At 41.1% G+C, this 144,179-nt stretch overlaps 1 protein-coding gene across 1 annotated transcript; it reads left to right on the top strand.

The window, feature by feature from the left end:
- The first annotated feature begins 33,025 nt into the window (after window positions 1-33,025).
- FREM3 (FRAS1 related extracellular matrix 3) lies at window positions 33,026-127,338 on the top strand. The gene is made up of 24 exons (XM_073604411.1): window positions 33,026-38,060; window positions 38,730-38,819; window positions 74,904-75,050; window positions 76,781-77,011; window positions 78,695-78,820; window positions 84,640-84,891; window positions 95,907-96,056; window positions 96,145-96,354; window positions 97,308-97,505; window positions 98,002-98,166; window positions 99,482-99,664; window positions 99,899-100,029; window positions 101,336-101,494; window positions 106,448-106,751; window positions 109,386-109,517; window positions 109,658-109,989; window positions 111,149-111,341; window positions 114,250-114,354; window positions 116,322-116,449; window positions 116,773-116,907; window positions 116,992-117,118; window positions 118,645-118,832; window positions 121,590-121,736; window positions 123,865-127,338. Exons 1-24 carry the CDS (start codon window positions 33,026-33,028, stop codon window positions 124,384-124,386), a joined length of 9,390 nt encoding a protein of 3,129 aa, XP_073460512.1. The 3' UTR covers window positions 124,387-127,338.
- Window positions 127,339-144,179: the final 16,841 nt, after the last annotated feature.

The raw sequence follows: 144,179 nt of genomic DNA, 5'->3' as shown, positions 1-144,179 counted from the left end.
TCAGCAATTGATGGGCACAATGGAAGCAATTGATGGGTACAGTAGCTGCGTTTGATGGCACAGTGGCGGCAATTTATGGGTACAGTGGCTGCGTTTGATGGGCACAGTGGCTGCAATTGATGTTTTTTTTTTCAGTTTGTTTGCGCCCCCCCAAAAAATTTTGAGCACTGGCCGCCACTGCTCCAATGGGGCTGGTGTACAAGTACGTTAACCCACATTTGGCACTGCCTCCCGTCCACCATATATTGGGGCTGTGGGCATATGGGAAGTGGTTAATATACACTTGGGATTGATTTTTTTTTTATACCAAAGACATGTATATATAAGTATAAATACGCACTTTTTTGCTGACAAGCCAGGGTTCATGTAGTTTTAATTGTATATGTTATATATATATTTATTTTTACACACACAAAATATATATATATATATATATATATATAGTGTAAAAATAAATATATATATATTACTAATATATCTATATCTCTATCTATCTATCTATCTATCTATCTATCTATCTATCTATCTATCTATCTATCTATCTATCTATCTATCTATCTATTGATAAGCCAGGGTAGGATTCACATGTATTGGTTGGCTTTTTTTTGGTGCATTTGCCCATTGCCAGGTGCCCTGCTCAGTGCTGTCTCACTCACCTAGATCTAGCAGGCTGCAGCCACTCATTTGCCGCTCTCCAGGCTCCGCTAGTCAGCTGCTTCCAAGGGAGAGAGAGGCTGGAGGGGGGGCGGAGTGCAGATGTAGATCACTCCACCGGCACCTGCGGGACCTTCAGCCGGAACTATAGAAGCTGCATATGCGGCTCGGTTACTCCGTGGCTGTGGTCCTAGTTCCCTGCTCAATCACCTCCCACTCGCAGCACAGCTGTTTGTGCCGGCCCAACCCCAGTGGTGATGACTGAGGCACACCGGCACACCCTGTGGGCACGCCTATGAAAGCAGGGTTAAGCTATAAAAAAAATATTCCAAGCTTTGAACATCTCACAGAGTACTGTTCAGTACATCATCCAAAAATGGAAAGAGTATGGCACAACTGCAAACCTACCATGACATGGATGTCCACCTAAACTGAGAGGCCGGGCAAGGAGAGCATTAGTCAGAGAAGCAGCCAAGAGGCCCATGGTAACTCTGGAGGAGCTGCAGAGATCCACAGCTCAGGTGGGAGAATCTGTCCACAGGACAACTATTAGCCGTGCTCTCCACAAATCTGTCCTTTATGGAAGCGTGGCAAAAAAGAAAGCCATTGTTAAAAGAATGCCATAAGAAGTCCTGTTTGCAGTTTGCAAGAAGCCATGTGGGGGACACAGAAAACATGTGGAAGAAGGACTGCACATCACCCTGAATACACCATCCCTACCATAAAACATGGTGGTAGCAGCATAATGTTGTGGGGATGCTTTTCTTCAGCAGGGACAGGGAAGCTGGTCAGAGTTAATGGGAAGATGAATGGAGCCAAATACAGGGCAATCTTAGAAAGAAAGCCTGTTAGAGTCTACAAAAGACTTGAGACTGGGGCGGAGGTTCACCTTCCAGCAGGACAACGACCCTAAACATACAGCCAGAGCTACAATGGAATGGTTTAGATCAAAGCATATTCATGTGTTAGAATGGCCCTGCCAAAGTCTAGCCCTAAATCCAATTGAGAATCTGTGGCAAGACTTGAAATTTGCTGTTCACAGACGCTCTCCATCCAATCTGACAGAACTTGAGCTATTTTGTAAAGAAGAATGGGCAAAAATGTCACTCTCTAGATGTGCAAAGCTGGAAGAGACATCCCCAAAAAGACTTGCAGCTGTAATTGCAGTGAAAGGCGGTTCTACAAAGTATTGACTCAGGAGGGCTGATTTCAAATGCACACTTTTCAGATATTATTTTAAATACATTTTTGAAAGCCATTGATCATTTTCCTTCCACTTCACAATTATGTACCACAATTATTGAGACAGGAAACTGCAGTGTTTTAGACATGTAGACATAAACAAGTAACTCATCTGGACCCAATCAAATCAGAGATATAAGATATCAATAGCCGGAGCAATAAATTGTATATCTATATCTATATCTATAGATATAGATAGATATATCTATATCTATATATATATATTATCTCTTTTGCAATGATTTGCATTGATGCAAAGGGACTTCAGCCAGTTATTTTCTCTAGATAACAACTAAAATAGGCTCAGCTGGGACCCCTAGTGCCCAATGGTGTAATTGCTTTTAAGTACCAGCATTACCTTTACTAAAGTATCAACAAAACTAGACTTTCAAGTAAAGCAAAGCACAAGTGTCTTATATATTAAAGTTTTATAGAATGTCATTAAGTGTTTCGTGCACAGTTTAAGATGGTCATAAGGAGTTATTCCTCCATCCACACGAGCGGGGTGGATGTTGGAATCCCCCACTACCAGGACATTGTATTCTGACAGTGGGACCTGATGGTGTCAGAATACACTGATCAGTGGCTGCAGATAGTATGTTTTCCAGCAGTCCCTTCAAAAGAATTCAATCCAATGGGGACAGCCACACATGAATTCAAAGTAGAGACTGCTTAATTTCGTTCCGTGTACGGCCAGTTTTAGTGAGGTGATGAAAAAAAATATCTATCTGCACTCGTTTACTTCCAAACAATCAATTCTTTGCAGATCATTTTAAACAATAATACCCCGTACACATGGTCGGATTTTCCGATGGACAATGTCCGATCGGAGCGTGTTGTCGGAAATTCCGACCGTGTGTGGGCGCCATCGGACATTTTCCATCGGATTTTCCAACACACAAAGTTGGACAGCAGGAGATAAAATTTTCCGACAACAAAATCCGATTGCGTCAATTCCGACCGTGTGTGGCCTGTTCCGACGCACAAAGTGCCACGCATGCTCAGAAGAAATTCCGACACGGGACAGCTCGTTCTGGTAAACTTAGCGTTCGTAATGGATACAGCACTTTCGTCACGCTGCAATGTTAAAAATGGTTTAATACAGCGCACTCTCTTCTTCTTTATAATGTGACAAGAATTAAGTCGTTTTGCTGCTCATATTCACACACACTTCTCACAAAGTTTTATTTGTGTTTTTTTAGTGGGATTCCCTCAATATATTGTTATTAGTTGTCAAATCTGACAGTTTTATATTTTTTTTTTTTTGGATTTTCAGCCTTTTTTTTTCTTTAATGTTTGGATTTTTTCCAAGGCTGATCTTTGTTCAATGTTATTTTTATTTTTACTCCAGAATATTTTTGTGTGTGTTTTGTGTGTCAAGTTACCCCAACACCATTGATATCTTTTATTATTTAATCTCCAGGAGATTGTTTGGTGTTGGTGTCCCTTGTTCATTTCACATTGTATATTTGAAATGTACCTGAATCCTCACAAACCAACTGTCATTTTTGAAGTAAAACACATAGGAGAGTATAATTCAAAACAAAAATCCTTTATTAAGGGATCAGAACCAAACAAAGAGGAAGGCAACACTGGATCAACATGAGAAATTAGTGAAGCCTGGGACCCCCAGGGCAGACATCAATTCTTCAACATCAAAATTGGTGGCCTGAGGAGTCCATATGTAAGGGAGGGCAATCTGGTCCAGAATTCGCAGAGATCCGGATAGTAGCAGATGACATCTGTGTCCCCAGGCTGTGGTACCACAAGAGGCTGCATCTTTTGGCCAACCAGACTGGCTCCAGGGCAATCACTGTCTGGTCTTCCTTCCACGCTTACTTCTGGGCTGTGCAGTTGGAGATGTGGCAGGAGGAGGAGTAGGACCTGGAGGAGGAGGAGGAGGAGGACTGGGAGGACCTGGAGGAGGACTGGGAGGACCTGGAGGAGAGGGAGGAGGACTGGGAGGACCTGGAGGAGAGGGAGGAGGAGGAGGAGGACCTGCAGGAGAAGGAGGAGGACCATCCCAAAGCTGTGTGTGAGGTGTAATTTGGCCCCTCATACCTTTCTCCAGAGCCTCTGATATGAGGGCCTCACACATGGCTTTTTGGCCCTCCTCCATCCTCTGCATTTTATATGCTATGAATGCAGCAATGTTCTCCTGCATGGTGTGGGGTGCTCCCAGGACCTCTGTAGCCCTCCAAAAGAATGCTATAGCCACCTCCTCTAGGGTACTCGTCCTACTGCCACTTTTTCTTTTCAGGGGGGGTGGAGGGACCTTGATATCAGCCAGCCGGCTCGGCCCGGCCACCTCCTGGCTGAGACTTCCCTGTGTATGAAAAAGGGACATGGTTGTAATGTTTTGCATCATCAATCACAATCCTAAATTAGTACTCCCAACTAACATCTAGTTAACATCATTGATTGGACAAGCAGAAATATTTAGAGGAATGCTATACCTGGCTCAATCTGGGCTCCTCCACATATGGCCTGGAAGGCCCAGGTTGGGCGTCAGAAGCCTCAGCCAGGGGGGAAGGAAGCGTGGAAGGAAGACTGGAGAGGGATGGCCTGGGTTCAGTCTGGCCTGCCAGAAAGTGCAGCCTGTCGTAGTACAAAATCCTGGGGACATAGATGTCATCTGCTGCTCCGGATCTCTGTGAATCCATGACTTTCTTGCGCTCCCTCAGATATGTGCTCCTCAGGCCACCAATGAAAATCTTTAAATAAGTGATGTCTGCCGTGGGGATCACCTGCTTCACAATTTCACACAATTGCTCCAGTGCTGCCTTCCTCTTTGCTTGGTTCTTGAAATGGGGGTGGGTAATCTCCCACAGACAGGGCAACTCACTTAGCATATCAATGAATAGTGACATGAAGTCAGTATCTCTCATTAAGATATCCATGTTCACTGCAAAACACAACACAAGACAAAGCCTAATGTCAGACAAAACTCTCCTAATCTTGTTACAATATAGGCCTCAATCTAGAAGCAGTATAGGCACAAGTTTGTCTCTTACCTTCGTTCTTACGATCGGCGCGTCCAATGCTCCTTCCTCCGCTCACAGATCGTACGTAATACGCACGCGTGTTACGCTTTATACACACTGCGCATGCGTGTAACTCCGCCCGCCCCTGACGTTCTTTCTAGTCTATTCCCCGCCCCTTTTCATTCGGCGCAGTGGGTGAAGAGCACATGGCGGAGTTACAGCAGGTGCGTGCTAATTCTAGCAACGAGGAGGAGGAGGAGGAAAGCCCGGATCCAGGCACGTCCCGATCCAGAAGGAGACGTTTTAAGGCCACAAATATGTCGTTTGGGGAGATGTTGGAGATGGTCGACATCATGAAGAAGTCCGACTATGATGGAAAATATGGGCCTTACCCCAACCCCAACATCCGAAAGGCCAAGATCATGGCAAAAGTGGTCAGGAGTCTTGAGAGGAATTTCGGGGTACGACGATCGAAAGATCAGCTCAGGAAGCGGTGGTCGGACCTGAAGTTGAAAGAGCCAGAGCAGTACCGAAAGATCCGGAGAGTGCTGCAAAAAAGTAAGTAGTTGTGCTGTGTTCCTATTCTTTCTGTCTTTATTCCGTTCGTTCTGCTCCATATGCTTTTAGTAATTGTAACGTTTAAAAAGGTCAACTTTAATGTTCATGGGCCCATTATTCGTTCGTATCAAACATTTTTCTTTCGGCCTCTAGAACACCATTGCATTTTCACACATTTTTGGGGGCCTACTTGGATGCCAAATATTTGTTTGTGTAGATGGGTTTGTTACTAGAATGAAATGCCAACTAGATTGTGTGTAAGGAGAGGACACTGAGCAGCTGTTTTCACATCTGGACACTGGAGCACTAGTGTGGGACCCCAGAACACCCTTTTTATTAGGGGGGCCACACAGGTGCTCCAGTGTATACTATAGGGGGGGCTACATCTGTGAAGCTTGTACCAAACAGGTAAAGTATTGCAGCTTGACAAAGGGCAATAAAAAATATACATCTTGGAACTCGGCTAAAATAGACAATTGTACCCCACTTCCAAGCAATGTTTCCTAGTTCTAGTTCTGCCATCAAATATCTGTGTGCTAATTATACCATTTTTGTTTTACATAGGGGAGAAAAGACTCGGAGGATACCCCTCATCCCAGGAGAACACAGACCCCCCCCCCTCTGGAAGAAGGGGAAATACTGCAAACCCAAGAAGCTGAGCAGGAGGAAGAAGAAGATGTGGTGGAGATTGGCACCACAACAGGTGAGTGTCTGCGACCACAGACTCAGGTAAAAGAGATGGATGGTGGCAGATTTTTGAGACCTTTTTTTTTGTTCTTTATCTCTTTTTAGGTGATCGTGATCCAGAACGCTTTACATCTGAAAGTGCCCAGATACTCATCGGGGAGATCATGGGGTGTAATCTCCAATTGCAAAACATCCAGCAACAAATCACTGATGTTATTAAAAAAAATAATAACATCATTGATGTTTTGGGGCGAATTTAAACCCCACAAAATCACCTGTTTTATCTTACTAAAATTTTTACAATGTTTAGAAAAGCCAAATTTGGAGGATGCACACAGTGTGCCAACATGTGCTATCTGCCATCACGGTAGATCAATGGACGCGTTTTGGGGGTGCAACCCCTTCCTCAATTATAAAGTCGCATTGAGGAAGGGCTTGCTCCCCCAAAACACGTCCCTTGATCCCCCCTGATTGCAGATAGCACATGTTGACATTCGTAAATTGGTGTGCATCTTCCAAATTTGGCTTTTCCAGGGGTGATTTCCCCCCATCTGAACGCTATATCAAACACAGTTCCTAAATACTCATGTCTGATATAGCCTTCAGGTTTTACCATATGTGAACTTTGTAAGTTCAAGTTTTTTGGCTTTCTTGTTGGCTTTACATAGGCCTGTTTTATCTGAAATGGATATTTCGATTTTTGATAATGCTACTGCAAACATTGTTATACAACAAACATGTTGGTTTGTTTTAAAAACCTTTCGTAAATGCACATGTGATTGTGCAGCTATAAAAAAGTGCCTTACTCAAGAATGTGTGGATTATTGTCTCAACACTACAACACTTTTGGGGTGATGTAATTGCTGTTTTATGCACAAATGGGGGTTATTTCCTAAGGGCAATTACACTTTGCACTACAAGTGCAGGTTCAGTGCAGTTGCAAGTGCACTTGTAGTGAAATGTGTTTTGGCATTTAGGAAGTACCAGCCAACACTATTTTTTATAAGGTTACCCAATCACGACATTTTCTGCACTCAACACATTTCTGTCAGGGTCAGCTAAAACAAACACAAGCAGTAAATGTCCACCAAGAATTTCTTTTGTTTGTTTTTTATTTGAAAAAGGTGTCACAGATTGTCTGGCATATTGATAGCCCCCCTACCCGCAAAGAACTCCAGGTAGCGTAACCGTACATCACGGGCATTCAGGGAGGGCAAGCCAGGACGGCCACTTTCAAGCGCCGTCAGTGTTGATGGATTTGGGATTCCGGCCCCAGGCCCAACTGAGCCAGCATAGTTGGCTGAATGTTTTCTTAAAAAATTATGGAGAACACAGCAGGCAAGTATTATATGGTACAGTTTATACTCCGCCATATGGATGGGTGTCAGAAATAATCGGAACCGGCTGGCCAGGATTCCAAATGTGTTCTCCACCACTCTTCGGGCTCTGGCCAGCCGGTAATTAAAAACCCTCTGTTCCGGGGTGAGGGTCCTCATCGGGAATGGCCGCATCAGGTGGTCCCCCAGCGCAAATGCTTCATCAGCAACTAACACAAATGGGAGACCTTAAACATTGTCCTCTGGAGGTGGCAAGTCCAAGCTGCCATTCTGGAGACGCATGTAGAACTCCGTCTGGGCGATCACTCCACCATCGGACATCCGGCCATTCTTCCCCACGTCCACATACAAGAACTCGTAATTAGCCGACACCACCGCCAACATCACTATACTATTAAACCCCTTGTAATTATAATAGTACGACCCCGAGTTGGGTGGTGGGACGATGTGGACGTGTTTCTCATCAATTGCCCCTCCGCAGTTAGGAAAGTCCCACCGCTGGGCAAAGTGGGAGGCCACAGTCTGCCATTCCTGTGGTATGGAAGGAAACTGTTCAGGAAAAAACAATAAACATTACTATTTTTTCACAGAAACATGGCAAGCAGATTATACACAAACATTATGGGGCAACCTCCAGATAGCATTTACTAAGGGGAATTTAACAAGGCCAAAGTATAAGGTACACCTATCATATTCCCCCTCCCCCCCTCTCATGGGCCATTTCTAACATTATAGGGGGGGGAACTCTTGGACAGGTAACCCTCTTCACTTCATTGAGAGATGAATGCCTAAATACAGGGTATTACTTGGAACAGCCCCTCCTTAGTTACACTATTAGCAGACCACTGGACAGGTAAGAAGTGTCTGAATACAAAGATATAAATACACATTGTACACATTTGAGGACATTTTGACATTCTGCTATTACCTATCAAGATAATAATAGGATACAAAAACTTTAAACAGTTCCATTGGAAAGTATACAGGCAGGCCCTTGCACTACATGCTTTGGGGAATTCATCCATAAATCTGACCAGTAAAGAGATGGGTATAGTGTGTATGGGTTTGGCAAAGTTAGCAGATAGATGATTGAGGATAGAGAATTGGGATCAGCTGACTTAGCAGTTGGGGGGAGGGAGGGTTACCAAAAATTTGTGGACACCACAATAAAAAGCCTCTGGCACTCTGCCTGAATTTAAAGCTAAAATAACATTAACAAACATTTTAGGGGGTGTTTGGGGTAAAGCACTACTATAGAGCTGATAAAATACATTGTTAAGTGACTACATGAGGTGAATATAGGGCAGGAGACACCATGCTGGAGAGGTTATTGAAGGGCAAATATGTATGAAGGACATAAAATAATAATTACATAAAAATCCAGCATGCATGAGAACAAAGGGGACATTCACAGCATATTACAATCATGGTCATTAGGGAATGAGGAAACAAATACAATATATTAGCAAACATTCAATACAATAAAATGTGATATAAAAGGAAAAAAATCTTACCTTCATATACTCCTTCTGCAGGACCTGTATGATGGCAGAACAGGTCTCTGGGATGATGATACCCAGAGCCTGGGGGGAGATGCCTGTCGAGAACTTCAAGTCCTGCAGACTTCTCCCTGTGGCCAAATACCGCAAAGTAGCGACCAACCTCTGCTCCGGAGTGATGGCTTGCCTCATGCAGGTATCCTAGAGAGGGTAAAGAAGGGAAGCGCCACCTGAGTGCAGTATTAGTGAATACTTTTAATGACACAAAGTTTAAAAACACTTACAAAAGACATAATTAAAAAGGGCTCATCTGTAGATGAATGATCCTGGTGGGTTCCTGGTGGAGATGATCCTGGTGAGTTCCTCGAGCTCCAGTCTGGGTGTTGTATCAGCGATGTAAGGCTGTTAGAGAAGCTTTTCAGCAGATGGTTCGTCCTGTGGCCATCAGGGGGAGGCTGGGGCCGGCGTGGAGCGCACAGAAGGTGTGCGTGACGTCACGGGCTGTTCAGCGGCTTCCGGCTTCCGGGTACATTCCAAGGGGAGGGCTCGCATGAAGAGAGGATACTGGCTGTGAGGGAGTCTGTGGATAGGCTACGCGCTCGGAGCAGCTGCTCCTTCAATAGGCCTGAGGGGGCAGTGTGTAGATGCTGTGCTATTTATATGCCGGCGCTGTGGGACAACAAGGCTCAGCGCCGGCTGATAGCACAGCGCTTTGATGGAAAAATACAGTGCGGTGGGCTAAAGGGGGGGGAGGAGAGGGAGGGGATGTGAAATGTGGTTTGTGAAAGACCGTACTGAGGTGGGGGAGGGGAAGGAACACGAATAGAATATGGGAGGAGGACGCATGAGAGAATGTTGATGCATATCACATATAAATAAATTAAGTCAGCAATCAATTATGAAAAAGTCAATAAAAAATTCAATAAAAAATTCAATAAAAAATTCAATAAAAAATTAATGAAAATCAAATAAAAAGTCAATATAAAAAAAAAAAAAAAAAAAAAATCAATATAAGAAAATCAATATAAAATTCAGACAAAAGGAAGGGGGTGGGGGGGGGGGGGAGGGAGAAGGGAATCATGTGTATGGAGGGAATTGTCATTATGTGGAGCTGATATGTGTTACAAGCATGCATGCACATACGTATGCATACATGTACACGTACACACATCTTTGTTATATAAGATACAAAAATGAGTTACCCTATACTTAAAAGATCTCATATATACATATCTCATATATACATTAGTGTAAATACATTAGTGTAAAAACACTTATCTTTATCTCATGCAGGTATCCTGCCTGCTAATATAGGGGGTCAGCGAAGCCAACAAACGGTGAAATACGGGGTCCGTCATCCTGAGAAAGTTCCTGAAATCATCAGGATTATTCTCACGGATCTCACGGAGCAAAAGGCATATGACAGAACTGGTCACGCTGAAGCAACCAATTCTTGGTCCATGAACTCCTCCCCACCCTGTTCATGGACTGGACTTGTGTCAAGGTCAGGACCCCAACACCAAGCCCCCGCACAGCACGAACTCTACGAGGAGTACGCATACGAAACATGGCTAGAAAACGGTCGGCTGCTCAGAACGAAGTAACAGAACGCACTGAAGAACAGCAAGGCCTGTGAAGAGCGACCTGAAAACCAGTAACGAACGAACAAGAATACAATGACTCCTTAAAGTCACGCGGAACTTGCTGCACGCACTGAAGAGCAGATACAAACCCACAAGCGCAAACTGAACGGCAGAAAACGATCTGAAAGCCACGAGTCTGAAAAAGCGCGAATCGTCTCTCACCAAACTTTTACTAACACGAGATTAGCAAAAGGAGTCCAAAGGGTGCCGCGCTTGGTTCTGAACCGGCCTTTTCTAGTCTCGTCGTACGTGGTGTACGTGACCGCGTGGTTGTCGATTGGAAATTCCGACAACTTTGCGCGACCGTGTGTAGGCAAAACAAGTTTGAGCCAACATCCGTCGGAAAAAATCCTAGGATTTTGTTGTCGGAATGTCCGATCAATGTCCGACCGTGTGTACGGGGCATAAGAATTGCTTCTGCATACAATCGGATGAATGAACTAACCTACTTTGGCATTAGAGCGATTATTTTCATTTTTTGCACACATGTAAAAATCTGCCTTTTTGGTCATAAAATTATTTTAAGCCCTCATGCACACAGGCTGTTAAAAAAACGTTATGAAAACGCCAGTATCTTTGCAGTGTTTTTTTTTAACTTTTTTCAGCTTTTTTCAGCGTTTTTGCAATAGCGTTTTTTAGCGTTTTTGAGCGTTTTTGAGCGTTTTTCCGCGTTAGCGTTTTTGAGCGTTTTTTTTTTTTTTCAAATTTTTTTTTTTTTTTTTTTTTCAATGGATCAAAAACGCTAAAAAACGTTGGTAAATGACGTTTTTGAGCGTTTTTGAGCGTTTTTTTTTTTTCAAATTTTTTTTTTTAATGGATCAAAAACGCTAAAAAACGTTGGTAAATGACGTTTTTGAGCGTTTTTGAGCGTTTTTGAGCGTTTTTCAGCGTTAGAGCGTTTTTACAGCTGAAAAACGTCTCTCAGAACCCACTGGTCCTGGGTTTTTTTTACAGCTTAAAAACGCCTATGCCACTTGCAGCTCAAAAACGCCTAGGTGGGCATGAAGCCATAGACTAACATAGACAGGCCTTTTTAAGCTGCAAAAAAAGCTCAAAAAAGCAGCTGTAAAAACGTCCGTGTGCATGAGGACTAAACCTCAAGAACATTAGATACTTTCTGAAAGCAGAGACCTTGTAGAATAGTTGCAATTTTTTAATGTCGCGTGATATTTGCGCAACTGTTTATCAGACATATACAGTATTTCCAGGAAAATATATAATCAAATGAATTTTAGTGCACACAAACACAATATAATGCCCAGTTGTTGGTATAATATAAAAGATGGGGTTGCGTTGAGTAAATAGATACCATGCCTGCAATATCGCAAAAAACGTTGGTATCCAAAAAGCATTTACCGATCATCGTTTAATGCCCCGTACACACGGTCGGACATTGATCGGACATTCCAACAACAAAATCCATGGATTTTTTCCGACGGATGTTGGCTCAAACTTGTCTTGCATACACACGGTCACACAAAGTTGTTGGAAAATCCGATCGCTCTGAACGCGGTGACGTAAAACACGTACGTTGGGACTATAAACGGGGCAGTAGCCAATAGCTTTCGTCTCTTAATTTATTCTGAGCATGCGTGGCACTTTGTGCGTCAGATTTGTGTACACACGATTGGAATTTAAACAATCGGATTTTGTTGTCAGAAAATTTTATATCCTGCTCTGAAACTTTGTGTGTCGGAAATTCCGACGGAAAAAGTCCAATGGAGCCTACACACGGTCGGAATTTCCAACAATACAATCCGATCGCACTTTTTCCGTCCGAAAATCTGACCGTGTGTACGGGGCATTAGAGTTAAACCGTGAGCTCTGATGCTAGAATTATTGCTTTCACTCTATCATTCAAGGCCATACTTCACATGTATGGATGTGATCCTCATATACATACATGTGCGCACTCTGGGAACATATTTTATTTGTGGGTGTATACGGGGAATGTGGGTTATGTTTAATTATTTAAAAACAATTTATGTAAAATTTGGTCTGGCTACAAATATATAATATGACAATCTTCAAAATTTTCAGTCTTTCTTTCTGTCACTCTGCTTTCTCAACCTACAGTATTAGTACTCCACTTGCACTGCAGTATACCTGAGTGGCTCTGTGTGCTGCTTTTCCCTTTCTTAGCCTGAGCTCTTTTGTATAAGGACTGCAAGAGGTTGGTACCAAGTCAAATTTGGCTGCCTACAGGGTGCGTTTAAAAGGGAATTTCTAAAGTTAGTCCAGTTTGGAGCAAACAAAATATTTGCATGCCAGAATGGACTGACAGCTGCTTAGGCTTGTGCTAGCAGTGCTGTGTTCCGCCAGCAGTACCAGCAGCTTCCCTTCTACTCCCTAGTACTCTCCACCATATAGTCGAAGCCTTTTACTTTTATCAGTCAATACAAAAGCTTCCTGTGATTGGCTGAGATGGGGAGGAAGGTGGATAACATCACACTGTAGCGGTAAAGTGCCGCTAATTTTAGCAGTGCTTTTCGGCCGCTAGCGGGGCACTTTTAACCCCCACTAGCCACTGAAGAAAAGGTTAAAAGCGCCCATATTTTGGCGGCACTGCCCATTCATTTCAATGGGCAGGGCATTTTGGGAGCGGTGTATATGCCACTCCCAAACTGCCCCAAAGATTCTGCTTGGAGGACTTTTCAGAACGTCCCGAAAGTGCACCTCCCCAGTGAGAAAAGTCACACAGTTTTCAGGCGTTAGTTAGAGGCTATTTTCAGAGGTAAAATGCCTAAAAACCACCTCAGTGTGAAAGCAGCCTTACTGAAGGTAGCACAACAGTCTAAGTAGTGGCCAGTCCGTTCTAGCCTGCATATGATTTGTTTGGTACAAGCTGGCCCAAACAAATTATTTAAAATGTCAGGAAAACTAGAATTCTTTTTTAGTACATGTGGAAAAGTACTAATCAATACAGAGATGCAATAATGTGTATCTTTTATTGCTGTCTGGAGTTCAGCTTTAAATTACAGTGATTGATTCACCAGCAGAGAACGTTTGGTGAATGTCGCATTCGCAGCTTCAAAAATATCCTGCATACATATTATCAGCTATAAAGGGCTAATATTGTTGTCACATGTAAGAGTTACACAAAAAGGTTCATTATTTTACAAAAAATCGAGAGGTGAACTAACACCTAAGGCTGGCCATACATTGTACAATTTTCTTATTCAATATCCTTTAGATTTACCTTCAACTCTGTAGTGCAAGGGCCTGCCTGATTGTATACAAATTGAAAGTGCTTAGGTTTGACCTCATATTGTATGGCTTTGGTAAATCTAAAGGAAAATTGTACAAGAAAAGTATATAATGTATGGCCAGCCTAACACCCTCCCCACCCCAACTCTGGTCCCTGCTGCACTTACCTCCGTGTATAATTAGCTGTCACTACCCTCGGAGCCAGTGCAGTGGTCCAGGGATTTGAAATCTTCTTTGCCTACTTTCTTTAGGCCTTCCAGGATGGATCAGAGCAATTGCAATTGGTCAAACTGGTCACATGCCAGCACATGACTCAGCCATGATCACATGGTTCTGATCCATCCCAGAAGCCCTAAGAAACGAAGGGGAAGAGAAGCTGGGTTTTTAGAACTCGGGACTAGTGCACCAACTGTGAGGGCAGTGACAGCTCACCCCCCACGGTGGTAAGTACAGTGGAGACCGGGGGTGTGATGGGGAGGATGTTAGTCATTTTTTGTGAAAAGGTGGACTTACATTTTAAATATTGATAATCTTATACTTGCTGACCTCAAATGTATGTCATTCTTATACCACCCAGATACTTCTACAGCCTGCATTGTATTGTATTGTTTATAGACCAACTCCATGTTTACATTTTTAAGTCTTTACATTTTCCTTTTGTTTATAAAACCTTCATACTGGTACACTTAAAACAGCAGTACATGGATGCCATGGTGATATAAAACATACCTCAATATGAATTTACTAAATAAGGATTTCTGTATATATGCTTCATCAAGCATAACATTTTCAAAAAATTAAATTGTTCATTTTGCCATGAATGTAAAACAATGCACCCGTCCCTTTAAATAAAATACCAGAGCCTCCACTGCCTATTGAAACTCTGGAATTTAACAGCTCAATGGCACGGCGTGGCTTAGCACCAGGAAGGGAATTGCCTTATTTTAACGTCTAGTTTTAGTCTCTAAGGGGCTTTATTAGGACACTGGGGTTGATGTAAAAATTTTTAGAATAGAAATGTTTTAGATGAGATGAATCTGCCATAACCATAAGTGACCTAAACAGGATGCAACATTACAATGAGACTGCGATTATCTTTACACTACCCCACGGGTGGATTAACGGTAAATTGCGTCTATGGCAAACTCTGAAATTGCTTCCCTGTCCAAACATCTTACATCCATATTTCAGATAACTTTTAGATAGTATGAACCCAAAAATGCTAGTCAAACTTGAAAGTCTTTTATTTGACAATATATCCATACCAGAGAGTGGTTGATCCATTATCTCAGTGTGCTGTAAAAGCATTCTGATCCACCTCTGCAACAACTATGTGACAGCGCAGTCACTGCAGACTCCAGGTGGTTACCTGAGTAAGGTTCAGCTGCATTGCTCAGTGTCGTTCTCCCCTGTCTCTGAAATCTCCACAAGTAGGCAAACTTTTACATCAGTCTACCCTTTCACATCTGAATTCCCTTCTCATCAAATTCCCACCTTTCACATCAGATCCCCCTCTCCTTTCACAAATGGGACACCCTTCACATCAGATTCCCCCCTTTCATATAGGAAGCCCATCCACAGGGCCGTCTTTAAGGCAGGGCAAAAGGGGCATCTGCCCTGGGCCCCATCATTGTTGTGGGGCCCAAAGCAGCTGCCTCATACTTGCCAACTATCCCAGTTCAAATTCTCTTGTCCCTTGAAGTTTTAGTCCTGTGCTGTGTCCCGATATCTCAGTGTGAAGTGTTACTAATGCTGCGCAGCTCTGCCCTATTGCCGTACACAGATGACTCACCTGCATACCCTGTGTTTACATGTAAATAACCTGCATTGATATGTAGATAGCAGGGGCATTAATATGTACATAGACGCTAATTGGCTGCATTGATGTAAATAGAGGCAGAATTTATATGTATATCATGCTCTCCTGGGGTCATATCCACCATCACTTCTGCTGAATGCTGCCCACCGGGGAGGTAAAGGGACATGCTTGAAAGTCCTGCCTGCAATGAACTGTGGTCATTAAGCCTAACATCAGCCTGTTCTGCAAAGGTAAGCAACTTGGAGGTGGGACCCTTTTTCAAAATAAGATGGTGCCACAGCACCGTGAATTGTGGTGCATGTGAATTCACACATCTCAGCAGATGTGTGAGGGTGTCATTACCAATTAATGGCACTGATGTGTATCTGCTAAAGAGCAGCACGTTTCTAGTAGATGTCCAGTAACCTCTAGCAACCAATCGGTGAGCAGTATTGATGTACAGTAAGCTCTAGCAACCAATCAACAAGCAGAAGTCATGTGCTGTAACCTCTAGCAAAAAAAATAAGTGAGCAATTGTCAGGAAAGGCTTGCTGGGAGCAGCAATTCTAGGCAAGTGGGTGCTCGCTTGCGGGTGCCTGTGCGTACGTGCATGCGCGAATGCGCACCTGTGCGCGGGCATGCATGTACACGCACGGGAGTGCGAGAGTGTGCGAGCATGCGATTACCAGCATCAGGCACGCTATTTAAACTCTGCCATGACAAGGAAATCTTGCTGTCTGATCTACAGCATTCCCTGAGAGATATCCGTGTTCCTGATCCGTTCCTGTATTACCTGGCTTGCCTTGTGACTATCCTTTGCCATCCGCCTGCACCTGACCTTGGCCTGTCCACGACCTCGCTTCTGTCTGATCCTCTGGCTCATCCGTATCCCATCTGTTACCGACCTGGCCTGTTCTGTGACTCTCCTTCAGCCTCCTGCACCTGCTCCTGTACTGCTCATCTGTGTATGACCCGGCCTGTCTGACCTTCCTGTGTCCTTATCCCTGGGACCATCCACCTGCATCCTGTGAGTGTCTGCCTGCCTGCTTCAGCTTCCAACTGCTTCATCCTACCTGCTGTTCCAGTCGTCTCAGCAACTGCTTCAGACCTGCCCACCAGCCATTGATCCTGCCAGGCACTCATGCTGTCCTGTACTCCTGTGCTTCCTGTCTGCTCTACCAGGGGCCGCGAGTCAGGGACATAAGGGAGGCCTCCCTCTGCATATTGGGCTCAACAACCAGGTACGTGACAGCCATAATGTGTGCTGTAACCTCTAGCAGCCAGTCAGTGAGTGGTAATGATACACTGTAACCTCTGGCAACCAATCTCAATAGCTACCTGATCTGATTCAGTAAACTGATTTTGAGTCTAGCTGCTATTTATTGTAGACTCAGAGCAGGTGGAGAGTGAAATTCCGCAAGAAAATGTTTGCCCAATAATAATAAATAATATAAAGACAGACCTGCCCATCTACATCAGATTCCCCCTTTCACATAAGGAGCCGCCTACACATCAGATTTCCCCTTTCACATGAGAAGACCATCTACATCAGCTTGCCTCTTATCATTTCACATCAGGAACCCCCTTCACATCAGATCCGCCTCCCCTTTCACTTAAGGAACCCCCTTCACATCAGATTCCCCCGTTCATATCAGAGCCCCATCCACATCAGTTTCTCCCTTTTACATCAGGAGCCCCCTTCACATCAGATTCCCCCCCCTTTTACATCAGGGGGCTCCTTCACATTAGATTTTCCTTTTTACATCAGAAGCCCTATTCCCATCAGATCGCTTTCCTCTTTCACATCAGGAACCCCTTGAATATCAGATTCCCGTCCCCTTTCACATAAGGAACCCGCTTCACATCAGATTCCCCCCTTTCATATCAGAAGCCTATCCACATAAGATTCCCTCTTTCACAACAAGAGCCCCCTTCACATCAGATCCCCCCTTTCACATGAGAAGACCATCTACATCAGATTCCGCCTTACCCTTTGACATGAGGGACCCCCTTCACATCATATCCCCCTTACCCTTTCATTTAAGGAACCCCCTTCACATCAGATCCCCCTTTCATTTTAGAATCTAACACACATCAAATCCCCCTGTTCACATCAGATCTCCCCCCTTTCACATCAGGAGGCCCCTCCACATTAGATTCCCCCTTTCACATCAGAAGCCCCTTCACATTAGATTCCCCCTTTCACATCAGAAGCCCCATTCACATCAGATCACTTTCCCCTTTCACATCAGGAACCCCCTTCACATCAGATCCCCTCCCCTTTCACATCAGGAACCCCCTACATATCTGATTCCTCTCTTTCACATAAGGAGCCCCCTTGACATTAGATTCCTCCCTTTCACATCAGAAACCCCCCTCATCTAACTGTCCTCAGAGCTCTCCTCACACCACTGCCCTCCGCATACTCAGAGCCCCCTGACATCAGTGTTCTACTTTATAATTAGTACAGTGGCAGCATGACACAAATTGTGAAGCAAAACAGGTCTGGATGGAGGTGGACTTCTTTCCTCTTCTGAATGCGTGGGATGGCGCTGAATGCTTCCCGCACTGGATTGGCACCATGCATTTCCATGGTGCAGGCAGGCCAGCCAGGCAACATTATGGAAACACATGACGCTGTTTGGCACCATTACATAGAGGACTCTGGAAAATCTTGGATTTTACAATAAAATACAGATGCTTTGAACTGCTAATCCGATGGGGGTGCTTTGTGGGTGCTAGCAGAATTTTGAAGGGGGGTTAGTATCGCAGCATCCACCTGGTGCCACCCTTGCACACACTACCCTTCTATGTGGTGTCTAGGGTACATGGCATATCCTGGATACACCACTGCACTACCTGTCTAACAGCAGTATTGTTTCAGATTCCAGGCCATTGTAAGATGATAGGTTTTCCTGTCAAGTGTCAAAGGCTTGTCTTCCACTTTCTGCATCTGGGCCTATTACTGTAATGGGTGGTAACTTATTAGTGGGGACATGCAAAAGACAAGAGGGGCGTACCAGCCTTCTACGCTATCAGAAAATGCCAAATCTTGCATCTTAAACTGACCTGAGGTTTAGGATACCATGGGCTCTAGAGGTGATATAGAAAAGTATCACAATGTACTGCTGGAGTCTGTTCATTACCCTTAAGATACTATTGAGTTTGTTTTAACTGAGGTATAAAAAGTAAAAACACAAATGAAGCATATCTTGCACTTTAATGTACGTTCAGAGAAACTTACAGCCAGCTACCTTAAAAGTGTTTTTTTCCTCCATTCTCAGGCTGGCCCAAGAGGGAGGCAAGATGGCAGCCCCTATACCAATTACTTTTTTTGTTATCTACTATACTGTATATAAGCATACAAAGACAACAGCATAATACTATACAATTCATACTATTCTTATGTGTTTCCCTTTGGTTTGTTAAAGGTGAAGTCCAGCCTGAGCTCGTTTGGCTGGACTTCTCCTATGGGTTACAGGAGAGCAATTAGTTTTGCACTCCTGTGACCCGTTTTCAGCAGAGTGCGGACTGAAGTCGACTCTCTGCTGACATCACTGGAATCAGTCCAGGCACCGCGTTATCACGAAAATAAAGTCTGGATCCGCCAGGTGCCTGGACTGACGCCTGCCGCTGAGATGGCAGCCCCCCGCCCCTCCACAGCTCAGCGCTCCAATGAGTGTGGAGGAGCGGAGAGCTGCTGATTGACAGTCAGCAGCTCTCCTCTTGGGGATCTGTGAGAACTGAGCCATCAGCGGTGTTCGATCGCTCGGTTCTTAGTGCAGAGACGCCGGGGGACATTTGCAGCATCGGTGCGATGCTGCATCCACCTAGGTAAGTATAAATGGAGAGGGGGACCCCATACTTCTCTTTATTCAATGTCTTCTTTAAAGCATTTTATTATATCTTTCCAACAAGTGTAAACAAATAGCAGCCAGAAATCTTGTGAGAAGATAACTTCCTGTAATATCTGCCTGTGGACTGTTATCTTTCAGCATTGTTCCCTGCTGTAGTGGAGAAGAAAGAGGGAAGTGTTATGTAGTCCTAACACAGTGTTGTGTTGATCTAACACATTCCCTGTAATAGGGTGACAATGCTGCTCACCCTGGGACAGGACGTATTTTAATGGCAGGAGAATCTGATTAAACTAAAGTGTAAAAAAAATGCACACAAAATGAAGAAAAAGAATTGCGCTAGGTGCGTAAACGAAAAAATTATATAAAGAAAAAACGTGAAAAGAGTCCTGCTGCTGGGCACTATAACCCTGATATGAGGGCACAGAAGATAGATATAAAATGGACAGTGCAGCGCTGGACATATGACACAATATTTGTGAACAGTGGTAAATCAATAAATCAAATAACCAACAACGGTGAATGGCATCCAATGAAAAATCATTCATATCAAATTGGCTGATAAATATTAAGTGCTCATGAAATGTTACAAGAACATAATAAAATATATATTATAGTAAAAAAAGTTCATATAGTAAAGGTGAAGGTGAAATAAAGTCCAAAATTTATGGTATTCAATGCGGGACACGGGGTCAGTATTCCACCGCTAGTGCTGCCCACCACCTGGTGATAAAGTAATGGAGGCTTACCGGGAAGCCTGCGACCACCCTTATTCAGGGGGGTCAAAACAGGCTTAGTGGAGATAAATGGACCATAGGGGATTTCCTGCAGGAGACACTGCTGAAAAGACCACCGACCTCCTTCATGGACAGCTAGTCAGCGACAACTTGGAGCACTTCACAAGATGTAGTCCCAGGATCACTTCCCATGGAGCAATCAATGCATGTTTCCATGAATCCAGCGAAGGTAAGCCATAAATGCTGGGTCCTACGCTATCCATAGAATGGGAGATCCTGCTTCTCTTCTACTTTATCACCAGGTGGTGGGCATCACTAGCGGTGGAATTATAAAAAAAATGCAGCCACCACATGTAAGGATAGCAGTGCTGGATTAAACTCTGTGAAGGTCCCTAGGCAGTCGAAACCTTAGGGCCCCCTCGCAGGTTTCTGGTGGTTTCCCGTGCGTGTGCTCTAGTGGGAGAACATCGAACTAAGTAGTGTGTACATCGACCGCTAGACAGAGATGACTATCACTACTATACATTATACGTACGTAGGTTGCACTAATATTGTTTACAAACTGAGAGCTGAAAGAAGGTGAGCTTTTAACCACTTGCCATCCGCGCTATAGCCGAAAGACGTCTATATCGCAGACTTCATTTGCCAGGAGGGCATCCCTGGACGTCCTCCCGTGCTTGAGCGGCCTGTGCTCCCCCTGCAGGGTGCACGCAGCGCACTCTGTGATCAGCGAGTCTATGAGACTCGCCTGATCACAGATCGGAGTAAGGGGTCGATTCCGACCCCTTACCACGTGATCAGCTGTCAGCCAATGACAGCTGATCATGTGATGTAAACAGAGCCGGTAATTGGCTATTTTTCCTCCTCACGCTGATAGCATGAGGAGGAAAAAAAAAGCTGATCACCGGCGGCTGTGAGAGGGACATCGGACCTGATCGTGGAGCCACCTACCAGTGCCCACAATACCACCCATCAGTGCCCACAGTGTCACCTATCAGTGCCACCTATCAGTGCCCACAGTGCCGCCTATCAGTGCCGCCTATAAATTAATCAGTGCGTCATTACCAGTGCTGCCTATAAATACCACCTACCAGTGCCACCTACCAGTGCCTATCAGTGCCACCTACCAGTGCCCATCAGTGCCACCTATCAGTGCCCATCAGTGACATCTGTCAGTGCCACCCATCAGTGCCACACCTCAATGCCACCCATCAGTGCCACTCATCAGTGCCACCCATCAGTGTCACCCATCAGTGCCACCCATCAGGGCCCATCAGTGCCGTCTTATCAGTGCCCATCAGTGTCGTCTTATCTGTGCCTATCAGTGTCGTCTTATCTGTGCCTATCAGTGTCGCCTTATCTGTGCCTATCCAGTGTCGCCTTATCTGTGCCCATCAGTGCAGCCCATCAGTGCCCATCAGTGCAGCCTCATCGGCGAATATCAATGAAGGAGAAAAATTACCCGTTTGCTAAATTTTATAACAAACTATGAAACGTTTTGTTTTTTTTTCAAAAATTTCTGTCTTTTTTTTGTTTGTTTAGCAAAAAATAAAAACTCAAGTAGTGATTAAATACCACCAAAAGAAAGCTCCATGTGTGAAAAATATGATAAAAATTTCATTTGAGTACAGTGTAGCATGACCGCGCAATTGTCAAAGTGTGACAGCACTGAAAGCTGAAAATTGGTCTGGGCAGGAGGGAGTTTAAGTGCCCAGTAAGCAAGTGGTTAAGAGACAAACTATAATGTGAACCTGATGTCTATGGTTTATGTACTTTAACTGCTTCCGCACAGCCCAGTTACTGCAGCACGGCGGCCCAGTTGCAGGAAACAATGTACCTGTACATTGTTTCCTCTTCTGGGGCGCGCACGCTCTGCCGGCAGCCCGCTCCCGCTGTGATGGCCGCAGGGGACCAGCTGATCGTTCGCTGGCGAGGCAGAACAGCGGTCTACCTATGTAAACAAGGCAGGCCATCATTCTCTCAGAGAGGAAGAGTGAGATCCTGTGTTCCTGCTAATCGAGAACACAGATCTCTCTCTTCCTCCAGTCAGTTCATCCCCCACACAGTTAGAAATCATTCCCTAGGAGCACACTTAACCCTTTGATCATGCCTGGTGTTAACCCCTTCCCTGCCAATGTCATTTATACAGCGACAGTGCATTTTTTTAGCACTGATCACTGTATTAGGGTCACTAGTCCCCAAAAAGTGTCCAATTTGTCCGCTGCAATGTCGCAGTCCTGTTAAAAATCGCTGATTGTCGCCATTACTAGTTAAAAAAAAATAGTATTAAAAATGCCATAAATCTATCTCATAGTTTGTAGACGAGATTAAGTTTTGCACAAACCAATAAATATGCACTTATTGGAATATTGGCCTTTAGAGATTTTTTTTTTAGAATTTTTTGGATGTGCTTTATAGCCGAAAGTAAAAAATACTGTTTTTTTTTTTTTGATGAGATAACCCCTGGGTGCGCATACAATTATTTATTTATTTATTTTTTTTGTGCAAGTTTGCCCTATGTACACACCCTGCCATTATTCATGGTGGTACCCTCATGTATTCAATATCTGCCAGGTTCCCGGTTTTTAATTTTTTTTTTTTAGCATTGTTCCCTGCTCCTTATCTTCTCGGGTACTGGTCCCCTCACAACCTTGGTGAGTTCTCCCACCTCTGAAGCCTATGAGAGAGGACCTGGCCGTTGTAAGCGTAACCTCCACCAATAGGAGGTGTCCACATCATGCAGACAGTAATGCCAACATGTAAAGAAGGACCCCAGAAAATAAACATAACAAGAGAGAAGGATCATCACATGACTGTGGGTTCATCAAGTAAAATGGGCACCCGGATAGTTTTTCTTTTTCATATCATCAGTTAGTTAGAGAGGATTTGGAGGTATAGGGGTTGCTAATATCATGAGTTGGGCCTTAAAGATTTTTCCATAACTGGCTGAATAGGGCAGCGGTCATTCTCATGGCAATGAGTAGTTTTAGTGTGACACAGTTCCAGCTATTACTGCAGCACTTCATCCCATATCCTCTTCTGACTGCCCTCTCCACAAAGCCAGGAGACTGAATACAATAAAAGCTTTCAGGTGAAAAGTCCAAAGTATATTTAATGGGTTTGTAGCTGTGTGAAGATGCTGTTTGATCTGGAGAGCTATTATGCTTTCATAACCAGACTCCTGTCTTAATCTTGCAGACAATCAAAGGAGCTTTCTCATATGGCAGTTTCTTGTGTGTTTAAGGTACTCATTTATTATTAATTAAAAGTGAATGGTCTTCAGTGGTCATTGATTGTAATAATATGCAACGGGTTATTTTTTATTGTCTTTTATTTTCGTCTAGTCGTCTTGTATATAGAGCTGAACCATGGGACCTACTACCATATATGCTGTCATTTGAAATGTTAAAGGGTATCTGAATTTAGATTCTATCTATCTATCTATCTATCTATCTATCTATCTATCTATCTATCTATCTATCTATCTATCTATCTATCTATCTCGGAGTGGAAAAAGCTAAATTTACTCTCTGCTTTTTATTTTGTCCTTGTTGCTGATTTTCTCTTGTTTACTATCTAGCAATCCAGGGGAAATCTCTCTAACAATGCCCTAGATAGAAGTAAAAACCTACCAGAGGCTCTGATCCCTCCCTAAGCTATCCAAAACTAAAAAAAAAACCTAAACGTTTTTGATGGACATATACCTTAAAGTGGTTGTAAAGCCTAAACATTTTTTACCTTAATGCATTCCTTGCATTAAGGTAAAAAATGTTTAGGTGTCAGCATTTATCTCACCCCCCCCCATTTACTTACCTGAGCCATTATTGGATCCAGTACGGTGCACATCTGCAGCTCTTGTCCCCCCTCACGTCCGGGTCTCACTGACTTTGCTGGGGCCCCGGGAGCCATTGGCTCCCAGTGCTGTCGACGAAAGCTAGTGACAAGGGAGCGGTGCCTTGTCAATGGATGCTGCATTGGGACTTGGGAGCGAGCACACACGAGTGTCCCCATGGGAAGGACTGGACAGAGGGGAGGGGCCAGGAGCACCGGCAGGGGACCCGAAAAGAGGCCATCTTTATGTAAAGCAATAATTCTTTTTTTCAGATTCTCAGAGAGTTTTTTGCCATGAAGTACCATGTTGAACTTCCAGTGACCAGTACGAGAGAGTGAGAGCGATAACACCAAATTTAACACACCTGCTCCCCATTTACACCTGAGACCTTGTAACACTAACAAGTCACATGACACTGGGGAGGGAAAATGGCTAATTGGGCCCAATTTGGACATTTTCACTTAGGGGTGTACTCACTTTTGTTCCCAGCGGTTTAGACATTAATGGCTGTGTGTTGAGTTATTTTGAGGTGACAGCAAATTTACACTGTTATACAAGCTGTACACTCACTACTTTACATTGTAGCAAAGTGTAATTTCTTCAGTGTTGTCACATGAAAAGTTATAATAAAATATTTTCAAAAATGTGAGGGGTGTACTCACTTTTGTGAGATACTGTATATAGTAAAGTTTGGGGGTGTATAGCTCAAGTGTCACACCCGCTAGCGAGTACAGTCCACACCAAGTATTTCCATTTCAGGGCTTGTTGGCCTACTTTTATTTAACAGACAGTTCAAACAAGGTAACAAGGTTCCAGAAAAACAAAATCAAACAGCTTCCCTCGCAGGGGGGTTTTCTCCACTAACACAAAACTAGATATCCTGTCTCTTGGCTCTTATTAGCAAAGAAATAGACAATCAGCCTCCTGGCTTGTATATACAGCCATGCCGCTCAGGCCTTTCACTTCAGGCTCTTGTCTGTCTCCCATAGACCATTTTCCCACCAACACTCTTTGTATAGCTAGCAGCCCCTCGCTGTTCTAGCCCCAGGCGTGGGTCTCTGTCCTTCCCAGTACATACATGCACTGTTTGACTTCTCCCTTGCACACCTGGACTTCTCTTTAGCTATGAGTAAGCACCAGTAGTTACGATGTGAAACATGTTAGCGATCTATTTTATCTTTTGCTGTATGGATTTTTACTAATAAAGATATTATCGTTGGAGTGCGGATTCAATTTTTCTTTGTATGCCACTTGCATACTGAGCCAGCACCCGTACCTGACGGAGGAGGAGGGTTTTTCCTAAAATGGACTTCTCAGGAGGGTGGAGCCCAGAACCATGATCAAGGCACCACTAATAGCCCAGCACACACCTGACCAATCAATGTGCTGGTGGTTCACAAAATCGGGACCCAGGACTGGAGATTTCATTGCACCCAGATCGCTAAGAAAGCTCCAGGTCCCAAAATTGATTTCTCTAAACAACGAGGAAACTGAAATGTTTCCCCCTAATTTGGCAAACCCCCTAGAGCCCCTCATCCTGCCTGGTTGAGAATCCTGGGTAACATCACCTCGGTGGGGCATCGCTCTGCCACAATATATACATATAAATTTATATTTATATTGCAGATGTCATTGCAGTGGTGGCTAATTTCTGGCATGCTTTATTACCGTACTTTGTATCTGTTACAGTCTTTGCTGCCGTTTTGTATCTCATGCTTCAAGCCCAGTTCAAACTGATGCGACATGCGCTCTGACTTTAAGAGCACATGTCGCATCACAAGTTGCACCCATTAAGTGCAATGGAACTGTTCTAATAGGAGCGATTTGAGTCGCTTCGACTTACAAAAAGGTTCCTGCACTACTTTTGGTCTGACTTCAGCACTACTTGCATTGACTTCTGTTAAAGAAGTCGTATGCAAGTTGTGCCGAAGTCGTGCTGGGAAGTCACAGCAGTGTGAACCGGGTCTCGCTGTTACTATGTATACATATGATACTTTGTATATGCTTTTTATACCTGATTACTTTTGCACAATACATAACTTATTTGGTGCACCTAAACTGTAGTGGGTTTTCTTACTCTTCAGTGATATACAGTATACATTTTGTGGTCATTTGAGTTTGATGGGATGGCTGTCTGAAGTCAGTAGAAACCAGTAAGCCCAAAAATAAAAATGGAATATATTGCAGCTTACCAATTCTTAAATGTGTTTTTTTTTTCATTTATTTTCACCTTTTGATGGCTGTTAAGTTTGCAATAGTGGCAGTTAGACATTTGACATAAACCATATAACACTGACAGGGGTGCTTAGAATGATCAGCTTTTATGTAAAACCTTACTTTATAAAGAAAAAGAAAATTATTGCTGTAACTGCTAGCTGGAGTTTAGCTTTTTTTTATTAGTTAAGTCCATCTAAATCTGTTAGTTAATTTAACACTATCCAGTTCACAGGTTGCTGCTGTCCAAAGGTGTCTTTTCATTGCCCCTCTATCAAGAGTGGAGACACACTAATACAAGAGGTGTGTTATTGGCCGGATCACCAGGTGAAAATAAAGGGAAAAAAGAAAATGAATGCAGCCACCACATCTAAGGATTGGTGAGCTACAATATATTACATTTTTCATTTTTTTGGGGGAGGATTGGCCACGGTGGAAGCCATCCCTGCTAGAATACAGTGGTTACTGCTAGCAGCTATAGCTGCTGGCAATAATCGCATGCTAAAAATCCAACATACTGGTTGTAACCAAGTCGATCAATGGATTGCTGAGGGTACAATTAGCATACCCATTGGATCGAATCTCGGCCAGTCCCTGCTGAACTGGACAAGATTCGATCCATCTATGGCTGGCTTTACTGGGACAGAGTCAAAACAGCACTAGAATTTAATTACATTCTGTAACACTGAAATCATGGAACCCATTAGAGCACTGCTCTAGAGTACCAAAGTAACAGGATATCAATCAGTGTCTGGAAATGCTGATGATAACTACACAGGTAATAATCTTAGCTGGTACAACAGTTTCCTAATATAAGATGAATTTATCATCAATGAAGAAAAACTTTGTAGATTACATAATGGGATGTGGGCTGTGCTGGAGTTACTGGGATCAAAGTTAAAACAGCACAAAGTATTTGTTACCCCAACATTTTATATTTCTGATATGTGCCTGCTGTACTATGTACTTGATTAAAAAGTATCCTGTTCTCTTTGTATTGCTTCCTTTGTGTGAAATCTCTGGTGTTCCTGCCAATCACTCTGCTTTACTATAAAAAAAACTGACCACACTAAGCAGGAGAAAATACCATGGTCAGTTCTCTAGCTCTGCCTGCTCTCCTTCAATGATCCGAATTGTCCTGACACGCCTCCCCTGCACAGCCATTCACTTGGAAGCTCAGTGTTCTGTTGTTTCTCCTCCCCAGGCTCTTATGCAGCTGAGAACAGAGGAAACGTCATTATAAAAAAGGGAAAAAAGGTATTGATAATGTTTTTTTTAATATCTATACACAAATGTTTTGCCATTCATTTCTATTTTAAACCAAATAGATTGTTTTACAAGGTGATCGTTTACAATCACTTTAATTGGTTATAAAGAGGTTGTGTCTTTTAAAAAAAATAACAAACATGTTTATACGTTCCTGCTCTGTGCAATGGAATTGAAAGGAGTGGCCCCGAACCTCTCGATGTACAGTGCCTTGAAAAAGTATTCATACCCCTTAACATTTTCCACATTTTGTCATGTTACAACCAAAACCGTAAATGTATTTTATTGGGATTTTATGTGATAGACCAACACAAAGTGGCACATAATTGTGAAGTGGAAGGAAAATGATAAATGGTTTTCAACATTTTTTACAAATAAATATCTGAAAAGTGTGGCGTGCATTTGTATTCAGCCCCCCTGAGTCAATACTTTGTAGAATCACCTTTCGCTGCAATTACAGCTGCAAGTCTTTTTGGGGATGTCTCTACCAGCTTTGCACATCTAGAGAGTGAATTTTGTGCCCATTCTTCTTTGCAAAATAGCTCAAGCTCTGTCAGACTGGATGGAGAGTGTCTGTGAACAGCAATTTTCAAGTCTTGCCACCAATTTTCAATTGTATTTAGGTCTGGACTTTGACTGGGCCATTCTAACACATAAATATGCTTTGATCCAAACCATTCCATTGTAGCTCTGGCTGTATGTTTAGGCTGCATTCACACCTGAGCGTTTTCAGCTCGTAAAACGCACGAAAAATGCCCAACAAGGGCGGCACAGTGGTGTAGTGGGTAGCATTTTCACCTAGCAGTAAGAAAGGTTGCTGGTTCAAATCCACAACACTACCAGCCTGGAGTTTGCATGTTCTCCCTGTGCCTGCGTGTCTTTCCTCCGGGTACACCGGTTTCCTCCCACGCTCCAAAGACATGCTGGTAGGTTAATTGGATCCTGTCTAAAATTGTCCCTAGTATGTATGAATGTGAGTTAGGGACCTTAGAGTGTAAGCTCCTTGAGAGTAGGGACTGATGTGAATGTATAATTTATATGTAAAGCACTACGTAAATTGACATCGCTATATAAATTCCTGAAATAATAAATAAAATCCCATTCATTTCAATGGCACCTGTTCACATCTGAGTGTTTTGTCATCTAAAGCAAATTGCCTGGAAAAACGCCTTAAGCTCAAAAAAGAACATGAGCTTCTTTGGGGCAGATTACAGGCATTATTCTGTTTTATTACATTGGTGACCTGAAGAAAAATGCGGCAAAATCGTGGTAAAAGCGCTCAGGTGTGAATGCAGCCTCAGGTTCATTGTCCTGCTGGAAGGTGAACCTCCGCCCCAGTCTCAAGTCTTTTGCAGACTCTAACAGGTTTTCTTCTAAGAATGCCCTGTATTTGGCTCCATCAACCTTCCCATCAACTCTGACCAGCTTCCCTGTCCCTGTTGAAGAAAAGCAACCCCACAACATTATGCTGCCACCATTATGTTTCACGGTGGGGATGGTGTGTTCAGTGTGATGTGCAGTGTTAGTTTTCTGCCACACATAGCGTTTTGTTCTTAGGCCAAAAAGTTAAATGTTGGTCTCATCTGACCTGAGCACCTTCTTCCACATGTTTTCTGTGTTCTCCACATAGCTTCTTGCAAACTGCAAACAGGATGTCTTATCACTTTCTTTCAACAATGGTTTTCTTCTTGCCACTCCTCCATAAAGGTCAGATTTTTGGAGTGCACAACTAATAGTTCTCCTGTGGACAGATTCGCCCATTTGAGCTGTGGATCTCTGCAGCTCCTTCAGAGTTACCATGGGCCTCTTGGCTGCTTCTCTGCTTCTCTACTTGCCCAGCCTGTCAGTTTAGGTGGACGGCCATGTCTTGGTAAGTTTGCAGTTGTGCCATACTCTTTCTATTTTCGGATGATGGATTGAACAGTGCTCTATGAGATGTTCAAAGCTTTGGATATTTTTTTTTATAACCTAACTCTGCTTTAAACTTCTCCACAACTTTATCCCTGACCTGTCTGGTGTGTTGCTTGGCCTTCATGATGCTGTTTGTTCACTAAGGTTCTCTAACAAACCTCTGAGGGCTTCACAGAACAGCTGTATTTATACTAAGATTAAATTACACACAGGTGGACTCTATTTACTAATTAGGTGACTTCTGAAGGCAATTGGTTCCACTAGATTTTTGTTAGGGGTATCAGAGTAAAGTCAGCTGAATACAAATGCAAGCCACACTTTTCACATAATAATTTGTAAAAAAAAAAAATTAAAACCATTTAGCATTTTCCTTCCACTTCACAATATGTGCCACTTTGTTTTGGTCTACCACAAAAAAAATCCAATTAAATATGTTTTTGGTTGTAACATGACAAAATGTGGAAAATTTCAAGGGGTATGAATACTTTTTCAAGGCACTGTATGTATAAACTACTTGGATTTGAGCATGGGTACTGTATATATAATTTCCATGGCATATTGGGATATGGGCTGTGCTGGGAGTTATCCAGATACCGTTTTATAATATGAGATGTATGTATGATTTTGTAGAGAACATTTTGTAGATGATGTGTTGGGAACTGGGCTATGCTGGGAGTATCTAGATTACAGAAACTGTTTTAGGCTCCAGTCAGAGCCGTTGTACTAACCATGTGAGGTTTGTCCAGCGATCTTTAAAACTACAGTGTACCCATTTTCTGATAGCTACTTCCAGCAGGACAATACACCATGTCACGAAGCTTAAATCATCTCAAACTGGTTTCTTGAACAGGATAATGAGTTCACTGTACTCCAATGGCCTCCACAGTCACCAAATCTCATCCAATAGAGCACATTTGGGATGTGGTGGAACAGGAAGGAGATTCACATCATAGATGTGCAGCCAACAAATCTGCAGCAACCGCGTGATGCTATCATGTCAATATGGACCAAAACCTCAGAGGAATGTTTCCAACACCTTGTGCAATCTATGCCATGAAGAATTAGGGCAATTCTGAAGGCAAAAGGGGGTCCAACACGGTACTAGCAAGGTGTACCTAATAAAGTGACCGGAGAGTGTATATATAATTATGAAGAGATCATTTAGCAGATTACATATTTGGATGTGGGCTGTACTGGCAGTTCCTAGGATCCAGATACAGTTTTATAATATGAGATATTTGTATAATTATGAAGAGAACATTTAGTAGATGACATGTGGGGATGTGGGCTGTGCTGGGAGTTCTTGGATCCAGAGACAGTTTTATCACATAAGCATAGGCATGTGAAGGGGGTGTGCCGGGTGTGCCTTGGCACACCCTAATCCAGGGGCAGCTCCAGGGGGGTGCTTGGGATCACCCCCATCTCTGCGACCATCTCCTTCACGGGGTCAGCAAGGTCTGCCTTTGACTTTTTACTCTGGCTGCAGCGTTTCTCTAGTGCCCCGCACACAACATACTGGGGCTTGTAGCCAGTGGGGACTATTAGCTGTATCTCCCCGGGCAGAGGAGGTAGTGGGTGGGACAGGGTTGTGGAAGAACTCTCCTTCATACACACCCACAGGTGGCTGCTCTGGCTGATCGAGCAGCTGGACCTGGGAAGGAGAGGGAGCAGAGGATTCTCTACTTCCAGCCACAGGTAAGTGGTTAATGGGAAAAAGTTTACCTTTACCACTGGAGGAATTCCCTCCATGCTCAATCTGTGCTGCTACAAGCCCCTACACTGCACACAAAGAACTGGAGAACATGGTGACATGTGTGGATTTGGGCTGTGCTGGGAGTTCCTAGGATCCAGATACAGTTGATGTATTATGTATGTATGCTTTTGTAGAGAACATTTAGAAGATGACATATTGGGATATGGGCTGTGCTGGGAGTTCCTAGGATCCAGATATAGATTTATAATATAAGATGTATGTATGATTATGAAGAGAACATTTAGTAGATGACATGTTGGGATGTGGGCTGTGCTGGGAGTTAGTAGGATGGAGAGAGAGTTTATGATATAAGATGTATATATATGATTATGTAGAGGACATTTAGTAGATGACATACGGGGATGTGGGCTGTATGCTGGGAGTTCCTAGGATCTACTGTAGATACACTTGATTTATTATGTATGTATGTATGATTGTGTAGAGGACATTTAGTAGATAACATGGTGAGATGTGGGCTGTGCTGGGAGTTCCTTTAGGATCCAGAGACAGTTTATAATAAGAGATGTATGTATGATTATGTGGAGAACATTTAGTAGATGACATATGGGGATGTGGGCTGTGCTGGGAGTTCCTAGGATCCAGAGACAGTCTATAATATAAGATGTATGTATGATGAATATGTAGAGAACATTTAGAAGTTGATATGTTGGGATGTGGGCTGTGCTGGGAGTTCCTAGGATCCAGATACAGTTTATAATAAAAGGTGTATATATGATTATATTGTAGAGAACACTTAGTAGATGACCTGGTGGGATCTGTGCTGTGCTGGGAGTTCCTAGGATCCAGAGGCAGTTGATGTATGATGTATGATGTATGATTATGTAGAGAACATTTAGTAGATGGCATATGGGGATATGGGCTGTGCTGTGAGTTCCTAGGATCCAGACACAGTTTATAATATATGTATATGTGATTATAGAAAGAACATTTAGTAGATGACATATTGGGATATGGGCTGTGCTGTCAGTTCCTAGGATCCAGATACAGATTTATAATATAAGATGTATATATGATTATGTAGAGAACATTTAGTAGATGACAAATGGGGATATGGGCTGTGCTGTCAGTTCCTAGGATCCAGATACAGATTTATAATATAAAATGTATATATGATTATGTAGAGAACATTTAGTAGATGACAAATGGGGATATGGGCTGTGCTGTCAGTTCCTAGAATCCAGATACAGATTGATAATATAAGATGTATGTATGATTATGTAGAGAACATTTAGTAGATGACATATCGGGATGTGGGATGTGCTGGGAGTTCCTAGGATCCAGATACAGTTTATAATGTAAGATGTATATATGATTATACAGTATATAGAGAATATTTAGTAGATGACATGGTGGGATCTGTGCTGTGCTGGGAGTTCCTAGGATCTAGATACAGTTTATAATATATGTATATGTGATTATAGAAAGAACATTTAGTAGATGTCATATGGGGATGTGGGCTGTGTTGGGTGTTCGCAGGATCCAGAGACAGTTGATAATATAAGATGTATGTATGATTATTTAGAGAACATTTAGTAGATGACATATGGGGATGTGGGCTTTGCTGGGAGTTCCTATGGATCCAGAGGTCAGGGAGGGCTGTGCATTATGGATGGGCGAGGACTATAGGGGGGGTGTATAGATTGCATGCAGCCCCTCCCAGCTGTACTAATACCTGCACAGCCCCTGATCCCCCCGGCACTCATCTCTCCGGAGTCTAGCAGTTCTGTGTTCTGATCTCACCTGCAGCTCCTTGTACAGCACCGATCTCAGCGCTGTCATTGTACTCCTCGCTGTGCTGGGACATCGCAGCCCCGTACAGGGCAATAGGATGGCCCGCCGGATCGTGGTGACCCCAGGCGGCTACAGAGGACCTCCGATTGTCATCTGCTTGATCCATGCTTTCCTGACTCTCCTGACCTGTGTGCAGCCACAGCCGGCTTCCCGAACCCTTAGTGCCGATCACATCATCATGGCCAACCGAGGAATCCGTGTCCCCTTCGGGCGATCGGTGACCGTGGACCCCGTACAGGACCTGCTCATCCAAGTACAGCCCGGAGATAAGTGTGTTCTGACTGCGCTGGAGAACGATCCATTGTCCCAGAGACCCGGCTGGTTGTCCCCTAAGAGGTTCCCCTGTGACTTCGGTCCTGGAGAAGTGAAGTACACCCATCTGGGCTCCCGCAGTCCCCCCCGGGATAAAGTAAGGTTGCAGCTTAAATATGACTCTCCTACAGAGACTCTCATCATCCCTTTTGTCTTGGAGGTGGAGGTGATATTCCAGCAGTTGGAGATAGTTACTCGCAATCTGCCACTTGTAGTGGAAAAGTTGCATGGACTCAGTGTCCCCATTGACAAGAAAGTTTTGGCTTTCACCTATGACCCTGCCAAGGAGTCCTGTAAGATCACCCCCCTCCTTGGCACAGGTGGGATACCAAGGTATGGACACCTTGTCAACTTGACTTCCACCTCCCAGCAGGGCATTGACTGTCAAAGTTTTACTAGTTCAGGATTTCGTTACCAGCACACAGCCCCTCACAATTCACCCAACAGAGACTACTTGCCCATGCTGGTGGAACTGACAAGTGGCAGTGGTCCTCCTAGACAGGAGCACTTCCATCTGACTGTCAGGATTAAGGAGGGGGTTGAGAACACCCAACCACATCCTAGTTTTGTTTCCATGCTTATGATGGAGGTGGACCAGTTCGTACTTACCGCCCTGACCCCTGAGATGTTGGCAGCTGAGGATCTGGAATCTGACCCTGGTGATCTCATCTTTAACCTGACAAATCTTCTAGACCCAGACACGTCTGGGTACCTGGTGAGCACAGATGATCAGAACCAACCCATCACCTCCTTTTTCCAAAGAGATGTAACAGACCTAAAGATTGCCTACCAGCCACCATCCAGCGAGTCCTGGCTGGAGAGGATCCTTCAACTAGAGATGCAGGTAATTGATACTGAGGGTGCATCCTCAGAAACCTTTGCCTTTATGATTGTGGTCAAGCCTATGAACACTTTGGCTCCCCTGGCAACACGGAATTCTGGTCTTTGGCTTCTGGAGGGCCAGTCGAGACCTCTGTCTGGACCAGGCTCTGGATTGAACAATCTGATCATCAGTGATGAGGACAATCTAGACGAGGTGAAACTGAGTGTGGTGGGGGGGCTCAGACATGGACAGCTTGTTCTGGCACATGGGAGCTCTGCTAGTGACAGTGGAAGCAATGGCTTTACTTTCTCCCCTCAAGAATTGCACTCTGGTGTGGTTGTCTACCAGCATGATGGCAGTGACACATACAGTGATAATCTCATTCTAAGAATGGACGATGGCAAGCATCGTGTGGAATTGCTCTATCCCATCACTGTATCTCCCACTGATGATGAGCCCCCTGTGCTCAATGCAAACACTGGGCTAAATCTACCAGAAAAAAGTTTAGCCCTTATTTCACCTTTTATGCTCAGTGCTACAGACATTGATTCAGAAGATTCCACAATCCTTTTTGTGCTGCAGGAGTTCCACAGCCAACTTGGGGAAATAGTTCTTAGGCAGATGGAAGAACCTGCTGAGGAAGAAGGTTGGAGATACCTTCCAGAGGAAGCAGTGTATGAAAGAGTGGTAAGCCAGTGGTACCAACAAGATATTGTGGATGGAAAACTGTATTACAAACATGTAGGACCACACAATACTGAGACTGTATTAGATAAGATACTGTTCATGGTAATGGATGACAATGATCCACCTAACCAGTCTGGACAACAGGTGTTCACTGTACGAATAGAGCCTATAGATGACATTCCGCCGGAGCTATTCCAAGGGACAACTTTACATATCACTGTTAAAGAATATGAACTAACCCCTTTAAAAAAAAAGAATCTACGCTACACAGATATGGATACAGATGACAGAAACCTCAAGTACACTATACACAGTCACCCGAGAGACACTGATCCCAATCACCCTCTTCTGACTGGCCACATAGTGCTTAGCGACCTCCCAGAGGTTCCAATCACATCCTTCACGCAAGCCCAGGTCAACCACCATAAAATTTCCTACAGACCCCCAGAAAAAGAGCTTGGAATAGCTCCCAAAGTTTTGCAGTTTAATTTCACTGTAGAGGATGCTTCAGGAAATTCAGTTCAAGGAACTTTCACTATCTTCTTACAGCCTGTAGACAACAAACCACCTGAGATAACCAACACTGGATTTACTGTCTCAGAGAGAGGTTTTTTTACCATTACTAAAAAGGAACTTGATGCAACAGACCAGGATACAGAAACTAAGAACATTAGGCTTAAATTATCTCAAGCACCTTTGCATGGTAATTTGCGATTTCGTGGTAACTCTCTATCACCAGGAGAGTCGTTTGGCTTATCTGACATACAGCAGGGTCATTTAACCTATGTGCACAATGGAGATGAATCAGTAGGGGACACTTGTTCATTAGTTGTCAGTGATGGCATACATGAAGTTCCCATAACAATGCGTATTAATGTTAAACCAGTAGACGATGAAGCGCCTACTATCATGCTCCCTGGAGGACTTTTAGGATCCTCCTTAGAAGTCCTGGAGAGGGGAGAAACAGAGATTACAACAAATGTCATCCAAGGCACTGACCCCGATACCGATGATTTAATGCTGACATTTATTGTAGAAGAACCTCCCAAAAGAGGGGAAATATTAATCAGTGGTTTACCCGCTGAAAGGTTTACTCAGCAGGACCTCCTTAATGGTGATGTTGTGTATGCACATACCTCTGGAGAGATAGGACTTCAGAGGCAGCAAGACTTCTTTAACCTAACAATATCAGACCTTTCTGATGAGTGGGTTGTTGGAGGCAACAAAGTACATGGTGTAAAGGTTCATGTGACAATTCTGCCAGTAGACACTGAAGCCCCCATTGTAAAATTAAGAGAACAATTCTCTGTACTGGAAGGTAGCAAAAACCTGATTACCCCCGATCACCTAGATGCAGAAGATGTTGATTCACCAAAAGATGAAATATTGTGCACTATAATTGTGCAGCCAACATCAGGGTATGTAGAAAATATCTCACCAGCCCCTGGTTCTGAAAGATCCAGATCTGGAACTCCAATCAGTGCATTTAGTATAAGAGATATTCGTCTTGGACATATATATTATGTTCAAAGTATCCACCAGGAAGTAGAACCTGTAGAGGATAGGTTTACCTTCCGCTGTTCCGATGGCATCAGCTTCTCTGAACGCCTCTTCTTCCCAATTGTAATCATACCAACAAATGATGAGAAACCAGAAATCTTTACCAGAGAGTTTATTGTTATGGAGGGTATGAGTCTGGTTATTGACACTCCAATCCTCAACGCTGCTGATGCAGATCAGCCTCCAGATGAGCTTCTCTTTATTATTACCAAACCCCCACAACATGGCAGAGTAATATTGCAGCAAACTTCTTTTCCCATCCTTAACTTCACATTGGAGGATATTAAAGAGAGCTCCAGCATTATATATGAACATGATGACTCAGAGACAAAGGAGGACAGTTTTAACATTCTCCTAACTGACGGAGAACACAGTGTAGAAAAGAAAATCCTTGTAATGGTTATCCCTGTAGATGATGAGACACCAAGACTGACAATCAATGATGGTTTAGAGGTTGAAATTGGAGAAACTAAGTTAATTACTAATAAGGTTCTAAAAGCCACTGATTTAGATTCAGATGATACATCTCTCATATTTGTCATTAGATTTGGCCCCAATCAAGGCCTGTTGCAGCGGCTTGACCTGGATGGTTCAGTTGTGAGTAACGTAACAGTAGGAATGAATTTTACTCAGGATGACATTGACAAAGAACTCATCCAGTACACTCACTTAGGCCAAGAAGGTATCCGTGATCTCATCAAGTTTGACATCACAGATGGGACCAACCCATTCATTGACAGATATTTTTACATCAGTATTGGTAGTATTGACATTGCTTTTCCAGATGTTATTAACAAAGGAGTCACTCTAAAAGAGGGGGGAAAGGTAACCTTGACCACTGACCTTCTGAGTACCAGTGACATCAACAGTCCAGATGAAAACTTGAAATTTAGCATTACAAGGGCACCGAGTCGTGGTCACTTAGAGATCACAGATCAGCCTGGAGTCCCAATCACTGCTTTCACTCAGCTCCAGCTAGCTGGAAATAAAATCTATTACATTCACACTTCAGAAGATGAGATGAAGATGGACAGCTTTGAATTTGAAGTTACAGATGGCTACAATCCTGTTTTCCGTACCTTTAGAGTTTCAATAACTGATGTGGACAATAAGAAGCCAGTTCTCACAATTCATGACCTTACAATCAACGAGGGAGAGAACAAGCTTATCACTCCCTTTGAACTCACAGCAGAAGACCTGGACTCTCCTGACCATTTGTTGAGATTTACCATCACTCAAGTACCAGTTCATGGCCACATTTTGCTCAACAACAGTCGTCAGATATCTACATTCACCAAACAAGACCTTAATGAAAACCTCATCAGTTACAAGCATGACGGTAGTGAGACAACTGAAGACAGCTTTTCTTTCACTGTCACTGATGGAACTCACACTGAGTTTTATGTATTTCCTGATACCTCCTTTGACACGCGAAAACCTCAGATGATGAAGATTAAAATTAACTCCCTAGATAATGGCATTCCTCAAATTGTTGTTAATAAAGGGGGTTCTACTTTAAGAAGTCTTTCCTCTGGCCATCATGGTTTTCTAATAACCAGTAAATCCTTAAGAGCAGAAGATCGTGACAGTTCCAACAAACTTCTCAAATACCAAATCACAGATGGGCCAAAACATGGTGTTATTATCAACTTGGCTCATGGCAATGACTCATTGAGGACATTCACACAGGGTGAGTTCATTTGACTCTGAACTGAATTCATGGGTACAATACAAATTTTATAGTATACAGATGCAATAACATTCTGGTTTAGGTAGGTTCGTTTAGGCACATAGAAATGTGAAAAGTACACTAACCTCTAGGAGGTAATTAAAATGATTTTTTTTTGCTTTATTAAACTTAATGGTAATCTTTCAGAATAGGAAAATTGGGTACTTGTCTTTGAAGGTGTATGCTCCAGGGTTATCATTCTGACCTGTCTCTCAGTACTTGCAGATTCACTAACCTTAAGCATACACGTGCTTATTATGTGTCTCAACATCCAATATGAACTTGCTTGTTCCTAGAAGTAACTCAAATTAGCAAAGCCAGGATCAGGATGGCAGCCCCAGAGCATTCATCTTCAAAAAGATGTTAGCAATGGCAGTTCGTAGTTACATAGATTAAAAAAAGATACATGCCCTTCAAGTTAAAAATAAATAAATGTTTCATATTTCTTTCCTGGCAACCTTCTTTTTTTAGCTTACTATAGAATAGAGCACTTTGTATATCATTCGTTCTTTTATTATACAGAGTTTACATAGTGGTGAGCGTATGTTGTAATTCAATGTAACAATTATTTTGTATCAAACTCTATGGATGTCAAAGGACAAGAAATTACTTCTTTGCTTTTTTCATTAGCTGACATCGATGACCTGAAAGTCTGCTATGTCCTTAAAGATGGTGACAATGCTACCAGTGATATCTTTCACTTCTCAGTAGAAGACAATGGTAAGTTTTTATTCTCATATTTTATACAAAATGTAATGAATTACAACTTAGCATATGTAAAAGACCCATTTATAAACTGTATGACTCATACATTATTGTATCATAGGTTTAGCAGAAGTATAAAATAATAATAATATTGTTATTAATAATAATAATAATTATTATTATTATAAAAATCTTCAGATTTGATTGTGAAGTAAGACATCTGACCAAAAATGTTTTTTTAATAGAATGATGAAGGGTTAGAACCTCTGTAACACTTTTATTGCAATCTACTGTATACACATACTGGAATAATGTTCTCAAACATCTTGTCTTACTGGAACACTAGTAGAGTAGGCTGAGGTTAGAAGCTTTGTCATATATTTGCGGTATTTTTCCTGGTTCCTGTTGTGTTTGGGAGAGGAAGTGGGGGGGAGATCTCCCCAATGGGATGCAAATCGCCTTCCCTACCTCACCCTATTTTAAACACACAAAAAAAAAACATCCAACATTTCCACTAAAAAGATTATACCAAGCAGCCTATTTTTGTAATGTTTTTTCAAAAACAGAACTAGGACAGCAAAAGTGTGTTGTCTCATGTTTGGTATATGTGTAGGAGATTGTGAGTGGTCAGTAAACCTAAAATATAACTCATCTTATGTAAAGAAGCTGGCTAGAAATCTGCAGTTATGTAGGTATGCAATTTCCATGAATATATTTTCCAATGCACAAACTGCAATAGTGAATTCTTACTTATAGTTGACAGCATAAAATTGCCCACATGTAATCAGGCATTTCTGATATACCATAGACATGACATGATCGTCAGTTTTCTATGGCTTAGTTGCCTCTGTAGGTGTTTTTAGTCAATTAACAAGTTTATTGTTTTTTTTTTCCCCAGACACCAAGACTGGGATGTCTAAATATAATACAATGATATTCCCGCGCTACCAAAAGTGTGCGTTTTTTAACAATATGCTGCAACACTGGAGGAAATATCAGAACCCAAAAAATATATAAAGTGAAGGTATTGCTGCGCTATGTACCTGAATACCGTGCATAATAAAGTGCAAAGGTGCTCAATAAAAGATATGGTTGAAAGAGGCAATGTTCAAAGGTCAAAATACATCCAATCCTAGGCAGTATAAAAGCTTATCACATGCCCTGTGATTTCTTTGGATAAAACAATAAAAGTGTATCAATAAGACAATAAAAGTATGTCAAACACTCAAATGATTCTTCATAGAACAGTGATAGGAAATATATCCATATGGTGTACAAATGAAGTGAAAAACAGTGCTCAAAAGAAGGTGCACTATAATTGCAATAAATCCTACAGGAATAGGTAAAATACTAAACGGCATATAAAAGCATAAACCTCACAATGGGGCATGTTGGGATGTAAAATTGGATGCACGATAGTGTAGTGTTTCCAAATGTTTATTGACAAAACAGTAAAAGTAAAATCAAGGTACTCACAATAAGAAGTGTCAAACAGGCATATAACAAACGAGCTGCAAACTCGCCCATGTCACTTCTGGTGCCTCATGTTCCCGCGCAGCACTACCTTCACTTTATATATTTTCTGGGATGTCTAAATAGTTAACCATGGTGACTAAATATGCACTCTCTAGCAATAGAGATTGGACTGATTATTCCAACACAGCCAAGTAGCTTACAGAAAAACTATAACATAGTAAATAGTTATTTACAGACTTCCAGCTTGAACTTTCTTAAAGCGGAGTTCCACCCAAAAGTGAAACTTCTGCTCATTTGTCTCCTACCCCCCCGGGTGCCACATTTGTCACCTTTTGGGGTTGGGTGGGGGGGGACAGGATAACTGTCTTTGACAGGTATCCTGTTCCCACTTCCGGGAGCCACAGCCGCGGCTCCTAACGTCACCACTCAGCTCCCTCCTCCTCCCCCTGTCACCAGGCCAGTAGGAGAGAGGAGCGGAGCGAAGCGCATGCGCAGTAGGGTTCCTGACGTGAAGCTGTAAGGCTACACTGCTGGCTTCCCTTACCCGGAATGGCAGCAGCAGCACCTGACAGCTGATGGAAACATCAGCTGCGGTGCCGACATCGCTGGACTCCAGGACAGGTAAGTGTCCGATTATTAAAAGCCAGCAGCAGCAGTATGTGTAGCTGCTGGCTTTTCATTTTTGCAGCGGTGGGCGGATCTCCGATTTAAGGTGGGATGTGTTAATAGTGCAATGCTTGCTTTACTTTTTTGGCAAGTTTAGGAAATTTCCCATTAGCAATTCTCTATGAAGGTGATAAGCTGAATAACTGCAAGGCATAATAGACATGGAGGTTACATCTGGAAATGAAGCGCTCCCTGTGATCTGTTAAGTGTCCATTTACATCCGACAGCTAAATTGGAATGCAAGCATTACAAAAGGCAAGAAAATGTGCTCTGAATTGTAGTATACAAGCCAGCTACAGGTCTGAACAAGTGCAGGGTCACATATTCACTTGACTAGTGACAGAACTGCTCTGAACTGTGCTCTGCTTGGTAATAACTAGTTCACTGACGACAGATAAGGTTGAATGGCTTTTTAGCGTCAGACAGATAGTTACAGGTAAGATAGGGCATTATTTGGTGTGTGACTCTGTAGCAACCAAATATTCACTAATCTGTAGCGTTAGCAAACCAGTTTCACTAAATATACCTAATATATATATATATATATATATATATATATATATATATATATATATATATATATACACAGGGCTTTTTTTCAGGGGGAACTTGGTGGAACTCAGTTCCACCACCTCTGACTCAGACCCTTTGGTGCCTGCTCACCACAATCGCTTGTAAACACAGAAGTCTGGTTTCTGTGTTTACAAGTGACAGCTCTGCACTCTGTATGTAATGCAATTTTGGTATTTAATGCCCCTTTAAGACCCTCCTACTGTTTTTGTGAAATGTGACTGAACACACCCACTATTTAATGTGATTTGCAGGGTGTGTGTAAGGGAAGGGGTTTTGTGGGGCCGTGGTTAAGTTCCAACACCTATAAGCCCTGTATATATATATATATATATATATATATATATATATATATATATATATATATATATAACTTTTAGGCCCCATGCATACAGGACATCTTGCTAACTCTAGACTCTTTTCCTCCTGGTAGCAGAGTTTTGGCAGAAAAAACGCTTGACGCATTGTAAAATAATTCGTTGAGGCGTGTCAAGCGCTGGGAGCAAATTCATTTCATTGGCCAGAACAATAATTTATTCTGGCCATTGAAATAAATTAATGCTCAAATGCTAAAGACGCCTAGCGCTTAAGCACATTTAGGCGCATTTAGGGGCATCAAGCTTTTTCTATGCCAAAAAGCTGCTGCTCCTGGACACACTGGCAGTGGGTTTTTTCTGCCTATAAATGTCCCCGCCTCTAAACTCCTCTAAAAGCCCATGTGTGCATGGACAGATAGGCTAACAAGCAGGGGAGTTTAGTGGTAGGGAAAAAAACACCAAACATCCCTAGGAGCAGCAGAAGAAACATCCAGGGTGCATGAGGCCTTAAAGAGATTGTAATTGATCACCTTGTAAAACAATAAATGCCACCTCCCTATTACTGCTCTTACGAACTCTTGCTTATTTTACATCCATATACTGATAAAACCTCATGGACTGTCCCTTCATATAAGTTCTAATCTCTGGTGACATAGCCCTAAACCCTGGGCCTACATCATCTGCCTTTGCCCAATGCTCCCATCTCCCTACACCCTCTGGCAGCAACCGCAATCCACAGAACTTAGTCTCTATTCCTCTTCTTCCCAAAACCAGCCTCCCCTTCTCTTGTGCCCTCTGGAATGCCTGCTGTCTGTAACAAACTCCCTGCCCTCCATGATCTCTTTATCACAAATTCCTTTAACCTACTTGCCATCACCGAAACATTGTTTCTTGAATCCGACACTATTTCTCCTGCTTCCCTCTCCCATGGCGGCCTTCTCTGGACTCACTTCCCTAGACAGAGTGGACGGAAGGGAGGTGGAGTGGGAATCCTTCTAGCCCCATGCAGCACCTATCAGGTACTTCACTCACCTCCCTGTCTAACACTCTACTCTTTTGAGGCACATTGTATTTGTCTATTTTCTTCTATTTCTCTAAGAATTGCTGTCATCTACCAGCCCCCTGGACTGGTATCAACCTTCCTGGATGACTTCTCTGCCTGGCTACTCTACTTTCTCTCTTCTGAAATCCTCACAATCATTCTCTGTGACTTCAACATCCCTGGTAATGCTAATACTACTATTACTTATAAACTCCTCAGTCTAATCTCATCTCTTGACCTGAAGCAATGGATACAGGCTCCTACTCACTACAACGGCAACACCCTTGACCTTGTCTTCTCATATCTGTGCACTCCATGCAACCTCTCCAACAATCCTCTCCCACTCTCCGATCACCGCTTTGTTAGTTTACTCTCTCCAGATCTTCCCCTTCCTCTCCCTCCAACTGCCTAACAGTTACCTGTAGAAACCTTCTCTACCTCAACCCTTCTTTTCTGTACTCTGCTACTGACCACCTCTATGACAAAATCTCACTCCTAGCCTGCCCCAACCTAACCACTTTCGTCTATAACAGCTCGCTGTCATCCACCCTAGACAAGCTCGCCCCCCTCACTAGACACAGAATCTGGCCCGGTCGTTACAACCCTGGCAAACAGACGATACCAGAAGTCTCAGAAAATGTAGCCGTGCTCTTGAGCATCTGTGGCAGAAGACTAAATCCCAGGAAGACTTCAACCAATATAAATCTGCCCTCCTTAAAAATACTATTCCTGCCTCCACACTGCCAAACAGATCTATTTTATCACACTCAATAACACATTATCATCCAGTCCCTCTCAACTCTTCTCTACCTTTAACGCTCTACTCTGTCCTCCACTACCTCCACCCTCTAACTCACTCACTGCCCAGGAGATCGCCAATCACTTCAAAAATAAGATTGATGCAATTTGTGAGGAGATCTCCAATGCGCAGAAACCTCCCTGACTCAACACCCCATGTCCACAGATACAATCATTACTTCTCTCATTCAACCCTGCTAGTATTAATGAGGTTACTAAACTTTTTTTTAATGTCCACCTTATGACCTGCCCTCTGGATCCTGCTCCTTCGCGAATGCTACACTCAACCTCTGACTCTGTTCTATACTCTCTAACTCACATTTTCAATATCTCCCTCTCTTCTGGCATCTTCCCCAACTCTCTAAAACATGTGCTAGTCACCCCTATTCTTAACAAGCCCTCACTGGACCCTACAAATCTTAACAACCTACGCCCCATCTCCTTTTCATCCAAGCTCCTTGAAAGACTGGTCTACAACCAAATGAGCGACCATCTGACTATGAACAAACGTCTTGATCCCCTTCAGTCCAAATTTCGCCCTCAACACTCCATGGAAACTGCTCTCCTTAAACTCACCAACGACCTTTGGTCTCCGTGACTGTACTCTTAGCTGGTTCTCTTCCTACCTATCTCACCGCTCCTTCAGTGTCACTTACAACTCTACTTCCTCCTCTCCTGTTCCTTTCCCTGTCGGGGTCCCCCAAGGCTCTGTTCTTGGACCTCACCTTTTCTCAATCTACACCTCCACCCTGGGTCAGTTGATAGCCTCCCATTGCTTTCAATATAATCCCTACATGGATGACACCCAAATCTACCTCTCCACCCCCCCAACTAAATCCATCTGTCTCCTCACGCATTACCAACTTACTAACAGACATATCAGCCTGGATGTCACATCACTTCATCAAACTCAACCTATCCAAAACTGATTTTTATTATATTTCCTCCCCCACGTGCCACTTCCCCTGATTTCTCTGTCAAAATCAACGGCTCAACTATCAGTCCATCCCCCCATGCCGAAGTCCTAGGTGTAATCGTGGACTCTGAACTATCCTTTCAGCCCCACATCCAATCACTGTCCCAAGCTTGCCACCTCAGCCTCTGCAACATCTCCAAGATACGCCCCTTTCTAACCAATGACACCACAAAGTTTCTAATCCACTCCCTGGTCATCTCTCGCCTCGACTACTGCAACTCCCTCCTCATTGGGTTACCTCTAAATAGGCTATCTCAACTTCAGTCTATCATGAACGCTGCTGTCAGGCTCATCCACCTTACAAATCGCTCTGCGTCTACCAACCCTCTCTGCCAATCCCTCCATTGGCTGCCACTCAACCAACAAATTAAATACAAGATACTAACAGTAACTTACAAAGCCATGCACAACCTGGCCCCCAGCTACATCACTAACCTGAACTCAAAATACCATCCAAATCGTTTTCTTCGCTCCTCCCAAGACATCCTGCTCTCTAGCTCCATTGTCACCTCATCCCATGCTCATCTACAGGAGTTCTTCCGAGCCTCTCCCATCCTCTGGAATGCTCTATCCCAAGCTGTCCAACTATCTCCTACTTTGTCTACTTGTCTAATTGTCTACAGACGATCCCTGAAAACTCATCTGGCCCCCACCTAACAACTGTACAATTATTTTTTCCATCAGCACATCTCCCACAGTTATTACCTCTTGTATCTCTCGACCCTCCCACTTAGATTGTAAGCTCTAATGAGCAGGGCCTTTTTTCCTACTGTATTAAAAGTGTATTGTATTTGTACTGTCTACCCTCAAGTTGTAAACTGTCGGCCCTATATAAATCCTGTATAATAATAATAATAATAATAATAATAATAATAAATACCCATAAAGTTTCAAATAGAAATAAAAGGCAAAACATTTTTGTATGGATATAACAATACATTATAAATACCTTTTTTTTCTTTTTTTTATAAGCGATCACATTCCCTCTGTTCTCAGCTGCATAAGAGCTGAGGGGAGGAGAAGCACGCTCCGTTTCCCAGTCAATGGCTATGTTGTGGGGGCGTGTTAGGAAAAGTCTGATCATTGGAGGAGAGCAAGCTGAGTTCCCAGCATAGCTAGAGAATTGACCACGGTGTGCTATTTTGCTTAGTGTGGTCAATTTTTAATAGGAAAGCAAGGAGACTAGCAGGAACACCAGTGATTTCACATAAAGGATGCAATGCAAAGAATACAGGATACTTTCTCATACAAGTACATGGTACAGTAGGCATATATCAAGAAGTGTTGGGGTAGCAAACGCTTTAAAATAAAGCCCCAGCTAATGGGAATATGGAGTTAGTATTACTGACATCTTTGTGGATTGCTAGTTGCCTGACCATCACGTTGGTTCTTTGGCTTCAGTACTTTTCGAGTCACTGACCTGAAATAAGCTTTCAGTAAATGATATCAGAACTCCTGAACTACACACATATTCTAGGTCAGTAACTCAGAAATACTGGATTATTTGCATTAGATTAGCATGACGGCCAGGGTGGAAGCAGTTTTAGAAGAAGGGATAAGCAATGGCAGGCTCTGTGAGTCCCTAAAAACATGTTTTCTAACTATACAGTGATATTATAGAGAACAATGGTATAATAAAACAAAAAAGAATACTAACAGTTGGCCCTGAGCTGTTCTTGCATATGTGGTGCAGTTCTCACAAGGTAGTTGTTGGAGAGTTGCTGTTTGCTCAACACTATACTGCTTTTGTACTTTACTTCCCTTGGCTTCTCCCCAGTGGTTGGCCTTTTCTCATGTGCCCCAGTGTGCATGTACATATGCTACTTTTACATTCAGGCATGCTGTAAATGTTGGCATATAGGCATGCACATCTGCTATTTTGTGTGTGAGCATATCTAGTAATTGGCTGGCGTGTCTTTAAAAGGGCACTAGATCTTACAGTCTGTTTTTCTGATGTTAAATATATAATTAGCTCCTTGGTGCACTTATGTAGTCTTCTTTGAACTCCTATAGCCAACCCAGACCATTTTTATTGAACTCTGACTCTTCTAACCTTTGCTGTTACCTGTGACCCTGTCTTTTGTTTCTCATTCCTGTCCTAATGCCTGAATTTTGGATCTCCTCTGGCTTTAGGATTAACCATCCAACTATATTTCTGCCCTACCCCTCGGTTGTGCATCTATTGACCTGCTCAATGAATAGATCACTGCAATGGATAGTAACAAAACTCCTGTTGGAGAATGGTATTTGGGAAGCCCTTAGACCAGAGGACAGATAATTCAAGCCTCAATAAAGCAGAGGTCATTAAGTCTGGACATGCAGTCATCCGTTACATATTCATTAGAGCTCTGTTTATGAATATGTATATTATTTATTTATTATACTCATAAAGAGTTGGCCTGTGTGAAGAATTTGAAAAGAAGCATGTATGGCGCTGTGTCGGAAAAAAAAACACTAAACTTCAGCTTTAAGGGAAAAAACTGGCCCAGTTTTGTAGAATCCTACCTGTATTTAGTAACCTGGAGGTATTTGAACAAAGGACAACATATTCACTAAAAGGAAAATTCGAGGAAGCAGATTAGTGCTGCAAGTTGAAGAATGCGCTAAGCATACCTATATGAAAGGACTGGTTTTCCTGATTACAAATCAGCTCTTATAGAAGATCGTAAGCATTCTGCTATCCCTCTAGGCAACATTAGGAGCCTCTGGCTTTAGAACTGAATGACAACGATTAATGAAAGTGTTGACCTATCCCAGTTCATCAAAAAGGCTAAAGGCTCCAAGTAATGTCACATGCAGTTGCTTTTCTGTTTGTGTCAGAACTGCTAATGATTTAAAACACTGCAGGTAAATTATAAGATAACAGCAAATTGAACAAAATTGCTCCTAAAAACAACTTACTTTGAGTGATCCATCACCACTACATTGGGAAAATGATTTGCCATCTCAGATTATATCTGTTGCTCCACTATTTGGTGGATCTACATCTGGTTTCTCAAAGTCATATTACGTTTGCTTAAAACTATGATCTGCAAAGCAATGATTACAAGCCAATTGCAGGGTCAGATGCGGTGGGGAATTTTTTATCTGCTTTTACTGGTTACTTTTAGCTGAACTTTTCTTCTGGTTCTGTTGTGAATGTTTTGGATTTTAGCATTTAAAACCATGATTACCAGAATTTAAAGGTAGGTGAACAAATTATTAATTAGCATTGTTTATTTACTTTCCTCTCTGAATAAGGAAACACTTCAGATCTGTAGAGCAGTGTAGTTCTGCTAGAGAAGCACAGAAACAAATTAGGTGTTATCACTGCAAAAGGAGAAAGAACATCTTCGTATTGCCATGTTTTACATGGCAGGCCTTTAAAGTGGATCTGAACTACAACTGTACAAAACTGTAGGTTTACTATCTTGTGGGAAACATCCAGAAATGTTAATTGTGCCGAAGCAGTACTGTAACCTTATAGTTGTATATCTGCAGTGTAAGATCATCTGCATCTGGCTACTAATCTCAGGAGATTTGGTAATGTCTCTACTGAGCAGCTCACTGTTCTCCTCGCTGGAAAGAAAGCTTCAGTGCATGTAATCGCCTGCTCCTGCTTCTTTCATTCTGTGCATCTGTACTTTCTGATGTTCTCCTGCTGAACGTGCAGCTGGTGCATGATTATTCCTTCATCAGTCATAAGGTCACAAGTTATCAGGAGTTGAGGGAAGTGGAAAAATAGCGCTGGACCCATAGGGTTATCTCACTGGTATTGCTATCTTAAAGTATTGATGTTGATGTAAAAGATCTGGTTATTGGCCAGGCAGCTTCTGCACCCCAGAGAATCTCCACAGTCTCCTTGACTTGTAGTGTAATGTAACAAATTGGAAATTGAAGCACCACACTACTGCTAAGACGTCCAGATACAACTTTTTTCCAATAAAAATCTAAACTAGATTCCTTACCTGACTTTTATTGGAATAAAGCTGTACCCCACCAATCTCATGTGCCCTGTGGAACGCCCGCTCCATCTGTAACAAGCTAACATCTGTACATGACCTCTTCATCTCTCATGGCTTGAACATACTGGCCATAACAGAAACCTGGCTGCAAAATTTTGACTCAGCTTCTCCTGCTGCCCTCTCCCATGGTGGTCTCCATTGGACTCACTCCTCCAGACCCAACAGACAGAAAGGAGGTGGAGTTGGCTTCCTTCTGTCCCCACAAAGCACCTTCCAAGTCCTTACTGTCCCTCCCTCTCTATCCCTCTCTTCTTTCGAGATGCACTGTATTCGTCTGTTTTCTCCCATTTCTCTGAGGATTGCAGCAATTTATAGGCCTCCAGGACCGGTATCGCGCTTCATTGATGACTTTGCTGCCTGGCTACCCTACTTTCTCTCCTCTGAAATACCCACCATTATTCTTGGTGACTTTAACATTCCTGTCAATGTCAACAGCCCAACTACAGCTAAACTTCTCAACTTAACCTCATCTTTTGACCTAACCCAATGGACACATACTTCCACTCACTCCAATGGTAATACCCTTGACCTTGTATTCTCCCATCTCTGCAACCCTGGCAACCTCACCAACACCCCCTTTCCTCTATCTGATCACAACCTCATTACTTTCACTGTATCCTTGCCTCCAACCACCCATCCCTCCAAGCAGCAAACAATTACTTGTAGAAACCTTCGCCACTTTAACCCTTCTCTTCTCTATTCTGCTACTGACAACCTATATGACATAATCTCTCCCCTGTCCTGTCCTGACCTGGCCACTTCTGTCTACAACAGTTCACTCTCATCATCACTAGATGCACTTGCTCCCCTAACCACACGCAGAATTAGGCCCCGACCGTTACAACCCTGGCAAACTGACAACACTAGAAATCTCAAGAGACATTGCCGTGCTCTTGAACGACTGTGGCGTAAAACCAAATGCCTGCAAGATTTCACCCTATATAAATCTGCCCTTCTAAAATACAATTCATGCCTCCATGCTGCCAAACAAGCCTACTTTGTCTCTCTTATTAATTCCTTGTCATCCAGTCCCCGTCGGCTCTTCTCAACCTTTAACTCTCTGCTTCGTCCACCACCCCCTCTACCCACTAACTCACTCACTGCCCAAGAGATTGCCAATCACTTCAAAGACAAGATCAATGCAATTCGTGAGGACATCTCCACTGTGCGTACATCTTCCCCACCCATCATACCTTGCCCAGCAGCACATTCAACCCTCTCCTCTTTTGAATTGGCTACTACGGAAGAGGTTACAAAAATTTTCTTGAATGCCCACCTAACCAATTGTCCCTTGGATCCTGTTCCCTCACAACTACTACGGTCACCCTCTTCTTCTATCCTATGCTCCCTCACCCACATCTTCAATCTCTCCCTTTCTAGTGGCATTTTCCCCTCCCCTCTAAAACATGCACAGATCACTCCCATTCTTAAAAAGCCCTCACTGGACCCTACCGACCTGAACAACTTAAGACCCATCTCATTACTCCCATTCACCTCTAAACTTCTAGAACGCTTAGTCTACAACCGTCTTAGCTCCTACCTCAATGAAAATAACCTTCTTGACCCCTTACAGTCTGGCTTTCGCTCGCAGCACTCCACGGAAACTACCTTACTAAAACTCACTAACGATTTACTAACTGCTAAAACCAACAGCCAGTACTCCATACTCCTACTACTTGACCTCTCTGCGGCCTTTGATACTGTTGACCACCCGCTCCTTCTCAATAAACTACATTCCCTTGGCCTCCGAGATTCTGCTCTATCCTGGTTCTCTGGCTATTTATCACAGCGCTCCTTCAGTGTCACCTACAACTCTGTCTCCTCCTCTCCATTGCCCCTTTCTGTGGGGGTCCCCCAAGGCTCGGTTCTTGGACCCCTTCTCTTCTCTATCTACACCACCTCCCTTGGTCACCTAATAACTGCCCACGGCTTCCAATACCACTTATACGCTGATGACACCCAAATCTATCTGTCTACTCCTCACCTCACTCCTTCAGTCTCCTCTCGCATTACTAACTTACTAACTGACATATCAGCATGGATGTCGCACCACTTCCTTAAACTAAATCTCTCTAAAACTGAGCTATTAATATTCCCCCCCGCCCGTGCCCCCCTCCATGACTTTTCCATCAAAATCAACAATGCAACCATCAGTCCCTCCCCTCACGCCAGGGTACTAGGTGTAATCCTAGACTCCGACTTGTCATTTCAGCCTCAAATCCAATCATTGTCAAAAGTTTGTAGAATTCACCTCCGTAACATCTCTAAAATTCGCCCTTTTTTAACAAATGAAACCACCAAGCTCCTCATTCACTCCCTTGTTATCTCTCGCCTTGACTATTGCAACTCCCTTCTCATTGGCCTACCGCTCCATAGGCTATCCCCTCTTCAGTCTATCATGAATGCTGCTGCCAGACTTATCCACCTTACCAACCGCTCAGTGTCTGCCAACCCTCTACTTCAATCCCTACACTGGCTCCCAATCACCCAGCGAATTAAATTCAAAATTCTAACCACAACATACAAAGCCATTCACAACTCTGCCCCAAGCTACATCACTAATCTTGTCTCCAAATATCACCCAAATCGTCCTCTCCGCTCCTCTCAAGACCTCCTGCTTTCAAGCTCTCTCATCTCCTCCTCCCATGCTCGTCTCCAGGATTTCTCCAGAGCCTCTCCCATCCTCTGGAACTCGCTACCTCCATCTATCCGGCTAGCCCCTACTCTTGCTACCTTCAGGCAATCCCTGAAAACTCATCTCTTCAGGAAAGCCTATCACGTCTCCAACTAATCTCCTACCACTTCCACCAGCTCATTCCCCACAGTTACAACCTTTTGTACCACCTACCCCACCCTATTAGATTGTAAGCTCTTCTGAGCAGGGCCCTCTTAATCCTATTGTATTGTATTGTATTGTATTATATTATAACTGTATTGTCTCCCTTTTATATTGTAAAGCGCTGCGTAAACTGTTGGCGCTATATAAATCCTGAATAATAATAATAATAATAATCTTAGCAGTGATGTAGCGCTTTAATTTCCAATTTTTTACATTGCGCCAGTTCCCGGAGGGCAGCTGTAAAACCAGCAAGCAAAGTACTGCCTCTACCAAGAAGACCATCTCCAAACAGACATAGACATGAAAAAACAGCCCTGTGGAAATGATTAACTGCAGGGGTCTGGCCATTGCTGGTGACTAGTCGTTTGCCCTTCGTCTGCCTTTTTGGGCACATTTTTCACATTTCTTAAAGCTAGATGGATATTCCATTTAAATTCACATTCCCCTCACAGATTAAATGAAGGCTTCACCTACTTACCTTTCGTGTGTGATTGACTAGCTCTGAGGCATGGAGTTCAATGTCTCATTCTTTTATATGTATATAGATTGTATATATATATATATATATAAAAATGGTGTTAGAGAGGGCATACGCTATTAGCTGTTATGAGGATCTTTTAGAATATTGGGACTAAGATGTGGGGATATCATGCAGGGAATAAATTATAAAAGAACCCTGTAGTATCTGGGCTTGTAATATACTCCTTAGCTTCCCTTAAAGATGTGCCCCTTAGTTTAAATAATAACAACAATAGCTTTTGCAGTGTTTGCACTTGTTTTGCTTATTGCCTTCTTGCTTTTCCCTTTTAGATGGCGACAATTATAATGCGTAGCTTGTGCGTCGTGACGTCATTACGCTGCACGAAGACGTCATTGCGCAGGGAGTGTGGTGGCCATCTTTAAACACATATTATATATAGGGGAACAATTGAAAGAGCCGCCATTTCCACCATGTGGCTCTAGCTTGCACTTCAGCACAATTTTCATTTGGTTGCTTCTCCTTACTATTTTCTATGCACCCCTGAGGTAGCTCTGTCTTTGTAGAGCGAAACATTTTGGGTTTTTTAGGAAGCACTTTTTGAATTATTATTTTTGAATTATTACTTTGTGGGCACACATGGTTCTTTTTGGGGTGGGGTCTGGTGAATCTTGATATACTTTTGGGATGTTTTGTCTGTCCAGTTTTGACGTTACAAATGGCAGGTGGTGATTTTTTTCCCCATTTGTGTTCTGGACATCAACCAACCAGTAATATATTTGTGGACTTTTTAATAGTACGTTTTTGGAGTCTAGTTCCCCCATTAAAGTTGCACAAGCACATACACAGTCGTTTTTATATATTTTATTAAAATCCTAAATAAAGGTTAAGTTTTATCCAGTGGCTATTGGTGTGTAGGGAGAATGCCCCCTCGTCCTGTAGTAATAGATTATTGCCACATTGAAGCAATGATGTGTATGTAACAGTGAAGGCTTTAGTCAGTTGACACACATTCTAACTGTACAGACCACAAAACAAGAGAAATAAGAGATAAGTTCATGTTTCCAGAACAACTGCGCATCTGTGACTCTTCTCAACATCTCTTGCACACGCTTTCCCCCACAGTTGAATTGCTGAATTTATCCGCAAATGTGGCCAGCAAAGAGAAACAAAATAAAGGTAAAAAACCTTTTTCCCTCACAACTTGTAAATTAACCACTTAAGGACTAGCCCTTTTTTTCAAACTTGTTGTTTACAAGATAAAATCATTTTTTTTTTGTTAGAAAATTACTTAGAACCCCCAAACATTATATATATTTTTTCAGACACCCTAGAGAATAAAATGGCAGTCATTGCAATTCTTTATGTCACACCGTATTTGCGCAGCGGTCTTATAAACACAACATTTCTTTGGAAAAAAATACACTTTTTTTAATTAAAAAATTAGAAAACTGCAAAGTTAGCCCAATTTTTTTTTATATTGTGAAAGATAATGTTACGCCGAGTAAATTGATACCCAACATGTCATGCTTCAAAATTACTCCTGCTCGTGGAATGGCGACAAACTTTGACCCTTAAAAATCTCCATAGTGGTTTGAACACCGTTTACATATGCGGGTGCGACTTACGTATGCATTCACTTCTGCACGCGAGCACGCGGGGAGGTGTGGCTTTACAGTTGGGCACGCACTGCACATATGCGAGCCGAATGGCCAGGCAATCTTCTGGGACCCGTGACGTGTCCCAGAAAATTGCAGGGAGGGAGAGGTGATCTTCCTTCCGGCGCTGCAGCACCAGGGGAGGAAGTGGGAGCTGGGTGCCTATAAAAACAGGGTACCCGCTCCCCCCCCAAAATAATTACATGCCAAATGTGGCATGTCAGGGGGTCACCAACACTTAAAGCAGAAGTTCAATTTTTGGGTGGAACTCCGCTTTAAATGCAATGAAAAAAATCAACAGTATTCTACGTCTAAATACCGATGTATTACGACGGCGGGCGGTCCAGAAGTAGTTAAGAAGCTTGGTGCTGATACCCTAGCCACTGGTCCAGAAGTGTTATTATGAATAAAACAGCCACCAAAATAGAATATGGGGTCTAATCACGGGAGTAACTCACTAGAAAACATAACACCAATGCGTTTTGTCATGATTGATGTTCCTGGCTCCTAATAATGAGAGTTGTGATAAAACGCGTTTGATGGAGCATACTACCTGACATCAGCACGCACGCTGATCTGCATGTATGTTCATGCTTGTTTATTTTTCCATTTGTAACCATAATTTTATAAAAATAAAACCGAGGAGTTCCTATGCTATATGGGGCCTTTCCTTTCTTTTAATATGGTAATGCTAGAATATGGATAATGAGGATTCCACCTGAGGATTGGAGGAGTTTGCTACAGGGGCTTTATTACAATAGAATTTGTTCCATTGAGCTGGGAAAGCACTTTTGACCTCTTATAACTAAGGGGTTCTGTTGTCTGGTAAGAGGCCTGTGGTTCATGTTGGTGGAGGAGAGTGTCACTGGCTGCACCATATATATCACGTCTGTTGATGTAGGATTCATTTTGCACTTTATGTGGACTTTTTATTCATTTTAGCCGTATTTATTTTGCTTTCATTATGTCACTTTTTGAACTCTTTTTGTACAATTGTATTTTATTTGCACAATAGAAGCAATATATTATATGCTTATGATTAATAACTTGAGATTGAATATCAGAAGAGCTAGCACAACACGTTTTGTTTATATGATTTCTATCCCTCATTGCACTTAGAGAGTGACTGACAAGGGACACAGGAAATTAGGGTTGGCATTCACAACCTGTGATCTTATTGACTTAAAAAAAAATTATTTTACTTCCATTATTAGGCCCTTTTCCTATCACAGTGATGGTGAATCTCAATACGTAATCAAATGTTCCCTATATCAGTCAGTAAAAGAGGGACTTGTTGGGATCTGTATCAGCAGTGTAAGGTGGGGCTCTGCAATGCGGGATAGTGCACAGACCCCCAAGTGTACAAGTAAGCGACCCAAGAACATAGCAAATTTCAGCTTCCACTATGCCAGGTCACTGGCAGAGCAGGTTTTTATATTTATCACCTCTGTAGCAGTATAAGAAAACGAAGACTGATTCCGCCTGGCATGTGAAATTTAGCACTTTTAAGTACTTTTTATTATTTTATTATTTTTTTTTTAAGAAACTAAATCTAGCCAGCGTAACAAATCCTTGCCCAGAGCTCACTGCATACATGTAATCAAACTGGTGAAAATGTTATTTCTCTTCTTCTGATTGGACTGGATCTGTACAGCAACAGCCAAGTTTGCATAAACTGTATACTGTATTAAAAACTCCCTCATAGGCTCGGTTCACATATGTCCAGCGGCGGTTTTCCTGCATTTTTAAAAAGGAGTCCAGTGCAGTTTTGTTCACCAATTCAGGTGCGATTCAGGTGCAAATTTTTACTTGAAATCACACCTGAACTGGACTGAAAAACGCACAGGACTCTTTTTAAAAATGGACCGTGGCCGTCCCACAGATATGTGAATCATAGAGAAGGTCGGTTCGAATCGCATCCAAATTGCATATATGTGAACCCAGCTTTAGTGTTCATGCTTCTCTGTCTCTTAAACCTTGCATATATTATAGCATTCCAAGTGCCATTCAAATTCTTTTAATTTGAAACAGGAAAACAGTCTGACACCTGAGGGCTTCACCTATTATTTAGAATGTAGGCAACCAAAACACACAACACAAAACATGCAACTCTTCTCAAACTTTTTAACATAGAAGAAACCTTGAAATAATTTTAGGAACCCTCCGCTAAAAAAGTTATAGCTACACTTCACTGAACATTAGCATGGTCAAAAAGTTGTAGATATAATATTAAGTGCAAGAATGTGGCATATTTAGCGTAGTCCACAGGGGTAATTGCTTTACACATCCACACTATACAACAAAATTATTAATGAACAGAAAATAAATGCAGACAGTGAATATTATTGTGCTCCTATTACATTGGTCGTTAATGGAGAAGTATCCCCCTACATTTGAGCAAAGTGGAGAAGCATCCCCTTTACACTGGAGGTCATTGAAGAGCCCCTTTCATTTGTGGTGAACGTAGTGGTCTCCTACATTGGTAGTCAGAGAAGTACCCCTTATATTGGTGGGCATTTTATTGGTTCCTTTCATTTGTGGTTAGCAAAGTGCTCCAATACATTGGTGGTCACTGTTGTGGTCAGTAGGTAAAGACCCCTTTGAATGGTGGTTAGTGGGAAAAGAATTCCCATTAGATTGGTGGTCGGTGGAAGGAGAACAACTTTACATTGGCAATCACTTGGAAAAGGGCCCTCTTTTATTGCTGTTTAGTGGAAAGAACGCCCTGTTGTATTAATGGTGAATAGAAAGCATGCCCCTTACTTAGTGGTCAGTGTAGTGCACTGTACAATAATGTTCAGTGAGAAGAATACTCTGTTAATACCTAGAGACATAAATAGTTCATTTCTCAAAAAACTCTAGCAACCTCTGAAGAAACCCTGGTTGAGAATGGCCAAGAAAGTCTGACCTAAGTTGTGCACTGACGCCTTACCACAAGTGCTTGAATTTATATGCCCATATTGTCCATCAGGTTTTTCCCTAGATCTCTAATCCTCTTCAGTAATTTCGGAACACACTGTTAAACCCTTTTCCGAATTGCCTTTTGTCCTTTTTACAGTAAGGTGACCAGAACTGCTCATATATTTAAGATGTGGCTTCACAAGTGATTTATACAGGAGCAATGCCATACTTTCATCAGATGTTTCTTAATGTAGTTTTATACATCTTATTTTATTTGCTTTGATTTGAATCTAAACTTTACTTTGTCTAAATTATTTTATTTGTCATCTAGAGCTGTTCTTTAAATTTACACTTTCATACAAAAAAATACACTCAGATTGTTTCTTATGAACAGGTTCTATGATTAGAAAATTAATGTTGATATGTACTTATACTCTGTAGTCCTATCTGTATAGCCTATAATGTATAGCCCCCTAATACAAAGAATGTGAAAACTAGTAACATTACATTATGGCCATCAGTCATCATTCCTATCATGAGACTCTTTGAAAGAGTATTTTTTTGTGCTTGTAATTTTGTTGTATCCACAAGGCTTAGTCTGAGGAGTAAAAGAAAGGACTTATCGGTTCTGTGTATGTACATCTCTGTTTCACATGTAATCTGATTGTCAGTCAGGATTTGTTATACTGCTGTGAGCACAGAAAAAATATGGCTGAAATGTGATCTCTTACCGTAAAACAAGATGAAAGGTGAACTGAAGAGGGGAAAAGTAGGATGTTTTTTTTGTTCAAAGTCATCATCATGTAAAGTAAACTACCTTAAGTACATGGTCGCTAAATATGTATTAAAGTAAAACTACACCATTTTAACAGTGTGTGCAGCCAGAGTTTTTATTCTTCATATATAAAATAAACAAAAAAAAAGTAAAGCGCATATACTGTCAATGTTTAGTCTTTTGCTGCTAGGGCAATTTTTCTAATTATGACACATGTTAAAATGTACATTTTTAGCCTGAAGATGGCTTAAAACTCCTCATAATTGTATATTGTATTAAAACAGAGGACCTGAATAACATGATGGCAGTTGCATGCTATTTGCACAACCATCTATCACATTGCTGCCCTGTAGAAATGATTGTGTGGCTTTACAGCCCCTAGATCACTTTTATATTGAAGACCAGAGGCTGCTGCACAATTTTAAAGTGTATTTCCACTTTAGCAGTCAAATTAAAGAAAACCCCACTGTATATTTCTTATGTGTTCTCATTCACACAGCATACAAAAAAAAAAAATTAAAATACATATTTCTCACCTTTTAAATATGGCAGACATGGCAGACTACAAGCAAATCTGAACAAATTCAGAGTCTGCTTCTAAATCCTTAACACTTTAGGGCAAACAGTGGTCTAATCTAGTTTACAACTAACAATGCAACCTGCCAGGGCAGAGGTAGAAGAAGATGTATTGTTTGTTAAATCCCCCAGGGGACCCGGTGCACATAGCACTTGTTATGCCCCGTACACACGATAGGATTTTCCCACAACAAAATCTATGTTTTTTTTCCAACGGATGTTGGCTCAAACTTGTCTTGCATACACACGGTCACACAAATCTTGTTGGAAATTCCGAACGTCAAGAACGCGGTGACGTACAACGCGTACGACAAGCCGAGAAAAATGAAGTTCAATAGCCAGTGCAGCTCTTCTGCTTGATTCCGAGCATACGTGGACCTTTGTGCGTCGGAATTGTGTACACACAGTCGGAATTTACGACAACGGATTTTGTTGTCGGAAAATTTTGTGTGACGGAAATTCCGATGGAAAATGTCCGCTGGAGCCTAGACACGGTCGGAATTTCCAACAGCAAGCTCCTATAGAACATTTTCCGTCGGAAAATCTCACCGTGTGTACGGGGCATAACTGTTCAAATCTGTGTTTTCATTCCTGAGCAACATTGATGGATCTTTGGCTTCTCTTTCCTTCCACTCTGACAACACTGGATGAAGGAGACAGCTCAGAGGAGAGGGAGGTAGTGCAGAGTGCACACAGAGCTTGCACGGCCCCTGTCTACCCTTCTCTGCAAGCTGCCAGCTCTCCTTCTAAGCATGCAGCCCTGCCTCTGCCTCCTCTGCTCCCGTACTTAAAACACCAGTATGATTAAGCAAAGACCCTTCTGCTATTTCAGAGGAGATAGATTATCAATCTGTCAAGTTCTGTTTTCTTGGCTTAGCTTCAGCGCTGTCCATTGGATTTTGACTTCAACCTGCAGAAAAGCTACAGTCAGCCCTCACAGTCATACAAATTAAATTTTATCACCTAGCCACTGTACGGATTGGAACAGGGATAAGTGTGATGTGCACTGGGTCCCCTATGGGATTTAACAAGCATTTTATATTTTTGGTAATGCTTCTTCTTTAATTCTGGCAAACACAGCTCTGGAGTCCCCTCATAAACAAAGAGAACTAAGTAGGATTATGCTTTAGGCATCAGAAAAGAACATCTAAAATGGTAAGCAGCAATTGTTATGTATTTATTTTTTAAAGTTATGCTATGTGGATAAAAGTATGTAACAAATATAAAGAAGATATTATCCTAATTTGGATGCAAAAGTGGAAATGCACTTTAAAACAAGAACATGCGTGCTTTTTCAGCCGTGACCATGTTTTAACATTTTTAATGCCTTGACGTGTAGGGCATGGAATTGGCAGGCAGAGGGTTGGGGTAGGCAACCTTAAAGAACAATATGGGAGAAGTCAAAGCTCATCGGGCACAGTGTTGCCTCCTCACACCACACCAGACACCTCTAATCGCTGTACTACCATGTCGTAATCATGTGCATTGCATGGCAATCATGGGTTTAAATCAGGTAGTGAGGAGGCAACATATCGCTTCCTCGCCACCTGTCAAACACACTCATATCGCTTTTCAGAGGAGCAGGAGTGCCTGCTGCACTTGTAAATGAGCCCTTAGTTGCCTTCATCAGCAGGACCCTTAGGGCTCGTTCACACGTAATGTTGGAAGGTGGTAAAACCCTGTGATTGAGTCCCAGTTTAACCTCCCCAAATCCCTACTCCTGTTTGGTGTACACATGCCGCAGCCTCTGTTTTGGTGGGTGCAACCGCCTGCCAATCGCAACCCATTCAAGTAAATAGGGCAACTCTGCAAGTGCCCCACAAGTGCATGCTTCTGCAGGATCCATGGGGTTAAAGCAGGTGGGGAGAAAGCAACACAACGCTGCTATTATGGCCAGTGTATTGTTTCACATTGACCTGAAGATCTCCTCTTTCCTGATGCTGGCACCACTCTGGAGACCACTAGCCAGGATAAAAAGTGCAGTTGGTATCACTTCACATGGGACAGGAGTCAGCACTACATAGGAGGCATTGGCTTATATGGCTCTTGCTCCCCACTACAGCTCCAAATGTACAAGTAGTCCCTCTGCATTGCACTCTGATGCTCTGGAATGGTGGGTCAGCAAGCCCAGACCGCGATCTACCAGTCACCTGTCCGTGATCTACTGGTAGATCACGATCTACAGGATGCTGACCCCTGATATAGATTATTAGATGTGGTGTTAACAAAAAAAAAAAACATGCACTTGCAGAATATGTACCTCTTTCAGCACATCAAAAATTTATTAAAATGTATAACATGGTGTGCCTTTCATGTCAGATACAGTACTAAACTTAAACCTGCTCCATGTACAAAACCAAACTTTATTAGTAATTGATTATACATGATTCTAATACCATACTATACAAATTTAGAGGCATAGTCAAACTTTTGAAAGTGTGTGACACTCGCGCTTTGGTAGCGTGGAATAATTGTTTAAGCCGCTGCTGTGAGTGCTATACCCCTTGGTAGGGAACAGAGAAGTAATTATAAAAAACTATACAACTCTTGCCTCACCACACCTGATGGTCAAGTTAGTTGATCCATATGTGATAACTCTATAACTGTGTTAAAACAAGTGACTTTAAGTAGACCATTCTGTTCTATTGTATTCCATTTAAATGTGTGACTCCTAAGCCAATATAGAATCCATGAAAAAGCTCATAAAAAATTCATTAAAAAAAACAATATGTTGATTGAGATAAAAAAATAATGAATACATAAATATTGACTAATAAACCAATAATTAATGTGATATATAGTAACTGGTAAATAAATGAAAGGGTAAAATAATATTGTGACTTTTGATACGCAGACAGAGTCTAATAAAGTGTTCTTGTGCTCCGTGCACCAACGGTGACTTTCCTCTAGTGAGGCTATGTGGTTCCGCACTCACCAGATAGGATGGACTCCTCTACCTTATGGCAAAGAGAGTCAGCTGTGCTTGGGGGGACCTATCCCAACTCAGGTCCGCTGGGTACTCCCGATGTGGTAGCTTGCCTCCTATGACAGCGCTCCTGGACCAAGGTGTGCAGGCATATAATATACTAAGAAAAGGCTCCTCATGGTGTAAGATCCTTAAATACTTTTATTCGACATAGGCATCTTACAATAAATGTTTCCTTTTAACATCCTTTAAAAAGCCTTTAAAAAGTGACTCTACCAAATGTCCCCCGTATTGCTGACGGTTTTTGTAAGGTCACGCTGTCTGAAGATCAGCGTGTGTTCCACCGTCCGTGCCAGAAGTGACGTATGTGGGATTCTAGCTTGACGCGTTTCATCATCTAAGTGCAATGTTGTCAAAAGCAGGTCTTTTATAAAACTTTTTTTTAATTTCATTCACCTTCATTATTTGTCCTGAAGACCATTGTCACTGGACTGAAAGTGAAGAAAAATCCAGATTCTGACTTGTCACCAGAAGAGGAATAGAAGGATAATCTTCAAATGGGGACAGTTGTTGTGGTGACCCCTGACAAAGAGAATTTTCTTCACTTTGGAGAAATCCCATTTTATTTTTTTGTGTCAACTGGAAAAAACTTACAGTGGTTTTATCCAAAACAAAAAGAAAAAAGTTTTGGCTTTAGATATACATTACTTACCCCCAGAATCTTAATCTATAGAGCCTTTCCACAAATACAGCACTACTGTGCTCCTACAAGATTCTGCCTATTGATCCTGCCACTTCCAATATTGTTTCTGCCTTCGTTGCATTTATAAAAACCTATCTCTGTGTGCATCCTATTGCATTCAATAGTGCTCACCAGACGCAACTACTGTACTGTGTATACAGTAGAGGAGGCAAGCATCTTCTTCCTTTCACTGTCAGTCACTGGGCTTCACACATAAAGACAGTAGAATGATTTATTTATAGTATGTGCTGTACAAGTTCCAGTTTCCTTTATACTGAAGCCATTTTTTGTGGCCTAACATGACTGATTGCATAGACATGGTGAAGTTTGAGTGAATGTAGGTTGAGTGAAGTAAGAAAACAATCTTGATGTTTTTTTCTCCAACTTTGCTTAAAAATACATAAATGGGGGTTAGGGACACAGTAAACCTATGCCTCACAGATATAACACTAATGGAATTTAGAAGTGACTCATAACACAAACTATGAAAGTAAGGCAAAAAACCCTCCTTCAGAAAATCCAAATATAATTACACGCACACAATACAGAGCTGATTGGCTGTTTTAGTATTGTTGCAGTTATGATTACAGTCCAGACTGAGGGTTCAGACACAATATCTTAACAGGTAATGAAAACCCAACAGCTTAGTTCCTTGCCTAACAGTGCAGGATACTGTTTGAGGTAAACCTTTCATGGCCTACTGGTGCCTGCACATGATGTTTTTCATCGTATATGATTACCTGTGCTTTAATATTTTATCACTATATATGATTTTATTTGCTACCATCTACAGATATTTTGTACTTAGAGAGCATCTCCAAAGCAAGTCACAATGCTTTGGGTCTCAGGGGCTAAAAGAAGGTGTGACGTGTTGTATACTTAGAATGGCAATGCTGCACATTTTTTGGGAAGCACAGGATGACACCCCTTTTCTCACCAATTGTGGACTTGAACTCTTGCCCATCATGCTCATTGTATAGGTAAATGTAATCTCACTCCTTAATCTGGTGCTTCATTGGAGAATAAGATGAAGTGTTCAATTTCCTTTGAGCCCCTTTTATTTATAAATTGCCACCCTGGTATTATTTTTATGCCATTGTATTTGTTACTCACCACACTCGATGCATTAGGTACATCTTTTATTTTCCATACCTGTATTGATACCTATACCAATGGGCTTTGTTTACAAAGAAAAACAAAAGATGAGCATAGGAAAACATCCAACATATTTTTTTTCAAAACTATAACTTAAACCCAGCCGATGCTGTAAAGAACTTGAGACTTTAAGGGCCTTTGTTTTCTGTGAGCCTGATGACATTCCTCGATGTGAGATACAAAGATCATGGCTTTGTGTCAGCAGGCAGACTGGCTGTCTGGAGGTAAATATTTCTTGGTTTTAAATTATTGCGATCATCACTTTTCTTTTGAAAATTAATCCACAGCAAGGATGTTTTAAGCCTTTCGATGTAAGACCCAGATTAGGTCTGTCAGTGTATCCATTACATGTCATAGACTAAAAGGCCGATATTTGACATATTGATTAAAAAATATATTTAAGAATATATGATTTTGTGGCACCTCTTTCATTCAAAAATATAGTTTTGTAGTATAGTAATATAGTAGTGGTATAATAGTGTGTATAGTAATATAAAAAGGGTTCTAATGTGTGGTATAGTTATGCTAAATTTGTTAGTTATTATAAAAAGAAATCAATAAAGCAGTATAAAAGGAAGCAAAACAGCAAAAAGAAGCAAGCCTCTATGGAATTCTGAGTCTGTTGGGAGTGGCTCTACAAATCAAATTTTTGGACCAATGTATTTTTTTGTGGGTTGGAGCTGTTCATTAATATAGCCCTATGCTCCAGGTCTTCTTAACTAATCTAGCTGTTTATTGGGATCAGCAATTAAAGGCTTGGCTTAACTTCAATGGGCTATGATGTAACACCTACCATACCTACAAATACGTTGATGGTGAATATAAAAGCTTCTTCTAAGAAGAAACAAGCATTTGATAAAGGATTTACCCACAAGACCCTTCTGTGGCTTCAGCTAGTCAATGTAGCAGGTAAGTCTACCGAGAAAAGCTTTCCTTGTCAAGTGCCTACTTTACAGAATATTTATGGACAATTAATTTTGTTGGCCATCTCCACGCTGGCAGTAAAGATGAGCAAATTGATTCATAGCAGTATGTGAAGGGCAACTTGAAGTTTCTTTCCATGAGTGATCGGGGCTGCCTGAGAGTGGAGTGTGGAGGAGTGGTGGAGTCCATGGATCACTTTCTACTTCAATGCCCTTTTAATATAGAGGTGTACAAGAGGGTTGGGAGGGCTCTGAGTATACCCTTCCTCCCCCATATGAGTTATGCAGAGTGGGTGTATGGGGCATTCCAGACTCGTCGGGATTATGATTTGGAAACACTTTTTTTAGTTAGTCTAGTAGTCCGTTATTTCACGTGGAGTGCACGGTGTCAGGTATCCTTACGGAGTAAAATCCTCCCTGTGGAAGTGGTGGTGCAGGACATTCTGGGTGAGGTAGGGAAGATTCAGGGTCTTGAGAAAGGCAGGTGGCAGCAGGAGGCCTGGGTAAGGGCATGGAGGAATATCAGGACTCTGTAGCTGCTGCCTGTTGATCTCGGGGTGTGCGGCTTTTCTTTGTATTCTCGATTCACTCCCCTAGATTTTCAAGATGAAATATATTTTTGATAAAAGGCTACATGCATGGTGACGGTGATGTTCCTTAGTCTGGCTCTCCCGTAGGGATTGTGTTGTGCGCAATTTGGTTTGTACCATTTATTATGTTCTTGTTTTGTAGAAACATATTCAATTATTTTGTAAATATGTTTTATTTATTTATTATGGTTTTATTGTATATAAGTTGTTGTTTGTAAGATTTTCAATAAACAAAATTAACCCCTCATAATGGACACAGTGGGTGTACATACCTGGGAACTCAGCACAGGGATGGTGGGAACCCCTCATAATGGACACAGCAGGTGTACAGACCCGGGAACTCAGCACAGGGGTGGTGGGAACCCCTCATAATGGACACAGTGGGTGTACATACCTGGGAACTCAGCACAGGGATGGTGGGAACCCCTCATAATGGACACAGCAGGTGTACAGACCTGGGAACTCAGCACAGGGATGGTGGGAACCCTATGGGAATTTCTATGCTTACAAATTTTATACGAAATACGAAATTTCGTTAACAATTTTGGATCCAAATTCCGTTACAACGGAAACGTGACTGGTGTTTTGTTCACCAATCAGAGGAAGTCAGCACAGCACAGGGATGGCGGGAACCCCTCATAATGATAAATTCATCATAACAAACATTCGTTATTTTTAAGAAAAGTTAACGAACCTAAAGGTTAAAAACCCAGGAAGTCAGCACAGCACAGGGATGGTGGGAGCCTCTCATAATGATAAACTCATCATAACGAACTTTCGTTATTTTGCGAAAAGTTTACGAATCTAACGAAAATTCGTATTTCGTACGAATCCGAATTGAATTTCGGACACAAATTACGAAATACCAATTAATTTTCGTACGAAACGGAACGAAACAAAACAAATTTATTGACGGCGCACATGTCTATAAGACTGAGAACTAAATTATATCAAAATGTAAAATAATTTTACATTATTAAGAATAGTAATTATAATAAATATATATATATATATATATATATATATATATATATATATATATATATATATATATATATATAAACTGTATATATGTTTAACATTATTTTTAGCATTAATCAGTTTTCATTTGAATATATGACCATTAAGTCTTTTTATGTTATGTCCGAGAATATTTATATGATCATATGTTGTTTGTATGTGGTTATATAAATATTCTCGGACATAACATAAAAAGACTTAATGGTCATATATTCAAATGAAAACTGATTAATGCTAAAAATAATGTTAAACATATATACAGTTTATATATATATATATATATATATATATATATATATATATATATATATATATATATATATATATATATTATAATTACTATTCTTAATAATGTAAAATTAGTCAAGTGGTCATGTGGAGAAATTGTTCTATATTATGACTGGATAAGGTACATTTTCACTCCTCTGGGAAGTAGAAGAATGTTTTTTACTCAAGTAATTATTTTGGAAAGGAATTACGTCCCCATCACTCTAATTAATCCATTACACTTGGCTGCAAGCTCATTAGCATTTCAAATTAATCCTATACCCCTGTCAAACTGAAATCAAGTTTAAGAAGATTATTTTACCACTGACCACCCAGCAATGAATACACAGACATAATTAGGCACAAATATAATGAGTTGTGAAATGTCACTGAGACGCAGGAATAGTAAAACCATTAATTCCCATGTGAATTCTTAAACATTTTTTCTCACACACTCATTTATATAGCAGTCTATTTTATCACAAAAAATAAGATACATAATAAACCCATCCAAATTTGATTATTAAATGGAACCATGAACAGAAACATGATTTTTCACATTCATTTATTCATTCAGTCAGTATTAATTTTCAGTGGCCTTTTTTTTTATTGAATCTTTTTACCTTCATTAGATGTAAAGGAATGTTACCTTTTTATGCCATATAATAGTGATCAGAATAACCCGATGCATTTTTTTACTGAACTATGTACTTAGGCCATCAGCTATACATATAATTAGTAACAGACGGGTCCTACCATGCACCCAATGCTTGTTGGTCAGATTGGAGTGGAGGTTGTGTCAACTGTGGGTGACATTGCAGCAAGGGCTTGATCATTACCAAAGATGAAGTATGGTACCCTAGACCCATGTCACACTTGCAGTTTTGTGGACGTGACTCGTAGTAGTTACAGAATTAGTTTTTTTTCACTGAACTAATTAACTGTAGTCAATGAAAGATCTGTGTTGCAGAAATTCCAACTGATTTATAGCATATTCTGTGAATTTTTTCAGTATGGGAAGGTACACCAGTATAGTAGTCTACAAAAGCAACTCTAGCTATCTACAAATCACCTGAAAAAAAGTATCTCTATTTTAATGCTAGTGTGAACAATCTATATAAGGGCTGTCACTATAGGGTGGCGCTGTGGACAGCATAGTAAACTATGCCACGTCCTATGATTCAATATCATAAACTAGGGCTTTGAAAGAATGGATTTTATAGGCATACTTAAAAAATGTAACAAAATTTATTTTATTAAGGTTATAACAAAAAGGTATTAGACAAACATCAGATAAAATACATTTAAGAGTGCAAAAGTGATTAAAACCTCTTCCCCGGTCCACCATCCATCCAGAGTCCAAAGGACTCCAAGGATACAATGGGGGGGGGTCTAGGGAGATTCTGAGTAAGGCAAACAACCCAAAAGTAATAACATATATAGTGACCTGAACAGGTCAATTCCTATGAGTAATCAGAAATGGATAGCATAAGCCAACTCTAGATCACTACATGTTAGAGCAGCTTCTTTGCTGTCAAGGAGGCAGAACACCCTAATGGACGCAAACCCTGATGGAGCAGCAGGACTATACAAGGCAGACCTGGGCCAAGAACTATAAAAATATTGCTATATATGTGAGGCAAATGTCTCCACATCAAGTACTTAAGGTAGGAAGTACCACGTGCATCAGCTAGTAGAACCTGAATGTAAAACACACTGGAGACAGGCAATGGTCTAGTAATGTCCCAAAGTAAGTTCATAAGCAAGATATAGTAGGGTATAATTCACAAGGTGAAACGGAATCACTGGACCAAACACAACAAAGGCTTTAATACGAATTAAATAAGAGTTCAAATCACGTCCTGGAACATCGATGTTTCTCTAATACCTTGTTGTTATAACCTTAATAAAATAAATGTTGTTACATTTTTTTAAGTATGCCTATAAAGTTCATTCTTTCAAAGCCCTAGTTTATGATATTCAATGCTAGCGTGACATGGCTAGGGCTGGATTTACCCTTAGGCACAGTAGGCATGTTCCTATGGGTGGCAGAGGCAAAGATGCAGATCTTTTTCTGTACAATTATTAGCCACACAGTTTGTTTCAATAACCAGTAAGAATGATCAACTCTTATAGGGATATTTACATACTACCTTGATATTCTAAGCCAGGAAAGCATTACAGTGACCTGTGTAAAAGGGTGTTATTTCTAGCAACAAAACATAGGAGCCTACAGACACTAGTGATGCAAATCAAACATGGGGGGATTCATGTTAAAGGATGGGGGAAATGTGTTTATTGGGTAATTTGTACTTCCTTCTTTATAAAGTATTTCCACTTTAGGGTAATATTGTTACGCAGGGAATGCCCCCTGTGTGACATTACTGCCTTAATAAGAAAGTACTACAGTAAAACCTTGGTTTGAGAGCTACTTGGTTTGGGAGTGTTTTGCAAGACAAGCACATTTTGACTTGATATACAAGCAATGCCTTGATATAAGAGTAGCGTCATGTCACAACTGAGTATAAAAGAGAAGAGAGACACCTCTAAGTGTAGCAATACAGTTACATTTAATGAAGGTACAACATTTAGCAAACTCACAGGGTTGGGGATTAAAAGAGGCACATCTACGTATGCAGGCATCTGGGGTAAAGCTGTCCACATCCTCCTCACCACCATCGACATCGTCCCTTCCACTCTGTGCTCCACGAGCGCTTCAAGCCATGCTTTCATATCGCTCTACTGCAGGGTAGTCTTTACAGTTACGATTGCAGACTGACAGCGGTGGGAGTCGGCGGTGTGGAGGAGGGACTATGTGGACAGCTTTACCCCGGATGCCTGCATACTTAGATGTGCCTCTTTTAATCATCAACCATGTGACTTGCTAAATGTTGTACCTTCATTAAATGTAACCATATTGCTACACTTAGAGGCGCCTCTCTTTTCTTTTATACTCTGTAGCTCCTGCTGGATTTTGCTTCTAATCCCCTTGTGGAGGCTTCCATTTGTGAATGGACATTTTATGGTTACACAACCTGGTCACATTGCTATAATCTTTTTATATGGACTATAAACTGAAAGACCTATGATTAAATGGTTTTGGAATAAATCATTTGAGTTTCTATTATTTCTTATGGGAAAAATTTGCTTTGATTTACAAGTGCTTTGGATTACAAGCATGTTTCTGGAACAAATTATGCTCACAATCCAAGGTTTTACTGTATCTTCCTTATTCGGATAGCACTTAATAAGAAAGAACTTCATTATTAAACCAAATAACTCACAGAGATTAAGGAATATCACTACATAACTCAAGACAGATCTACATTGCACCCTGCTGTGTGAGCAGCTAAAATTGTCATCACAGATCATAATTTGTGCCATGTATCAGGCAAAGTCAGACCTTTATCAAGTGCTGAACACACTGAAAAAAACACCACCCTTATAAATGCCGCTAACACCCCCATAAAGGGGTGTGCAAATCTGTCTAATCAGTCTAAGATTTTTGTGTGAAAGGCATGAAAGCATTTTTCTTGTAGTGTTTCTAAACAAGAGGACATAATCTAATGCGAGATAATATACTAACAATACAAGCATGTTTGGTAATTAGCAAAATTTAGAAAGTAGCAACCTTTTTTTCGTTAAACTTGGGAACTGTGGAATGACTAAATTCAATCCTTCTTCATTACGATAACAACCAATAATATAGATTCTCCCCCTCTACCATTTTGTATATCCCTGTAATATGATTTGTCTGGACGAAACATGAGATGTGCATTATTCTTTTCATTGTAAGTGGCTGCCACTTATATGACATAGCTGTGTTATTATAAGACACAAAAGTGAGCCTGGAAAATTGTGGCAAAAGACAATTTCACAGTTCAGTTATCGTAACCCTGTCCCTTCCTGTGCTTTGCTTGCCTCTAAAAATAAAGCAATGCATTTAAACTATAATAATAAGGGTACTGAACTAACCCATGCAATAAATAGGCTGTGTTCAGGGACTCAGGACTTGACTTCATTGCAGGATAAATATAAACTGGGAAAGGGAGGTAAAAGCCTCTTACCGTTTAAATTTAGACAGGTTCTTGGCAATGAAACATGCCAGTTTTATGCTTCTAGAGCTGCATTTGCAGTATAACTGTGAATGTTAAAATATTCTTGACCTCTATGGTGTCTCTATGGTTTTGATCTCTGTTTTATAATTCTTGTAATGGGTTTTGAAATGTCTCTCTGTGTAATATACTTTCTACTCGGTATATTGACATGTAATATACTGTGATTTTTACATTGTTGTTCATTTATCAACCTACACCTTATGTTCTTAGAATTCCTTTATCCTATGTCCATTATTCCTATGTCCACTTGTTATAACATTGCCTTGTAAAACTGAAAAACTTTAATAAAAAATTGGAGTTTAAAAAATATATATTCTTTACATACACAGATCATTAATAGACCAGTAATCCTCAAATACAATTACGTTTCATGAAATGTTAAAACAGCACATTCACTGCCTTGCTATATTTATACAGAAAAAACATCTGCATTCTGATTAAAAAAATTGTTTTAGATAAGGAAATGATTAAATCCTGAGTATAGTTTTCTTTGCTTTCTACGTCCTATATTGTACATTTTTTTTGGGCGGTTGGTCGGTAGCACTTACCCCATCAGCCTCCCATTCTCCTGCTCTCCACGGGTCATCACGGCGACAGCGGCCAATCGGGAGTCTTCTCTTTTTGGCCAATTGGAAAACAGGTCTCACACCTGCTTCTGATTGGCCAGATTGAGGATCAGTGTTTTAACAGCGATTTTTTTTATCCACTGTTGTAACACACCTGGGTGGGATGAGAGTGCATTCTCTGTGACCCGAGCCTGCCCTATTTTGAAGCCTATTAGAGCCTCTGGCTCTATATAGGTGCTTAAAATAAAAAAACCTGGCCGCTGTAATTCATGAGCCGGGTGTTGATCACATGCCTGACGAAAGGGGCCCTGTGCGGCTCCGAAACTTGGCACTTATGCCTGTGATGTGATCCCAACTGGTAATCGCTGCAGCACCCACTATTTTATGAGCCATATTTGCCAGGAATGTGTGCGATAGGAATATTGACCAGACTGAAAGGGGTCAGAGGCAAGAATAGGGGGTGGCTGCGGCAGCCGTGGATAGATTCATGCTAAGCATGAATCTATCCATTGCATATAAGGGGTGGCATGGAGAGAGGGGTTGGGGCCCGGGAGCCCCTAATGGACAGGCCACCACTGTGTCCCAGTAGGCAGATTTCCCCTCTTGTCTGAAAAATCCCCTATTTTATTTTACCACACCACATTTTCCAGTGACAATGGTCACCAGTACTAATAGAGAAGGTGAATCTCTCCAGGGATGACAACACTGCCCTACCCTATCCAAAACCAAAAAAAAATGGCTTTAGCTATACCTTAAAGCATGGATGCTCAACCTGTGGCCCTCCAGCTGTTGCAAAACTACAAGTCGCATCATGCCTCTGCCTTTGGGAGTCATGCTTGTACCTGCCAGACTCATGGGACTTGTAGTTCTGCAACAGCCGGAGGGCCACAGGTTGAGCACCCATGTTTTAAAGCAACCTTGGTGCTATAGAACATCTCCATCTAGCACAAGGTACAGTGTTGCTGTAGAGGTCAAAAAGAGGAACCATTAAGAGCTGTGGGGTACCCAGGAGTTAGGCACTAAAAGTGCCAGTTTCACTTCAGACTTCAGCAAAAGATTTCTCATCATCGAAGTAGTGTTCAACTGAATGGATAACAGCAAAGGTGAGTATGTCCTGTTTTACAGATATGGCTTGCTTTTAAAGTTGTTCTTTAGCAACAGGATTACTTTAACCTTTAACTTTTTTTCACATTGTTCTGTATATTTTACCTATCATGGCAGTTGGCTGGGAATTGCTAATATTATTGTTACCTTATATACTGTACCTTGGATTCAGAGAAGCTCCTGCACTCAACCAAAAGTCAGCAAGAATGCAGTTGCTAAATAAAGATCTGTATGGATCCTTACCTAGAGAAGCAGGACCTAACCTGCACAATAAAGTGGGAGACAGGATGCCATACACTACTGGAGGAAGTAAAAAAATTGGAATTATTTTAACTGAAGAACGAAATCCCAAGACAGTCAATCAGACTTTTTGCTTGATTTTCCCGGAGTGTAAAGTAAAAAACTGGCTGATTGCCATAAGCTGCCAGCAGCTTCATGTTTGCTCCATTACCCTTAGATTGTTTCTGTAGTTAAGACTTGTGTAAAACCAGATAAATGTACATTAACAAAAGTAAACTGGTCCATCCCTGCTACAGTTACATAAGCCTTTAGGAACTCACATTGACCTGTAAATGTAATAGAATTTCTTTGGTGTAGATGCCACACAAAGAATGCAGCATATGTTGGGCAAAAATAGAATGTTTAACCAGACAGCTAATCCAGCCCCACACACACTGTAGACAATATGCACTGATAGTCAGAATCAGCAATAATAGTCTGTAGTTTGATCTGCATAGCCAGTGTTTTTTTTTTATTATTAAAGTCCAAGAAACATATTACTTATACTTTAAAGACTTATACATACAGTATCAAAAGACATATACACAAGAGCTAGCAATGTTTAAAAGGGACTAAACTCTGTTTAAAAAAAAAAAAACTATTCAAATGTGTATTCATAACCCTAAGGGCTCATTTACATGTGCTTCAAAACAACACCAGTCAAAGCCCCTGTCACTAAATAAAATGGTTAGCTTACAGCCCTGTTTACACCTTGTGTTTGCTTTGCTTCAAAAATAATACCTTATGTCGTTTTAGTGGTACTTCAAAGCGTCTTCAAAGCCACCATAGAAGTCTATGACAAAGCTCGCTTGAAGCACCTGCAGCTTTTGAGAGGCTTTAATTCAGCTTTAGCTTCATTTGTTTTGGAGGTATTGCAGGTACAAGATATCCACACACACAGGGCATCTGCCACGCTTCATTAAAGCTTCAAAAAAGCACCACCGAAGCATCATCAAAGCATCACAGAAGCATCAAAAACACATAAAAAAAAGCATATTGAAGCGGTAGGTGCTTTAATGTGTGTTGAAGTCGAAGCAAGAGTATTTGGGCCCTAATAGAACTTTCTCTTGCTCTCAGCCTCCTCCAAACCTCTAAATGCCTTTTTTTGCTGTTGTGAGCTGACTTCCTGTTGGAGGGTGGATACATTCGTTCTCCATGGTCCCGTTGTATGTAGGAACATAGCCACCTCTCTTGCTCACTCCTGAAATAGACTATGGGCTATAAACTATGGAATATGAGATTTGTAGCGTTCATAGAACAGTGCGTATGACAACTAATGGGCACTGCTTGTTCCAAACAACAGGAAGTGTGGAGGAAAAGAGAGGTTCAGGAACCCATGGAGGACATTACACGGAGACAAAAAAAACAGTATGAAATGGTTTAATGAAAAATAGATTACAGGGCCATTAATTATTGGATGTTTATTGACTGTTTTTGGAGAATAAGGATATCGTTTAAAGTCAAAGCAGGGAGAACTGCCGTACAAGTACTCAATGGCACTGCATTTTAAAGGAGTTGTAAAGTCAGAAGGTTTTTTATCTTAATGAATTCTATGCATTAAGATAAAAAACCTTCCGTGTGTAGCAGCCTCCCCAGCACTCCCTAATTACTTACCTGAGCCCCATCTCTCTCCAACGATGTCCACGAGTGTCTAAGCCATCCAGGACACTCCTCCTGATTGGCTGAGACACAGCAGCTGTGCCATTGGCTCCCGTGACTGTCAACCAATGTCAGTCAGCCTATCAGGGAAGAAAGGGGGCAGGGCAGGACGGGTTCCGTGTCTAAATGGATACACGGAGCTCTGACTCAGCTTAGGTGCCCCCATAGAGAGCTGCTGGCTGAAGGGGCACTCAATAGGAGGGAGGGGCCAGGAGCATCAAAGAGGGACCTGAGAAGAGGAGGATCCGGGCTGCTCTGTGCAAAACCAACTGCACAGAGGAGGTAAGTATAACAAGACTTTACAATCACGTTAAAGCCAAACTTCCAGCCAATACATTTTTAATTGTTTTTGGTCAATGGGGAAAGGGTTAGACCTCTGTGATTTAACCTCACTTCCAGTCTTCGTGACCAGACCAAAATAAGACACATCCTTGTTTTTATTGACCACACAGAAAGTGAGAGCAAAATCTCTGCAATACGTACAGATAAGCAATAGAAACCTGAAATTGGTTCAATCACTTCCCATTAGGTCCAAAACCAGAAATAAATATTTGGCTGGAGACATTTTAGTGATGAAACAAAGATAATATTTATTTAATCGTCTGGCTTTATTATTTAATAGGTATTGAGTGCAATGTAGGCAATATTACAGTGTCCATATACAGTATATACGTGGTTACTGTGAAAAAATTTTTAAGCCATGATGATTATAAATTCCCCACATCAGTCATATAAGAAGTATACCAAAATATGGGATTGGACCATCAGAAATTGAGTTATTGGTGAAGTGGGGAAGATTATTCAGCACCCCATCAACTATAACTTCTCAGCAGTCTATTGCACATTCATCTTGAGCTTAGGATCTGTCAGCCACCCTAATACAAGATATACCTTTACAAGCCTCTGCTTGCTGCTTGTTTAATCTTAGATTGTGTTGAAATCCTGTAGAACAACAAGGAGCAAAAAGCAGATTGGGCTTTGACATTTCCACCAGAACTAAACACACTTCCGAAGATCCCATTTTCAGTGCCATTAATACAAAACAATATATCACTAAAGGGCTAAGTTATCATCTGTCAGCCTTAGCATGGGTGGCCAGTGTTAGCATGCTGTAAATACACAGCGTGACTACAGACTAAGAAATGGTGAGTTTGGAGATGGGTCTTCTTTTTTTATTTAAAATTAGACATGTTCTAGGCAATGAAGTATGCTAATTATATGCTTCTACAGTATATACACAATGTTACAATTAATCATAAAACTCTCTTTACATAGAGTACTCACTGTACCTCACTTTATTGCACAATGCTTGTTCTAGGACACATGCTATTTTAAGCTAAAAGAGGTTTACAATTGGCGTTTGTGGTATTACTGAATGGGGCATTATGTGTGAGAGTATATATACATATATTTTTACCTGTGGATTCGTTATTTTATAAAGCCAATGTACACCTGCAACACTATTTCCTGTTTCAACTTTGCTATTTGCTAGCTCACCCTCCTTGCAGCAGAGATGACAGAGCTGTTAGAAAGTGCACCTTTTAAGTAAAAGACCCCATTTGTTTTAAGGAACACCTTACTTTTTTAGGATAATGCTTTGTATGATTCTACAGTATATATAAAGTAATTAATTGGTGGTACTATTCTAAATATCTTTATGAAAATGTGCTATAGGAGGCAATAAACTAAGAAGTCAGCCATTCCGTCTCAACTGGGCTTGGATTTCCTTGGAGAGAAATCAGTATACTATAGATGAAGACTCCAAGTTCTTAGAAGTTACCCTGAAACGAAGAGGATACCTTGGTGAAACTTCCTTTGTCAGTAAGTAATTGTCTACATAGGGACTTGGGGGGCAAAGGTGGATATACACACTGGGCATCAGAGGAAGAGTGTTTAGATGTATTGAATTATTCATCTTTGTACATCCTTTGTGCCCCTTTGTGTGGAATAGATGTGTGCCAAAATCTTTTGCAGTATACTTACAGTGTTAGAAGAGGTAAGAAGAAGAAGGGGTAATTCACATTTTTTTAATGGACAGGGGAGATTACAGGTCTCACATTTCTGAAAGAGAGCATTCCAGGGCCCAAGTGTGCCATTATGTGCAAGTATGCCTGCAGCCAAGAAAGAAGTACATTTTGTACTGTCTGCACTCGATTTGTTCATATTAAGTGCAGGGGAGACGTCAGAGGTCTAATAGACAGCAACACTCCCAGCCCAGTAACATTCAGGGTTAATGCAAGAGAGGTTAGGTCATTTTCAGGCCTAATATGCACATTTTACGTGTGTGTGAAAATAAATTCAACTTTTTTTGCACATTTTTCTGCAAGGAGCCCCAGCACGGACAAAGTTAAAGATATTATTGTTAGTTATTCTTAGTTACTTTCACTATTGAATTCAACCTTTTTTGCAATTTTTGTCAGGGGAAAAGTCATTCTAAGGAAGTTAAAGCTATTATTGTTAGTTACATTTGATATTAAGGCCAAAAGTATTTTTTGTGTGTTTTGTGTGTTGAGTAATATATACAGTAGGTACTGTTGACCGTTGTTTGTCTTCAATATCATACTGTATATCTTGTGAGTTTTGAGTTCTATGTTTGCGATGAAACATTTAATCAGATTATAGTGTTTTAACGTTATCAAGCAAAGATTGAACTTTACTGCATTTGTACCCCTAAAGAGGAGCTACAGTGGTGCGTTTTTGATCTCCAGAGTCAAGATCCTATATCATGAAAAGTGTTCACTTATTTTCCCAGACAATTTTCAGTAATCCAATACTAAAGGAAGCTTACATGGCTGCTTAAATGTATCCACTGAAATACCATAAAGAATGATAATGCAAAAAAAGATTTCATATAAATATGATGAGACACTTAAATGTAAATATAAAAATCAACCTATATAATTAAATTAGTGTAAATATTACAATACCAACACTATAATATATATTTGCATATGGCTGTAGCTACTTAGAGTATTTAAGTACTTTACATCTGATCTTACAAGACCTATTTCTCAGTGCCCATCTGATGTCCCAACATCCCCATATACTGAATTGTTATGCAGGGGAAAAAAAATTACTCCTGCACTGTGCAAGAGCTTGTAGATGGTAACCTGAGAAATGTAAAAGGGCATTGGGTGATTTAATCCACTGGTGTATATTTATAAAGGAACCATCAGATTTGAGTGGCAAAGGTCTAATGGCCACAAAATATTTACAAGTAATGTGATATGAGCTACCCCTTTAAAAGAAATATATTCCGTTCTATGTGCTTTTCAAATCCTAAAACACGACTATAAGTGACATATTCTTGTAAAATTCTGGCAGCTGTTATAAAGCAGTTGTAAAATATCACTTGCATAGTATTTTCATGTATAAAAGAACAGAGAAGGACTACCAGCTTGTGTGACTGGTTGACATGATGGTCAGTTATATTCAACTTGTTCAAAACATTTTAGATCCTAAAAGTTGTTACACATTGGCCACACAGGGAGGCTTTTATCCTTCTTATTTGTTCTTTAAAAGGATGACCCCTTTTAATTGTCCTCATTAAGGTATCAGTACAAAGGATGGTGCAGCAATTAAAGATAAAGACTTTAAAGGGAAAGCACAGAAGCAAGTGCAGTTTAACCCCGGACAAACAACAGCCACATGGAAGGTCAAGATAATAGCTGATGATGAATACGAGGAATCTGAAACCTTCCAGATTATCCTCTCTGAGCCTGTTATGGCAGCACTGGAGTTCCCTCAGGAAGCAATTGTGGAGATTGTGGATCCAGGTGATGGTATGTATTACTATCTAATGATATTAATTTAGCTAATGAGTCATTATCACATGATAATGATCACAATTGTCAATGGACTCTTCTAAAATGATTTATCTGTAATGAAAAAAATCATAATTTTAATTGATTTTTCTATTAACATTAACTAAAATTTATAGGTAAAGTTGAGCCAGGGAATATCCGATTGCCTCTCGGGGGATCAGGAAGGATTTTTTCCCCTGCTGGAGTAAATAGGAGTATGCTTTGCTGTTTTGTTTTGTTTTTTTTTGCCTTCCTCTGGATCAACTGTGGGTGTGGTATTTTGTATATAGGATTGTAATAGTTTTTTTTTTTTTATTGGTTGAACTAGATGACCTTGTGTGTTTTTTCAACCAAACTATGTAACTATTACATCACCATAGTATAGCAGCAATGAAAAACATAGAACTGCTTATTTATGCTGTTTAACTCTTCACAATCTTACCCCTTTGTGTTGCATACTACGAAAGGTATTTAAAGTGGAAGTAAACCCTCCTATCGTTTTCAGCCAAGGAAGCCGCCATCTTGGCCTCTGTTTAGTCTAGAACTGCCATGATGCTGCACATGTGATCAGTTATAACACCGGCCACTGGATGGTTTGACAGTTTGGTTGAGAGCCCAACCAATGGGAGTGTTACATTTCCGGCACGTGCCGGAAAGGTAGCTGTTCTATGGATGGGTTTACTTCTGCTTTAAAAACTCTTGAAAATAGTGAAGAGTAAGGATAGATAGGCAAATATTTATTCAAGAAACAAGGGCAATTAACCTCTGCAGTTGTATCTGCAAGCATGGTCCAACAGCATATCCCTTGTCTGTATCAAAGCAACATAAGATTTTGTCAACTCAGAGAAGAGCAGGTAATTGATGCAGGCAGATGCTGTTGGAGCCACTTATCTGTCAACTCAGAGAGGAAGTATGTGATGCAGGCAGATGCTGCTGGAGCTACAAATCCTTCAGCCCAGAGAGGGGGAGGTATTTTAAGCAGGCAGATGCTGCTGGAGCCATGTACCCTTCAACCCAGAGAAGAGGGGGGAAGTGATGCGGGCATATACTACTAGAACCTCTTATCTTGGGTCAAAACAGTTATGTTTGGGAAAGGTTATTCAGTAACCTCGAATAAGCTTTCTGCAGAGAGATTTCAAATAGCAGACATGTTGCCATTTGAAAATGACAATTTCACTTTTAGGGGCTTACCTATTAGGAAATTGTCCTTCACTGCTTCCCTTAAACCTCTCAGTGTAACCTAACTAGAAAAACACTTACCTTCAGCTCTGCTCTGGGGACACTAAGCCATGGGAATGAAAGGGGTGAAAAACATGTATGGGCAGTAGGAGAGGAGTACGGCCAGGACAATCTTCCTACAAAGGCTTCTCAACACTGGCCAAGGTAGCACAGTGAAGATCTTCAGAGTGAGGCAGAAGGTAAGAATACTGCTATGTAGGTTACCCTGGTGAAGGGGGACGGTAAGATTTTTTTTGTAAATAGTGTCTTTTAAGAGCCTATAGGCTTTATCTAGAAACCATATGTCCTGCCAGTGTTAGCCAAATACTTGTGGCTCATAAAAATTTACAGAGCTGATAAAAGTAAATCATGCTGTTTAAAATTCTACTTACTGTAATCTGTACATTGCCTTCACTAATACCAACTTTGTTTTTCTTTCTCTAGAATCTACTGTATACATACCACAAGCAGAGTATAAAGTTGAGGAAGATATAGGTGAATTACTAATACCTGTTAAAAGATCAGGAGACATTAGTCAAGAATTTATGGTGGTCTGTTCAACTCACCAAGGTAAGTTATAACCAATGTGACATTTTCTCAGTTCTTGAATATCGTGTGATTGAGTCTTCTTTGAATGTATTCAGTAAAAACCATGAAACTGCTATAATAAAGTTTACCCCAAGCAAAATTTATTTCATTATACTTTGAAGCCTTTTAAGTGGACACCATTAAAGCCTCCATATCCACCTGCATGGAGCTCAACTTACAAAGCTTTACACAAAGATAAGGATTCTTATATTCAGTGATGTGACTGTAGTTTTCAAATCTCAGACTAAAAATAGCTGTCATTCTTGTAAAAATAGTGATTCTTACCCTGGATTCAGAACCACTGTACTTGTTCTTTAAAGCTGAATGCACAGTTTGCCATAAGGTTTTAAAGTATACCTAAAAACAAAACTTTTATTTTAGTTTTAGACAGAGTGGAGATGGATTAGAACACCTGTCAGTTTTTATTGATGTCTATACCCCCATTAGGGAGATTCACCCCCTCTATTTGTCCTATTTACAATTGAAAATAAAAGTAATAGAAAAATACCAAATTTTGGGTTGTCCCCAGAAAAGTAAGGGGACATCTTCCATTGGGGACGCTAGTTCTGGTGATCTTGAGGCCCCAAAGGGATTCCTTTCATTTTCAAGGATTTCATCTCACTTCCTGTGTCAGCTATGGGACATGATGTGAAGGGAAATTTTACATCCCCAATGGGACACAGATGGCAAAAGATAAACTGACAGGGGTTATAACCCTCCCTTACTATATCCATAATTTAAAAAAACATTTTGACTATAGTTCTGCTTTAAGGCTAGGTTCACATATATGTGAATCAGATGCATTTTTACCGCATCTGATTCACATAACATATTATTATTATTATTAATAAACAGGATTTATATAGCGCCAACAATTTGCACAGCGCTTTACAACACGAGAGCAGACAGTACACTTACAATACAAATCAATACAGGAGGAATCAGAGGGGCCTGCTCGTTAGAGCTTACAATCCAGTGGGGAGGGTCAAGTGGAAACAAAAAGTAATAACTGTCGGGGATGAGCTGATGCAGAAAATGAAAAAACAGTTGTTGTTAGGGATGGGTAGGGTAGGCTTCTCTGAAGAGAAGGGTTTTCAGGGATCGTCTAAAAGCTAATAGAGTAGGAGATAAACGGACAGATTGGGGTAAGGCATTCCATAGGATTAGGGAGGCTTTGGAAAAGTCCTAGAGGCGAGCATGGGAGGAGGTGACGAGGGAGCTAGAGAGCAGAAGGTCTTGAGAGGAACGAATCGAACAAGTAGGTTGGTATTTAGAGACTAGGCTAGCGATGTAGCTGGGGGCTAAATTGTGGATAGTTTTATACGTAGTTGTTAGTATTTTGAATGTAATTCTTTGGCTGACCAGAAGCCAGTGGAGGGATTGACAGAGAGGGGTAGCAGAGGCAGACCGATTGGTAAGGTGGATGAGTCTGGCAGCAGCATTCATGATGGATTGAAGAGGTGATAGACTATGTAGAGGTAAACCAATGAGAAGGGAGTTGCAGTAGTCAAGGCGAGAGATGACCAGCGAGTGAATTAAGAGCTTTGTTGTGTCATTGGTTAGAAAGGGGCGTATTTTGGAGATGTTGCGGAGGTTGAGGCGGCAGGATTTGGACAGTGATTGGACGTGGTGCTTGAAGGAAAGTCCAGGACTACACCTAGAACCTTGGCATGTGGGAATGGGCTTATAGTTGTGCAATCGATTTTAACCGAGAGATCAGGGGAAGGGGCATATGGGGGAGGAAAAATGATAAGTTCTATTTTGGATAGATTGAGTTTGAGGAAGTGATGTGACATCCAGACTGATATATCTGATAGTAAATTAGTGATACGTGAGGAGACAGAGGGAGTGAGCTGAGGGGTAGAGAAATAGATTTGGGTGCCGTCAGTGTAGAGGTGGTATTGGAAGCCATGGAATGCTATCAGCTGACCCAGGGAGGAGGTGTAGATTGATAATAGGAGAGGTCCAAGAACAGAACCTTGGGGGACCCCAACTGAGAAGAGGAAGTAGAGTTGTAGGAAACGCTAAAGGTGCGGTTGGATAAGTAGGAAGAGAACCAGCGAAAAGTACAGTCACGGAGACCAAAGTCATGGAGTTTTTTGTGGAGGAGGGGGTGGTCAACCGTATCAAAGGCAGCAGAGAGGTCCAGGAGTAGGAGTACAGAATAGTGTTGATTGGTTTTGGCCGTTAGTAGATCATTTGTTAGTTTTAGGAGAGCAGTTTCTGTGGAGTGTTGAGGACGAAATCCAGACTGAAGAGGATCAAGAAGGCTATCAGCGAGGTGGGCGCTCAGTTGGTTGTAGACCAGACGTTCGAGGAGTTTGGATAAGAAGGGGAGCAAGGAGATGGGGCGTAGGTTGTCAAGATTGGATGGGTCCAGTGAGGGCTTTTTAAGTATGGGTCTGACAAGTGCAACATGTGAACCAAATTGGCTTTCAACAGAGCCGGTTTACATATATGTGGGCTGGGCGTAGTTTTTTAAAAGGGTCCTGTGCATTTTTTAATTTCAGTTCAGGTGCAATTTCAGTGTTAAATTTGCACCTAAATCACACCTGAACCGGCAAATGGAAACAGCACCAGGCTCTGCAGAGAAATCGGCTCCGCATATATGTGAAGGGAGCCTAAAAGAATAATGTTTCAACTAATGTTTCAACCTATCATGCTTTTCTGTTTGAATCCATGAGGAAGTAATTACATTATCTCAGAAAAGTGAGTACACCCCTCACATTTTTGTAAATATTTTATTATATCTTTTCATGTGACAACACTGAAGAAATGACACTTTGCTACAATGTAAAGTAGCGAGTGTACAACTTGTATAACAGTGTAACTTTGCTGTCCAATCAAAAAAACTCAACACACAGCCATTAATGTCTAAACCGCTGGCAACAAAAGTGAGTACACCCCTAAGTGAAAATGTCCAAATTGGGACCAATTAGCCATTTTCCCTCCCCGGTGTTATGTGACTCATTAGTGTTACAAGGTCTCAGGTGTGAATGGGGAGCAGGTGTGTTAAATTTGGTGTTATCGCTCTCACTCTTTCATACTGGTTACTGGAAGTTCAACATGGCACCTCATGGCAAAGAACTCTCTGAGGATCTGAAAAAAAGAATTGTTGCTCTACATAAAGATGGCCTAGGCTATAAGAAGATTGCCAAGACCCTGAAACTGAGCTGCAGCACAGTGGCCAAGACCATACAGCGGTTTAACAGGACAGGTTCCACTCAGAACAGGCCTTGCCATGGTCCATCAAAAAAAATGAGTACACATGCTCAGCGTCATATCCAGAGGTTGTCTTTAGGAAATAGAAGTATGAGTGCTGCCAGCATTGCTGCAGAGGTTGAAGGGTGGGGGATCAGCCTGTCAGTGCTCAGACCATACGCCGCACACTGCATCAAATTGGTCTGCATGGCTGTCTTCTTCTAAAGATGATGCACAAGAAAGCCCGCAAAAAGTTTGCTGAAGACAAGCAGACTAAGGACATGGATTACTGGAACCATGTCCTGGGGTCTGATGAGACCAAGATAAACTTATTTGGTTCAGATGTATCAAGCGTGTGTGGCGGCAAACAGGTGAGGAGTACAAAGACAAGTGTGTCTTGTCTACAGTAAAGCATGGTGGTGGGAGTGTCATGGTCTGGGGCTGCATGAGTGCTGCCGGCACTGGGGAGCTACAGTTCACTGAGGGAACCATGAATGCCAACATGTACTGTGACATACTGAAGCAGAGCTTGATCCCTTCCCTTCAGAGACTGGGCCGCAGAGCAGTATTCCAACATGATAACGACCCCAAAAACACCTCCAAGACGACCACTGCCTTGCTAAAGAAGCTGAGGGTAAAGGTGATGGATTGGTCAAGCATGTCTCCAGACCTAAACCCTATTGAGAATCTGTGGGGCATCCTCAGCTCCTTGATGTCGTCGGAGGAGTGGAAGGGGACTCCAGTGGCAACCTGTTAAGCTCTGGTGAACTCCATGCCCAAGAGGGTTATGGCAGTGCTGGAAAATAATGGTGGCCACACAAAATATTGACACTTTGGGCTCAATTTGGGCATTTTCACTTAGGGGTGTTTTGTTGCCAGTGCTTAGACATTAATGGCTGTGTGTTGAGTTTTTTTGAGGGGACAGCAAAGTTACACTGTTATACAAGCTGTACACTCACTACTTTACATTGTAGCGAAGTATAATTTGTTCAGTGTTGTCACATGAAAAGATATCATAAAATATTTATAAAAATGTGAAGGGTGTACTCACTTTTGTGAGATACTGTATGTGTAAATAGTTTCATTTTTAGTAATAAGGAGGTAATAGGCAATATTATGTAATAGAGTACTATTATTAATAGCCAATCTCCTCTTAAATGTATCATGTGTATTACACGTGAAGGAGTGTGGCAGACACAGCGGCTTTATTCTGTCCCTTTTCACAGCAGTTGCTCTTAGAATGTTCAACATAGCACAGCACAGTGTCTGGGCGAGTCAGTTGAAACTGAAATCTATCTCCTAGAGCAGAGAGCTCTATACATAGATTTCACTTGACAATATCTGGGATCAAGTTGCTCTACAGGAAAAGTGTATAATGTGAAAAGGATGAAGGAACATATGTGAAACATTTCTAATCTCTGTCTTGCTTATACACAAAACTGATGCTGATTTAAGGGCACAATTCTGTTTGTTGAACTATCAACAGAGTGTTCTAAAGTGTGTAATTTATAATATGTAGTTATTTTCTTACTAGTCTTGTTTTTATTCAGGTTATAGGTATGATTTTGAGTGTACCTTGGAAATGGAAGACTTTCCATTCATCAAAGGAGAACTTAACTTCCCAGATAAAGCTTGCCTCTATGCTTCTGCATGAGTTTATGGTCTTTTTTTGTGATCCTCTGATTATCCACCATTTATTTTCTTTTTTCAGGTCTGTTTTTTTCCTAACCCTAACTTTAAATGGTTTCAGAAAAGCTTAGTGGACATTAGCACCACTGAAATGTTTGAGAGAGAAAACCTGTTATTTAGCACTACCTTCTCTTTTGAAACACATGGCAGGTGCTACTTGCAGTCATTTTGCCTGTGATATTAGTTCTTAGGCCTGGTGTATGGCTTGTTCCATTTCTGAGGCGGGTTAGAATTAATCCTGGCAGACTGGGTGATGTCCACAGATATCTGCTATAAGCGAATATGTGTTGATTAGTTAATTTCCTCTGTCCTCTACTAAAGTAAAGGATAGAAGCACTATAACCTTTTAAGCAGAGATTAATTACATTTCAGAAGTATGAATTCCATACAGTATATCCTTTAAATTTCCAATCCTGCACAATACTGTAGGTGCAGGGGGTCCGCTTAAGCATTTCTTGTGTAATCTGAATTAGGTAAAAGGTGACAATGGTGAGGGGAATGTTCCAATGGGGACATCTGTTCAGGTAACAACTATCTAAGATAGGAATTCCCTTTACTTATTAGAGCTTTCCTCTCACATCCTGTTGCGCCTTTAGGACATGAAGTAAAGGCAGTTTGTCCAACAGGACACAGACAGAAGACAAAAAACGGACAGTTTTTAAACTTTTCTTCGTGCACTTTCCCTTCTAGGATTTGGATATCAGTTTTGGTTAGTTGCTGTTGAATAGTGGTGTAGCATTATTTCTTGCTTAGGCTTCTTCATTATTGAACAAACTTCCTTTTCGTTAAATATGTGTTGTATCTGTAATAGTCTAAGACCATGTTTTATATATTGTTAGTCTTTCCCTAGGTGTTTTCTTCTACAGATTATCTAATAAACCTTAATTGAAATGTTCTGGTTTGCCACTCAGGTTCAGCTACAGGTACTGTCCCCACATCAGTTTTGTCTTATTCGGATTACATCACTCGCCCAGATGACCACACCAGCATTATCCGATTTGATAAGGATGAAACTGAAAAATTCTGTCGCATTATCATAATCGATGATTCCCTTTATGAAGTAGATGAGGTGTTCAATGTCACATTAAGTATGCCAATGGGTGGCCAAGTAGGAGCTGAATATTCCAGTGCCAAAGTAGTTATTCTGGCAGATAAAGATGATGGTAAGTAGACCATTTAAGTTTATTATATATTTTTTTATAATTTATAAACACAAGATTTTGAGCGGTATCAGGCATACCCAAATGACATGTTGGGGAGATCGAGAGTGGAATGTATGATACAGATGTCCTGAGCACACTGCAGAATCCCAATAGAAGAGGTTCTTAGCAGGTAGATAGGTAATAAGAAATTTGGACCTATTCAGCCTGTTTCTTGATGACCCCACAGCTGAGCAGCTAAAATATTTATAAATTATTCTGCCTTTAAATATATTTCCACATTTGCAATCAAATTTGAGAAATCCCCCTATATTTTTGTTGTTGGTTTTCATTCAAACAACATACCTAAAAATAATGAAAAACATGCCTTACATTTCTTTTTTTTTTCTTTTTTTTTTTGGGGGGGGGGGGGGGGGGGTTATACATGATAGTCTACAGGCAACTTCCATTGTGTAGAATAGGTTACAACTTACAATAAAGAGACAGACTTTTTAAAAGTGCACTAAAATACAACGTACCACGCATGTCTGGGATTCTTCAACTTTTTGTTAGAACACAAAGTGCGCATATCTATTCTACAACCGATAAGGAAGATCTACCAGCACAATGCAGACAGGGTAATTATGGTAAATCTGTATCTCCACAGCTAGGTAGGATTTTTAAGCAATTTAATAGCTAAGCAGCAATTTGTAAACATTAAGGTATGCTACAGATATATGAATGATAACTTGTAACAAATATAAGTAGGTGTTATCTCAATTTGGTTGCAGAAAGAAATATACTTGAAGGTAAAACGCCAGCCAAAACATTTGATCTAATTTTGGATAGAACATGAAATGGTTATAACCTCTGTTGTTTTTTTTTTTTTTTTTTTTTTTAATATGGTCCTGTTGAGAACATCCACCTTCATGATTGGTCATGCTGACCAATGCCACCACAACGGAAAGTCATGAGAAAACTCAAATTTTACAACTGTCAACAAAACACAAGTGGAGGAGATATCTAGTGACAACTGTCAAGGGTGGGGTGTTCCCTTACTTTTTGGGGATTTACACTCACAACTTGCCACATGTCAGTGTCAGGAAAATGTCCCCATTTTGTAGATCACATTAGTAGCACACCTTTTTTATGCATTTTATTATAATTTGCACAATGCTAAAATAAAAAAAAATTTACTTCAAAAGATGTAGGTTTGCTGCTCTTATGCAAAAAGGCTGTGTCCAGAATGGTGTACAGTTGACATATTGTAACATCTTGAGTGTGCACACTGACAATAATTATGCCAATGTACTGTCACTTTCCTCTGCATGGCAACATGCTTCACACAATGTTGGACAATGTAATTAGCTGCATCATGCATAGTTTTCTTATATCTAAAGGCTTGTCACAGTTAAATATGCAGGGGAAGTGACTGATATCTGATTAGAACTTTTTAAGACTTCTTCATGTAGCTAACTTCTCAAGAAGGGCAGGAAATAGGAATACAAGAAGATTTAACAGAATGAAAGAGCTTTTTTTCCCCCTTGAGCCTGATTTTGTGTTACCTTGTTGAAATAAGAAATCCACTAAGCAGATCAGGAACGTTTCCAAACAGAGTCAGCTTTCCATAGCCAGTCTTAATGTTATTTCTTATGAGAAATTAGATCACAGAATTACTGCTGTTCTCTGATGTGCATCCCAGGACTGTGTGTAATTAGACATTTCATTATTTCTTTCGGCAGTGGAACTCTTATAGGTATCAAGGCTCAGGCTTATTACCATTTTTCGTCAAAGTAAACATATTGGCAGTGTTTTACACCTGGCCTGCAACCCTCAAAGTTTACGAGAGAGAAACATAAATAAATATGTATATATATATATATATATATATATATATATATATATATATATATATATATATACACATATATATATATATATATATATATATATATATATATATATATATATATATATATATATATGTATATATACAGTGGGGACGGAAAGTATTCCCTTTGTTATATTGCAGCCATTTGCTAAAATCAATTAAGTTCATTTTTTTTCCTCATTAATGTACACACAGCACCCCATATTGACAGAAAAACACAGAATTGTTGACATTTTTGCAGATTTATTAAAAATTTATTAAAAAAGAAAAACTGAAATATCACATGGTCCTAAGTATTCAGACCCTTTGCTCAGTATTTAGTAGAAGCACCCTTTTGATCTAATACAGCCATGAGTCTTTTTGGGAAAGATGCAAAGTTTTTCACACCTGGATTTGGGGATCCTCTGCAATTCCTCCTTGCAGATGAATGAATGAATGAATGAGTGACTTGTATAGCGCTACCTATGCGAACTGAATCGCCTCAGGGCGCTTTTTAACCTACCAGCATGTCTTTGGAGTGTGGGAGGAAACCGGAGTACCCGGAGAAAACCCACGCAGGCACAGGGAGAACATGCAAACTCCAGGCAGGTAGTGCCGTGGTCGGGATTTCAACCAGCGACCCTATTGCTGCTAGGTGAGAGTGCTATCCACTACACCACTGTGCTGCCCCTCTCCAGTTCTGTCAGTTCTGTCCGGTTGGATGGTAAACGTTGGTGGACAGCCATTTTTAGATCTCTCCAGAGATGCTCAATTGGGTTTAAGTCAGGGCTCTGGCTGGGACATTCAAGAACAGTCACGGAGTTGTTGTGAAGCCACTCCTTCGTTATTTTAGCTGTGTGCTTAGGGTCATTGTCTTTTTGGAAGGTAAACCTTCGGCCCAGTCTGAGGTCCTGAGCACTCTGGAGAAGGTTTTCGTCCAGGATATCCCTGTACTTGGCCGCATTATTCTTTCCCTCGATTACAACCATGTCCCTGTAGCTGAAAAACATCCCCACAGCATGATGCTGCCACCACCATGCTTCACTGTTGGGACTGTATTGGACAGGTGATGAGCAGTGTAAGATGGACAATCCGCGCTACCCCCAATAAAATTCAATGAAAAATGTGAAATAATAATTGATAGAAGAATAGTGATCAAAGGTGCTGCAACCTAAAAAACCTTGAACATGTGGTTTGGACAGAAATAAAAATGGAACTAAGTGCGCTACCTAAGGTGATACGAAAAAAACAATGTGAGTAAAATTAAATAAATTATGAATGGATAAATATTTTATAGGATATACAGTCCATCAAAGGGCTAAGCAATGTCCTTATGTAGGAGGTGTTTTAGGGACAGATTCTTCAATTAAAACAATGGTGTCTTCACCATATATCTTCATATACCAAGCAAAGGTAAAAATGGGCTGCTTACCAGATATGCTGGATCCCTATTAGAGAGATCTTTCGGGCTCAGGTCAGTTGGCTCATCTATCAGAAACAACTGATCCGAAATTCAAACAGAATTCCCTCCACGTCAGGCAGTTCTGAACGCTGGTGCGGCAGCCAGAAATATTCTCCTTGTATCCACTGCTCCAACGGTGCCGCTCATGACATATGGTAAAGTATTAACAAGAAGGAAAGAGGCGCTTCATGGTGCAGTAAGTTAAAAACCCTTTTTATTCCATATGATGGACGACTGACATCATAAGCACAAGCAGAGCAAACACAGTTGCAAATTTAAAAAAAACACAGCTGTGGCAGAAGCTGGCCAGCTGGTATGTGGTGACGTCAGGTCCTCAGGCTCCACCCTGGGTTCTATCTTGGTCTCATCAGACCAAAGAATCTCACCATCTTGGAGTCCTTCAGGTGTTTTTTAGAAAACCCCATGCGGGCATTAATGTGTCTTGCACTGAGGAGAGGCTTCCGTCAGGCCACTCTGCCATAAAGCCCCGACTGGTGGAGGGCTGCAGTGATGGTTGACTTTCTACAACTTTCTCCCATCTCCCGACTGCATCTCCGGAGCTCAGCCACAGTGATCTTTGGGTTCTCTTTTACCTCTCTCACCAGGGCTCTTCTCCCCCGATAGCTCAGTTTGGCCGGACGGCCAGCTCTAGGAAGGGTTCTGTTCATCCCAAACGTCTTCCATTTAAGGATTATGGAGGCCACTGTGCTCTTAGGAACCTTAAGTGCAGCAGAAATTTTTTTGTAACCTTGACCAGATCTGTGCCTTGCCACAATTCTGTCTCTGAGCTCTTCAGGCAGTTCCTTTGACCTCATGATTCTCATTTGCTCTGACATGCACTGTGAGCTGTAAGGTCTTATATAGACAGGTGTGTGGCTTTCCTAATCAAGTCCAGTCAGTATAATCAAACAAAGCTGGACTCAAATGAAGGTGTAGAACCATCTCAAGGATGATCAGAAGAAATGGACAGCACCTGAGTTAAATATGAGTGTCACAGCAAAAGGTCTGAATACTTAGGACCATGTGATATTTCAGTTTTTCTTTTTTAATAAATCTGCAAAAATGTCAACAATTCTGTGTTTTTCTGTCAATATAGGGGGTTGTGTGTACATTAATGAGGAAAAAAATGAACTTAAATGATTTTAGCAAATGGCTGCAATATAACGAGTGAAAAATTTAAGGGGGTCTGAATACTTTCCGTCCCCACTGTGTATATATATATATATATATATATATATATATATATATATATATATATACATACATATAATAGTGCCTTGAAAAAGTATTCACACCCCACATTTGTCATGTTACAACCAAAAACGTAAATGTATTTAATTGGGATTATATGTGATGGACCAACACAAAGTGGGACATAATTGTGAAGTGGAAGGAAAATGATAAATGGTTTTCAACATTTTTTACAAATAAATATGTGAAAAGTGTGGCATGCATTTATTTTCAGCCCCCTTTACTCTGTTGCCACTAACTAAAATCTAGTGGAACCAATTGCCTTCAGAAGCAACCCAATTCGTAAATAGAGTCCAACTGTGTGTAATTTAATCTCAGTATAAATACAGCTGTTCTGTGAAGCCCTCAGAGGTTTTTTTAGAGAACCTCAGTGAACAAACAGCATCATGAAGGCCAAGGAACACACCAAACAGGTCAGGAATAAAGTTGTGGAGAAAATCAAAGCAGCATTAGGAAAAAAAAAATCCCAAGCTTTGAACATCTCATAGATCACTGTTCAATCCATCATCTGAAAATGGAAAGAGTATGGCACAACTGCAAACCTACCAAGACATGGCCATCCACCTAAACTGACAGGCCAGGCAAGGAGAGCATTAATCAGAGAAGCAGCCAAGAGGCCCATGGTAACTCTGCAGGGGCCCCAGAGATCCACAGCTCAGGTGGGAGAATCTGTCCATGGGGCAGCTATTAGTCACGCCCTCCACAAATCTGGTCTTTATGGAAGAGTGGCAAGAAGAAAGCCATTGTTGAAAGAAAGCCACAAGAAGTCCAGCTTGCAGATTGTCAGAAGCCATGTGGGGGACACAGCAAACAAGTGGAAGAAGGTGCTCTGGTCAGATGAGACCAAAATTGAACTGTTTGGCCTAAAAGCAAAACCCTGTGTGTGGCAGTAAACTAAAACTGCACATCAACCTGAACACACATTTTTTTCTTAAAGCAATCTACTGAGCTGGCCAGAACCACCTCTGGAGGGAGTCTGTTCCACATTTTCACAGTTCTTACTGTGAAGAAACCTTTCCGTATTTGGAGATGAAATCTCTTTTCCTCTAGACATAAAGATTGCCCCCCTGTCCTCAGTTTTGACCGTAAAGTGAATAACTCAACACCAAGTTCACTATATGGACCCCTTATATATTTATACATAGTGATCATATCCCCCCTTAATCTCCTCTTCTCAAGAGTGAATAAATTCATTTCCTCTAATCTTTCCTCATAGCTGAGCTCCTCCATGCCTCTTATCAGTTTGGTTGCCCTTCTCTGCACTTTCTCCAGTTCCCCGATATCCTTATTGAGAACCTGTGCCCAAAACTGAACTGCAATTCCAGATGAGGTCTTACTAATGATTTGTACAGGGGCAAAATTATATCTTTCTCTCTGGAGTCCATAACTCTCTTAATACAAGAAAGGACTTTGCTTGCTTTGGAAACCGCAGCTTGGCATTGCATGCTATTATTGAGCTTATGATCTACCAAAACTCCCAGAACCTTCTCCACCATTGATTCCCCCAGTTGTACTCCCCCTAGTATGTATGATGCATGCATATTCTTAGCCCCCAAGTGCATAACTTTACATTTATCAACATTAAACTTCATCTGCCACATAGTCGCCCAATTAGACAGTGCATTGAGGTTGACTTGTAAATTGGAGACATCCTCTAAGGACGTTATTCCACTGCATAGCTTGGTGTCATTTGCAAAGACAGAAATGTTACTTTTAATCCCAGACCCAATATCATTTATAAAGGTATTAAAAAGTAGGGGGCCCAGCACTGAACCTTGGGGTACACCACTGATAGCCTTAGACCATTAAGAGTAAGAATCATGTAAGTGAATGATGCACTCATACTTGTGTATTAAAGTGTGTTTAGCTAAAATATTTTTTTCTTTTTTTTAAATTTATGATTAGAGTAGGGAAGATTAGAACCCCTGTTACGTTTATATAGCTTGCAAAATGATACAATTTTCATAAAACAGATAGATAGATAGATAGATAGATAGATAGATAGATAGATAGATAGATAGATAGATAGATAGATAGATAGATGGTATATATACAAAACCTGTGTTTTTGATTATTTTTTCTATTTTTTAGCTGCAAACTTTTCTCTGTGGTTAAAAATGAAAATGCTAAAAGCAAAATTTTTATAAATTGATACACATGTCCTTTACCTGTAGTCTAAATATACAACAGCCCACAAAAATTCAACTGAGCTGCTATGCACGTTCTACATGAATAGTTTTCATGCAAATGTTTATTTTATAGTAGTAGAGGGGAAGTTAGTTGACTGGTGCCATTGTTCAACTATTGTACATTTTATTTGGGGTGTTTAAGGTTCAGGCCTTTTCATATCCTTTAAGAGAGAGCAAGAAGCACCTGGGCTTGGGAACATGATCTCATGAATTGTGGGTCTAATCGTAAATTTCCTGCTCATGCTCTATGCCACACACTCAATCAGCGTACAAAGACTTACTTGAAGGGCAAGGTAAAAAGAAAAGGTTTGCATCCCCTGTAGACACACAACAAAGGTAAGCTTTCTTAGGCCACTTTCACAGACTCCTTTGAGGATTAGTGTAAATGACTCTTTTTCAGAAACAACAAAGTAAAATGAGAATGTGTGTAGATGGTGGATATGTCTGAGGCAGATTAAAAAGCAGAATAGTCAACTGCATTCAACAGTTGGATAGATAACTAGAAATTGGCATTATATACAAACAGGCTAATAAGTTGTATATGTGCACATTTTTTTAATAATTTTTCTTTACAAGTGTTACAAGCTTTTGGACGTCATCCATGGTATTTATCAAGCTACTAACCCTTTCTTGATATATAACTAGCGATTCTTGACAATTACATTACAATTAAATGACAATTATTTTAATATACAATATTATCTTTTGCATAGTAGTGATGTCATGGACTGGCCAATTTATAGTGATTTATAGTATTAAAACTGTTTATTTTTTGGAGAGCAATATTCTCCTAAATGTAAAAACATACTATATATCTGGAGTTTTAATATCATGCTATCTACACAGTGACCATATATACAGTATATATTACAATAGGAGATGAATGTTTTGCAACAGCTTAGCTTGATATAGATGGATGGAAGATGAAGGCTACTGAGCCATGGTCTGACACTGCAAGAACTGTAATAGGAGTTTCTTTTACATGCAGGAGTTTAAAGTATATGTATAGCCAAAACTTTTTTACCTTATAGTAGAGTTGTAAGGCGTTACAATCCCTATCATGTTTGTATTGTGGTCTTTGTCTCAGTTAGGGAGACTTACTCTCTCTATTTGTCCATTGTAACTAAGGCTGGCCATATACGGTTGGAATCTCGGCCGGTTCAGCAGGAATTTGAACCGTTAATGGGCAAGCTGAAAGCACCAAGTTGATCGATTGATTAACTTGGGTACAACCAGCCTGCCGAATTCTCTTGTGATTATCGCAAGTGGCTGCTTGCAATGGCCTGGTCAGAGGGATTCCCGCATCAGCACTGGCTGCAGGAAAGGAATTTGCACCGTCTATGGCCTGCCTAAGACAGAAAGTGCTGGGAGGTTCAACATTTTTCACTTGTCACGAGAATACAAGGTGATGGAAAATATTTAAATGGAGACACTTTTTCTGGTGAGAAATGACTCAGAGGGCATTTTCCCTACTTTACATTTCCTCTTACATCTCCAGGACAGGAGGTGAAGGATAATCCCCCCAAATGGACACAGACAACCAAAAATAAATTGTGAATTTTGAACCCCTCCCCACTCTGACACATCTAAAACTGAAAAATATGACATTTCTCACACCTAGCAAATGCTTCTATACTTTATCATAGAGCAGCACAAGAAAAGAATGAGAAAGAGGACAAGAGGGATACGACCTGTTTGAGGCATCACTCAATATACAGGTTTAGCACACAAAATACATTAAAATGTGTGTATTGCAAAAGGTATTTTTCCTCTGTTGGTTGGAATATCATATAGATACAAAAGAGATTACTAGCTTGTTATCTTTACAAATTGATCATTCCTCAAGGAGAGAAACCTTTTATCTATTGTAGTTTGGATAAGCACAAATTACAGCATTAAGAGCAAGGCAATGGCTAAGAGGACATTGTGCTAAGAGATGTGTTTACTGGCAGAGTGGATAAAAGGAAAGAAGGATATGTAACCAATAATTGGAAAAATGCAATTTCATTCCTTTTGTGTGAAATGTCTGAGAACGAATAGGGGATGAGGATTTAATAATTAAACTTCTGGATGGGCTACAACAGCATATTTTTATTGTATATGTTTCTTTTGTTATGGTATTAATGGAAAATAATAATGGTATTGGGTTATATTTTATTCAAAATTTTAAAGTGTAGGATTTATGTATTTTTAAACTGATGTTTTGCTTTTTTCTACTATATATTTACATTCTTTGTTTTATAAATAAACATTTAACACATGACAAATAATTTCCAAAGCACTGTGGATTTCTAAAGAGATGTTATCTCCTTTTGGACCCCTGTCTCTGGTTGAAACCTGAGAGAAAGCCATTTGTTTGTAATCATTCAGCTTGAGCTATTGAGCTCTGTAAACAACTGGCTTTTCCAACAAGAGGTAAAGTGAAATGGGTAATGTAAAAAGAAACTAAAGTTCTTTCTAAAGGCTAAATAAATGAATAATAGTCATATGTATTATGTCATAATTACCTCACTAAAAATATTGTTAATTTCAGAGGCTCAGCTCATTCTCCTCCCTCCTTCCAGCAGTATCCTTCCAGCTTAATGTAAACACATTGTGGGAGTTCCAGAAGGGGGGGTGGAAGAAAAGCTGAGTTTGAGATGAGCAAAACTACTGAGGGAATGACTTCAGTGCTTCTGCTATTTGAAAGTCTATAGCTTAGCCACAGATTGACTTAAGACGTCAACACAATTGTTTAATTTGCCTAATTTGGGAAATGATTACAAACTCTGCTCTAAAGCTGGCCAGAGATAGATCCAATCTCGGCTGGTTCAGCAGTGGCCGAAATTTGATCCATCTATGGGCAGGCTGATTGAACCCAAGTCAATCCATCGATCAACTTGGCTACAACCAGCATGTCGGATTTTTAGCATGCTATTATTGCCAGCAGCTATATCTGCTAGCATTTATCATTGTGTTCTCACTGATTGTGTTGATGATGGAATCAAGCAATTTTCTTACCTGCAACCCATGTTTGCAGTAAAGAAAGTCACATAATATTTGGCCTGCCTAACATTTTGCCTATTTTCATAACTCTACACTCGAATGATGGACATTATTTAGAATGGCAGAATGTTTATAAGATAGACACAATTTTTGTACCTTCAGTACCCTAACGACCACTATATGTGTTTTATAATTGCTTCTTGGAAATCTCTTTTTAACCACTGTTTGTGGTGAAGCACTACACAGTTGGCCAATTAGCATGTTTAACTTGGTCTTGTGATGTATAATGATTTCTTCAAAACAAAAAAAGTGACCTTCCCTGATCTGCTCCTCATTACGACTTTTTCCCAGACTTGAAGTGCAAAGCTCTTACTAATTATCTTTTAAAACATTTGGCTTGGTTTGCAGCAATAGAATACAGAATTGGGAGATTTTAGCTGCTCTCTTTAACTGTATCCTTGCCATTAGAACATTTTAACACGCCAGTAGCAGTGATTGACACTAACAGTGTTTCTGTGTCTACACAATATACTATTTTTTTTCTCAATTATATTGTCATGTATATTTTACAGTATAACAAACCCCAGTATTTGATTACTAGCTCACAATGCTTTTTCATCAATCTAATGCAAAATGTTTCCTTCAATGGTCTCACTCTCTAACAACTGTGGAATGGGACTCTTCTGCACACGTATGTGAGCTCTGCTTAAATATAAATGGAGGGAAAAATATGTTGTTGCCCTTAGCAGCAAATCAGACCAGTGTGAAGGGACAGGGGTTGCAGTTTTGGACATTGGGAAGCTCCACCGTGATGATAAAATGTTTTACAACTTTTGAGAATTAGGGATCTCCCCTGTAATCAAAAAAAGGTTACATCCAAGGAAGTTGAGGTATTAAAACTCCATTGTCTTCAATATCATTGCTATTCCCCCAACCCTCTACCACTACCTTATTATGTCTACCCGCCGCCTAATAGATTATTCTCTGTCTGGCAGTTGTAAATCTTTGAGAGAGTGGCTGATAATGGTTTTATTTCCCCCTGAAGCATATAGTTTTATCTCTTTTTCCAGCCCTCTCTTGAAAAATAGCTCAAATCTAATTTTGTTCATGTATAATTTATTCTGTATATCAGTCACATCATTAATCAGAGAAATGCAGACCACATGTTTATGTTACCACCAAACATTATAGATTTCATATAGATTTCATATAACAATTACTTTGCCGCCTGTGTAGGGTAACTAGTATTAAAGTAACAGAATGTGCTTCTCCTTGTCCATAGAGCCTGCTTTCTACTTTGCTGACACCGATTACCATGTGGATGAAAGTGCTGGTTATGTAGACGTTCGAGTCTGGAGAACAGGAACAGATCTCTCCAAAGCAGCCACTGTCACAGTACGCTCCAGAAAAACAGAGCCATTGTCTGCTGATGGTGTGTAGAAATATAGTTGGTACTTTCAAATTGTTGTAGCATTACAGAAATGTAAAAGTATTTCATACTTTTTTTTTTCTTCATCTAGCTGGCACAGATTATGTTGGAATAAGTAGAAACTTGGACTTTGCTCCTGGGGTGAACATGCAAACCTTTCGTGTGACCATCCTTGATGACTTGGGCCAACCAGCTTTAGAGGGTTTAGAAAAGTTTGAACTGGTCCTTCGAATGCCTGTAAATGCTATTCTGGGAGAACCAAGCAAAACAACCATCACCATTAATGACACCATCTCTGACTGTGAGTTATTTGAAAATTAGTTATCTGGAGAATGTTCAGACAAATTATGTACAGTATATTTTCACAAAGGCATTTCTAAAACATTTTCTGTCCAATGGCCCAGCAACAAAGATCAGAATGACTTTTAACTACATAAGACTACAGAAGCCCATGCTGCAAGTCCATTGCTGGTTCACTGCACATAACATGTTCCTATATCTTCATAGTTTTTTTTGTTTGTTTTTTTCATAATTATGTTTTTATTAAAGACTATTCAGAACATAAGAACATTTCTATACAATTTTTTTTCTCTAGAAAACCTTACAAATGATTGAGTATATTCAAAATAATAATGAAATAGCGAGACACAGAGTCAAAAGGAGTTTGACAAAACGTAAAAGGCCAAACACTCTATAACCTGAGAGACCTGAGAGATTGGGATTAGTAAAATGGTAGCAGATATATCTTCATAGTTTCTACTGCAATAGATAACATATGTAGTGAGGAAATTGTAGATGAGTTCCTTTCATGAGCTCTCCTAGCCACATGCAAAAAGCTTACAGGTCAGGAGTGTCTAATTGTCTGTTGAGCAAATGCATGGGTCAATTGGTTGACATAACATGGGATAACCTAGATGTAGGTGTAGCAGGTGTATATTGGAAAGAAGATAATTAAGGCTTGAAATATATAGGATGCATCTGTTTCAGCTATAACGTTGCAGAACAAATTGTTAAACCATGTGTGATGTATTGGGTGAAAAGGCCCTATTAGGACCCAATTATTGTTATAAACTTAGATCCCTGGAACTCTGGGGCTTCCACATGTAACTGTGATATGAAAACCCTCAAATGATTCCATCCTCTATCATAACAGAACACACTTACTTAGCTACCATAAAACTACCTTTACTATACTGTATAAAGAATCTAACCTTTAAATAGGCCTATTGAACATCTATAATGTGTTGTTTCTAGTACCCAAGGTTCAGTTCAAGGAGCCTGTTTACTCTGTGAATGAGAAGGACAAGCAAGTGATAGCAATGATATACCGCAGCGGTGATGTCAGTCATAAATCTACAGTGCGATGCTACACTCGCCAAGGCTCTGCACAGGTTACAATGGATTATGAAGAAAGGCCAAACACTGATGACTCTGCAGTAGTATTCTTGCCAGGTAAGTTTATAAGTGCATCATATGTACTTCTAAATCTTTGTAAAGAAGTATATTATTATCATGATTACATCATGAGTGCATCACTTTTAGAATTATTACCTAGAATTTAGACCATATTCTGTTATACAGCTATAAACCCTGCAAGATAAGTTTCCAGTATGAATAATTCTTCTTCTCAGGGTCCCTTCGCACTATACATTGTGTTAATGCATGTGGATTATTGATTCGCATTACGCATTGATTGTGTTATGGAGTGCCTCTTTAAGGCACTTGGGCTGTAGTTTTGGGTATGATGCAAATCCATATTGCTGTATAATATTCTATTTATGAGTCTGAAAACAGACTTTATAAAATGTGGTTGATTTTGAAATGTGCATATAACATTGAAGAAAGTACCATATGATGTATCTAAGGAACCTTTAAAGTAATAAAATAGATTAGCAATATAATATGTTCTATCTTGACAATACATTATAAGATGGTTTTGTAACCACAGGTGAGAGTGAAAAGCCATGTGTGGTGACTCTTGTGGATGATAGTATTTATGAGGAGGAAGAAGAATTCAGACTGCTTCTTGGGACACCAAAGAGTGAGTCACCCTTTGGAGCTTCAATTGGAGAACAGAAGGAGACACTGATGAAAATAAAGGATCTGGAAGACAGTGAGTTGCTGAACCTGTTATTACTCCACAAAATGGCTAAATTACCAAAGTTACAAAACAGTATAAACTTGCTGTTGATGACTAGATATTTAAGTCAAAATATGAACCGTAGATATAGGTTTGTAATATATTAGAAGGAAGTGCCTATAGAGATTGCATCCTTGTTCATGAATGTGATGTGGGACAGCAGGAACTGAAAAAATTTGGTCTAAAATAGTGGCATGTATCTCGGCATTCATAGTACCAAAATGGCCAGTTACATTATATTATATACATTTAATCATACATTTACTAAACATGAATGACCGCTTATTTATCAGTTACAGAAGAGACCCTGTAAAAAGTATAACACAAAAGTGGGAGGAAAAACAAAAAATTTGAGTTGCGGTCAGAGCAAGAGATAAGGAAAGATCTTCAAATGGACAGTGCCAGCTCTCTAAGATGGGAACTCCATCCACTTTAAAAAGATTTCAAAGGCCGGCCATAGACGGAGCAGTTTTCTTTCTGGCAACCATGGGTTGCAGGAAAGAAAATCACTTGATTGCCCCATCAACACAGTTGGTGTTGATGACAAAATCTCTCCCATGGATCTATAGTGTTCTCCCGGGAGCCTGTTGTAAAAATCCAACAGGTCGGTTGTACCTAAGTTGATTATTCAATCAACTTATGTACATTCAGCATACCCATACATGGTTTGAATCTCAGCCGATTCAAACCATCTGGCTTTAGTTCCTCTAAGTTCCTGTTGCATTGCCAGGAGCACAAGCAAAGTGAAATTCCCTGGAGAGCAAAACAAATAACTTGGTAGGGGTTTTAACCCTTCCCTACTTTTATCTAAAAATAAAAAATAAACGTTTTGACTACATTGCTTCTGACAGTAATCTTGTGATCTGGAAACTTATTTTTGTAACCTGTTTGTAAAGCAGGAGAGAAATTCTGAAACGTGCCCACTATAGTCTCTCTACTATAGAACATCTGGTTTACCAAGTTGGTAGCAAGGATTTTTTTCACTAAGATAAATCATATTAAAATCAATCTTGGAAGTCTGAATCTGACTGGCGATACATCAGGGAGAGAGAGGGAATTGCACAGCACAGTTACAGGAAATAGACCCTCCCACAACACATGATAGTAGCTGTGTGATATCTGGCAGCACTGAATAACAGGGATCTCAGAGTAAAAGTCAATTAAATGGACTTTGTGAGTTAGGCACAGTTGTGGTGTTTGCTGGATAGCATTGACAATTTACTGATGGTTTCACTTGACGCCTGGCAATGAAATAACAAAATCTGCATGATATCACTTATTTTCACAGAGCCCATCATTAGATTTTCAGAAGTTAAATACAGTATAAAAGAGCCCCAGGTTGCTGGGGAAACCAGTGTGGTGAAGATACCTGTACTGCGCATGGGTGACAGTTCTAAAGTGTCCATTGTAAGAATCCACACAAAGGATGGCTCAGCCACTTCTGGTGAAGACTACAATCCACTCTCAGAAGGTATGAGATGTTTCTGTTTCCAATAGTCACTTCAAAAGTGAAGTGAAAGTGGAGGTGTGACTCATAACAACCATTCAGAACGAAGCTGTCATTTGTGCAGCTCTGGTCAGAAAATGAAAATAATAAATCTTATTGGTTGCTAAGAATGACAACGTTTATTTGTTTCCTGTGTATAGCTGTCTATCTTCTCCAATTAGCCTTGTGAAACCTTCATCTTATGTCCCTTTTCAACAGATATTGAATTCAAAGAAGGAGATACAGAACACTTTGTTGAAATAGAAATATTGTATGATGGCAAAAGGGAGATGCGTGAAGCTTTCACTGTTCATCTGAAGCCTGATGACAACATGGTAGCAGAAACCCAGGTATGTATTAGAAAGAAGAGTGCCTTTGCATCTGCATGGCAGAGTAATACAATTCATTACAAAGATAAATGATCATAAAGTGTTTAAAAAAATAAAAAAAAATTGTATCAGCAGTTAGAAACTCGACATTACCAAATTGTGGCAACACGGACCAGATTTAGACACCATGCTTCCCCATGTATACAATTGCATAAGCTCTGCCCTTTGTGTCATGTGATTATTTTAGTTAAAACCTACAACTTGAGAGCTACTTTTTAAACTCACCAAAAAAGAAAAAGAAGAGAGCCTTATGACTCCTCCCAACAACCCCTGCACCCTCTTTCCCCTGAATTTATCCCTAAAGTATAACTAAAGGCAAAACTTTTTTTTAGTTTTGGATAGAATGGAGAGAGATTAGAACACCTTTCAGTTTTTATTGCTGTCTGTGCCACCATTAGGGAGATTCACCCTCTCTATTTGTCCTGTTTGCCATTACCATTAAGGATTCCCTTAATTTGCAGGGATTTCCCCTCACTTCCTGTTTGGCTATGGGACAGGAAGTGAAGGGAAATCTCCACAATGGGATAAGATGGCGAAAAAAAATCTGACAGGGGTTATAACCTTCCCTTGCTCTATCCAAAATGAAAAAAAAAATGTTTGCCTATAGTTCTACTTTTATATGTCCTAAGGTTGACAGGAGAGGGGAACAAAAAGCAAAAAGTTCTAAATGTTAAACCTAACTACATGTTTATTGTCCCTTTAAATATAGTTTGTTTGGGCCAAGCTGGTGCGCTTGCTGAGTGCACTGTATTGTATGCAGCCTGAGCTATATACAGTATACAGCTCTGTATTCCAGCAGTGTAACAACAACTTACTATCCCACTCCCCTAACAAAATCGAGTCAGACTGAGCGCTGCTCAGCCATTCACAGGAAGCTTTGTATTCTTTCAATGAATACAAAGCTTCCTTTGATTGTCTGAGTTGGGGATTTTGACGTCATCTGGCCGCCTCTCCACCTCAGCCAATTAGAGAAAGTTTTGTATTCATTGATAGAATACAAAGCTGTTTGTGAATGATTGAGCAGTACCTAACCTGATCTGATTTTGTTCCGGGAGTGGGAGCAGGACGGGAAGTTGTTGTCCCACATTTTATCATTTTTAGATTTGTTTGCAAATAGTGTAACATACCTGTCTGGAAGAATCTCATGCATCGGTGCCATCAGTATGTGGCTCCTTGTTCTTTCAATACAGACAAGTTGTAGTGATTGAAATGTTGTCATTTTTAAGTAATGCCATGGTCATATATAACATAAAACTTATATTTTCAGATGAACAAAGCTATTGTGTACATTGAAGAAATGGACAGCGTTGCAGATGTTACCTTTCCAGCAGTACCCCAAGTCGTCTCACTTTTGATATATGATGATACTTCAAAAGCTAAGGAAAGTCCGCAGCCTCCAACTGGTTACCCTGTAGTGTGTGTGACGGTAAGTATTATATATTACTTTAAACAATGATAAAATATTAATAAAGGTGTAGGCTCAACACATAAAACTTCAAAGTAACATACAACAAACAAATAATTGCGAGCAAGCAGGCTTTCTATCCCAGAAGAGGCTGCCATGTCTCCTATGCAATAAAAAAAAGCATACCTGCCTGCTTACAGTCTTCTTTACAATGTACACTGAGCTGCCCATACACAGTTCAGGGTTCATTCCCAGCACAGTGCCTGTGTGCCTGGCTGAATGAACTCCTGTGTATGCATAGGAGTTATGCCATCCCACGCTGGCCAATTAAGATGGCCAAAGCTTCAGCACGCAAAGAAGAATAAGAACCCAAATAGATGTTGGGGTTAGTAAGGGATGTGGATGTTGGATCATAGAGGTGAGTATCGGCCAATTTAGTTCCACTTTAACACAGTGGTACATGTAGTATCTCACAAAAGTGAGTACACCCCTCACATTTTTGTAAAAATATTTTATTATATCTTTTCATATGACAACACTGAAGAAATGACAGTGTTACAATGTAAAATAATGAGTGTACAGCTTGTATAACAGTGTAAACTTGCTGTCCCCTCAAAATAATTCAACACACAGCCATTAATGTCTAAACCGCTGGTAACAAAAGTAAGTACACCCCTAAGTGAAAATGTCCAAATTGGGCCCAAAGTGTCAATATTTTTTGTGGCCACAATTGTTTTCCAGTACTGCCTTAACCCTCTTGGGCATGGAGTTCACCAGAGCTTCACAGGTTGCCACTGGAGTCCTCCTCCACTTCTCCATGACAACATGACGGAGCTGGTGGATGTTAGAAACCTTTCGTTCCTCCACCTTCCATTTGAGGATGCCCCACAGATGCTCAATAGGGTTTAGGTCTGGACACGTGCTTGGCCAGTCCATCACCTTTACCCTCAGCTTATTTAGCAAGTCGGTGGTGGCCTTGGAGGTGTGTTTGGGGTCATGTTGGAATACTGCCCTGCGGCCCAGTCTCTGGATCATGCTCTGCTTCAGTATGTCTCAGTACCTGTTGGCATTCATGGATCCCTCAATGAACTGTAGCTCCCCAGTGCCGGCAGCACTCATGCAGCCCCAGACCATGACACTCCCACCACCATGCTTGACTGTAGGTAAGACACACTTGTCTTTGTACTCCTTACCTGGTTGCTGCCACACACACTTGACACCATCTGAACCAAATAAGTTTATCTTGGTCTCATCAGACCACAGGACATGATTCCAGTAATCAATGTCCTTAGTCTGCTTGTCTTCAGCAAACTGTTAGTGGGTTTTCTTGTGCATCATCTTTAGAAGAGGCTTCTTTCTGGGACGACAGTCATGCAGACCAATTTGATGCAGTGTGTGGTGTATGGTCTGAGCACTGACAGGCTGACCCCCCACTATTTTAACCTCTGCAGCAATGCTGGCAGCACTCATACATCTATTTCTCAAAGACAACATCTGGATATGACGCTGAGTACATGCACTCAATTTCTTTGGTCGACTATGGCGAGGCCTGTTCTTAGTGGAACCTGTCCTGTTAAACCACTGTATGGTCTTGGCCACCGTGCTGCAGCTCAGTTTCAGGGTCTTGGCAATCTTCTTATAGCCTAGGCCATCTTTATGTAGAGCAACAATTCTTTTTTTCAGATCCTCAGAGAGTTCTTTGCCATGAGGTGTCATGTTGAACTTCCAGTGACCAGTATGAGAGAGTGAGAGCGATAACGTCAAATTTAACATACCCACTCCCCATTCACACCTGAGACCTTGTAACACTAAAGAGTCACATGGAACCGGGGAGGGAAAATGGCTAATTGGGCCCAATTTGGACATTTCCACTTAGAGGTGTACTCACGTTTGTTGCCAGTGGTTTAGACATTAATGGCTGTGTTTTGAGGGGACAGCAAATTTACACTGTTATACAAGCTGTGCACTCACTACTTTACATTGTAGCAAAGTGTAATTTCTTCAGCGTTGTCAAATGAAAAGATATAATAAAATATTTACAAAAATGTGAGGGGTGTACTCACTTTTGTGAGATACTGTATTTTTTTTTTCAGAAATCGAATTAAAGCTGGCTATACACTGCAAATTATGGCATAATGAAGCAGTCAAATTTCATTTAGTGGGTGTCCCTGTCAGCTCCCTCCAACCCAACATCCTTTTATTGAAAAATCCAGATGCAGTCTGGCTGTTAGAATAAAATAGCCAAGCACGGGGAGTTCATCTAACTCAGTGGTTCTCAACTCCTGTCCTCAGGATCCACCAACAGGCCAGGTTTGCAAGATAACTGAAATACATCACAGGTGATATCATTTGCTGCTCAGTGATTGCAGTATTCTAGTCTGCATCTCCCCAAGGTAATACCTAAAACCTGGCCTGTTAGTGGGTCCCAAGGACAGGAGTTGAGAATCACTGATCTAACTGCACTGTATAGGGCACAGGTGTATGGGCAACTTGTTCAAACTTAATTTGATTCATTTAAAAATAACTGCAGTATGGCCCCTTTCACACGGGCTGTCCAATCAGGTCCGCCTGCCAGTTTTTCAGACAGACCTGATTGCCCCCCCCCCTCCCCCAGTCTTTTCTATAGAGCGGCAGATGTCAATGGACACATATCCAATGACACCCAGCCCCATCCGATCCCAAGTAAGAAAAATCCCATGAATTCTTTAAGTACATAAATAGTAAAAGAGGGAGGACAGATCATATTGGCCCCATAAAGGATGATGAAGGGATTCTGGTTACAAAGGATGGTGAGATGGCGAAGGTTTTGAATGTATTCTTCTCCTCAGTCTTCACAAGGGAAACGGGGGGCTTCAGTAACCAAAACTGCAATGTTTAGCCTTCTGACACGTCACAGGAAGCACCCCCATGGTTAACAGAGGATAAAATCAGAAACAGACTTGAAAAACTTAACATAAATAAGTCACTGGGACCAGATGGCTTGCACATGAGGGTCCTTAAGAAGCTCAGTCAGGTAATTGCCAGACCGTTGTTCCTAATTTTTACAAACAGACTACTGACTGGTATGGCACCAGCTAATTGGAGAAAAGCCAATGTAGCACCAATCTTTTAAAAAGGACCAAGATATATCCCTGGGAACTACAGACCGGTTAGCCTAATATCAATAGCATGCAAGCTCTAGGAAGGGCTGATAAGGGATTATATACACAATTTTAGTAATGAAAACAGTATCATTAGCAGTAATCAGCATGGATTCATGAAAAATCATTCTTGGCAAACAAATCTATTAACCTTCTATGAGGAGGTGAGCTGCCATCTAGAAGAAGGAAGGCCGGTAGACGTAGTGTATCTGCATTTTGCAAAGGCATTTGATACAGTTCCCCACAAAAGTTTATTATACAAGCTAAGGTCTGTCGGCATGGACCAAAGGGTGAGTACCTGGATTGAAAACTGGCTACAAAGGCGAGTTCAGAGGGTAGTGATAAATGGGGAGCACTCGGAATGGCCCAATGTGGAAAGTGGGGTCCCTCAGGAGTCTGTCCTGGGACCAATCATATTTAATTTATTTATAAATGATCTGGAGGATGGAATAAACAGCTCAATCTCAGTATTTGTGGACAATACTAAGCTAAGCAGGGCAATAGCTTTACACAGGATGTGGAAACCTTGCAAGAAGATCTGAACAAATTAATGGGGTGGGCAACTACATGGCAAATGAGGTTTAATGTAGAAAAATGTAAAATAATGCATTTAGGTGGCAAAAACATGAATGCAATCTACTCACTAGGGGGAGAACCTCTGGGGGAATCTAGGATGGAAAAAGACCTGGGGGTCCTAGTAGATGACAGGCTCAGCAACGGCAGGCAATGCCAGGCTGCTGCAAGCAGAGCCCAAAGAATATTGGCATGCATTAAAAAGGCAATTAACTCCAGAGATAAAAGGATAATGCTCCCACTCTACAAGACTCTGGTCCCGCCACACCTGGAGTATGCCATCCAGTTCTGGGCTCCAATCCTCGGGAAGGATGTGCTGGAAATGGAGCGGGTACAGAGAAGGGCAACAAAACTAATAAGGGGACTGGAGGATCTTAGTTATGAGGAAAGATTACAAGCACTGAACTTACTCTCTCTGGAGAAGAGACGCTTGAGAGGGGATATTATTTCAATGTACAAATACTGTACTGGTGACCCCACAATAGGGATAAAAGTTTCCCGTGAAAGGGCATTCAAAAAGACTTGCGGCCATTCACTAAAATTAGAGAAAAAGTGATTTAACCGGAAACTGCGTAAAGGGTTCTTTGCGGTAAGAGCGGTAAGAATGTGGAATTCTCTTCCACAAGCAGTGGTTTTTAGCAGGGAGCATAGATCATTTCAAAAAACAATTAGGCACTTAAACAACCAAAACAAACAGGGATATGCAATGTAATATTGACATAAAACATAAAAGCGCACACACACAGGTTGGACTTGATGGACTTTTTGAACCTTACCAACTATGTAACTATGTAACTATGATCCTGTCCGCCAAAAACAGACAGATGGTGGTCCTATTCACCATCCATCCAGGGGATCTGAGTTTTGTGGCATTGGATGGAAACGGTCAGGCAGTCCGTTTCCATCTGATTGCCCCGTAGAGGAGAGTGGGACTGTGTCAGTGTCTGTTCTGCATTGCAGGAACGAATACGGACCTGTCATCTGCCTGCTTAGCGGGGATCAGCGGAGAGATCCCCTGGTGAGCAAGCGGATTCCACTTAGCAGAGGCAGCTGTGTGAAATGGGCCTATCACTTTTTTGAAAACAATTTTATTTACTATTAATGGTAATAAAATTCTTATTGCTTTACACTTTAAATTAAGTTCTGCATTAAACGTTTTGAGTTATTGTCATTGTAATTTTAAGCTTTGAGCATGAATCATTGCAGTTAAAACCTCACACTTATTTATTTACAGTATTTTCAATTCTTTTTTTTTTTTCAGGCATGCAATCCCAAATATTCAGAATTTGACAAGACCGGTTCCATTTGTGCTGCTGAGAATATCAATGACACACTCACTCAGTACCGCTGGTTGGTCAGTGCTCCAAGTGGCAGTGATGGGGTGACCAGTCCAATGCGAGAGGTGGATTCCAATACATTTTTCACTGATACAAAGTCAATCACATTAGACTCCATCTATTTTCATGCTGGGTCTAGGGTACAGTGTGCGGCCAGGGCATTCACCGCCAACGGGGATTCTGGCTTAGAGCTGATGAGCCCTATATTTACTGTCAGCAGAGAAGAAGGTTAGTTCTGCACATTATCATAGTTACTCCTGTATAATGGCAAGGTATATTCAATGTACAAGTTAAGTATATGGGATAATTATGAATTACTGCGTTGCTTTTTCTAATCAAATAAATTAATTTGTAGGTGCTAGACAATTAGAATATAACTGTAGCCAAGTTGGAAACAAGAATGCAAAACAGTTTTATGGCAATGAACATACACTGTAGAATAATACAAAACAGATTATGAAAGCTGCACAAACATGGACTCTTAACAGCAATGTCTCTGCAACTCTACCAGGGTACCATGTGACCACATAGCATAGTCTCTATAAGACTCTATAAAAGCAAACAGTCAAGCTGAGGATCACTACTTTGGTAAAACAGTTCAGACGGTCGGATCATTGACTGACTATCCCACTTGTCAATTGCTCTATGTCTCACTTAGCTGTGATGAATCCACAGTAGCACTGTTAGGCCATTATGACCTCAGTCACCCTCTTCAAGAATCTTTACTGATCTTTGTTTTTCTTTATGTTACGTTTTACTTTATTCTACTGTTTTGTAGCCTATATCATTTGCAAGAGTCTCTGCTAAAAGATTATACTTTGTAATACTCCTTCTTGCCCAAGTTGTCTCTGAAATTAGGTAATCTTGGTTCTATGTGGATTTACCCACAACTGTTATCAATGTTTTGTACTATTTTACATCTGTACTCTTTGCAGTATGTAAACTGCTTTCTTTTTAATAAAAATTGTATTGCAAAAAAAAAAAAAAACAGTTTAGACCACAAACAGCTATTTGCACCTATAAGCAACTGAGCTTGCAATCTGCACATAAGAAAATGTAGTCTTGGCAAAGGAAAGGCCTGAATAGAACACGTTACCATTACATTACAGCTTATAATAGGGTATTTATACAAAAATAGGTTTTATCATTTTTAAAGGTGAATGTCAGCACTGTGGAGACGAAACATAGTGGTGAAATGTTTGCAGCTTTTAGCAGTCCTTGAAAATGTCAGTAGTGTTGCCTACTAGCAATTTTAAATTATTGCATGTCTCTCAATGTGCTCACTTTGAGGCCTCATTTAAAGCAAAAGTGCAGCCAAAATAAAAAAAACTTGAAAAATCAGCACAGGGGATATTATTTACAGTAAATAGGGTGTGTCCCTTGTGTGGATGCCTTTTCATATAGCTGAACTTCCCCTCCGTCCATGTCCACCAATAGTAATCTTCCTGGGCATTTGGGATTAATACAACCAAGGAGCTGTCACAGGTGCACATCAAGAGAGCCCAACTATGTCTCCCCTTTCCACCCAACTCTGCCATTTTTAGAAGCATACTATAGCTTCCATGAATGAAACGTTATCTGTGAATAGAGAGGATGGACCTATTAATCATCCATTACTCCTCAATTCTTAGATCCAGTTTCATTCATAGAAGCTGCAGTACGGCTCCTAGGAATGGACCAGCTGAACAGAAAAGGCGGAATAGTTGGACTCTCTTGTTGAGAGCCCATAACAGCCACTTTGTTTTATTAACCCCACCGCAGCAGAGGACTATGGGGTGAGGGTGGTGGTGGCCTGGATGGAGGAGGATTTTAACTAAACAAAGAGGCATCAGTAAAAGGGACACATCCTGCTGACTGTAAATAATGTCTCTTGTGCTGATTGTTCTGTTTTTTATTTTAGCTGCACTATTAGGTTTTAATAGGGTGGCCACCAGCTCCCTAAACTCACCCACTTGTGTGAACTACAGGCATTTCTGCTTTTTTCCTATCTACTACAGTTAACACCTTCTGCTGATTGATTGACAGCTTGACTATTTACCAGCTAAGACTGAGACTTTGTAGCTGTCAGCTGCAGTTTTTGCTGGATAGCTTGCCCTGATACAAGAAGTAGAAAAACAACAGATCTAGTGGCAGTTTCAACTGGTAGTGAAACTACAGTATTTGTACATTATTTTGTCCATTACATGACTCATAAATCCACTTTTACTTTAGTGTGGTGCCAATTTTATTGAAAAAAATCCTACTTGCTGCATGCTTAGTGCAATCTTTAGCAAGTTTTTATTTCATAGGGATAAACCAGATATATAACAAATTTAAAATGTATCGCAAATGACAAGTGCGACTGGGACCTTAAAGGAAATCAGTACAAGAATTTGGAAGCTACTATTGCTGACCTCCCTTTCTAAATATACTAGTCGTAGACTGCTATGCTAATTTAATGGCTTTAATAATTGTTGATTCTCTATCCCAAATCAATTATGCAGATAAAATGTTCTAATGTCACTCTGACTTGATTTGCTGCATACTTTTTCAAAGTCAGTGACTCAAAGTATTGTGACAGAGAAGGTTTATTTGTGACTTTCTAGCCATGATAAGGTTTAAAAAACATGACACTACCTGCCTGGAGTTTGCATTATCTCCCTGTGTCTGTGTGGGTTTCCTCCAGGTACTCCAGTTTCCTCCCCCACTCCAAAGACATGCTGGTAGGTTCATTGGCTCCTGCCTTAAAAAAAAAAAAAAAAAAAAAAACATTACTGATGTTGTTTGAATTTTCCTTAAATATGTTATTTGACAGAACATCTATTTATAGTATATATTCTCTTTATAGTATTATTGTACAACATTATTGCATTTTTTTCCCAGGATTGTGTCAGCCACGGGTTCCAGGGACTGTTGGTGCTGAGCCTTTTTCTGCAAAAATCCGTTATACAGGTCCAGAAGAGCCTGACTACCCCAATCTGATAAAGCTGACCGTTACCATGCCACATATGGATGGTGAGAATTCTCACAACCTCTGATAATAATGAATCTTACAATGTGGATGCATAACCAGTATACATGTATGGGGATAAGTTAACTGCCTTATGCTATAGTAAAGTAAATATTTTTAACATAAACATGATCTTGCATTCCAGGTATGCTTCCTGTTATATCAACCAGACATATGTCCAACTTTGAACTCACGCTTAGTCCAGATGGCACTCGAGTTGGCAACCACAAGTGTTCTAACCTCCTGGACTACAATGAGATTCCAACCAAGCATGGTTTCATCACGGAGAACGCCAAGAATGATGAAGTGATAGGTGAAACATCCCCATACCAGTACAGTACAGCTCTGAGGTCACCCAGGACATTGCGTTTCTACCGTAACCTCAACCTGGAGGCCTGTCTGTGGGAATTCAACAGCTACTATGATATGTCTGAACTACTGACCGACTGCAGTGGCTCGATAGGAACAGATGGACAGGTAAGCATTTAATTATATACAAGATGAAACCAAATTGACATAAACAAACAACAAAAGAAAATACACTGCCCCTGTGAAGTATTTTGGCACTTGTTCAATATAATGGAATAAAAAAACTCACAAGCCTAAATAATAAGAAAGAGACTTATCTGTCCATTAAAACAGCCTTGCCTGGAATCAAAAAACTGTTGTCTGTGCCAACCAATAACAGTACATTTTTTTTAATTCCATATAACAACTGAATGTAAGCAACACAGACAGTACCACAGCAAGTCAGAGCCACACACACATGTGCTACCGAGCATTAAAATTCAAGCCACTTTCACACTGATCCGGTGTGGTTTTCGCACAGTGCCGGTGCAGAGCATTGTAACCATGGTTTTTGTGTGAGTTACCTGCGCTTTGCCTTACACTTCCATTAGATCAGGTGAATTTGGGGCATTTTTTTAAAGTGCACCAAAACCCCCAATTTAATGGAAGGGAAGGCTATTGCAAAGAGTACCCACACTGAGGGTGTCAAAGGGGCCTTGATGTGTGCAAACACACAATGCACTTTAACTTACCTGTAACTTCAGGCTTGCTTGCCAGGGTTCTGCAACAGGAATCTCTCTTTAATGAATCAAACGAATTAAAGAATCAGTACTGTTTTTATTTAAAGTAGAACTTGAACCAATATTAAGATAAAATGAATAGCCCATTAATTTTACTGTATTATTTACCTGCAATCCAAAGATCTCTCTGCTATACTTTTTTTTTTGCCAGTAGAATGTTTTAGTCTCATGACTAGCATCATTCAACCTACTTCCTCCGAACCCAGGTTATCCTTGACCTGCCCCAGCCTGTGACTGAACAGTGAAAGGAGAAGCAGCACAGTGATTAGCTCATCTCTTTGTCACTCTTTTTTTCTCCTCCTATCAGCTTGCTTCTTGTCAGCACAAGACCTGATTGGTTATTGTACCACTTCTTCCTCTTAGACTCTAAACCTACTGTACAGGTACTGCAAGAGGCTGATACCAGGTCAAAATCAGACACTTACATTGCTTGTGTTAAAAAAAAATGTTGTTACAGAAAAATAAGTCTTTTGATATTCTTACAAACCTTTGCAGGATTTGATATGAATAGAACTGAATACAACTAAATATAATTCTTTTTTTCCCAGGTACTGAACTTGGTTCAGTCTTATGTCACTCTGCGGGTGCCTCTGTACGTCTCCTATGTGTTTCATTCACCAGCTGCAGTTGGTGGTTGGCAGCACTTTGACTTGCAGTCAGAGCTGAGACTGACATTCGTGTATGACACAGCCATCCTATGGAATGAAGGCATAGGTAGCCCACCAGAATCTGAACTTCAGGGTAAGCCATCAATTTAACCTATATGGTGGATTGCTATATATATATATATATATATATATATATATATATAGTTAGGTCCATAAATATTGAGACATCGACACAATTCTAATCCCTTAAAAAGTGGGAGGCACATATACAAACTGTTGTAATTCCTACACCGTTCACCTGATTTGGATGTAAATACCCTCAAATTAAAGCTGAAAGTCTGTAGTTAAAGCACATCTTGTTCGTTTCATTTCAAATCCATTGTGGTGGTGTATAGAGCCAAAAAGATTAGAATTGTGTCGATGTCCCAATATTTATGGACCTGACTGTATATACATAATCTTCTATAATCTGTATAGGTCTTTTATAAAAAATGGAGAAGCTAAACCTGGAGAGCACAGATGTTAATATAACAACTAGTCAGATTGCTGCATTCATAAGATGTAACCTGATTTGCTGTCCAGTCGCTCCACTCTTCTACCACTTTTCCTTGCACCAGTTTCATAGAATTTGTATGTTTTCTATTGGTTATGATTTTTTGTCAGTTTTAGGAAAATATTATTTATTATGATTTTATTAATAATGTACTAAAATATATTTTGCATGCTATATTTTACTAAACAAGAGACAGACAGAACTGAGAATACTGTATATATAAACTGAGAAAACAGTTTTGGGTCTAAAAACTATAGAGTTAGACGGGGCTAAGTCATCCTGGGAAGTCTTTGGGAAAGGAAACAAGTTACCTTTGACTACTTTTGATCAAGTGGAACAAGTGAGCACTTGGCCTACAGCCAGCCATGAGATACAGCTGTTGATGCTGTTGTATTAACTCTCAAGGTATATACATTTGGCCCAGCAAAACATTATTTGACTTAATAACAAATATTCTGTTAAAACAGAGCTCCCCGCTCCTTAAAAACCTGACTCTATACAGTGGGGAAAATAATGAATTGATCCCCTGCAGATTTTGTACTTGCCCACTTACAAAGAAATGAAGGGTCTATCATTTTTGTCATAGGTGTATTTTAAATGACAGAGATAGATTATCATCCAAAAATCCAGAAAAAACACGATACAAATGTTATAAATTGAGTTGCAGTTTAGTGAGTAAAATAAGTATTTCATCCCCGATCAAAACATGACTTTGTACTTGATGGAGAAACCCTTGTTGGCAAGCACAGAGGTAAGACTTTTCTTGTAGTTGGTTGCTAGGTTTGCACACATCTCAGGAGGGATTTTGGTCCACTCTTCTTTACAGATCTTCTCTAAAACCTTAAGGTGTCTTGGCTGTCGCTTGGCAACTCGAAGTTTCACCTCCCTCCATAAATTTTCTATAGGGTTAAGGTCTGGAGACCAGCTAGGCCACTCCATGACCTTTATGTGCTTCTTCCTGAGCCACTCCTTTGTTGCCTTGGTGGTATGTTTTGGGTCATTGTCATGCTGGAAGACCCATCCACAACCCATCTTCAATGTTCTTCCTGAGGGAAGAAGCTTTTCATCTAAACTTTACAATACATGGGCCCATCCATTGGCCCCTCAATGCGGCAAAGTCAGCCAGTGGAGAAACAGCCCCAAAGCATAATGTTTCCACTTCCGTGCTTGACTGTTCTTAGGGTCATAGTCAGCATTTTTCTTCCTCCAAACAAGGTCAGTCAAGTTAATGCCAAAGAGCTCAATTTTGGTCTCATCTGATCACAGCACTTTCTCCCAATCCTCCTCTGAATCATTTAGATGTTCATTGGCAAACTTTAAACGGACCTGTACATGTGCCTTCTTGAGAATGGGGACCTTGCGGGCACTGCAGGATTTCAATCTATGGTGGCGTATTCTGTTTCCAATCGTTTGTTTGGTGACTGCGGTCCCAACTACCTTGAGATCATTCACAAGCTCTTCCCATGTAGTTCTGGGCTGATCCCTCGCTTTTCTCATGATCATCCTTACCCAATGAAGCCAAATCTTGCATGGAGCTCCAGACTGAGAATGGCTATTTTGTATTTCTTCCATTTTCTTCTTACTAATGGCCTTGTAGCCCATTCCAGCCTTGTGCAGGTCTACAATCTTGTCCCTGACGTTTGACAGCTGTTTGGTATTGCCAATGATGGTGGGTTTGAATGGAAGAAATATTATGTGGACAGGTGTCTTTTATACACATAACGAGTTGTCATTAGGAGCACATTCTTGCATATCATGTGTTTTTCTGGATTTTTGGTTGATAATCTATCTCTAGCATTTAAAATACACATATGATAAAAATTATAGACCCTTCATTTCTTTATAAGTGAGCAAAATTACAAAATATGCAGGGGGTCAAATAATTATTTTCCCTACAGTATATGCAATCTGTCTAGTACAAGCAAAAAAAGTTAGTAGTACTTACCTGTCTCCTTGCACGGTTTCTTCATTCTCACCAATCTGTTACCACTACTGTTCAGAATCCCACACCATCCTCTCCTTCCTTCTTCTCTGTTCGCCTACCATTAATGATTGTACCTTATCTGGTGCATTTTTTTTTTCCAACAGATCATTGTAATGTGATACATATGAAATTACACTTATTTGTTGAAAAAAATGACCCTCTCCCCATCACAAGATCTCACAACATCTTGGGGAAAGAAATTAAATCTCCTTGGATGACACTGGTGATGTAGACATCCTAGAAGGCACCTTTGAAGCCAGGGCTATGCCACCAGTGCCTCAGGGAAAACAGAAAGTAAGAGACATCTACATGTAAGGAAACCTATAAATCGCTATATTTTTATTTGACTCAAGAGATCACCATGCAAAGATGTAAGAACCTAGGGTTAAAGGATAAATGTTACAACAGGATAGTCACTTGGTGCATTTGTTATTTTTAAGGGAAAAAAGCCTGAGCTGTTTTAACTACGAACCAAATTATTTGATGTTTTATTATGCATTTCAGGATCCCTTTACCCCACCAGCATGCGCATTAATGATGAGGGGCGTCTAGTTGTGAATTTTAAGACTGAGATTCGCTTCCGTGGACAGTTTGTGCAGTCTCATCCAGGTAAGACCTACATGCCTGCTAGGCAAATTTTTTAGGGCAGGGTTTATGTATTTATTTTTGCACAAGGTAAATATATTATAAGTATTGATTGATCCCTAGAATACCAAGCATACATACATTCACTTTAAGGGTCTGTAAGCAAGCAGAAACATTCAGCAAAGCTGTTTTAAGATGAAAAAGTAATCAAAAATATAAACCAATCTGTGGGGCTGCTCTTTAAGGTTAGGTTCACACTTTTGTTGTGTGTGGACCTATGCATGTCAATGCATGTTGTGTTAAGGCAGCTTAACAATTTTGAATAGGCTGCAAGCATACCAGTATCACCAAAACTGATTTTGACCCACTTTCAGGAGCACAACACACAGCAATACACTATCAAAGCATTATGGGCCACTGCAGGTGCCTTGCCTTAAAGCGCTGGATGCCATTTAAAATAAATGGCACCGCAATGCACTAATGAGCGCATAGTACCACGTGTTGAACAGTGCAATAGTGTAATCATGGGCTAAAATTTTGGAGGAGTTGCCTGTAACAACCAGTTATGTTCTAACTGACATTCTGGCAGGTTAGAAAACTGAAGAAACAAGTCAATGGTTGGATTAGACAACATTTGGAATTTTAATTTTCCCCTACTTTTGTAAATCAGTCACAGCAAATCTAGGCATGTTAGTTTGTCTAGACCAGCCTTTCTCAACCTTTTCAACACAGAGGAACAATTGTAATACATTTCTAGTCTCAAGTAACAAATTACTATAGCTACAACTCATGATCCATTAGTGTGATGGTCAGTGGGAGGAATGCTTCTTTTACACTTGTGGTCATTGGAAAGAATTACCTCCTTACAGATAGCTAAAAAGATCAATACAGGCATACCCCACTTTTAAGTACACAATGGGGTTTATTTACTAAAGCTGGAAAGTGCAAAATCAGGCTCACTTCTGCATAAAAACCAACGAATTTCCAGGTTTTATTACCAAAGCTTAACTGAACAAGCTGGGGTTAGAAACTCATTGGTTTCTATGCAGAAGTGAGGCTGATTTTGCACTTTCCAACTTTAGTAAATAAACCCTATTGCGTACTTAAAAGTGGGGTATGCCTGTAGTGTCTGTGGGAACTTATCTGAGAGGCAGAAATTGCTCATTGCTCAAGGAACCCCTGGTAACCTCTGCAGGAACCGTTAGATTCCATGGAACCCTGGTTGGGAAACCCTGGCCTTGACTTGCTGGCATTTCCCCTTGTTTCTGGCACAGTTAAATAATGAAACTGCTGCAAACCCTTACATAGGAACTGAGCTGGGAAGACACTCTATTTAGGTTGAGTAGGGGAGGGTTTAAAGTTTTTTTTTTTCTGCCATCCCTCTTTCTTTAGGGAAATTTCCCTTCAGTTTTTGTTCTCTAGACTTAACTGGAAGTGAGAATATTTTTCTAGTGTGAGAGTATCCCATCTTAGTCAGTTACCTTGGAATATTTTTCTGGTGGCAACTCAAAATTTACCCTTATTTCCATTCCCAGCCACAATGGCAAGCAGAACAATTAGAGAAAGTGATTTCCCTAAAATGGGAACAGTTGGTTCTGAACTCTCACAACTCCATCCAGATCTTAAAAAAAAACATTTGTTTCATTTAGTTATGCTTTAAAGATATACCACTTAGAGATTTCCCTGAAAGTATGTTAGCTATATAGCAGCGAAGCTGTAGCAGCTCAGATATATTGGGAGCTATGTAGATTACCTGGAACAAGTGTGAAGCACGGAAGTCAAAGAATGACAAGACCCATCTGAGACTTAACACATTTGTTATTCTATGTTTTGATTAATTTGTATCACTTTTGGTTACTAACCCTGAGAGCCAAATTAGATTATTCTGTGAAATATTTATAGTATGTAATCAGTACTAATTGTCAGGATTTGATGCGTCTGCAGATTTTACCTGATTAAAGTGAATGATAATAATTTTTGTTCTGTCTCAGGTACCTCTCTGTCCTCCATGGTCATGTCTGCTGACCACCCTGAGCTCACCTTCACACTGAGCCTTATCCGCAGTGAACCCAGCTTCAGACAGCCCGTACAGCAGTGGAGTTTTGTCTCAGATTTTGCTGTAGGTGTTTATTGCATTGTGACTATCGTTTTCCACAAATTGTTCCAAACAGTTATTCTTCCTAATCTTAGAAGAAATTAAATCCCAGAAAGTATGGTATTAAAATAGTTTGGTGAATAGTATATCCTGGGCAGGAACCCATAGCAACTAGTTGTTTAAAATGATTTAGTTTCCCTGACCTGGTTGGTTTCTTTGGTTGCAGAACTAATAATAATCATGGCTGTTATTATAGCTCTTGGTAAAATAAATAAATCCTTTAAGTTCAATATTACAGTAATCTACATGTATTTACAGCATTCCTAATGTATCCACAATTTTCATAGGTACGTGACTACTCTGGAACTTACACAGTAAAGCTTATCCCATGTAGCGCATCACCTAACCAAGAATACACTGTTTCTCCAATATGCAATCCACGTGAGCCCATCACATTTGACATCGATATTAGGTTTCAACAGGTAAGAAATACTGACTATAAGCTATGTTATGCACAATTTTATACACAGTTGTATATTTACAAACCAATATTGCTTAAATTGTAGGTCAGTGATCCAGTATCAACTGAATTCAGTCTGAATACTCAAATGTACCTACTATCCAAGAAAGAACTATGGCTATCTGATGGCTCAATGGGATTTGGTGAAGGAACAGATGTTGCATTTACTGAGGGTAAAGAGAACATGGCATCTGGGATTAATGTAAAAGAAGGGGAGAGGAAAGGGAAGGGGGTATATCAAATTGGGACTATGGGCAAAAATAAAAATTTGTGAAGCAGTGGGGTTGATTTACTAAAAATGGAGAGTGCAAAATCTGGTGCAGCTGTGCATGGTAGCCAATCAGCTTCTTGTGCAATTAAGCTTTAACAGTAAAACCTGGAAGTTGATTGGTTCCTATGCAGAGCTGCACCAGATTTTGCACTCTCAAATTTTAGTAAATCATCCCACATGTGTTACTAGAAATGACACAACAGTTGGTGTTTTGCATTTCTGATTCCCCCTGTAACATAGCTGTATTACCTGTTGATCCCACCAGTAGATCCATTATTTTCCAATTTTTTTAACAGTGTGACGATGCTGCTTATTTGTAGTGAAATCGTACAGTGACATTGTCACTCTGTGTACTGGAACGTTATAAGCTGGTCATATACAGCTGGAAATCCAAGCCATGGGTGGCCCTGACGTCACCACCTGGCTTACAAACTTGGATTGTGAAATCAAAAGAGCAAGGCAGAAAAAAATTGGCTCAACAGTCACTGCAGCCACTTAGCAGCAGTCACTGTTCAGATATTCTGATCCAGCAGGTGCCGGCAGTGCAAAATTCGTCCATTCATGCTGTTTAGCATGGTTGGGGGAAATGATGGATTTTTTTTGTAAGTATAGAGATATTTACACATATGGCCAGCTTTATATGAACATATAGTTTAAAAAAAAAAACTGCAAGTAACCAACAACAAACAATAAGGACTTAAGTTCAGCTATCACATTTTAAACAGTTAATGTAATGGCATAAAAGGTTTAAACTATATAAATAAAAGCTGACTGTTGTAAGGACCCCTGGTAGTGTTATGTGGTTTTCAAAAGTCATATAAGTGCTACCGCCCCTGAAGTTCCATCAAGAGGAAGGACTCTCCACTGGTGCCCAATACCCAGCTTCCACAAGCAGTTTACAGTGACAGTTAAACTGATTGCCACAGTGTCTTCACAGCATAAAAATCCATTTATTGGAATTCTGGCAGGGGTTAAAATTCAGTATATACTGTTTTATGTATTTTGTCCCAAAATTGTAATTTTTGCTGGGCAGCTTGGTCTGCAAGTAAATATGAAAACATAAATAACGATCTGTGAACTTTTCATATACTGAATACTATAATTTAAGGTATTTACCCCATACAGTTACCAGAGTACAGTATTCTTTCCTATAGCGGGGCTTTAAGTCCTGCCTCAGATGACTCCTCCATTGTGAAAAAAAAAAATCGGTGTATTTTGCTTTTATTTTGCCAGCACAAATGCATATTGTTCGGCCTTATTAAATGTAAGTATTTAAAATGCCATGATTGGTTTCCATACAGAACTGCACCAGATTTTGCACGTTCCAGTTTTAGTAAATCCCCCCCTGGGTCTAATGTATCAGAAGTATATGTAGCATCTTAATTAAACTTAATATAACAAATGTATTTATTTTTATTTTGTTTGAAGGGTCTACAATTTATGGGCGTGTAATGGTGGATCCTGTTCAGAACCTCGGAGACTCCTTCATTTGTAACATTGAGAAAGTATTTTTATGTACTGGTGCAGATGGCTATGTACCCAAATACAACCCAGACAATAGAGAATATGGATGTCTCGCAGATTCATCTACTTTGCTCTATAGATTTAAAATATTGGTACGTAACTTAATACAGTGTATATCCATGCTAGCTTGTGTTCTCATGACATACAGGCACTAAAAATGTACATTTCCCAAATATAAAGCTCAGCAAATGTGGGCAGGGCAACCTTCTAAAGAATATGTTCAATCCAGTAATGCCACACATAAGTCAGCGTATAGAGTGCTACTGGCCATTTTGGAATTCATTTTCCAAGGGCCCATTTACACTACACAGAACACGGTACTTTATATTGTGATAATTAAAATTAAATTTATCAGGAAGTCAGATTTACATGCAGCTTGTCTATATGATATGGCACTGTGATTGCACTGATGGCACACAGGATCGTGCCAGCTCACCCTGCTGCAGTGTTTCTCTCTCCTCTCCTCACGCTGCAGCAGCGCGAGCTGAACTGGCAATGATGCTGTTTTGATGACAAGTGATTGCTCCATCATTGGACAGAGTAATCAAGTGGTAAAGGGCTGCTGTCATTGGCCCTTTACCCCGATCTATGATGCGCTGTGTCCTGAGGACCCAGCCAACGCGAACACTTCCGAGAAGCACGAGTCTAGGCCAATGAATGGGGCCATGTATTGTAAGGTCATGGATGAGAACCTTCTTCCCTTAGCCAGAACACTGAAGATGGGTCATGGGTGGATCTTTCAGCATGACAATGACCCAAAGCATACCACCAAGGCAACAAAGGAGTGAATCAAGAATAAGCACATTAAGGTCATGGAGTGGCCTAGCCAGTCACCACACTTTAATCCTATAAAAAATTTATGGCAGGAGCTGAAACTTCGAGTTGCCAAGCGACAGCCAAGAAACCTTAAATATTTAGAGAAGATCTGTAAAGAAGAGTGGATCAAAATCCCTCCTGAGATGTGTGCAAACCTGGTCACTAACTACAAGAAATGTCTTACCTCTGTTCTTGCTGTAGCAATAACTCTCGGTGGAGCTGCTGGTTTAAGTGGGCTTGTTACCTTCACTCTCCTTCCCTCTGTTTCACCGGCACCGGGTCTAGGGTTCCGTTGAGTTTACCTCTGGATGATACACGCATCAACACTTGAGTACGTTTTCAATGCTTTATTAAACCATCAACGAAGGAAGTAGCAGGAAAGAGGCAGAAGGAGAACTGCAGAGGAAAACTCAAATACCTTTTTAGTAAGATTCTTGACAAATGTCCTTGGAGTTGGATATTTCAGTAGAATGCACTCCCTTGGTGGAACACACTCCTTGCACGCCTGGATAGGCCTCTCTCACTAGCCTAGCAGCCAGTACGTAGCACGAACAAAAGTCTCTGCCACAGACTTATTTGGGATTGAACCCGTACAATCCTCTGCCACAGGATGTATTGTTTTTTTTTTTGTGGTGAATGTCAGTCACAGTGCTTGAACCTTTAAGCCAACCCGGCAACACTATGCTGTATAATCACTTTAGGATACGTCCTCCAACCGAGTCACCAGGCCCCTTTCCAGACCAGCACGTTGCATGATCCTTCCATGACGGGTCCTCCCCTGGGATCTCCATGGCTGTCCAGCTTCTTCCCTCTGGATAGACAGCTCAGGACCATCCCTAACGAACAAGTTACTAAATTTACCTATCAGATGGTAGAACGCAAATCTACCAGTGCTACATTGCCAACAAGGGTTTCTCAACCAAGTACTAATGTTTTGCTTGGGGATCAAATACTTATTTTACTCACTGAACTGCAACTTAATTTATAACATTTGTATCATGGGTTTTTTCTGGAATCTTTGGTTGATATCTCATCTCTATCATTTAAAATACACATATGACAAAAATTATAGACCCTTCCTTTCTTTGTAAGCGGGCAAAATTACAAAATCTACAATGTCGCTATCATTCAAAGAGGAAGTAAACCCTGATGGGGTTTACTCCCTCTTTTCTTTCCTGCAAAGTAAAAGCATAATGTGACACTTACCTGCAAATGAAGTCCGCGCTGTCCCCAGTAGAGGCCGCATCCATCTTCGCCCCTCTTCCTTCCAGGGCCACGGAGTCCAGCTCTGTGATTGGCCAGAGCCACGTGACGTCACTCCCGTGCGCGGGAGCTGCCAATCACGGCACTGCTCGGGAAGAGACGGTACGGAGGGCCGTTTCTTCACAGCACATGCGCCGATGACATCATTGGTGCACAACACAGTAAATATCTCCTAAACGGCTCAGGTTTAGGAGATATTTACAGTACTTATAGGTAAGCCTTATGCTAGGCTTACCTATAGGTACACGTTCCCCATGGAGGTTTACAACCACTTTAAAATACACCTATGATAACAAATTATAGACCCTTCATTTCTTTGTAAGTGGGCGAACTTACAAAATCTGCAGGGGATCAAATCATTATTTTCTCCACTGTAGACAGTGAGGTGTATAAGCACAGCAGCCTGGACAAGACAGGGCTGCCACCTAGTGGCTACAAAATGTTTTACATATAAAAAATATTATGTACCGTTTCATATGTACCTCACAAAAATGTGAACGACGCAATACATATAATACAGAAAATATAGAGAAAAATATTTATTTATTTAAAAAAAAAACTTGAATAACCTATACGAAATTAAATGCTTGTGTTTATTTACATCATTGGATTAGAAAGTGGCATGTAGAATGGAACTGGTTGCTATGAGCAGCATGTCAATTTTCCTGTTTTACTAGTTGATGGATTTTGCATTGATCATATCATCATCATGTAACTATAACCTTTTATGTAAACCTTTTTTTTTTTTTAATTTTCCTTCTATTACATAGGACAAAGCTCAGCCAGAAACTCAAGCTAGGATGTTTGGGAATGTTCCATTTGAAGCTAAATTAGCAGCTGACCTCCCAGAAGCTCTACCATTGGTAAAGCAACCAGGATCTGATGGCTTCAGTCTCTTATCAAATGCCCTATTCCAGGTATGTCTCACCTGAAACACAAAATACACCTTATTAATAAACCCTTGAAGATGCAGTGGTCAGCTAAGTCAGAGAAATGGCAGTTTGGGGTAGGGTTTATTTAAATCAAGTTTTGCCTTAAAATGCATTGATTACAGATTTTGAAATGCTAGGGTGTACACATAAGATTAGATAGATAAAGATTAGATAAAAAGGAAACATTGTTACTGCTATGCTAATACAAAGTAATCCTTAAAACTGGATTGGGGTAAAATAACAAATGTGAGGGGTCTTCAAAAAGTTTCCACACTTTTATATTTTCGTTGGAAACGGTGAGGGCGGGAGGAGTATTAAATGGTCCTGTCTGAGAGTGTCATGAAAACTGTATGGCAAGCCAGCTAACCTTGCAGTTAAGTAAAAGTCATGGATTTTGTTTTTGAAATTGTTAATAAAGAGTTTTAAAAAAGTGTGGAACAACCCTGTATATTAGCTCATAATCAATCGTTTCACATTAAAGCAGACCTTCACTCAAAAGTCAAAGTCAAAGGCCTTATGCGCACTGAACATTTTTAACGCTGCTCCTAGGGGTGTCTGGTGTTTTTTTTCCCCTCTAAACAACCTTAGAATGGTAACTAATAACAAACAAAATCTCCTGCGCTCAAAAGTGATGTGATGGCGGTGGATGTTGCCTGGGATCTCTCTGGCTCCAGGTGAATGCACAGGCCTTGAATGGTAGCTTGTGTGTCCATGTGGGTCAGTTCACACCAGCTGCAGTTCCGTGCGCTTTTTTTCTGCACAAAATGCATGCATACTGTTTTCCATGTATTCCAATGGCTCTAGTTCACACCACGTAGTCAGGTTCCGGTCAGTTTATGCACCGGAAACTGACTGCATGGTGTGAACTAGAGCCATTGGAATACATGGAAAACACTGCATGCATTTTTAGTGCAGAAAAAACGCACGGAACTGCATCTGGTGTGAACTGGCCCTTAGAGAAGTTTAGAGGCAGAAAAAAACACTGCGGGCGTGTTCACACCTGTATCCACATGCAAACACACGTTTAGCGCTTGAGTGTTTATTCATTTTAATGGGCAGAATAAATTGTTATTCTAGCCAATGAAATTAATTTATACCCAAGCACTTTACATGCCTAAAAGCGCCTTAACAAACTGCACACTTTTACAAGCATCAAGCATTTTTTCTGCCAAAACACTGCTGCTAGGAGGAAAGGCGTCTAGAAGAGATAGCAAAACGTCCAGTGGACATGAGGTCTTATTCTCTGCCCCATCCTTGCACCCTTTTTTTTTTACAGGAAGCAGGTACCTGCTCCTACTTCCTCAATTCTTGCCTAGGTGAGAATGATATAGCTCATCCCGCCCCCTGCGTGCTCACCGTCTCCTGGGACATATCACAAGTCCTAGGAGACTGCAGGACCAGTCCAACTGTGCCACCCAATCTCACACATGAGCAGTGGGGAGCTGGCTGTGATTCCTCAGGAAATCAATGCCTGCTCTCAAATCCAAGATAGCGACATCGGGGACCCACAGCAGTGAGAAGAATCAGCTGCAGAAAGTCAACGCTAGACTCCAGGAACTGGTCAGTACCTGATTTGTAAAAGTCAACAGCTACAATAGTTGTAGCTACTGACTTCTTTTAACTTTAAAAAAAATAAAAGGGTTTAGCTCTTTAAGGTTTTGTTACATTGACATTGTTGGTTATGGCAGGTGAAGAGATATTCCTAGCTTATTGCTCTCCATCCAAAACTAAAATAAATGTAAAACAACCAAGAAAATGTAGTATGTGATTGTGTCTTTCCCGGTTTTATAAACATACAAGTGGTCTCTCACCTGCATTTTTTGTGATTCAGCTCTTTAGTGCAGGCCAAGCTGGACCATTGTAACTATACAATCAAAATCATAACTAGAGTTCAGCTTCAATAATCAAACGGCCCATAGCTGAAATGTAAAAAATGCTCTGGTTCATAAGCAGTATACTGGTGTGGGAGCTGAAATGGTTATTATTGGATGTTGACACAAATGAAGGCACTTTTATTACAGAGACCTGTATATTCAAGTCTAATAAAGGCCTGTAATATTGACCAAGAACATCACTACTGCCAGTTATATTAAAATATTCTTTCCACTTTTAGGTGGCTGCTGGACGTGAATGGTTCATTCATACCATCTATACAGTCCGATCTAGAGAAAATGCTCACAGAGGTATCGGAAAACGTAGTGTGGAATACCACCACTCCTTAAGCAACAGTATAGCTCAACATGAGCAGCTGCTTTTGAAGAGAAGCCGGAGAGCTAGTCAAGACAATGCAGCCTTGCAAGACATTGGAGCAGATAAGAACAGAGGGACAAACATTCAGCACATTGCTATTAGGCAATCCCGCAGGGCCTCTGACAAGGACTCCTTACCTGGAAATGGACAGTATGACAAGCCAGCCCTGGAAATCACTGGCCAGGATCCACAGGGTTCTTTGTTACCAGTCATCGGAGGGGTAGTTGCCTTGCTGCTCCTGATTTGCACTACTGTAATTATCGTTGTGTTTATGAAACACAGGGGACTGTCAAATACAGATAAAAAGTCTGCCTCTAAGAGTCACTGCAATAGCCATGAAACTGTTACCACTCGACATAGTAGCAGTGACAGCTCTGAAGTATAGAACAAAGAAAAATAACCTCATGTGTCATGGTGCTTATACATGTTGCAACAGTTCAGCCCTGCCATCCACAAGCTGTATCCAACATGTACTACTACTAACTTATTTGAAAGCATTAACAATTATTCACAATTAAGAAACAAAATGTATTGATGAAATGTATATTTTTTGCTTAGATCCTCCAGAACATTATAGTGTTTTGTAAATCCCGGCATTTTTATACTATGGATAACAGTCTAGCAACACTGTAGACAACCTGTGAACAAAAGTGCTGGCCAACTGTTATAATTAGGAATATCTATCTAGGGATAATTCACTGTGTTTATTTTAAAGCAAATTTCAGGGCAAAAAAACAAAACAAAACCGATGCAGTATGTAGTACATCTCTGCAATATAAGCACATTCCCTTTATTAGAAATAAAAAAGTGTGGCGCTAGTGAGTGGTGGAACTCCTGTTGCTAAACAGGTGGAAATAGTTGTTGGAGAGGAGTGAAAACACTTTCAGTGTCAGTTAGTGAAGTGAAAGCTAGTTATTATGTAAGGCATCAAAAGGAAAAAAATGAAAATGAAAACTTGTATAAGTATAGTAGTGGGATACTCAGTGATAACCTATAGGTTAAATAGGAGAAAATCAAGCACTTGACACCTTATTCCAGAGGAAAAAAACAAAGCAAATATAAATCAATGCAAGATATCTCAATAAGTGGTTTAACACAACTAATATTCAATGGAAATGGGGGCCAAGATGGAGGACATCGAAATCCCTAAGAGAGGACAGACATAGGTGGAAACTCAAAAGTCTCTCAAATGACAAGATGGGACAGTCCCATTCAGTCCCACAAACAACAGGGTGTCAACCGTCTTCTCCAGAGGTAATTAAAGGTTATTTAAGAGGGGTCCTGATAAGTACGCTGAATCTTGACTCATGTGGATGATTCCCACCAGGAGAAAGGAAAAGCAAAAGGATGCCCTTACCAGATCAGGTGGACTCACAGGCCGTGGCGGTGAGTCAAACGAGCATATACCGTCAGACGGTGTAAGGTGAAGGCTTGTGGGAAGACTCGTGGAACATCTTGTCAGCAGTCCTCAACTGAAGAACCAACTTGGAGATCGAGGTCCCCAGGGTGCGGTTTCGGTCGCCAGATGACCGTTTGCTCAGAGGTCCATCATATGTGCAAATAAGCAAGAAAGAGAGAGAAACCTCCACATAGTGTAAATCCTTAATTTGCAAAAAAGCATAAGAGCACTTTATTTGAGAAGCGTACTCCAAAAAGAATTTTTACAAACGGGGGGCAGTAAAAACTCGGCTCAATATAAAAAAAAGGCATAAAAGAAGGTATAAAAAACAGCGCAGTGGATAGTGGTGGGGTATAATCATAAGGACCCGACGCGTTTCGCCTCCAAAGGCTTCTGCTGGGGTATGAGTAAGCCCCCCACACAACTGCGCTTTATATAGTAAAACATAAATGGAATGTAACAGCTGATCGGCGCTGTTACACGGGACGACTTCCGGGTTCGGCAGCGTCATCCATGACACAGCGGTCACATGATGTTTTGTGGCCAATCATATCCACGGGGAGATGGTAATGAACCAAGCCTCACTCCTGATCCCCAATAGGCAGAGCGTCAGTCCCATTCGTTCTAATAGTCATGTGATGATCACATGATGTGGCAGTGACGATGGGACGCTCTGAATCTGTGTGTCAGAGGGAACAGGAAACAGAGGCCAAACAAATTAGGGCGTGGAACGCAAACACAGCGGCGATCCACGCTGCAGATGTCTAATTCTAATGTAATAATAGTGCGGTTCCCAAAACACTATTTGTACCATCACAACCAAAATCCATCTGGAACGAAGTTCCAAATTATTGATAGATTCGTTCCACATTGGAGGGGGGAACCAAATACAAGGGGTGTCTCCAAACTTGAGACTTTTTGGATACACCTCATGAAATGTTATGTGCCACACGGACTAAATGTGGAGTGGGATATCAACGCCTTCATAAACCAGTCCTAGGCGTTGATACCCCACCCCTCCTCTGACAATATATACCTAGGGTCTACATAACATCTCCCTAGACCATTTAGATCCATTTATGTCGCTGGACTTTCGTTACCTTATTTTGAGCAATATATTTTTTCTCATGCTATGTACCTCAATTTCCTGCAGGGTTCCTAATGAGCACCCACTTTTGCAGAGCTGAATGGACATTCCTAATAGTTATCATTCATATACAAAACATTGCGTTTCTGTAACTTTCTAACTCTTGACTCCATTTAATAATACCTCAATCCTACTGAATTACATTTAGTAATACTCTAATCTAACCACACCACACATGCATTTAGTACTAAATATACATGTCACTCCTTTCATAGATCCTTTTATGAATCTCTGTTGTTTGCTTTCTTTCATCTTTATAGGTTCCAATTTTTTAGGCTTTTCATAATTTTTCACATATCGCCCGTGCATTTTGCGGGTCTATACATCAAGAATGTTTAGTGAATATACATATAATGTGTACCGTTCACATATGTCTATATTTGTATATGGTGTTGTGTTGGGAGGACTTCCGGGACCGGGACCGCACTATTACATTAGAATTAGACATCTGCAGCGTGGATCGCCGCTGTGTTTGCGTTCCACGCCCTAATTTGTTTGGCCTCTGTTTCCTGTTCCCTCTGACACACAGATTCAGAGCGTCCCATCGTCACTGCCACATCATGTGATCATCACATGACTATTAGAACGAATGGGACTGACGCTCTGCCTATTGGGGATCAGGAGTGAGGCTTGGTTCATTACCATCTCCCCGTGGATATGATTGGCCACAAAACATCATGTGACCGCTGTGTCATGGATGACGCTGCCGAACCCGGAAGTCGTCCCGTGTAACAGCGCCGATCAGCTGTTACATTCCATTTATGTTTTACTATATAAAGCGCAGTTGTGTGGGGGGCTTACTCATACCCCAGCAGAAGCCTTTGGAGGCGAAACGCGTCGGGTCCTTATGATTATACCCCACCACTATCCACTGCGCTGTTTTTTATACCTTCTTTTATGCCTTTTTTTTATATTGAGCCGAGTTTTTACTGCCCCCCGTTTGTAAAAATTCTTTTTGGAGTACGCTTCTCAAATAAAGTGCTCTTATGCTTTTTTGCAAATTAAGGATTTACACTATGTGGAGGTTTCTCTCTCTTTCTTGCTTATTTGCACATATGATGGACCTCTGAGCAAACGGTCATCTGGCGACCGAAACCGCACCCTGGGGACCTCGATCTCCAAGTTGGTTCTTCAGTTGAGGACTGCTGACAAGATGTTCCACGAGTCTTCCCACAAGCCTTCACCTTACACCGTCTGACGGTATATGCTCGTTTGACTCACCGCCACGGCCTGTGAGTCCACCTGATCTGGTAAGGGCATCCTTTTGCTTTTCCTTTCTCCTGGTGGGAATCATCCACATGAGTCAAGATTCAGCGTACTTATCAGGACCCCTCTTAAATAACCTTTAATTACCTCTGGAGAAGACGGTTGACACCCTGTTGTTTGTGGGACTGAATGGGACTGTCCCATCTTGTCATTTGAGAGACTTTTGAGTTTCCACCTATGTCTGTCCTCTCTTAGGGATTTCGATGTCCTCCATCTTGGCCCCCATTTCCATTGAATATTAGTTGTGTTAAACCACTTATTGAGATATCTTGCATTGATTTATATTTGCTTTGTTTTTTTCCTCTGGAATAAGGTGTCAAGTGCTTGATTTTCTCCTATTTAACCTATAGGTTATCACTGAGTATCCCACTACTATACTTATACAAGTTTTCATTTTCATTTTTTTCCTTTTGATGCCTTACATAATAACTAGCTTTCACTTCACTAACTGACACTGAAAGTATTTTCACTCCTCTCCAACAACTATTTCCACCTGTTTAGCAACAGGAGTTCCACCACTCACTAGCGCCACACTTTTTTATTTCTAATTTTCATGTGCAACGGTCATATTGCTGTGTCGGCTGCTTTATTCACATCTAGGAGTTGGCGCAATTTCTACACCTTTCTTTTATACATTCCCTTTATTGTATCCTCTTAAAGACCCTGAAAGTACAGAAAATGCATGCTGATCTGCCAGGAATGCACCTGCATGCCCTATTCTAGACTCAGATTGTAAAGAGTGATATCAGCCGTGTCCGGTTGTCTTATGTTAAAGCCGAAGTATGGGTAGAAATGTTTAAAAAAAAAAAAAAAAATCAGCACGATGGTCGTTATATACATTTAATCCCAAGTGTCCCTTGTGCTAGTGCCGACTGTCATAGTGGAAGTACTCTGCCCCATCCTATACACTGCAGCTACAATTTTCCGGCGCTGCAGTAGTCTTTTGCAAGCCAAGGGACCTGTCATATGCACCGGCCCTTTCAGCCCCCGTCCTCCATTCATAGAAGCTGTTCCATAGCTTCCAACAATGAAAAGCGCTTTATGAATGGAGGAGGGGAAATTTTCATTCATTTGCGCATTCTCTATTGGTCGCTTTTCATTTCAAGTTATAGCACAGCTTCTATGAATGGTGGAAGGGGGCAGAAAGGGCAGGCATAGTCGGCACTCTTGATGAATGCCTGTCACAGGTCCAGTGCTGGTAATAACCCCCGCAGCACTGGAAGATTACAGCTGTAGGGTATAGGAGGGGGGCAAAGGACTTTGAATTTACAGTATGTTAGCTGCTACCAACACAATGGACACTTTGCATTATATTTGTAAGGGACAATACACTTTTAATACAAGGACACTTACCTGTTCAGGGATCCCGCAATGTCGGCACCCCTAGCTGATTCGTTAATCGGCTTCAGGTGCAGGCGCTGGCATCTGTAGTAAGGGAAACAGGAAGTGAAGCCTTGCGGCTTTACAGCCCGTTTCCTACTGCGAATGCGCGAGTCGCGCTGCACTTTCTGAAAGGGCCCGTCGTCTTCCGGGACCACTGTGTGTCCCAGAAGGCAGCGGGGGAAGGAGGAGGGGGCAGAAATTACGTAGATTGCCTTAAGACGATCTTACCAGGAAGTGGCAGTGTGTACCTGTGAAAACCAGGTACCTGCTAAACCCTTACCCCCCCAAGAAAAGAGTGCCAAATGTGGCAGTGGGGGGGGGGGGAGTGCAAACAAACGGAGCTTCCCCTTTTGGGTGGAGCTCGCCTTTAAGTTATAACCTGGGGAGGGCTTGGAGGACTCCTTGTAATAACACAGGAAGTATGCACAGCTCATTATTTCTGACATGATCGAACAAATATAACAAAATGCTTACAATAGTATATTGAACAGAGAGGAACATATGAAGAATTGTTTGCCAGAGTTTACATACATATTAAGTAGGGCTGAGGAAATTAACGATTAATTCCTCGATTGATCGTTCATTTTTTTGATCGATTAAAATTCTTTTGATCGGTACTCACCTCTCCGCCGGCTTCCGGGTCTTCAGGGAGTTCTGTCGGAGATCCGGTGACGTCACGGACATCGATGTCACCGGACTCCTCCCCCCTTCCCCAAGTGCCTCCCTCCGTCTGCTAACAAAGGGAAGCGGGGAGGAGTCCGGTGACATCGATGTCCATGAAATCATAAATTGAGCAAGACAGATCCTAACAATTTGATTGATCTCAATGGTCAAAGTATTCAGATAAACATCTATGTAAATCCTGGACTTGGCTATTAAAATCAACATATCTGAGGGCTTTCCTAGCTGTAAGTCAGTTTGACGATGAACTGACATTGATTGGTTATCCAGCAATCAAGAAACATTTATGATGAGGGCACTTTTTTTCCAAAGAGCTGACACTTTGCTGTCTCAGCAGGTGATGGATGTCTCTGGCTCTCCATCGGCCCCCCTGATGCACAACAATGCTATTTAAATAGACTGTAGGGTGACGCCATAGCCCCGCCCTGCTCAGGAAGTTCTGATTGAATGTAACGCGTAGGGGGGAGGAGCTACGCATGACGTTAGCTAAAAGTAGTTGGATCTGCATGTGCGTTATAATTAATGGAAATTAGTCGATTAATCCATTTAAAAAAAAATCGATTAATTGAACACGAAAATTTTAATCAGTAGCAGCCCTAATATTAAGTCATCCTGCACAGAGTTATTAGCTAGCAATATTCGTAGTGCAGTAGCAGTATAATGTGGTAAGCAGTGGAAATCATTCTATTTTACATTGTTTGGATATAACAAAATAAACAATAGATTCTACAGAAAGCAAATACATGCACTACAATGAGAATCACTTATTTATAAATTTGAATACAGACATGTGCCATGTTATAATGTTGGTCAGGCACCAGATAGGAATCATAGGAGAAAGCTAGCTGTTTAAGACTGGACCCAACTGCAAAGGTTGAAAATATTTATAAATGCTAAATGTACATGTTTCAGTATACAATGGGGAGATTTTTCAAAACTGGAACTAACACAATCTGGTTCTATCTTTAGCTTGTTCAGATTTGAAAATGAAAGATATAAGCTGATTGGTTGCCATGCATAGCTGCTTTAGATTATGCCAACGCCAGTTTTAAAAAATTCCCCCCCAATGTGCCTTAAACCAAACCTTTTCACTTTTTGCTATATTTTCTTATGTGATTTTTTTTCTAGGAATTTACTGTCAGTTTTTTTATAATGTGTAAATTCAATGCTATTATTTTGTCATGTGGTAGATACAGATCAGGAATACCACATGGATGTTTTGCAGGGAAACTGTAATGTCCTTTATATTTATATAAAGTTAATGTTTGGACAAATAAAATAACTTTTTTCTAAAGAGTTTAGTTTGTATGTGTGCATTATAAAGCCCATCTTTAATGGAAATGTGTTTTTAGATTTTAAATGGGAAAAGGTTAGAACTACTGTAAATAAAGTTTGCCACTAGGGAAGATTAAAAGGATTTATTCTGTGACACCAGAGCAAGAAATAAAGGGTATGGAGGTACCCGGGACAGGAGTATCCAAAACAACTAAAAAGGTTGGGGTGGAGTAAAGGTTTAAAGCAGGAGAACAAAGAATTAGGTCCTATGCATAGGATGGCGTATCTCCATCCCTAAATTTTACCAAATACATAAAGAACAAAGACCATGGGAATTTCATGAGAAAAGCCATAAACAAACCAAAAGGTTTAAAAATATTAATATTTTATTTAGTAGGTACAAATATGTTTAAAAAATGGTAGGTAGAGGGGGATTATAGCGGTGCCAACATATAGGGATTAACACTGAATACTAAAATTGACAATATACTTTATTTACATATATCAACAAATAACAAGGACAAGAAATTCACAGACATACAAAAATATAATCAATGCGGTACATGAAAATACTATTTAAAAAAAGGGGGAGTGAGACAAAATAGGCCTTAGGTTTTGAAGCCAAGTAGTACAGGTAATCAATTCCTACATGTTTCGCCAAGACATTGGCTTCCTCAGGGAAATGATATAGGCCTGTGCCAGATTTGGAAAGTTCTAAATAGAGGAATTGAACCCCCAAACATTCTATATTTCTAAAACAATTTGCCCAAATGTTTGATGAAATAAAAAAGATGATCTTATGCCGAGTACATGGATACCAAACACGACATGCTTTAAAATTGCGCACAAACGTGCAGCGGCGACAAACTACATACATTTTTAAAAGCCTTTAAAATCCTTTACAGGTTACTACTTTAGATTTACAGAGGTCTACTGCTAAAATTACTGCCCTCAATCTGACCTTCGCGGTGATACCTCACATGCATGGTGCAATTGCTGTTTACATATGACACCAGACCGACGCTTGCGTTGGCCTTTGCGAGTGAGCATGGGGGGACAGGGGTGCTTTTTTTATTATTATAACCGGTACTATAGAAGGGACGGACTGCACCTAAATGAGGAGGGTGCAGATCTGCTGGGAATGAAGATGGCCAAAAAGTTAGAGGGGTTTTTAAACTAGGCGATGGGGGGGAGGGTCCAGAGACAGTGATAGCCAGCGCGGAAGATATTCCAGAGGGTAGTATTGGGGGCATTAGTGGTAGGTTAACCAAAGCACAAAAACACAAGGTGAGTATAGTAGCAAGTCCAAGTTGCAATCTTGAAACACCCAATACGAGGACAATATGCGACCGGTCTAAACTATGTGGCATGTTCACCAATGCCAGGAGCCTGGCGGACAAGATGGGTGAACTAGAGATACTGTTGTACAAGGAGGATTTGGATTTTGTGGGAATTTCAGAGACCTGGTTCAACAGCTCTCATGATTGGCTGGCAAACATTCAAGGGTATACCCTATACCGCAAGGACAGAGAGGGTAAAAAAGGGGGAGGGGTATGCCTATATATCAAGAATAATGTACAAGTGAATGTGAGAGATGACATCACTGAGGGGGCTAGGGAGGAGGTGGAATCTTTATGGGTAGAGCTCCAAAGGGATGAAGCTAAGGGGAAAATAATACTGGGAGTATGCTATAGGCCCCCTAACCTGAGGGAGGAAGTGGAGACGGATCTTCTATCACAAATTGGATTAGCAGCAAGGATGGGAAGTGTTATCATAATGGGGGATTTTAATTATCCAGACATAGACTGGGCGGAGGGAACCGCGCATTCATTTAAGGCTCGCCAGTTCCTTAGTGTCTTGCAGGACAATTTTATGGGTCAGATGGTAGACGCACCAACTAGAAATAAAACATTACTAGATCTACTGATTACCAACAATACAGACCTGATAACAGATGTGGAAATACGGGGCAATTTAGGTAACAGCGATCACAGGTCAATTAGTTTCAGTATAAATCACACAAATAGGAGACATGAAGGGAACACAAAGACACTGAATTTCAAAAGAGCCAACTTCCCTAAACTACAAACCTTGCTAAAAGGCATAAATTGGGATAAAATATTAGGAACAAAGAATACGGAGGAGAGATGGGTTTGCTTTAAGAGCATATTAAATAAGGGCATTAGCCAATGTATCCCATTGGGTAATAAATTTAAAAGAGCGAACAAACATCCTGGATGGCTTAACTCCAATGTAAAAATGCATATAAAAGCAAAGGAGAAGGCCTTCAAAAAATACAAGGTTGAGGGATCATCCACAGCATTCAGAATTTATAAAGAATGCAATAAGAAATGTAAGGGTGCAATTAGGTTGGCTAAGATAGAACATGAAAGACACATAGCGGAGGAGAGCAAAAAAAATCCCAAGAAATTCTTTAAGTATGTAAACAGTAAAAAAGGGAGGACAGACCATATTGGCCCCATAAAGAATGAGGAAGGACATCTGGTTACAAAGGATGGGGAGATGGCAAAGGTATTGAATTTATTCTTCTCCTCAGTCTTCACGAGTGAATCGGGGGGCTTCAGTAACCAAAACTGCAGTGTTTATCCTCATGACACAACACAGGAAGCACCTACATGGTTAACAGAGGACGGAATTAAAATTAGACTTGAGAAACTTAACATTAATAAATCACCGGGACCAGATGGCTTGCATCCGAGGGTACTTAGGGAACTCAGTCAGGTGATTGCCAGACCGTTGTTCCTAATTTTTACAGACAGTCTATTGACTGGAATGGTACCAGCTGATTGGAGAAAAGCCAATGTAGCACCAATATTTAAAAAGGGCCCAAAAAACATCCCTGGGAATTACAGACCAGTTAGCCTAACATCAATAGTATGTAAACTCTTGGAGGGGATGATAAGGGACTATATACAAGATTTTAGTAATAAGAATGATATCATTAGCAGTAATCAGCATGGATTCATGAAGAATCGTTCTTGCCAAACCAATTTATTAACCTTCTATGAGGAGGTGAGTTGCCATCTAGATAAAGGAAGGCCCGTAGACGTGGTGTATCTGGATTTTGCAAAAGCATTTGACACAGTTCCCCATAAACGTTTACTGTACAAAATAAGGTGCGTTGGCATGGACCATAGGGTGAGTACATGGATTGAAAACTGGCTACAAGGGCGTGTTCAGAGGGTGGTGATAAATGGGGAGTACTCAGAATGGTCAGGGGTGGGTAGTGGGGTTCCCCAGGGTTCTGTGCTGGGACCAATCCTATTTAATTTGTTCATAAACGACCTGGAGGATGGGATAAACAGTTCAATCTCTGTATTTGCAGACGATACTAAGCTAAGCAGGGCAATAACTTCTCCGCAGGATGTGGAAATCTTGCAAAAAGACCTGAACAAATTAATGGGGTGGGCGACTACATGGCAAATGAGGTTCAATGTAGAAAAATGTAAAATAATGCATTTGGGTGGCAAAAATATGAATGCAATCTATACACTGGGGGGAGAACCTCTGGGGGAATCTAGGATGGAAAAGGACCTGGGGGTCCTAGTGGATGATAGGCTCAGCAATGGCATGCAATGCCAAGCTGCTGCTAATAAAGCAAACAGAATATTGGCATGCATTAAAAGGGGGATCAACTGCAGAGATAAAACGATAATTCTCCCGCTCTACAAGAATCTGGTCCGCCCGCACCTGGAGTATGCTGTCCAGTTCTGGGCACCAGTCCTCAGGAGGGACGTACTGGAAATGGAGCGAGTACAAAGAAGGGCAACAAAGCTAATAAAGGGTCTGGAGGATCTTAGTTATGAGGAAAGGCTGCGAGCACTGAACTTATTCTCTATGGAGAAGAGACGCTTGAGAGGGGATATGATTTCAATTTACAAATACTGTACTGGTGACCCCACAATAGGGATAAAACTTTTTCGCAGAAGAGAGTTTAATAAGACTCGTGGCCACTCATTACAATTAGAAGAAAAGAGGTTTAACCTTAAACTACGTAGAGGGTTCTTTACTGTAAGAGCGGCAAGGATGTGGAATTCCCTTCCACAGGCGGTGGTCTCAGCGGGGAGCATTGATAGCTTCAAGAAACTATTAGATAATCACCTGAATGACTGCAATATACAGGGATATGTAATGTAATACTGACACATAATCACACACATAGGTTGGACTTGATGGACTTGTGTCTTTTTTCAACCTCACCTACTATGTACTATGTACTATAAGATAATACTACCTATGATAGCAATAGGTAGTGACAGGTACTCTTTTTTGAAAAAATTGGTGTCTATTAGACCTAGATCTCTCCTCTGTCCTCAAAGCATCTGAACATACCAAGATCGGTGTGATAAAATGCTTTCCCAATTTCCCAATGGCGCTGTTTATATCCGGCGAAACCTTAAGTCATGAAAAACTCGCAGCTTCTGGTTTCTTAGGCCATTGAGATGATTGGAGCCATTCTGATCTCTGATCAGCTCTATGGTCAGCTGATGGAACCACCAGCTTCATTCTCGGGTTCCCTGTTGGGACAGGAGAGCCCGAGAAAACCAGGGAAGACGGTGGGAGGGGGGACGTTCCCTACCACTGCTTGTAAAAGCAGTCTAGAGGCTAATTAATCGCTAGGATTACTTTTACATGAAAGCCAACCGCTGGCTGAAAAGAATGATACCAAGATGATACCTAAACCTGCATGCATCATTCTGGTATAACCACTCAAAGTCCAGCAACATACCAGTATGTTGGTGGTCCTTGTTAGGCAAATATTGTAATGTTCTTTTTTTCATGCAGCCTGTGGGCTGAACAAAAAAAAGAGATTGATCGGTGGGTATGCCCACCAATAGAATACCGCCCTTCATCCACCCACTTCTAATGATGGGCATACATGCACCATTTTTTACACTGTGGTGGTGAAATCACCTCTTACAGCGCTGGAGTCGCGGCTTTGCGTATCGTGGGAGCAAATGCTGTTGCTGTCAGAATAAATAAACCCGTGCTGCAGCTGAATGGCGTACCTGCTAAGCAAATGATAGTTAATAATAAAACAAAGTAACATTACAGTATAACAGTAAGACATACCATACCTGCAAAGCAAATACAATAAAACATAATAAAAATAAAACTTTACAGTTCTAAAATACAGTAACAATAGAGTGAGAATAATAGATATACAGTCAGGTCTATAAATATTGGGACATCGACACAATTCTAATCTTTTAGGCTTTATACACCACCACAATGGATTTGAAATGAAACAAATAAGATGTACTTTAACTGCAGACTTTCAGCTTTAATTTGAGGGTATTTACATCCAAATCAGGTGAACAGTGTAGGAATTACAACAGTTTGTATATGTGCCTCCCACTTTTTAAGGGACCAAAAGTAATGGGACAGATTAACAATCATCCATCAAACGTTCACTTTTTAATACTTGCAGTCAATTACAGCCTGAAGTCTGGAACGCATAGACATCACCAAACGCTGGGTTTCATCCTTGGCGATGCCTTTCCAGGCCTCTACTGCAACTGTCTTCAGTTCCTGCTTGTTCTTGGGGCATTTTCCCTTCAGTTTTGTCTTCAGCAAGTGAAATGCATGCTCAATTGGATTCAGGTCAGGTGATTGACTTGGCCATTGCATAACATTCCACTTCTTTCCTTGGTCCTCTTTGGTTGCTTTTGCAGTATGCTTCAGGTCATTGTTCATCTGCACTGTGAAGCGCCGTCCAATGAGTTCTGAAGCATTTTGCTGAATATGAGCAGATAATATTTCCCAAAACACTTCAGAATTCATCCTGCTGCTTTTGTCAGCAGTTACATCATCAATAAATACAAGAGAACCAGTTCCATGGGCAGCCATACATGCCCACGCCATGACACTACCACCACCATGCTTCACTGATGAGGTGGTATGCTTTGGATCATGAGCAGTTCCTTTCCTTCTCCATACTTTTCTCTTCCCATCACTCTGGTACAAGTTGATCTTGGTCTCATCTGTCCATAGGATGTTGTTCCAGAACTGTGAAGGCATTTTTAGATGTTGTTTGGCAAACTCTAATCTGGCCTTCCTGTTTTTGAGGCTCACCATATGGTTTACATCTTGTGGTGAACCCTCTGTATTCACTATGGTGAAGTCTTCTCTTGATTGTTGACTTTGACCCACATACACCTACCTCTTGGAGAGTGTTCTTGATCTGGCCAATTGTTGTGAAGGGTGTTTTCTTCACCAGGGAAAGAATTCTTCGGTCATCCACCACAGTTGTTTTCCGTGGTCTTCTGGGTCTTTTGGTGTTGCTGAGCTCACCGGTGCGTTCTTTCTTTTTAAGGATGTTCCAAACAGTTGATTTGGCCACACCTAATGTTTTTGCTATCTCTCTGATGGGTTTGTTTTGTTTTTTCAGCCTAATGATGGCTTGCTTCACTGATAGTGACAGCTCTTTGGATCTCATATTGAAAGTTGACAGCAACAGATTCCAAATGCAAATAGCACACGTGAAATGAACTCTGGACCTTTTATCTGCTCATTGTAAATGGGATAATGAGGGAATAACACACACCTGGCCATGGAACAGCTGAGCAGCCAATTGTCCCATTACTTTTGGTCCCTTTAAAAAGTGTGAGGCACATATACAAACTGTTGTAATTCCTACACCGTTCACCTGATTTGGATGTAAATACCCTCGAATTAAAGCTGAAAGTCTGCAGTTAAAGCATATCTTGTTCGTTTCATTTCAAATCCATTGTGGTGGTGTATAGAGTCAAAAAAGATTAGAATTGTGTCGATGTCCCAATATTTATGGACCTGACTATAGAACAATAGAGAGCGAACAATAGAGCGGACAATAGAGAGTGAACATAAGAGAGAGAACAATAGACAGAGAAGAAAAATAAAACCACAACTATTTTTGACTTTTTTTTTATGTGTTTTTTTTAATGTATTTTTGTTGCTTTTAATATAAACTGTAAATGTTCCAGATTAGGGTCTCTCAAAATGTAATGGCCTACTCATCTTTCGAGACCCTGTGCAAGTGTGCCCTAGGACTGTGCAATGCTGTACCCTATGCTAATACTCCACTAGTGTGTGGTAGCGTTCGAAACATTCACCAATGCAAAGACCAGGTTGGTCAGGACAGGAGGGACAATAAAAGCGGGTGTAACGCCTATATCTGCATTTTCTGCAGACACGACATCTTCTTTGGGGATTTCTTTGTGTAGGGGTACCAGGGAGGACATACGGAAAATGCCTCTCATGCACCCGGCTCACTGCATTTGGATTGGGAAGTTGGGCCACAGCACCGTCTAGAAACAGAAGGGCTGTTATGATCTCTTCCTGGAATTTAAGGAAGGATACAGTTAGTCCTGAAGCTTTATATAGCACATAAGCATTCAGCAGAGCCAACTGGAATAAATATACAGACACTTTTTTATATAGCAGCATCTGGCCTTACAGGCAGTTAGGTACGGCGCATACAACTGGTCGTTGAGGTCCTCCCCTCCCATGTTAAGGTTGTATTCGTGGACACAGAGGGGTTTCTCCACACCAGTCGCTTGAATTTGGACCATCGTGTCTGCGCGAAGGGAGGACAGATTTAAAACATTCTTATTATCCCTCCACTTTACAGTGAGCAAATTATTACATCTTAAGCAGGCTTTCTCCCCCAACCCTAAGACGGGAATTTACAAGCCGCAGGGGTAAGCCCCGGCGATTAGATCACACTGGGCCACATACGCCAATTCTATGATCAAACAAGTGACTAAAAAAATGGCACGCTTGTGTAATAATTGTCCACATACAAGTGGTACCCCTTTCCGAGTAAGGGTGACAAGTCCCACACAATCTTAGCGTTCCCTATGTAGTCTGGGCAGTTCTCCAGCTCTACGTAACTATCTCTTCCCTCGTAAACCATAAAACTATATGTATAGCCTGTTGCCCTGTCACAGAGCTTATACATCTTGACCCCATATCTGACACGCTTGCTGGGAAAATACTGTTTGAATGAAAAGTGGCCAGAAAACCTAATCAAGGACTCATCAACGCAGACAACTTGATCAGGAGTAAACAAGGCTGCAAACTGCTGGCTGAAGTGGTGTACAAGGGGGCCGAATTTTGTAGAGCCGATTGCATTCAGGGTCCCCCTCAGGACAACAGAGTTCATTGTCATTGAAATGCATGAACCGCAAGATCTGCTCGTATCGTGTCCTGGTCATGGAGGCAGAGAACAAGGGCATATGGTGAATTGGGTCAGTAGACCAATATGACCGCAACTCACTTTTTTTTAGTTATGCCCATGAGGAGGTATAGGCCCAGGAAGGTCTTAAATTCGGAGACCGTAACGGGTCTCCAATCTCTGGCAAGGGTCAACTGAGAATAAGCGGTGATGAATTGACAAGCATACAAATTGCTTTTCCACAATAGATCTATAGAGATCTTCCGTGAAAAACAGCGAATAAAAATCAAGTGACGTAAAATCAACTGTTTCTACCTGTATTCCAGGTTGGCCACTGAATAGGGGAAGTACGGGTGCTGCAGAAGTGGTGAGCTCCCAATTCGGATTGGCAAATGCAGCAGGAAGGGCACTATGGGCTCAACAGGCCTGTCTTTGTCTTCTTGGTGGCTGCGGGACACTAGTTGTGCTAGCCACCTCACCATCTGGAACTGCACTTGTGGGACTCGCCACATCACCAAGCGTTACTGCAGTGCTGGATGTACAACCAGGAAGTACTAGGCCGCTGGTGCTTGCCAGTTCACCAGAAGGATGAGTGGCACTAGTACTGGCTCTCTGCTCCATACGAGAGCCCTGCGGTTCTTGCACCTCAACAACAGCAGAAGAACTGGGGTTGACCTTGGCAGGGACCACTATGCCGTCATCAGAGCTATCTGTCAGGGTGCCGCTGCTGTCTACAGGTTCGTATTCTGAGCCTGAATCTGACAGATGGGTGAGTTCCTCTTCACTCATCTGTAATGCTCAGAAACGTGTGGGCCTCTTCACTAGTGTACCTTCGATTGGACATTTTGGCTTCTAAATTTACTGGTACAACTAGTGAGACTCACAGGAAAAAAGAGCACCTGACTGTCAGCGACTGCTTCAAACGCTACCAAAAAAACTGGTAGCGTTCGCATTGATCAGGCCTTACTCTGCGAATGCTGCAGTTATGTGTTTAGTGTTTTGTAAGTGACAGTGATCAATTGGTACTGCACTTGGGTGGGGTGGGCAGAGGAGCTAAATGCAGGTGCTAGCAGGTATCTGGGCTGATCCCGCTAACGCTGCATTTTTGGGAACCCTAAACTATTGGGGATGCTAATATAGTTCTGACCAGATCAAAGATATCGATCCGTTCAGACACTATACTACTAAGGGAGGTGTATGGTGCATGCGTGGGTGTTAGTGCAACTGATATCACATGCCAGGTGATCAGGGGTTAAACCTTTTATTAGGTAATGTATGGCAAGTGCCCTGATGCTATAAAAAATAACTAACTAACCAGCGTCACCGGTGATACTAATACGGTGATCACTGGTGACAGGGGGTGATCAAGGGGTTAAACCTTTATTAGGGGGGTCCCTAGACCTATCTGGGCCTACTACTAAGTACCCTAACGCTGATTAGTGTCACAAACTACACCAGTACAGTGATCAAAGAGAAATATGAACACTGCACTGGCTGATACAGACAGGGAGTGAAGGGGTTAACTGGGGGGGGGGGGGGGCGATCGGGGGGTGAAATGTGTGCCTACGTGTACTGTGTCAGTGTAGTGTTGGTGCAACTCATGTTTGGATGTCCTCTCGCCTCTCTCTGGAACGGAAAAGAATTCCAGAGAGGGAGATGACATCACTTCCCCTGCCTGTGTTTACACTTACAGGCAGGGGAAGCACTTCATTCGTCAGAACCAATCAGCAGGTCCAGGCCAGAAATCATAGGCCTGGGCCTGGAGACTGATCGGTTCTGAAATGAATCCGATCGTCGCGGCCGTAAGGTAACGTTGTTTCGCCCACCTGTGCCATTTTGCCGCAGTAAAACTGTGTCGGCTGGTCGGGAAACGGTTAAGTAAATCAACCCCAATAATTTCCATATTAAGGTTTCTATGTATTGCTGTTGACATAGAGCCCAAAAGAAACATAGCAAAAGACATCCATCTGTTACTTGACCGATCAGTGCAGGAACCCCAGCTAAATACAATAAGAAAAAGTTCAAAATCAGAAATGAAATGAGTGTCCGAGAAAGAAAACAGCAAGTTACCATTAAGTGGTGTAAGAAGGTTACACAGAACCCAGAGTGACTCCAAAGGACCCTGTAAGAGAAAGAAGCCACAGGAAAAACAGAAAACCTGGGGCAGTTATTGTGGTGTTTCGTCACATAGGGCTACCCGCTGGAGTGTTCATGCGCCACGCCGCCATATGCGTTCCAACAGTTTTAGGACAAAAGAGCACACTAAAACCGTCATGTAAGTGACGTTCTGTACCTCAACGCCCATAGGCAGATATAAACCTTCCCTTATTCCACATCTCCTAAATACAGCCAAAACTCTCATCCCCGCCCTTTGGGGTCAACCTACAATTCCATCCATGAAATCCTGGCTACAAAAAGTATCCGAAGTAAGCCTCATGGAAGAACTTACCCATATTGCAAGAGACACTACTAAACAATATACTTGAACTTGGGCCCCCCCGGTCTTTGTTCCTCAACACCCCTTGTTAAAAGGATATCATCTCTTCGAGCCCCCAGGATACTCAGGCTTCCTAAATTGTCCTCCCACCTAACCAGCTATTTCATTTTTACTGATAGTGGAGGGTTCATACCCCTCTGAGATTTCAGAAAACTAATTGTAATTGCTCTAAATTTAATTGTGTTGCCATGTCTGCCAGTCTACCTACCTGACCCTCTTTCCCTCTCCCCATACCCCTCTCTCTCCCTTCCCACTTCTCCCTCTCTTCTCATCTCTCCCCCCTCTCTTTTACTTTTAAACTCTTGTCAATTTTATAATGTTTTGATTACTCAGTCAATTGTTAATATGAAACTTTCAGACTGAAGGACTTACCTAGAATCATACATATCTCAGGGCCCAATGTCACTTACCTTTTGGTTGGGTTTTTTGTTCTTTTTTTTTTTTTTTTCAACTGTCGCTGGCCCTAACCGTTATTTCATGTGATGATTATACCTAATGTACTTGGAAAGTCCTTGCGTTTGTCTTCTCTGACTGTTAAAACAATTACTTATTTTCTAAGTGCTTTATTTTCTGTATCTGCATTTCTTTTTCAATAAAAACATATTAAACAAAAAAGAAAGGAAGTGACATTCCGTCGCCACCATCTTGCTACACCCTACACCTACGCACTTCTCCATAGTACGGATACACTGAGAAGGGGGGAAGCGGACATCTTCCTACACCCACCAGAGTCTTGCATTTTACACTTATTTTTAGCAGTAAAGTGAGTTTATCTAGTGAAATACAGTACTTACAATTCCGTCTGACTCGTTGGATGTTGAATTTTAAAAGCAGCGTCAAGCCTGCTTATGTCATAGGTTTGCTAATCTGACAGAAGTTCGCTGCTTTCAAAATTCAACATCTAACCAGTCACAGGTAGTTCTAAGCACTGTATTTCACTATATAAACTCAGTTTACTGTTACAAAAAGGTGTACAATGCAAAACTCAGGTGGGTGTAACAAGATGTCCGCTTTCCCCTTCTCAGTGTATCCTTACTATTGAGGAGTGCAGGATGTAGCAAGATGGCGGCGAAGGAAAGTCACTTCCGTTACACATTCTGACGGGTCACCTAATCTGACGAAACAACAGTGTTGGAACGCATATGGTGGCGTCGCGCATGCGCACTCCAGCGGGTAGCAAAATGTGATGGGTCGCAATAGGTGACGAAACAGTGGCACCAGCTTAAACAGGAACATAGGCATGTATTAAAAGATACAGAAGCTGCATACTCAGTATGTGATTATATCAGCTCCTGAAAGTGCTTAACCAGTTCCATACCGGGCTATTTTAAAATTACGTCCATCCTGTGCAGTGCAGCGATCGGGGATGAGGCGTATCCCTCGGGACACAGCCCATCCCTGATCAGTGTAAAGAGACAATAAAAATGGCTCTTTGCCATGTGACTGGCTATGTCCAATCACAGCCAGTCACATGCTCTGTCCTCGTGCACAGCACGCAGAGCGGCCATCAGGGACGGGGCTTGTCACCCTGGCACATCCCATCCCCGATTGCATTAAAGAGCCAATGAAATTGGCTCTTTACCACGTGACCGTAATGAAACAGAATGTAAACAAATCGCTGTAACGAGCCGTTACCGGTTTCTCCTTCTCACACACAGATCCTGTGTGAGGAGATTGCGGTAACAGCTCGCTATTGCCTACAGTGCACACCAATCACACACCCCCAGTAATAAAGAGGACCTGTCACCAGCCCATCTGAGTAGCTGTCACCAGCCCATCAAAGTACCCGAGTACCTGTCACCAGCCCATCCGAGTACCCGAGTACATCCCACCAGCCCATCTGAATACACGAGTACCTGTCACCAGCCCATCCGAGTACCCAAGTACCTGTCACCAGCCCATCAAAGTACCTGAGTACATCCCACCAGCCCATCTGAATACACGAGTACCTGTCACCAGCCCATCCGAGTACCCAAGTACCTGTCACCAGCCCATCCGAGTACCCAAGTACCTGTCACCAGCCCATCAAAGTACCCGAGTATCTGTCACCAGCCCATCCGAGTGCCCGAGTATATCCCACCAGCCCATCTGAGTACACAAGGACCTGTCACCAGCCCATCCGAGTACCCAAGTACCTGTCACCAGCCCATCTGAGTACCTGTTACCAGCCCATCTGAGTACCCAAGTACCTGTCACCAGCCCATCTGAGTACCCAAGTACCTGTCACCAGCCCATCAGAGTAACCAAGTACCTGTCACCAGCCCATCAGAGTAACCAAGTACCTGTCACCAGCCCATCAGAGTAACCGAGTACCTATCTCCAGCCCATGACTCATAGAATATGCCTTGGGG

This window comes from Aquarana catesbeiana, linkage group LG01, assembly GCF_042186555.1.
Source record: "Aquarana catesbeiana isolate 2022-GZ linkage group LG01, ASM4218655v1, whole genome shotgun sequence".
In the NCBI taxonomy this organism is placed as follows: Eukaryota; Metazoa; Chordata; class Amphibia; order Anura; family Ranidae; genus Aquarana; species Aquarana catesbeiana.
This window is presented reverse-complemented; position numbering and strand designations above follow the sequence as displayed.

Coding starts and splice junctions, on each gene's coding strand:
- FREM3 (XM_073604411.1), top strand. CDS start 33,026: ATGGCCCGCCGGATCGTGGTGACCCCAGGCGGCTACAGAGGACCTCCG. Junction 96,057..96,144: donor AGAGCCATTGTCTGCTGATG/GTGTGTAGAAAT, acceptor TTCTTCATCTAG/CTGGCACAGATTATGTTGGA. Junction 100,030..101,335: donor ACATGGTAGCAGAAACCCAG/GTATGTATTAGA, acceptor TTATATTTTCAG/ATGAACAAAGCTATTGTGTA.